General features: G+C 31.8%; 3 protein-coding genes and 1 long non-coding RNA gene across 13 annotated transcripts; all 4 read left to right on the top strand.

Annotated features, from left to right (window-relative positions):
• Nucleotides 1-9,974: 9,974 nt before the first annotated feature.
• On the top strand, nt 9,975-13,386 carry LOC117930576 (probable disease resistance protein At1g62630). Its single transcript, XM_034851217.1, has 3 exons — nt 9,975-10,701; nt 11,584-12,248; nt 12,826-13,386. Exons 1-3 carry the CDS (start codon nt 9,975-9,977, stop codon nt 13,384-13,386), a joined length of 1,953 nt encoding a protein of 650 aa, XP_034707108.1.
• A 5,404-nt stretch (nt 13,387-18,790) lies between these two features.
• On the top strand, nt 18,791-21,295 carry LOC117931113. The gene is made up of 2 exons (XR_004653981.1): nt 18,791-18,880; nt 20,948-21,295. It is a non-coding gene; the product is annotated as an uncharacterized LOC117931113 (long non-coding RNA).
• Nucleotides 21,296-49,182: 27,887 nt separating this feature from the next.
• On the top strand, nt 49,183-104,386 carry LOC117930889 (probable disease resistance protein At4g27220). Of its 5 annotated transcripts, XM_034851658.1 has the most exons (10): nt 49,187-49,610; nt 49,839-50,055; nt 50,210-50,301; nt 52,803-55,663; nt 57,605-58,057; nt 58,991-59,443; nt 101,333-102,397; nt 103,459-103,467; nt 103,803-104,010; nt 104,101-104,386. In XM_034851658.1, the coding sequence occupies exons 2-9, from the start codon at nt 50,045-50,047 to the stop codon at nt 103,944-103,946; spliced, it is 5,088 nt and encodes a 1,695-aa protein (XP_034707549.1). In that variant the 5' UTR covers nt 49,187-49,610; nt 49,839-50,044; the 3' UTR covers nt 103,947-104,010; nt 104,101-104,386. The 5 variants fall into 5 exon arrangements, with proteins under 5 accessions (XP_034707554.1, XP_034707549.1, XP_034707550.1 ...); XM_034851659.1 differs by lacking the exon at nt 103,459-103,467; XM_034851661.1 differs by lacking the exons at nt 101,333-102,397; nt 103,459-103,467; nt 103,803-104,010; nt 104,101-104,386 and adding exons at nt 59,786-60,850; nt 61,820-61,996; nt 62,087-62,399.
• LOC117930891 (disease resistance protein UNI-like) lies at nt 83,776-98,490 on the top strand. Of its 6 annotated transcripts, XM_034851669.1 has the most exons (4): nt 92,663-92,871; nt 93,012-93,103; nt 93,639-93,686; nt 95,769-98,490. In XM_034851669.1, exon 4 carries the CDS (start codon nt 95,831-95,833, stop codon nt 98,414-98,416), a length of 2,586 nt encoding a protein of 861 aa, XP_034707560.1. In that variant the 5' UTR covers nt 92,663-92,871; nt 93,012-93,103; nt 93,639-93,686; nt 95,769-95,830; the 3' UTR covers nt 98,417-98,490. The 6 variants fall into 6 exon arrangements, with proteins under 6 accessions (XP_034707562.1, XP_034707559.1, XP_034707558.1 ...); XM_034851666.1 differs by lacking the exon at nt 93,639-93,686 and having other exon boundaries at nt 92,662-92,857; XM_034851671.1 differs by lacking the exons at nt 92,663-92,871; nt 93,012-93,103; nt 93,639-93,686 and adding an exon at nt 83,776-86,369 and having other exon boundaries at nt 98,040-98,490.
• Nucleotides 104,387-121,214: the final 16,828 nt, after the last annotated feature.

The following is a 121,214-nucleotide window of genomic DNA, read 5'->3' as shown; positions in this document are numbered from 1 at the left end:
TTCGCCTTTCCCTCTCTCTGTAAGTAATTATTTTGAGAGGCATATTAGTACGTTGTTCATAGTAGTTGGTTGTCCTTACTAAAAGTGTATTTAGTAGTTATTCTACAAAGTGTTTTTAGCATTCCTATCACTTGTCTTTTAAGTGTTAGAAAAACTAGAAACACTTTCTCGAATCACTATTAAACGCACTCTAAGAATGTGTTTAACAATGATTTTAAAAAACGTTTTCAACCTTTTTAACACTTAAATAATACAAATTTTCAAGTATAAGAAAGATTAAAAACGCTTCCTAATATCACTATCAAATAGATTTTGAACCTCAAAGTAAATTCAAATAAAAGTTTGAAGTGATATCTTTATTAAGGAGAATACAATCATTAACGAGGACAAAAAATAGAATAAAATAAAAATTAATAAACTACTCATTCATACTTTATTCTAAAAATTAATAAAAAATAAATTAAATTCTAAAAATTAATATAAAAAAAAGTATAAGTTTTATACTTAAACTAGCATGCCTCATTCATCTTCGTTTCTAATTATTCGAAATCAAATACTTTATTCTAATTATTCAAGATTAATTACTTTATTGATTAAACCCCTTATATCTTTACATAAAAAAAATACTCCAATTCAAAATTTTATAATATATATATATATATATATATATATATATATATATACATAGAAAAAAAATCTACGCATATCATATCATTTTATATTAAAAAAAACGCACTTTCACATCTTTATATGATAAAATAAAAATAAAAATAAAGGCATCATATCTATGTCTGCTCTTTTATTTTCGAGAACTTTATTGGCCACTCCACGATGCCTTTTTATCTTTATAATTTTTAATAAATAAATTAATCAAATCCACTTATGTCACTAGATTCCTTTTTTCTTTTGATATAGTTTATATCAAATATCAAAAGTTACATTATTGCATTAAAATTTTAAATTTTAGTAGTTCATGCACCTCGGAGGAGCCGCAAAGGCTAATGGCGGAAACAACCAAATTCCAAGTTGGCATTATAAAATAGAGTTAAACCCTCTTCGGATGATGCGCCATTGATGTTGTCTTCCACTCTCATACAGGTTAAGAATATTGCAGTTTTTTACACTTAGCTTCCGTGATAATAATCCCTGCATGAAATCAATTGAGTGCATTATGTGCATGGATAATTGGGATAAAGTGGTAATTTAATGCATGCTTTTTACGTATGTGTGGACCCCACATTTCGTGCATGCACTTCTATTCGATGGCGCAACTCACTTTTTATTTATATTGTGAAAAATTGATTTTTTGAAAAATGACTTGAAATCGTCGCTTATTTTTTTATTTTTTTATTTTGAAGGGAAAAACAAAATAAGAAAGAAAAACTCTAAGTGTGACTCCTGAAGGAAAAATAGGTCTATAAAAAATCGAGTCTAGGTCCAAAGGTCAGGTTACCTATTGGGAAGGTACGGTGATAAGTTGTAGCACCCCTCTAAGCCCGTATACATACGGTCTCTACTAAACAAATTAAGGGAATTGTGACAATCAATTAATTAATTATGGATACCAAGAAAAATAATCAAACAAATGAGTATGTACATGTCATAGTGAAAATCAATATACATAAAAATAATGATGAAATCTAATTACAAAAATATACAAAATAAATAATAAGAGAATCATGAAAAATTATTTATTGAACAAAAAAAAATATTAAGAAAAATTGTTTTCAAGAAATTTCAAAGGATTTTATTAAAAATGATTTTGAATTAATGATTTCAATTTATTTATTTACAAAAAAGAATCAATTTATTTTATCAATTTCATTTGTATTCAATTTTCAAAAAAGTTATTTATGTTTATTGTATCAAAAGAATTTATTACAAAATTTCAATTTGGACACAAAAATTATTTTTACTTGCTTTTACTAGAAAATAATGAATTTTTACAATTTTATTTACAAAAGTATTTTGATTCATTTTCATTTAAAAAAAAAAGTGATTTATACAAATTATTTAAAAAGACATAACTTTATTTGCAAAAGAAATTTTAATTAAAAAGAAAAAAAAAAGATTTAAAACCTCTATTTCTAAAAAATAATTTTAATCCCATTTTAATTAAAGAAAAAAAAATTCATTTAAAAAAACATTTTTTTGGACAATTTTATTAAAAATTAACTTTTGGGACAACTTTATTTACAAAACAATTTTTGGACAATTTTATTAAAAACAATTTTTCAAATTCTATTAAAAACAATTCTTTTGGATTTTTCTAAATGCATTTTTCTGAATTTTTATAAATTAAAAAAAAAACTTTCTTTTATTAAAAAGAATATTTTAAAATTATTATTTTATTAAAACATATTTACTGAATGATTCATCTCATTTAAACAAAATTTCTAATTTGTTCGATATTCAATTCTATACACACTCAATAAATATATATGAACGTATATTTACAAGAACTAATAAAAATAAAACCAAATAAAAGTAGGAAATAAAATATGTACCCAAATAAGCTTATAACAAGCTTAATGTCTTCCTACAGCTTTTCGAATCTCACTTTCTTTTATAAAATTTCGTACTCCACGTGTCATAAATTTGTACTCAGCCAACAAGATTGCAAAATTAGCTCATGCAAAAATAAAAAATAGCACAAATGTAAATATAAAAAAATGTACAAAATCTCAAACAAATATTCAAACCCAAATTCAAATTTCAAATTAGTCTCATAAATTTCACCAATTAAAATGAGCCCAAATTACTATAGGTCTTAGTCCAAAACATCCAAATTAATAACCAAAAATACAAACACAATTAACCAAACCTAAAATTTGATAAATTAAAATAAATTCTACTATGTCTAAATTTAATATTCCATAATCTAAGCCTAATTTAATATACACCACAATTGTCTCATGTCCAAATTAAATAGTTCAAATTGGCCAAGCCCATATCAAATATTCAAATCATCCAACAAATCCCACCCACATTGTGGGCCCAAAATTCATATCAATTAACAAACTCACATTAATAATATACATAACCAAAGGAAATAATATCTCAAACTCAATCTAATAAGCCCAAACAAATAACCAATTAATAAGCTCATATTAATAATATATATAGCCAATGGAAATAATATATCAAGCTCAATCTCATAAGCCCAAACAAATAACTTATAAGTAATAGGCTCAAATCCAAATCAATTACTATGCAAACCAAAAATAAAAAATAAAATAAAGCAAAAAGAAAATTTACCTTTTAAAAAAAAAAAAAAAAAAACTATAGATGGCCGGATTGCTAGCTGGCAATGGTGGGGTGGCTGGCCCATGGTAGCTGGCTGGTAGTGGCCGACCGGCGGTGGCGGTGAGGGTGGCAGAGAGAGAGAGAGGAAAAAGATGAGAAAAAGAAAATGGAAGGAAAAAAACCGATAATAATAATATAAATGTGGTGAAAAAAATGAAAGGAAAAGAAGAAATGAGAGAGTCGGGGAACTCAGGAAAGTGGCAGTGGGTCTTCAGAGGGAGAAAAAACCTCGAAAAAAATTATAAAGAAAAAATCTAGGTGAGATCCCGATCATCTGGAGAAAATGGAGAAAATGAGGGGAAGAGAAGAGAAAATGGAGAGAATTGAGGGTTCGGCTAACCGTGGGAGTTGGGAGGAAGCAGAAAAAAGAAAAAAAATTAGGAACGAAAATGGACAAGGAAAAATATGGGGGCTAGCCTATGTAGAGTTTGAGGGGGGAAAAAAAAAAGAAAAATGGAAGAGAGGAAAAAAAAAATGGAGATGGTCGACTGCTGTGTGGGTGTGTGGGGGGGAGATGTGGGTGTGTTGGAAGAAGAGAAAATGTCGGAAGAAGAGGAAAATTAGAAATTGAATGGGGGAAAATGGGGTTTGACCCACCTCGAGAATTGTAAGCAAAAAAAAACAAAAAAAAATCATAAGAGAGAGAAGATGGAAGAGATGAGAGAGGGGAAAGGTGACGTGAGCGGTATGGGTGTGGGTAAGGGTAGGTGGAGGAGAGAGAAAAAAGAAAAAAAAAAGAAGAAATAAAAAATAAAATAATAATAATAATAATAATAATAATAATAATAATAATAATAATAATAATAATAATAATAATAATAATAATAATAATAATAATAAAATAATATAATATTATAGACCCCACATTTTTGCTCATGCGCTTCCACTCGATGGCGAAGTTGTGATTTCGAGTCGCCACTTATTTTGTTTTCTGTTTTAACGGGTAAACAAAATAAGAAAGAAAACCCTAAGTGTGACTCCTTATTTGGAAAATGTGGTCTATGAAAAACCAAATCTGAACTCGAAGGTCAGGTTACTTATTGGGAAGGTACGATAAAAACCATATCACCCCTCTAAGTCCCTAAAAATGGGTCTCTACTAATAAGATGAAGCAAACATGTCAATTGGTAAGAAAATCAATGGATACCAAAATGATTAAACACTGAAAGCCAAAACATGCATAAAGAAGAATCAAAGTTAGAGTGCGAGCGTACCTTAACTATAAGCGATAATGCGCTATCATGAAATGAGGTTAGTGCACAATAATGAACATAAAATATGTCGCATGCATCACTAAACAAGATAAGAAACCACCAATGGCAAACATTGCACTTCACTCAAATTTAATTTTTTTAAGAAGACATCACTAATGTTGGGCCCCCACCAAAACCCAATTTATTTTTGCATGAATCAATTCTATAAATTCCATCATTTGGAATTATAGAATCGAATTCTTGCTTATTTTTAAACATTTTTAAAAAATCAAGGAAAATGTGAAAATTGCTTACCGAAGAAAATGACAGCAAATTTTATTAACAAAAAAATGGGATTTTTGGTAAGCCTAAAAATTCTAAGGATGAAAAATTGAAAAGTTAAAATTATTTGAAAAACCAGAATTTGAAAAATTATTTGCAAAATGGGGTTTGGAAAATTATTTTCAAAATCAAAGATGAAGACATGGGAGATGGCACGTGACCCAAAGGTGGCCATGCAAAATAGGATCATGCATGTGGGCCCGGGATGCACTTGGTACTGCACTGTGAAGTTGGTGATTGCAACCGCCATCCTCTCTGAATTTCCCCTCTTGTCAACTTGGTTATCCCTCTCATCTAATATGAAATCACCATTGGCATCTAGCAACCCAAATCCAGGTTTGCTTGCAACCATTCATGCCAAAAACTATGCCCAACCGTTCTTATTAGGTTTGTGTTCAAGTCAACTTTAGTTAACTAGTTGTGACCTTCCTGCGCCTTGCGGATCAAAACGACACCTTCATCTTTTAGTTCGTTCTCAACTAAGCTTAACTTGGCAAGACACTGTTTTGCTACAATATAGGCTACTAAAATATAAACAGTTTCAACTATAATATCATTTTTGGCCATTTCCACAACTTTTAGTGAAAGAGCGGACTCAAGGAGAGCATTAACAATAACTTTTACCCCCTCATCCTCCAAAATCTTATAGCCACTTGCCAGTCCTACTATTAATTTCTCAAACATAAGCCGAGTAACTCTTGTGGTACTCTTCTTTGAACACATAGACCGAATTCCTCAACTCCATGCATTTCAAGCTTGCAAGCCCGTCATCCCCATAACCACCGAACAATCTATACAGGAAATACTAGAGCATAATGGCAATTGCACTGAACTCCTTCATCTCCTCATCAAACCTCCACAAATTTGCCGATGGACCACAGGACAAGTTATAGAGTCAGGTCAACACAAGCTGGTTCTAGCAGGTGAAGTGGAGCGAACACGACATGTCGAGCAGCCTCTATGTCTGGACCTTGGTCCAGAAACAGTTGATTAGATAGAAGGCAGAAACGAAGCAAGAATATATTCCAAACACGTGGAATTTCCCCTTATATAAAGCTAAGCACAGTCACCATGAAGAATTCCCAAATCTGGAATACACCAGCAATGACGAACAAATTGCTCCCATGCACCCAAACTAGAGGTGTAGATCTCAATAATCAACCTGTCTTTAACGTCCACCACCTCACTAATGAATCGAATGCCACCCACCATGATAAACTTTGTGGACTCAGACCCATCTGAGAAAAAAAAACACTAATAAGAAGGTTGGAACGGGAGAGACATAGTGGATAGTGAGATAAGTGGATTTGGCGATCGAATGAAAGATGGAGATATGGGGCATAATGACGGGTTTAATGGGTATGAAAGATGTAGGCTGTCATTGGTGGTATGGATGATGGAGGGTAGTGAGAAAAGTGGGTTAGTGAGTACTAAAAAAAAATGGTGATATGGATATGGAAATGAGTGGTAGAGCAAGGTGAAAAATACAACACCTTCAATCACAAGAGAATCGTTATGACACCTTGCGTGTAGACCAATTGTTGTCTCCACTTGGTTTCATCATAGGTTCGGTGACGAAAGAACATTTGAGAATATAGCACCGATCAAACCTTTTCCAGGAAAGAGCATTGAACGAGTTTTCTTCATCGTTTGCATTTCCGACAGCTATGGGTTTGGAAAATGGCACACCCAAAGGTGGCCATGCACTCTTATGCCCTTTAAGCTGCATAACATTTAAAACCTCCTTTACTGAACCATCTTTTGAATATACAATCTCCCAGACTTCCACATCTTCTGATGGACCCAAGCAGAGTAGATCCCTAATGAAGCCACTCCGACTTGGCCACCACTCTTAAGAAAGCTATGTGGCGTCTGGCGGCGGCGACAGGGTTGATGTTGATGCAAGTCTTGCTTGCACTTGGATGCTGCCTCTGGCACAGAGCCTACCCATCTTTGTCTTCCCAAAATTTCAACTCATATAAAACATTTGTGAAGCCATTACCAAAGAACTAGGAGGAAAGAGCAAAAGCAAGCAGTGAAAGAAAAACAAAGAAAAGAGGAAGATAACAAATATGCAGAATAGAAATCAAATGCGTGCAGCCACATCTCAGGGTCAATCAATGGGATCATACTAGTGGAAAAAATCACAAATAGATTCAAAGCAAAAAAGCAACCAATATCTCTAGATGCCCCATAGTGAATATGATAAAGAGTCTCACCAGTTTTTCAAGCCAATTTAAGGAAACAAAGGAAGAATCGGCAGCACAGGTGTATAAACGGTGCATAAATCAACAGAGAAATCCAATAGAATAGTATCCAAAATGAGAAAATACATGGTTCACAATGAATGTACCTGGAGTGTCTCCTTGACCTAGATTTACTCGTCCTCAAGCTCTCCTTCCTTTCCAAAAACCAACTAAGAAATCTCTACTCCTTAGCTTCTGCTCTCCCTGTTTCTCCTAAGACCAACTCACTCCCTCACAACTCTCTTTTCCTCCTCCCAGCTTCGGCCACCTCCCTCTCTAACTCTCTCAAATTTTCTTATATTTTCCTTGCTATCTTCCCCCTCAAGCAACACCCCATTTGCAAGTAACAACCCCTCTCCCTCAAGTTGCCTACAACTTTCTTTCTCTGATTATCTCTCTCAAGCCTTTCTCCCTCTCAAGTTGTCTTTCTCTCCAAGCTACCTCTACTCTCAACTCTCTAAGAATCCCCCCCAGCTGATTTCCTAAGTTGTCTCGTTTTCTCTCAAGCTTCTCTCTCTGCTCCTCAGTTGTCTTGCTCTCCAAGCTACAACCCCTCCTCTCTGTAACAAAAACTCTCTTGCTCCTCAAGCTACCTACGCTCCTCCCATCCTATAACCAACAACAAATATCGATCACACACCTGTCCTAACAAACACGCACCTCCAAATCTTCAAAAACCATTTTCTAAATATTCCCATAACACCTGTCATTCTCTCATTCCCCCTTCAGGCCAACCAACCTCTCTCCCAACAGGCAAGATACATTACCTGATGACCAATCCTGGGGCTATACGTGGCTCTCCAAAATCTTGACATGTGGCAAAAATTAACCTACAAAAATACACCCCAAAATGGGGGTCTACAAATATACAAAATAATAAAACTAAGAATTAAATGGTGAGTAGGTAAAAAATATCACATATAATTGGGATTTAAAGTTTAAGGACAAAATTGGGTTCAAAATTAATATAAAAATAAAATTAAGACAAATTTTGAGGTCTAGGTGAATAGAATTGTTATAACAAAATAGATTGCGAATATTCTTAATGTTCTTTTTGGGGCAATAATTAACACATTCGCTTTCCTGTTCCTTTTTTAGCGAGACTTGTTGGACCTATTGGGGTGCATGAACGTAACTTTGTAATATTTTAAAATTTTAATATACATTTGTGTCTTCCTTTCCTTTGTAATATTTTAAAAACATAAAAATGGGATTCTGAAACTTATAAATATTATAAATATAAAAATATTATAAATGTAAATAAAATAAAATATTAAATCTATATATATATATATTTAAAATCAATATTATTCAAATATTAGTACTTATTTATTTTTTATTAGATTATTAATTATTATAGGTGAGTATATTTTTATACTAAAAACTATTTTATTTTAATGTATTAATTGCACATGATGTTAAAATAAAATTTTAATAAATAAAAATAATAATGAATAAATGAATTATACTTTTAAAAAGTAAAGTTTGCTTTTTAATTAAGTAAATTTTCAAAAATAGGGAAAAATGAGAATTATTTTACTAAATTAATTAAAATTAAAATATTAAAAAAAGAATAAAACTTAATTCATTTACTTAGTAATAAAAAATTTAGTTAATTTAATTTGGTGAGAAGGTGGGAATGGGGAGTTGAGAGTGGAGGGAAAAAAGAAAAAAAAATGATTATTTTTTAAAACATGCACAAAGTTATTATTTTAATGCATAAAAAAAATTACTTTGGATGATTATAAATTCATATATATTTCCAATATATAATAGCTATTTACATAATTTTCCTTTTTTGTTTTTGTTTTCTTTCACTTAATTTTTTCTTTCATTTTTTTCACTTTTCTTTTTTATTTTTTTCCCTTACAATTTCTGTCAAACTTTCTAAAAATTAAACATAATCTTAGTTAATGTTACAACTTAAAAGAGATAATAATGATAAGCAAATTGTAAAAATAATGTCAGTGAAATCATATTATGAATTATTTTGTTGAATCATTTCTTTTTTAAATATATAGTTTTACTTGGTCTACGGAGCAATATGAAAATGAGTCGTGGGGGTTAGTTGGGGAGAGTGAAAGCACGGTTGCCAAGAATAGTGTCGCGTGGACTGCATGCCATTGTTTCATATTTAGATAAAATAATAGAGATACATAGAATACCGCGTCTTGCTCTCTCTCTACTGCTTTCAATCTTCTGCGATTTACTCGTCCATAATCACTCCATTCTCTTCACCTCCATCCTAACTCGTCCAGATCCTGCTTTCAATCCAGTGTTCTGCTCCGTGAAAATCTTAATTTGGCTGGGTGGTCTGACTTCTCCTTCTCTGGTTTTCCTTTTGTCTAGTTGATTCCAATAGCATAGATTGAGCTTTTTCTCTTGAATCTGAATCTGTAGCCCTTTTGTCAGTTCATCACTCAATATTCCCGCTCTCTACACGTTCATTCTCATTCTCAACGCTGTTTTTCATTTTCATTTTCCTGCGTCTGTGTCACTCCTCTGAACAATAACTCTGCTTCTTTCCTTCTTTCATTTTCATTCCAATTTTCTTGTTTGAGCTTTGTCATTGTATCAACGATTCCTACTCTCTGCCCTTTGTTCTCTTTCATTTTCATTTTCATTTTCCTTTTTGTTGGTGTGTGTCTCCCCTCTCCCTCTTTGGAAAAAGAAAAAAGAAGAAAAAAATCGTTTCTTTGATAGCTAAAACTTTCCACAGACTCTGCCCTTTTGATACCTCCAACCTTTCATCTCCTTATTTTCATCTGTCACACTCAATTAAATATAAAAAATTTTAGTGTATTTTCCTTCTCCTACTATCGTTTCCCTTTTTTATATCTGCTTTTGCCCAATTGCCATCTATTTCTAGAGAAAGAAAACTTGGGAAATGGCAGACATTGTTATCTCCGTTGTAGCAAAAGTTGCAGAGTACCTGGTTGCTCCAATTGGACGTCAACTGGGCTATCTGTATAACTACCGTTGCAACCTTGATAAGCTTGAGGAACAAGTTGAGAAGCTGGGCGTTGCAAGGGGGAGGCTGCAGCGAGATGTGGATGAGGCTGATAGGCAAGGGGATGAGATCGAACCTGATGTCCAGAAGTGGCTGACACGTACAGAAGGGATCATCCAAAAGGCAAAGGAATTGATTGAAGATGAGAGGGCTGCAAACACGAGCTGTTTCAATTTAAAGTTGCGGTACCAGCGAAGCAGGCAATCCAAGAAGCAGTCTGGGGATATCGGTAAAATCCAAGAAGAAAATAAATTTGACAGGGTATCATATTGCCTTCCTCCACAAAGGATATGGTCTCCACGCCTCAGAGATTGTGAAGCTTTGGAATCGAGAGCATCTATTTTAAACGAAATTATGGAGGCCTTGAGAAATGATGATATCAGGATGATTGGTGTGTGGGGGATGGGCGGTGTAGGCAAAACCACTCTTCCCAATCAAGTAGCGAAAAAGGCCGAGGAAGATAAGTTGGTTGAAAATGTGGTTATGGCATTAAATATATCCCGAGTTCCGAACGTGACAAAAATTCAAGGAGAAATTGCAAGCATGTTAGGTTTGAAATTTGAGGAGGAAGAGGGATCGGGAAGAGCAGCCCGCTTAAGCAAAAGTTTGCAAAAAAATAAGACGGTCCTGGTGATTTTGGATGATATTTGGGAAGAACTTAGTCTGGAACACATCGGAATTCCTTATGGAGATGCTCATAGGGGGTGTAAAGTGTTGGAAAATTTGGATACAATGGAGAAAAAGAAATACTCTCAAACACTCACTTTGATACAATAAAACTTTTAAAGTTGCAAAATAAGAACAAGAAGAAGAACACAAGAAAGGCTCAAACAAGTTTTTGGAACTTTGTTCAAAGACTCTATTTCCTCCCACTTCTAGAAATCTTTAGGGAACTAATGGAAATAGTCTTGGGATTGATCAAGCCTTTTCACTTTTCTGCATAAGATTTCAAAAAGAAGAAAAGTCATATAAAGCACTCTTAGGGTTGAAAAAAGGTTATAAGGATGAGAAAAAACTCATTGTCTTCCTCAATCTCTTCATCTTTGTAACATTCAAAAAATTAAATTATATGTTTAATTCACACATTAAACATGATTTAATCTCAAATGTGTAACTCTCTTACACTTAACCTCTTAAGTTTTATAAAGTTACAAAGATGAGACCTTAACCTTTCAAGTTTTGTAACATTTCAAAACTTATTCATATGTGTAAATGCCTCTTAAGTTTTGTAACATTCCAAAACTTAATCATGTGTTTAATTCACACATTAAAAGTGTAACCCTTCTTACACTTTATTTTCAAATGTTATTTTTAAAAAATTGTAACTCTTCTTTCACTTTATTTTTAACCAACAATATATATATATATATATATATATATTTATATAAATATAACAGTAAAGTGCTGCTGACTTCCAGAAAACAGGGTGTGTTATCTAGAAAGATGGGTACTCAGAAAAACTTCCATGTTCAACATTTATGTGAAGAGGAAGCCTGGAGTTTATTTAAAAAGACAGCAGGTGATTCAGTGGAGCAGCTTAAGTCCATAGCAATTAAAGTACTTATAGAATGTGATGGTCTACCAGTTGCCATTGTAACAGTTGCAAAGGCATTAAAAGGCCAGAGTGAGGTTGTGTGGAACAATGCTTTGCAAGAACTGGAGAATTCCACAGCAATAAACATCGAGGACGTGCATGAAAAAGTATACTCATGTCTGGAGTTGAGCTACAACCACTTGAAAGGTGATGAAGTGAAGCGTTTGTTCTTACTTTGTGGTATGCTGGGCTATGGTGATATTTCAATGGATCAATTGTTAAAATATGGCATGGGTTTGGATTTGTTTGAACACGTGAGTTCATTGGAGCAAATAAGAAATATACTAGTGACATTGATCAAAATCCTCAAAGGCTCAAGCTTGCTGCTTGATGCTGAAGATAGTTATTACTATAAGTGGCCTGATGAAAACATGGTTGTCAGAATGCATGATGTTGTTGGTGATGTTGCCAGAGCAATTGCAGCAAAAGATCCTCATCGATTTGTTGTGATCAAAGAAGCTCTTGGATTAGAAGAATGGCAAAGGAATGAGGAGTTCAGAAATTGCAGTCGTATATCTTTGCAATGCAGAGATCTCCGTGAGCTTCCGGAAAGATTGGTATGTTCCAAACTTGAATTATTTTTATTGAATGGTAATGATCCTTCTTTGAGAATTCCAAACACCTTTTTTGAAGAGACGGAACTACTAAAAGTTTTGGACTTGTCTGCAACGTATTTTACACGACTGCATCTTACACCGCTGCCTTCATCACTTGGTTTTCTTTCCAATCTTCGAACATTGTGTGTATACCGATGCACACTTAAAGACAAAGCAGTAATCGGAGAACTAAAGAAACTACAGGTTCTTAGTTTTGCGAGTTCCAAAATTGAAGGGTTGCCGAAAGAAATGATGCAATTGACTGATCTAAGGGTGCTGGACTTGTGGCGTTGCTTTAATGTCCGAGTAATTCCACGGAATGTCATATCAAGTTTATCTCGATTGGAGCATTTATGTTTAGGAGAAAGTTTTACCAAATGGGGGGCTGAAGGATTTGGTAGTGGAGAAAGCAATAATGCTTGCCTTTCTGAGCTGAACAACTTGTCCTATTTGAAGACTTTATGTATAGAAATAAGAGATCCTAATTTGCTATCAAAAGATCTGGTCTTTGAGAAGCTTACCAGATATGTGATATCAGTCTTTCATGCCAGGATGTGTTTATTATAATAGATCCGCAAGAACGTTGAAGCTCTGGAGGGTTAACAAACCTTGTTTGGTGGACTGCTTTTCCAAGCTGTTCAAGACAGTTGAAGATTTAGAATTGAATGAGTTGGAGGACACCAAACAATTTTTTTACGAGCTCGATACCCAAGGTTTTCTTCAACTCAAGTATCTCTCTATAATTGATTGTCCTGGGAGACAATACATTGTTGACTCGACCAAAGGGGTCCCATCACACAGTGCCCTTCCTATCTTGGAGGAATTGGTTATTGATGGCCTCGAGAACATGGATGCAGTATGCTATGGCCTAATTCCAGAGGGATCTTTTGGGAAGTTACGTTCTTTAACAGTGGATGATTGTAAGAGGTTGAAATCTTTCATATCCCTTCCCATGGAGCGAGGAAGGGATGGATGGGTGTTACCTGAAATGGGATCCTTGGATTCGACACGGGACTTCTCCTCCACAGGAAGCAGTGCTACCCAGGAGTTATCTAGGAGTGATGTTCCCACACCATTCTTCAATGAACAGGTATGTTAAAATTTGAATGATATCCAATTTCTGCCATTAATAAATAAGTAAAATATGAGAAAACATAAATTAAAACAACCAGTATCCAATTTAAAATAATCTTAATTTTATCCATAATATGGATGCAGTATGTTTTGCCCCATAAATTTTATCACTTTCCTTTTCTTTTTCTCTCTGCTAATCTTAATTCAACACCAATTTAAATACATTATTCAAAAATCAATTTTTGAGAACAATTTTTAAAATAATTCTATGATGTTTTCTAGAGTAAAATACGTTAATAACTTTCAATTTTTTTTTATAGGTATATTAACAACTTACAATGTTTTCAACTTATTTTTATGTTTTCAAATATTTTTTAAGAATAAATTTTATGTGGAATGTTTTATTTTTTATTATTCTTTATATTTGTTTTATTTTTTTTAAATAAAGAAAAAAAGGAAGTGAAAACAATTAAAATAGCTAAAATATGCTCACAGGAAACACATGTTTTATATTTTGGAGAGCAGAATTTTTTTTTTTTTTTTGGTAGTTGCCAAAAAAATTTCTAGTTTTTTTTTCTCAAAATAAAGAGTGTTTGAAATGTTTTTAAAAGCACTTTTTAAAAAACAAAAAAATAAAAATAAAAACTCTATTAATTTTTGTTGTTTTTAAAAATAAATGTTATATTTAGATTTTGTAAAAAAAAATATAATTATAAAGTTGATTTATATAATATTAATTCGATTTAATTCAAGTCTTATGGAAATAAAAAATTTTAATTACTAATAAATTAACAAAATAAATGGTTTGTAATAAATATGGATACTAATATTATAATAAAATCATAATTTTTTTAAATTTAGAAATTGGGCCATTTTAATATAAATTATAAAATATGGATATCAACGTTTTTACAAATGCATAACTGATTTTTTGTTAAATATCAATGGTTATAATTTTAAAATACTAATGATTAATAATATTTTATTTAAAATAAATTAAAAATTAAAGTTAATTTTATATATATGTAAATAAGTTAGATTTTTCAATACTCAATAATGGATAAAGTATTTTGAACCAATTTTGATTCAATTTAAAATTAATTCAGTCAATTTTTTTAATTTAATCTTATTCTTAATAATTAATAGATTGATTACATAATGTAAAACATTAAGTTTTGATACCACTTTATTTAATTTATTTACTTAATGAGAAAAATTGGAAAAGTATAGTAAGGTGCAAAGGAGAAACAATATAGCTCTCATCGACTCATTTTGGACTAGTTTTGGTCTATTTTATTCAATTATTGTTTAAACTTATTTTTGAGTTCCATATTATTTTTAAAAAATGAGTGTACTCATTAATAAATCTAAAAATTTTAAGTCTTGTTTGATTTAAAATTTATTTTCTTATAAAAAAATCATCAAAATATAATTACATATAGAGAAGTAAAAAAAAAAAAAAAAAAAAAGTTGTTCTATACTAGTTTTAGTCGATGAATTTCTAGAGGTAATTGGGTTATTTTATGAATCATAAATTACTTTTGAAATTTAATAGACTTGGTAGCGAATCTAAATATTGAGTCTTACTTAATTTAGAGTTTATTTTTCTATAGTTGTTTTGAACCGATTTTCATTCATAAATTTTTTGTATTCATTAGATTAGTATTATAGTTTTAAATTATTGTTAAACTTGCCAAATTCCAATACATCAAGTCTTTCTTGATCTGGGGTTTATTTACCTTTTAAAAAATATAGTTATCGTAAAGAAGAAATTAGTAAAATAATTCAAGCTAAGATTTAAATTGTTATTTTTTAATATTAGTTAGATTGATTTTAAGTTCTATGATTTTCTAGTATTTATTGCCTTAGTTTTTTTATTCTAAAATTATATTTTAAAAATTGTAATTATATATATATATATATATATATATATATATATATATATATATATATATTAAATGTAACTTGATTTAGAATCTATTTGTATAGTAAAAAAATTTAAGTTAAAAGAAATTTAGAAAAAAATTGTGTAATTTAGAGGCATGAAATTTTGTTAAACTTTATTTTTTTTAATGATTTTTTTTAAATATATATTTTTTATTTGTTGATGGTTTCCTTTTGTTTTTAAAAATGGATGAAAGTAACTTCTACTTATTTTCTAAAAACAATTCTTTGTTTACTTTGTTTTTAATAATTAATTCAAGAAAAACTTTCAAATATTGTTGTAAAATTTAAAAAATATCGTTCCATATATATATATATATATATATATATATATATATATATGTTACACTAACAAACAAGCTTTAAGAATCTAAAAGCTAGGTTAATTAGTGAATGCAGAAGGCTCATATCCGAGCATCTATGCATTTGTGGTTTCCAAAGTAAGAAAAAACTAGAAGGAAATGCCTCATCATAAACCACCTGATCTTCAACCACTTTGCTTGAATGGTTATTTTTATTGTATTTATGTGGAATATTTTGAATGGAATTATTGCATAGTAAAAAGAGTAGATACTTCTCATAAGACTATGAAACAAATCGATAGATGACTATAATGGGTGCTTCAAATACATATATAATCCATTAGGATTTGTCCATTTTGAAAAAGAGATCCAAAGATTGGGAACCTTTTGCCCCATTTGAAAATCATCTCAAATTTAACATCTTTAAATTCCATTCAATTGTTAAAATATTATGCATTCTCTTTCATTTTCTTCTAGTTTTGTGCTTTGTCACATTGATATCTTGACCTTTAACCTCTTATATTCTATTTATTTATGTATCTGGTTATTCACTCAATCGGGAATATATATCCATAGGTATACATATTGTTAACTGAATGCGATCAATTGCACAGGTTAGACTCCCTAGCTTGGAGTCCTTGTCAATGTTCAACTTGGATAATGTGATAGCAATGTGGCACAACCAACTTCCTTTAGAGTCTTGTTGCAAATTGAAAAGATTAAAAATATCATTTTGCAACAAACTGTTGAATGTTTTTCGATCCAATATCCTAAAAGGGTTACAAAGTTTGAAATATGCGGAAATACATGATTGTGATTCCATAGAAGAGATTTTTGATCTACAGGGAGTAAATTGCAAGGAAATTCATGATATTGCAATCATTCTATTGGGAGAATTGTCTTTAGAGAGGCTAAATAGTTTGAAGAGTGTATGGAATAAGGATCCTCAAGGACTTGTCTCCTTTCAAAACCTATGGTCATTACGTATCTTGGATTGTCCTTGCTTGAAATGCCTTTTTCCGGTAACGATAGCAAAAGGCCTTGTGCAACTTAATGTCCTTGGGATAAGAAAATGTGGAGTGGAGGAAATTGTTGCAAACGAAAATGGAGATGAAATAATGTCTTCATTATTCCCTAAACTAACCTCTCTCATACTTGAAGAATTAGACAAACTCAAAGGTTTCTCCCGAGGAAAATGTATTGCAAGATGGCCACATTTGAAACAACTAATTATGTGGAAATGCGATCAAGTGGAGACACTTTTTCAAGAAATAGATTCAAAAGGTTATATTGATAGTCCAATTCAACAACCTTTCTTCTGGTTGGAAAAGGTATGGTTTGATTTTTCTCCATTTCTTTTGCCATATTTGGATTGCTAAATTTAGTCCATTAAACACTATGTCCTAATCATTTTTCATTAATATGATACTATTTAAATCTTAAACTTGAATAGTGTAGGAATTTGAAGTCTACATTTTGTATAAAAATTATCCCAAATTGACCTAAGTAAGCTTATGTTCCATTTCTAAATTAATCAAATTACGATAAAATGTTGTAATCCAAAGAATAAGAAATAGTCAGTTACAAGTCATAGGAGTTTGTAGGTATAGCATGCATTATGGTTTATCCAACAATTATACCTACATGGTCAAATTATAATTTTATGTGATAGAACCAACAAATTATAATAAATTTAAACAATTGATTTATTTAAATTAACATGATTGAACCTATAATGAAAATAAATTATTTTGAAGCCTCTTTTTTTATGTTATGCTTACATTAATATTGAACTCAAAGAATTCATATAAAACCATAAGAATTGGTTTATTTAAATTATTCTCAAACCAAGATATGGTAATTTCTATATTGCATCAAAATATGTCAAGTGCTAATGATTTGGGAGAGTCTTTGGTCATTAATATATAGTGCAAATTTCTATATTGCATCAAAATATGTCAAGTGCTAATGATTCGGGAGTCTTTGGTCATTAATATATAGTGCAAATAATTCAAATGGATTATTTAGATGTAGTGGTTTGTTATCTTGTATGGAAAATAATATGTGTATGTGTTTAATGGTGACATTAGTTGTAAAGACAATGTTGATTAGCTATCAAGCTACATAGGTAATTTTCTTTTTCTTTTCTTTTTCCTTAAAATTAATTCCTAAATTTTTTTCCCCCTAACTTAATTTTTGGCATGGGCCATTGGATGAAGTACATAAAAAATAAACTAAACTCATGTAATTAAGTATAAATTAGAAAGGAAATTATAGTAAACTTTTTTAAAAAAAATTTGGTAAGTAAACAAACATGGTCCTTAGTTATAAGTCATAACAATAAGAAGAAGAAAAAAATTGTATGCCATAAGAGTATTCTTTTTTACTTTATTTTAAAATATTTTTGTACATACAATTGTGTATAGAACTTATTTATTTAGCCAAAAAAAAAAGAGTTTGGGGGAGGGAGGAGAAAGAGAGAGAGAGAGAGAGAGAGATACAAGACATATCGTTAATCTTGTTTGTTTGGTTGTCATGATGCATTCCTTAATTTGGAGGAATTGATCTTAAAGGGCTCCAAGGTGAAAATATGGCAAGACCAATTTTCAGGGGAGTCATTTTGCAAGCTAAGACTTTTGAAGATAAGAAAGTGTCATGACATTTTGGTTGTGATCCTCTCCGATGTGCTTTCAAAGTTGCATAATCTAGAGGAACTTCATGTGAGCAAGTGTAATTTAGTGAAAGAGGTATTCGAACTTGTTGATAAGGAATATCAAGTTGAGACACTCCCACAATTAACTAAAATGTTCCTAGATACCTTTGTTGACATATCTATCTAGATTGGGTCAAATTTTTAAAAATCTTCATTCTGTAGAAGTATATGGTTGTGGAAATTTAATATATCTAGTGACATCCTCAATGGCTAAAACATTGGTGCAACTCGAAGAGCTTACTATAGAAAAATGCAAATCAGTGAAAGAAATAGTCAGAAATGAGGGAGGTGAAGAACCATATGATATTGTTTTCTCCAAATTACAAAGGTTGAGACTTGTTAACTTACAAAGTCTAAAATGCTTCTGCTCAGCTAGATACATCTTTACATTTCCATCCTTGGAACAATTGAAGGTAATAGAATGCCCTCAAATGGATTTTTTTTTTTGTGAGGGAGTCTTAAGTACACCAAGGGTAAAGGAAGCAAAAATTGACGATCATGTGGAAGAACATTTGGGGTGTGACTTGAATACCATCATCCATAATACAGCTTTGGAGAAGGTATATATCTTGAAATTTTCTAATGTCATTATATTATTAACACTATTTTTCACCTTCGCAATTCTTTAAAAAATTGTTAATTATAATTTTATTTCTTTTTCATCTCTCAAAAATTTGTCTAACTGTGAGAAAAAGACACAGAGCAAGGCCATATAATGTTTGTGTTATGTTTAGTCTGTTTAATTTTTTAGTACAAGGAACCTTATTTGATGGAAGCAGAATTCTGCATGGGTTTGTATGGATCCTTTTATGCTCTTATTATTTGTTGTCGCTTAGTTTATTGTCAGTTTGGGTTAAGTTTGCTTTGTTAGCTGTTAATTGTTCCCTTAGCTTAGTAGCTATACCTATCACTCTTTGATGCCTAACCTTTAAAACATGACTAAACCATTCCCAGGAATTTCAACAAATTTAAAGGTAAGTATGAAGAGGTCAAGGGTTTTTTTTGTGCAAAAAGTGTTTGCCAAAATATTCATACATAGATTTTCAATTAGTTCAAATGTAGACCTTGAGACAATGCCTATTATTATGCTTGAAATTATAAGTTAGAATACAAAGGCATGAGAATTAGTTCTGCATCTAACCTAGTTAAATTGCTAAGCTATAATACTTAGAGAAAAAAAAAATTGATTATTAATTTGTCAATTATTCAAGAAATGACAAAGAAGATCTTTGAGTTTTTGTTGTTCTTCTAAGATTGGGGTTGTTGCATCAGTGGAAGCTTTGAATAACCATGTTATTATACATAAAAAAAAAAAAAGGTCTCTCAAGTTTATATTGTTGAAAGAAATTTACCCATTTCCCTTTATAAAGAGTCTATCTTCTTTCACATATTTTCATATTCTCAAATATTCCAAATCAATTTATTAACAAAATTTTCTTTAGTTTATAATTGTCAAGGTGCTGTTTGAGAAGGATCTTGAGGCTCTTGGGGCAACCACTCAATTACGTTTGAAGGTAAATCATTCTCAAAATTTCAAAATTCTTTAATATTTGATGTTTGATTGAGGATAATATTGGATATTAGATAGAAAATGATTATCTATTGTACACAGTGTTTTCCTTTTCTACTTTGTTTTTGAGTTGAGGATTTTAATTGGATTATAAAATTGAAGTGTTGTTAGAACCTAGAGTGAATTATACTTGTGTTGGGTTTCACAAACTATCAATTCAACTAGTCACAAGCAAACTTACAAAGAAAAGAGAAATTTTCTTTTGCTTAGATTTGTTTCAAAGTATCGAAAATTAATTTTATGATGGAATACACATCATTTAAGGGCAATAAGTGAAGTAAGGATTGTCCAGTCTTTGTCACTTATTGTAAACATTTAATCACACAACTTTTAATTTTTTATTTTGTTGACAAAAACATTCAATCTTTGGAGATAGGTAGTTGACATGTTCATATTGATAGTGATGTCCTTCCTTTGGTCAAAGGTTAAAGGCAAACAATTATATGAAATTCTTACTCTCATTTGTGGATAAAAGAACTTGCTAGGACTTAATGTTGTTTATGGGTCTTTATCAAATGTTGTCCAACTCTAGCCCACGATTCTGGGCTAAATACACTATCACTTCTAGAGGAGACAAGGATACAATATAACAGTGGTTTGATCTACCATTCTATGATTTGCGCTCCTATCCTAATTGCTTTTTTAAACTTTTATTATTATACTTTTCCTTATTCCTACCCATTGTGATGTTTTGTGTACCGAATGCCCAGGATTCTAAAGAAAATGATTATGAAGAATGGGATTATGGAAATAGTGACGATGATGATGATGATGATGATAAGGTCAACAACGATGATGATGATGATGAGGTCAACGAAGAGGAGGATGTGATAAGGGAGACAAAGAGGAGGAAGAGGGAGATCATAAGAAATATGAGGATGAAATGGAGGATGAGGATGATGACAGACCACAACCATGATGACTGATTTAATTTTCTATATGAAGAAAAATGAATAGGTGTTTGTATTTTTCTTTGACATAAAGTCTGCATATATATATATTCTCTTATCTTAGAATAAGGGCCTTTTGTTCTTATTGTCTTCATTTTTTTTGTCAGGTATGCGAGATTTCCTTCTTTTGAGAAGTTGCACAGATACCATCCTTGGCACAGAGACGCTAGCTAATGATATTTCCTTCATTTAAATTAAATAGAAGAAGGTTTTTCTCTCTAAGTGTCTTGATTTTTTTTCAATAAATAAGCTAGATCTTTTGTATGCTTTGCTCTAAAGCTTGATATTTCTAGATTGCTACAATTCAACTCTCCATGATTTAAATTGTTAGTGAATTTAGGAAACTTTATTAGTATTATTCTTGCCTATATGTATTGATATTAAGCAATGAATGTGTTGTTGAGGATATTTTATATCCATTAACTTCATAAATATTTTGTAACCAATTCCTAGTACCCGACATTCTAGTTATTTTCCCAAATGCTTGAATAGTTATATCTCTTATTGTGAACTCTTGTTTATGATCCAAATGTAGAGGCACATCAAACCATCATTTCATAGGCCAAATATATTGTGATTTGATCAATGATACTTGAGAATTTAGTTATAATTCTTTTATTGGTGTAATAAGGTCTTTCCATTTATTTAATCAATTCATATTATTCTAGTCTCTAATAGACTTAACTTGGATGAATCAGTTGTAAACTAACATATTATCTTAGCAATTTTTCATTTTCTAGGTCATGGCTTTGTTGAAAATTTAGAAAAGTAAAAGCATTACATCAAAAGAACCTATGATAAAACCTCTATAAAATAACACTCGAGACCAAAAGAAATTATTATCTTAATGAGGTTATTGATTTATCAATAAATGAATAATTAGTAATTTATAAAAAAAAAATGTTATGTTTCTTTTGTAAGTAATTATACATGTATGATTTATAAATCCAAAAATAATGAATGTATTCAAAAATTAATACATAGAAACTTAAGACTCTAAAAAAAGATATGGTCATTAATCATAAAAGTTAAAAAAAGTTCTAAAAGGAAGAAATATTATATCAAAAGTTAATATTATAGAAGATAAAGAGGTTTTAAATATGCTATGGTTTTGAGAAAATATTGAATTGAGAAAAATATAAGTTTTAAAAACATTACTAAATATAATATTATAAATTTTTATTTACTATTTTTTGTGGACTTCAATTATTAATTTATATTTTCTTGGGTTTTTAAGGATTTTTTTTAATAAAAAAAAAAACATTATCTTGTACATTCAACAAGGTTATTAATTTTGTAAATTGACCTGAGAGCAAAAGATTTTATTTTTTTAATCGAAATTATAAATTTATCGAAGGTTTATTTATCGATGTTTTATTATAATACGTAAAGTCCCTCGACATGAAAGCACAATCACTAGAAGATGGATTCAAGAGCAATCACCCAAACACAGCCCTCCCTATTGTAGGAATTAGAGTATTTGAGAATAACAACTAATTTCTTAGATAGGACAAGACCGATACTAGTAAGCATTAAGTTGTTCTAAAATGCCTTGTATTAGACCTGTCACTATACTTTCAACAAACTTACCAAAATGTGAGATTTTCTTGCTTTGGCACTATTTAGGAGTTACATTGGTATGATTCTCTTTATTATTCTTATTATTTTTTTCAAAATAATTCAATACTTCCAAGCATTAAGAGTAAAGGAAAAATGAGAATTTGTTTTCTATATGGTATATATTAAAAATTAATTTCAAGATCTAGCCAACATCAAATGAAAAAAAAAATTCCATACATAGCTGAGCAGTTCATGGAAATGAAAACCCCACTCTCTTTTATAACATTGGAATGAAGGTGACCCTTCCCTTTATCCAACTTTCACATTTAGGCTTCGTTTAGACTAGTTTTATAGTTAGTAAATAATAATGTCTAATATTTTTATAACTGAATCGGTCATTGAATTAAAAAAAAAGTATTGATTCATGATTCAATAATCAAATCAATAGTTGAACCACTCTTGAACGATCATGACGTTCTAAATAGATAATTTATATATTACTAAAGTAAAAAATAATTATAAAAGTCTAAATATATATAATTAAAAACTTTGATTATATTTATTTTTTATCTTTAATATTATCAAATTAAATCATAAGATAAATATAATATATTAATATTTTAAATTTTATTAAACAAAATATGCATAATGTTTAACTATGAACTTGTACAAAATAGAGGAAAATTTATATTATTTAATTTTATCCATATGTCCAAATTATATAAATTATAATTTTATAACTTTAGTAATGATCATTATGTTATTAAATCGGTGAAACCGATCAATCTAGTCTAATTTTCAAATTGTTGGTAATATCACGAATTTATACAAGTTTCATGGGATGTATACACAAGTTTTGAGTAGCATAAGGATTTGTATTTTTATGATCAACTTACGAAGATCTAGAGGATTGATGGTTTGATATGCCTTCATGACTTGAACAATAAAATCATAAAAACATATAAAACAAGAAGTCAATTTTTATTCCATACAATACAAGATCTTGGATAAAGTCTTTTATTATGTTTGACTTAAAATTTAAATTAGTTTAATATCTCCAATCACCAAGTTATTATTTTAATTTCAAGTAAATTTGCTAATTTTTCAACACATCATTCATTGTACATTGTTCTTAAACAAATAATTCCCACTTGACTTGTCTGAGGCCATATATATGGACAAGTTTTTGTGTAGTGAAGTCTTCTTTTTCATATGATCTTCAACCAAGCCTTTTACCATATTTATTATTTAAAATAGTTTAGTGGGTATTCCAAGCCATGAGCTCTACAAGAGGAGATAATCTCACCATAGATTCACAATGTTGATCTCTCAGTCGGTGACCTATAATAAAAGCCGAAAATAGCTTTTATTGTGAAACTTTGTTTGAGTTAGCCACTTGAATGATAATAAGATTTTTTTTTTTTTTAGAAGTTCAATTGAGGGATTTAGCATAGCTTGTTCATCATGGTGGAGAGCATGAGGGCATTAATCTTTTTGAAACCCTCCTATCAAGCCATTTCTATGGTAAAGCTATTATCTATGAATGAAATTAAATATTTGTCCTTATTTTTTGAAATATTTATAATAATACTATTCTTGGTGTTTACAACTATGCTACATGTACAACAATGTAAATGAATTGTATCACAACTATGCTACTCACTATTTCCAAGATAATAGTGTGTATTTCTAATTTATTTTTAATTTAAACATTCAATAATAATAGTCATCGAATAAATCTCAACAATTTTTCCTAAGTTTGAAAATTTTTTATTACTGTTAATTATCTTGTAATTTTCATAATAGTAAAATTTATAGAAAGGGAAAAGTCATATATTTTAACTTTTTTCTATTCAAGTAAAAATATTAGTAAATAAGTAAAAATTAAAAATAAATTAATGTTTAGTAACAAATTGCATTCAACATTAAGTTAACTTAAAATTTATTCTAAATCATCGACACGCATTAATTTTAATTAATATTTATCCTAACTGATTTTAACTTATTTTCATTTTCGTTAATGTCAATATTGTAGATGCATAAGATTACTTTAATATATTTATTATAAAAAATAAGTCATGAATGTGAAATTATAATTTTAAAATATACTCACTAGTGTGGACAAATTAGGTAAGAAAATTTGAGATTAAAAACAAATCAACTATTTTAACTTGACACTTAAAAGTGAAAAATGGTTTTTAGTTGTAATTTACTTTAACAAGTATACTTAATCTACTTAATTACTTAAATTAAATAGTTTATAATTGTTGTCTGGTTACATAACCAAAACACGAGTTTTTACTAGGAAAGGACTCCATTGAAGTGGAGGTAACCGGTTGTATAACTCTTGCTCATTCTCCTCTTATGTGCAACCCCTATGACAACAGAAAGCAAGCAGTTGTGTTATGGCTTTGCTATTTCAATGCTAGCACACTATTCTAATGTCGACTCATTTTTTATTTTCGTCCAGGGGTGTTTGCAATTGGGCCATGCATTAAATGGATCCTTGGGGCCCTTGAGCCAAATGGGCTCTACTGAGTAGGCCTCTGCTGGGTTTTTGTGGAGCCCCTTCCATCCTCCCACTTGGTTTGCTCACAAATAAAGGTGTTGTTTAATTTCAGCTTGACCCTCAAGAAAAATCAGTTTACAAAGTAAAACTTTCTTCTGTTTTTTTTTTTATCCAAGCTATGATTAATTTTTTTCTTCCACTTCAAAGCCCATCATTAACCTAAACAAATTGTCAACAAAGAGGTCAGATTGATCAAAGATTATATAAGGATATCACTACATATATATATGGATATCTCTTTGGTAACCAAGAGATGCTTCATCATTGATTCAAAATAAATTTTATTGAGAATAAGTTATTTGTATACAAAAGAAACTCTTAAAACATCTGTCATCAAAGTGATATATGCGCAAAATGTGTTTCAAACCATTAATATATAATGCATTTTCAATTATGGAGGGGATGATATTAGCCATGATTCCAAAGGCCAGTGCTCATTCCTTTTACATTTCCTAAAATTGTAGCAGATCCTCGTTTCTTCTTACATGAATATCTACAAAGCAAATTATGTTGCCTTAGGTACCCATAATTTCGTTTGCAAATTGCAATAATTATCACAAAAGACAATACAACACAACACAAACATACACATTCATAATAATATAAATATATTCCAACAACTCCAAAGATATACATATGCGTCAATAGCTGACATCCCAGGCTCAATTACATAATACTAATCCATTATTAGCTAGGATGACCTTAGACACAATAAAAGAAGAAGAGAAAGCACTCATCATATAAACCAATTACATAATATTAATAATCCATTATTAGGATGACCTTAGACAATAAAAAAAGAATAGAAACTCATCATGCAAACCACTTTTGCTGACATCTTCTATGGTCCTTCTCGAATTCTGCAAGAATTGAAATCGGAAACAATGAATTGTATGCACAAGTGAATGCATGAGGTAGAAGAAAAAAAATAAAAGCAATCACATAGTGCAATTTGCAACCAAGGTTAGTAATACGAGGAAGCATGCATAAAAATAGTTTTTGTCCATCTATTACTAGAAATGTGTACGTACTCTGTGCATGCATACATGTATGAGATGGAGGTTCAATAACAATGTAAAGGCAGTGATCAGAGTGGTGATGAATCACATACAAATTATTAAATGGGGATTTGTAAATATAACTGGGAATTTTGAGCCTGAGTTAGTTGGGAAAAAATAAAATAAAAGACATGTTTAAACCCACCAATTTTTTTAGTACATGCTAATTGTATATCTCCTCCTCTTTACCATCAGCACCAATATCAGCATTCACCTCAATGGGTATACTTATCTTTCCAACAATAGGAAGATCTATGAATCTTTCCACCTTGATACCATAAGAAATGACCCCATTCCTAACAATTGCTGCCTAGATCTATGAATCAGCACCAATATCAGCATTTATATCCATAAAATGTTTTTTTAAATAAAACTACAAAATCCTTTTAAATAAAATAGTCAAATCTTTAAAAAAAAAAAAAAGTTTCTTTTTTTTTTTTTTTTTTTTACAAAATCATCTTTTAAGACAAAAAAAAAAAAAAAAAAATATATATATATATTTTTCTTAAATAATAATAAATTTTAAAATTTTTTTAATAAAAGTGAGAAGTCTTTTCTCTTAAAATAAAATTGAAAAATTCTTTTTAACAAAATAAAGATAAAATTTTTAATATTTATTTTAAATAAATTTGAAACCTTTTTTAACAATAAATTTGAAATGCTTTAGTTTTAAATAAAAAATCAATAATAGAGATGAAAATTCATCGTTCAATAACAAAGCCAAAGCTCGACTTTACTCAACAAACAAGCAAAACCCTTTTATGTTTTTAGTAAAGTGTGTAAATGCTTTAATATAATTTTAAAAATATTATATTGTTATTATAAATTCTTTTAGAAAATAATATATTTTCTTTTGTTTGATATAATAAGCGTAAAAGGCGTGTTGTAGAGTGGTGCCCATGTCATCTCCTCAACTTGAGGTCCATCAATCCCACAACAGATGGTAAGAAGGATAAGGAGGCCCTTAAATACATTACTCAACCAAGGTGTTCACATGTCCACAGCTTGTGGGTTTAGGGTTGAGCCCAGCATGTGGCAATGTAAGGCGAGCTTGCTTGGATATGCTTTTGCCTAAAAACCAATGAATAGCCAGAATAGGTGGTAGCAATATGGGTTGGGCTTCTGCCTAGAATCCATTAAATGGAAGTTGGGCCTGTTCAAGAACCGACCACACTAGAATTTAAAATGTCGGGAAGGATAGTAATTTAGTGTGAGAATGATATTGGAAATTTGGAAAAGGCTACCCATCTTCAACCTCTGATCAGATTCCTATCGCTCTATCTTTCTATCTCTTGTCGCTTTCTTCGTCAGAGTGATTCGAAGCCAGGTAGCTAATAATTAACCACAGCTGTGGACAGTTCAACTTTTCCTATCTCTCTCTGTTTTGTTACTTTCTTCGTCAGAATATCGAAAAGAGAGCTAATAATTCACCATTGTTTAAGATTTGAGCAGACTGCAGGACCCACGGTAATAATACACGTCGTACACTCATCTGTGGACAGTTCAACTTTTCCTATCTCTCTCTGTCTTGTTACTTTCTTCGTCAGAATATCGAAAAGAGAGCTAATAATTCACCATTGTTTCAGTTTTGAGCAGACTGTAGGACCCACAGTAATAATGCACGCCTTACACTCATTTGAAGAATTCAAGGCTGAAGATATTTTCTTTGGTTGAAAATACAAGCAAGGCGAGCCGCTGTGCTTTCTAAACAAACGCCTCACCAGCTTGTTTTGAACCGTTTATAAAACCATTCAGAAAATTTTAAAAAATATATTGAAAATATTTCATATTTGACATTTATTGAATGAAAAATTATCAAACTATCATATGGGTGATTAATCAAAAATACCTTAATAATCTCCATTTTAAAGTAAAACATATCATCGTTTTCTCTATTTTATCTTTTTCCTTTCTAATAATAATAATAATAATAATATATACTTTAATATATTTAAATTTTATATATTTAAATTTTAAGACCTAGTACCTTAATATATACTTTAATATATTTAAATTTTAAGACCTAGTATTACTTCCCTTCTCCCCCATTATCATTTCTGTACCACCCTAGCATAACAATTAGATAAAAAACTATAGTCCAACTCAACCAAATCAGTAGTTGAATAAGTTTTATTCTTTTTCTAATTTTTTATAATTATTATGTCAAAATTCATGCATAATAAAACTTCTTTAAATATGCACAACAATAAATATTAATACTTGAAATATTCCCAATTCTAGTGTCAATCGACTTTATTAAATCATATTAAACACAAAAATAAATCTAGCTATCAAATTTGTGTTCTTTAATTCAGATGTATTATTTCTTTAAAATATAATTAAGAGGTAGTGGCAGAGAATGCAATCACGTGTCCTGTAATTTCATCCATCTCTCTCTTTTTCTTTTCTTGTTTGGTCACTTTCTTCGTCAGAATATCGAAGAGTCACGTAATAATGTAACCAGCTTTTCAGTAGAGTAGAGAGTAGGGTCAACAATAATAAGTAAGGAATCCAAGGCTGAGTATACTTGCTTTGTGTTTTATAACGGTTGCCTCGTCAAAACCTTAGAGCATGTTTTCAATGGTTTTAAAAAAAAGTTTTAACTATTTTTCACACTCAAAAATATATTTAATAATTTATGATAAAAAAATCATTTTTTTAGAATTTATTCTTGAAATAAGGTATTTTTTAAACATACTTATAGTACATATATATAGAATAGTGAAAGGAAAACCATACTAATAAGGCTAGGGAATGATGAAAAATATCCTCCAAAAATTTAAAAAAGGATACATCAAAATTTTGGAGAGATCTCAAATTATACTTAAAATTGGTTGAAATCATACAATTTCTTTTTCGACTTCAATTAACCATGGTATTGTTTTTCCTACTTTTAATATTTCATCCAATCTTTTCCCCAAAAAAAAAAATCAAATTTACAATAAAAATTTAATAATACAATTTTCAATTACTAATTAACAATAAATACTTATATTATTTTTAAAAAAAAATCCACTCCAAATAGTTATGACATTGTTTTAAAAGACTAATTACATTCGTACCTCTACTTTTTCTAATTTTTAAATTTTTTGACACTTCTAATAGCATCAATATTGTTTAGGTATACTAATCATCCTTGTAAATGATGGAAGTTAGGCACAAAAAAATTTTAAATTAAAAAAAAAAAAAAAAAATTGTACCATTCCCACGTTCTTGGCACTCTCTAAATTTCTCAATTTTTTTTCACTTCCAAAAAATGCTTTCAATATTTAATCCAATCTCCTATATAAAAAAAATTAAATTGCAATTAATGATACCATTTTTAATTACTAATTGATTTATTATAATTCTGATTTTTAATAATAAATACTCAATTTAATTTAATTATAAATGATTTTTTTCACAAGGTCTCAATATTAAAACCTCATATCATAAAAAAAGTGGCAAATTATTATTTTTACAAAATTTTAAATATTTAACAATTTTTATAAAATAAATTGGTCAATAATATAATTGGTGGTTGAAAAGATAATTTAAATATAAAGTGCATGAGATTGCTTCCTTTTAAAGATATGGTCCACGACAATAATAAAAATATTAGTAATTACCGTTATATCAGCAATTCGATTTTACGATATATCGGAAATATATTGATTGATATTTTGGAAAAAATTTCGATAAGTCTAAAATTTATCAAAACTAATGGAAATGTAAGAAAAACTTTATAAAAATATAATTAGAAGTATAATAAATATTTTAAAGTTGTTTTATTAAATAATTTAATATATGCATTTGATAATAATATTATATGCATGAATAAAAAATATAAATATAAATTTTATAAGTAAATATTCATTATTAAATTACATTGTATATTATCCGATAATAATATTATAATTTTTTATTATAATAAGTCTAATTTTAAAACATATTTAATATTAAAATTATGATATATTTAATTTAATTGTATTAAATAGTATAAAATAAATGATGATATAGATTTGATTTTTTAATATTTAATTAATATATTAATAATATTTAAAACACTATAAATAAAATTATTATGATAATTTTTATAATTAATTAAATAACAAATTTTCATTTAATTATAAAATAATTATAATTAATTTAATGTTTAAAATATTGTTTTAATATTTTGTTTATATGATAATTTTTAATACATATATATAGAAGCGGTGAGCTTGCCCCGGTGGTGGCAAGGTTTATGCCAAACCTTTGTTTTTCAATCCTGTTTCGTTTTGACGACCATCGAAATCCAATATCCCCAGTAAAAAATTTCATCCATTGCCACCGATTGGTAACTTGAAGTATTGGTTTTTTTGAAGTTTTTATTCTTCTAAACCTTACACGTGGTTTATTTGTATCGGGTAAAAAATAAAGGTATGGTCACCGAAGCCACAAAATGATTATGCTTTCTACTTTTCAACGCGACAATACCTTCATTATTAGACTTCTGCAGGCACGGATGGGAGTTTGATAACAGGATTAATGGTCATGACTTGACTGTCCACAACCCAATGCATTATTACCCTCTCTACACCTAAAGCCGTAACACTCTACTTGGTTTTGTATTATAGGCGGTTCTTGCGTAATCCTGTCGTATCAACTCTCTACCCATTACATTCAAATTTTGAACCAAAATGGGACATTAAAAAAAAAAATCCATAAAATAAACCGGTTTTCAAAATAATGCTTTATACCACATAAATTGTCATATCATAAAACCATAATAATAATGCTTCATCTATGCTTATGCCACGAAAATTATCATATCATAAAATCGTAATTAATGACTACCATCTTATTTTTTTAAACGGTCAAAAATTATAGTCAACAACTATGACTTTAATTTTAAAATTATGTTATTTTATTTAAAATATTTAATTTTAATTTTTTTAAATAAAATACTATATTATTTTAATTTTATATTTATTAAACATATGTAAATAATTAATAGACTTATCTCATTATTTAAAAAATAATAATATATAAAATTAAATAATTAATATTTTTAATTTGATATAAAAATATTTTTATTTAATTTTATTAAAATAATTGGTATTTATTTAATATAAATATAATTAATTATAAATATATTATTAATGGGTATATTTTGTGACTTTGATAAAACTACTAAAAATTATTAATAGACTTTTTCGAATTCATTTCATTAATTAATTTCAAAATATATCTTGAAGGCATATATATCGTGTGTATAAATAATAGTATTTTTTTTTTTACCTAAAATTATAAACATATGCTTTAAAATCATAAAAATAAATAAAACTTATGAATATATTATTATTTCAATAAAGATAAATTTGTCAAAATATAAATAAATTAATATCTTAAAAATACAATAAATTAAATATTTTAAATTAATAAATTATAGAATTTTATAGCTTATTTATATATTATATAACTTTATTATTTTAAGATTATTAATTTATTAATAAATAAAATATTTATTTATTATTATATTTATCAATATATCTTTATTGAAGTAATACTAAGCCTTTAAGTTTAAATATATAAAATTTTTATTATTAACGTATATATTTTTAATTTTAATAATAATTTTAAATTTAATATTTTTAATTAAATTTTAAAGTAAAAAAAATAACTAAAGCCTCAATTTACAATTGAGATTTTAAAAAAATAAAATATCAATTATTAATTATGGTTTCAGTTTATAAATTAAGTTCAATTATCAATTAAGACTTTATTTTATAAATGAAGCTTCAGTTACCGCTTCAACTTGAATTTTGATTTTTTTATTTATTTTTAATGCTATAACTAAGGGTTTAATTTGTAATTAAAATTTTGTAAATGGCTTATACGGTGATTTTTTTTTATATATATATATAAAAGAGTTATTTTGCCCTCGAACTCCCATTATATTAAAATTAAGTGATTATTTTACTACTATAATATCTTCTCTCTTGTTTTGCTTATTTTAGTCCATCATAAATAGGAGTCCAAAAAGGTACCCCTACATTTTATATTTAGCAATATAAGGAATTTACACTACTTTCATTGGATCATGACCTGTTAAGATCTTTTTTCTTTCACATGCCCTAATTCTTTGTTAATTGTGATAAACTTTCAAATTATGATATTTTCGTATATTTATTTATAAACTATGAGTCTATTTAACAACTGTTTTTAATAATAGTTTTTTATTCTCTATGATAAAAAGTCAAGAAAACATATTTAGCATTCAAAAATCGTTTTCTATTTATGTTTTAAAGAACAAAAAAAACAAAATATTTTCAAATAAAATTAAATTATTTTTTTATAACTGTTTTAAAAAATAATTATACAAATATATAAAATTATTCAAAATGAAATGTTAGATGTAAAAATTATTTTTAAAATATATTTAAAAATATTAAAAATAGGTTTAAAACATTTTAAATTTTTAAATAGACTTTTGTTATACAAAATATTAAAAATAGTTTTCAAAAACTATTTTCTAAAATTATTTTTAAAAATAATTAGGAAACATGCTCTATAGTTCTTAATTCATTTAGAAAAGTTTTGAGTAAAATTAGATTTTGTATTTTTATGAAGATTCGATGAATCCATTGTTTGATATGCCTTCACGACTTCGATATATACAATATAAAATAATAAGTCATTTTTTATTCGATAAGATACATGATCTTGGACCAAGTCTTTTATTACGTTTGATTTAAATTTGCCGAATGTCTTTTCTTACATATGTTGGATGTTCAAAGCATCATTCCACGTTATTCTTAAAGAAATAGACCTCTGAACCCATGTGACTTGTTTGGGAGCTGGGAGCCATAAGGACAAGTTTTTGTGTGATACATGTGAAATATAAAGTTTTATTTCATAATATAATCTTCAACTAGTCTTTTATTACATTTATTTGAAATAATTTAACGTGCGTTCCAGGTCATGGGGTTTATTTTTAGAGGTTTAAAAGAGTTGATGATGGGTCACATCAAAGTATGGCTTTCCTGATAGTGTTAAAATAAAATAATTTGATATGATGATAACTTTTTATTAGGTTAATTTTTAACTTAACATCCTTTTTCTTTTAAGATTTATCAAAGTATCTGTTTGCTTTTTGACATCAGTGACTTGAGTCAATTATTATCACATTCTATTAATAAAACATATTTTAAAATAATATTCTAAATATATTTATAAATAATTTATATTTTTAAAATCTCATTTATGATTTTTTTTTTCTAAGACTGGGTTTATGGAATAACATTATTTTTTAAAAGATTAATCTATCCATGAAAACTTTCACTTTTTTTGAGAAAATTCCTTGTATTTGAAAAAAAAAATTCCTTTTCAATTGATGCTTTCATAAGCGGAGTTAGAATAACTATAAATAAATATAATTTTATCCTTATTAATTTTAATCAATATTTACTTTCATTAATTTTAAATAACATTTATTTGTTAAACAATCATATTAAAAATCTTGTAGAAATAGAAAACTACTATCAAATATTTATTTTTAAAAAATGATTCCTAAATATAGAATATGAATATAAAAGAAATTCTCACAAGATGTGAGCAATTAAGGTAAAAGAATTTATTTAGGATTTAGAATAAATTAATTATATTAATAAAATATGCTTAATCTATTTATGATTTAAATCAATTTATTAAATTATATTAAGTTATTATAATATATATATATACTCTAAACTAATCTAAATTTATATTGGTTTACTTGTAACTTTGCTAAAGATTCAAAGCATCACTCTAATTTATTCTTAAAGAAATAGACCTCTCAACTAATCCAAAGACTTGTTTGGGAGGTAGGAGCCATAATCTATACTCTCAACTATCTATATTTATATTGGTTTACCTGTAACTTTTGTTAAATTTCAAAGCATCACTCTAATTTATTCTTAAAGAAATAGACCTCTCAACTAATCCAAAGACTTGTTTGGAAGGTGGGAGCCATACAGAGACAAGATTTGTGTATTATATATGAAATATAAAGTCTTCTTTTTATAATATAATCTTCAACCAAGTCTTTTATTATATTTATTTAAATTAGTATAATAAGTACGCATGGGGTTTATTTTCAGGAGTTTTAAAAGAGTGGATGATGTCATCACTGTATTGATTTCCAGCTAATTATAATGTTGAAATAAAAAAGTTGATGAAATAATTTTTCATTAGTTTAATTTTGAATAAAATATTTTTGGATTTAAAATTATTTTAATATTTATCCAATCCATGTCAGTACTGTCTTCTCTTTATATATATATAAGAAATGGACCTCTGAACTAATCCACATGACTTATTTGGGAGCTGGGAGCCATACAGATGAGTTTTTTTATGCAATATTATATGAAATATAAAGTCATTTTTTATAATATAATCTTCAACCAAGTCTTTTATTATATTTATTTGAAATAGTTTTGACGTGCATGCCGAGTCTCATCAAAGTATTGATTTCCAGGTAGTGTTAAAATAAAAAAATAAAAAAAATGACATGATAAAAACTTTTCATTAGTTTGATTTTTAATATAACTATTAAAAATCAATTGCGACTTTAGTTAAAAAATAAAGCATCAATTATCAATTAAGGTTTTAATTTAAAAATAAAGTTTTAATTATTGTCAATTGAGATTTTAATTAAAATAATGAAAAATATATATTTTTTTAATAATATGACGCTTATGTGGCATCAAAGAGGTCAATTTGAATCTAAGTTTCAAAAAATAATTAGATTTTTTTTTTTTAATAAATGGGCTATTTGGACCCAAAACACATTATAATGGATGAAAGAGAGATTTTTATTCTTTGAATATATTTTTGCTTTAGTAGCAGATAATGGAATCATGGATCGTGATCATGTTTTTGGAAAAGTTTGCGCATCTTCGTCGTGTTCCTCCCTCTTTCTCTCTTTCTCTTTTTTTTGTTTGCCACTAAAATGGTAGGTGAGGTGGAGGCCTAAAAATGGTGCCGTTCAAGTGAGTCAAAAAGAAAGGAAAAGAAAAGGGCTTTAATTGGCACAATGGAGAGGACACTATTATAATGCATAAAAGAGATACTTTTTTTTGTCTTTGAGTTCCATTTTTTCTTTTGTTTCATAATGCTGCATATTTACATAATTCTCCCAGTTTAATTTTGCTTGAGTGGCAGACAATGGAATCACGGATCGTGATCATGCTTTTGAAAAAGGTTGCGCCATCGTCGTGTTCCTGCCCCTCTTTCTTTCTCTTTTTTTGTTTGGTCACTTTTTCGTCAAAATGATTGAAAAGTCAGCTAATAATGTAACAAGCTTTTCTGTTTAGAGTAGACAGTAGGGTCAACAATAATAATTACTTGCACTCATGAAGGAATCTAAGGCTGAATATACTTGCTTTGCTTGAAAATACAAGCATCATAGGTTGTGGTGTTTTCTAAACAACCGCCTCATCAAAACCTTAGAGCATGTTTTCAATGGTTTTAAAAAAGAGTTTTAACTATTTTTCACACTCAAAAATATATTTAATAATTTATGATAAAAAAAAACCATTTTTTTTAGAATTTATTCTTGAAATAAGGTATTTTTTAAACATACTTGTACTACATAGATATAGAATAGTGAAAGGAAAACCATACTAATGAGGCTTAGGAATGATGAAAAACATCCTCCACAAATTTAAAAAACGATACATTAAAAATTTGGAGAGATCTCAAATTACACTTAGAATTGATTGAAATCATACAATTTCTTTTTAACCCTGATATTGTTTTTCCTACTTTTAATATTTCATCCAATCTTTTCCCAAAAAAAAAAAAAATCAAATTTACAATAAAAATTTAATAATACAATTTTCAATTACTAATTAACAATAAATACTTATATTATTTAAAAAAAAATTCCACTCCAAATAGTTATGACATTGTTTTAAAAGACTGATTACATTCGTACCCTCTTCTTTTTCTAATTTTTAAATTTTTTGACACTTCTAATAGCATCATGTTTAGATATACTAATCATCCTTGTAAATGATGGAAGTTAGGCACAAAAAAATTTTAAATTAAAAACACAAAAATGTCCTCACATTTTTGCACCATTCCCACGTTCTTGGCACTCTCCAAAATTCTCAATTTTTTTTCACTTCCAAAAAATGCTTTCAATATTTAATCCAATCTCCTATATAAAAAAATTTAAATTGCAATTAATAATACCATTTTTAATTCATAATTGATTTATTATAATTCTGATTTTTAATAATAAATACTCATTTTAATTTAATTATAAATGATTTTTTTTCACAAGGTCTTAGTATTAAAACCTTATATCATAAAATAAGTGGCAAATTATTATTTTTACAAAATTTTAAATATTTTACAATTTTTATAAAATAAATTGTTCAATAATATAATTGGTGGTTGGAAAGATAATTTAAATATAAAGTGTATGAGATTACCTCCTTTTAAAGATATGGTCATTGACAATAATGAAAATATCAGTAATCATCGATATATTAGCAATTCGATTTTACGGATACATCGGAAATATATTGGTCGATATTTTGGAAAAAAATTCAATAAGCTTAAAAATTATCAAAACTAATGAAAATGTAAGAAAAAACTTTATAAAAATATAATTAGAAGTATAATAAACATTTTAAAGTTGTTTTTTTGAATAATTTAATATGTGTAATATAAATATAAATTTTATAAGTAAATATTCATTATTAAATTACATCGTATATTATCCGATAATAATATTATAATTTTTATTATAATAAGTCTAATTTTAAAATACATTTAATATTAAAATTATGATACATTTAATTTAATTGTATTAAATGGTATAAAATAAATGATGATATAGATTTGATTTTTTAATATTTAATTAATATATTAATAATATTTAAAACACTATAAATAAAATTATTATGATAATTTTTATAATTAATTAAATAACAAATTTTCATTTAATTATAAATAATTATAATTAATTTATTGTTTAAAATATTGTTTTAATATTTTGTTTATATGATAATTTTTAATACATATATATAGAAGGGTGAGCTTGCCCCCGTGGTGGCAAGGTTTATGCCAAACCTTTGTTTTTCGATCCTGTTTCGTTTCGACGACCATCGAAATCCAATATCCCCGGTAGAAATTTTCATCCATTGCCACCGGTTGGTAACTTGAAGTATTGGTTTTTTTGAAGTTTTTATTCTTCTAAACCTTACACGCGGCTTATTTGTATTGGGTAAAAAATAAAGGTGTGGTGACCGAAGCCACAAAATTGTTATGCTTTCTACTTCTCAACGCGACAATACCTTTATTATTAAACTTCTGCAGTCTGACACGGATGGGAGTTTGACAACAGGATTAATGGTCATGACTTGACAATCCACAACCCAATGCATTATTACCCTCTCTACACCTAAAGCCATAACACTCTACTTGGTTTTGTATTATAGGCGGTTCTTGCGTAATCCTGTCGTACCAACTCTTTGCCTTTCACATTCAAATTTTGAACCAAAACGGGACATTAAAAAAAAAAATCCATAAAATAAACCGATTTTCAAAATAATGCTTCATACCACGTAAATTGTCATATCATAAAACCGTAATAATAATGCTTCATCTATGCTTATGCCACGTAAATTATCATATCATAAAGTCGTAATTAATGACTACCAACTTATTTTTTTTAAACGGTCAAAAATCATAGTCAACAACTATAGCTTTAATTTTAAAATTATGTTATTTTATTTAAAATATTTAATTTTAAAATTTTAAAATAAAAATACTATATTATTTTAATTTTATATTTATTAAAAATATGTAAATAATTAATAAACTTATCTCATTATTTAAAAAATAATAATATATAAAATTAAATAATTAATATTTTTAATTTGATATAAAAATATTTTTATTTAATTTTATTAAAATAATTGGTATTTATTTAATATAAATATAATTAAATATAAATATATTATTAATAGGTATATTTTGTGACTTTGATAAAACTACTAAAAATTATTAATAGACTTTTTCGAATTCATTTCATTAATTAATTTCAAAATATATCTTGAAGGCATATATATCGTGTGTATAAATAATAGTATTTTTTTTTACCTAAAATTATAAACATATGCTTTAAAAAAAAAAAATAAATTATGAATATATTATTATTTCAATAAAGATAAATTTTCAAAATATAAATAAATTAATATCTTAAAAATACAATAAATTAAATATTTAAATTAATAAATTATAGAATTTATAGCTTATTTATATATTATATAACTTTATTATTTTAAGATTATTAATTTATTAATAAATAAAATATTTATTTATTATTATATTTATCAATATATCTTTATTGAAGTAATACTAAGCCTTTAAGTTTAAATATATAAATTTTTATTATTAACGTATATATTTTTAATTTTAATAATAATTTGTAATTTAATATTTTTAATTAAATTTTAAAGTGAAAAAAATAACTAAAGCCTCAATTTACAATTGAGATTTTTAAAAAATAAAATATCAATTATTAATTATGGTTTCAGTTTATAAATTAAGTTCAATTACCAATTAAGACTTTATTTTATAAATGAAGCTTCAATTACCGACTTCAACTTGAATTTTGATTTTTTTTTTTTTTTTTTATGATATGACTAAGGGTTTAATTTGTAATTAAAATTTTGTAAATGGCTTATACGGTGAATTTTTTTATATATATATAAAAGAGTTATTTTGCCCTTGAACTCCCATTATATTAAAATTAAGTGATTATTTTACTACTATAATATCTTCTCTCTTGTTTTGCTTATTTTAGTCCATCTTTTATGTAGGAGTCCAAAAAGGTAACCCTACATTTTATATTTAGCAATATAAGGAATTTACACTACTTTCATTGGATCATGACCCTATTAAGATCTTTTTTCTTTCACATGCCCTATTCTTTGTTAATTGTGATAAACTTTCAAATTATGACATTTTCGTATATTTATTTATAAACTATGAGTCTATTTAACAACTGTTTTTAATAATAGTTTTTTATTCTCTATGATAAAAAGTCAAGAAAACATATTTAGCATTCAAAAATCGTTTTCTATTTATGTTTTAAAGAACAAAAAAAACAAAATATTTTCAAATAAAATTAAATTATTTTTTTATAACTGTTTTAAAAAATAATTATACAAATATATAAAATTATTCAAAATGAAATGTTAGATGTAAAAATTATTTTTAAAATATATTTAAAAATATTAAAAATAGGTTTAAAACATTTCAAGTTTTTAAATAGACTTTTGTTATACAAAATATTAAAAATAGTTTTCAAAAACTATTTTTAAAATTATTTTTAAAAATAATTAGCAAACATGCTCTATAGTTCTTAATTCATTTAGAAAAGTTTTGAGTAAAATTAGATTTTGTATTTTTATGAAGATTCGATGAATCCATTGTTTGATATGCCTTCACGACTTCGATATATACAATATAAAATAATAAGTCATTTTTTATTCGATAAGATACATGATCTTGGACCAAGTCTTTTATTACGTTTGATTTAAATTTGCCGAATGTCTTTTCTTACATATGTTGGATGTTCAAAGCATCGTTCTACGTTATTCTTAAAGAAATAGACCTCTGAACCCATGTGACTTGTTTGGGAGCTGGGAGCCATAAGGACAAGTTTTTGTGTGATACATATGAAATATAAAGTTTTATTTCATAATATAATCTTCAACTAGTCTTTTATTACATTTATTTGAAATAATTTAACGTGCGTTCCAGGTCATGGGGTTTATTTTTAGAGGTTTAAAAGAGTTGATGATGGGTCACATCAAAGTATGGCTTTCCTGATAGTGTTAAAATAAAATAATTTGATATGATGATAACTTTTTATTAGGTTAATTTTTAACTTAACATCCTTTTTCTTTTAAGATATATCAAAGTATCTGTTTGCTTTTTGACATCGTGACTTGACTCAATTATTATCACATTCTATTAATAAAACATATTTTAAATAATATTCTAAATATATTTATAAATAATTTATTTTTTAAAATCTCATTTATGATTTTTTTTTTCTAAGACTGGGTTTATGGAATAACATTATTTTTTAAAAGATTAATCTATCCATGAAAACTTTCACTTTTTTTGAGAAAATTCCTTGTATTTGAAAAAAAAAATTCCTTTTCAATTGATGCTTTCATAAGCGGAGTTAGAATAACTATAAATAAATATAATTTTATCCTTATTAATTTTAATCAATATTTACTTTCATTAATTTTAAATAACACATTTATTTGTTAAACAATCATATTAAAAATCTTGTAGAAATAGAAAACTACTATCAAATATTTATTTTTAAAAAATGATTCCTAAATATAGAATATGAATATAAAGAAATTCTCACAAGATGTGAGCAATTAAGGTAAAAGATATTTATTTAGGATTTAGAATAAATTAATTATATTAATAAAATATGCTTAATCTATTTATGATTTAAATCAATTTATTAAATTATATTAAGTTATTATAATATATATATATATACTCTAAACTAATCTAAATTTATATTGGTTTACTTGTAACTTTGCTAAAGATTCAAAGCATCACTCTAATTTATTCTTAAAGAAATAGACATCTCAACTAATCCAAAGACTTGTTTGGGAGGTAGGAGCCATAATCTATACTCTCAACTATCTATATTTATATTGGTTTACCGGTAACTTTTGCTAAATTTCAAAGCATCACTCTAATTTATTCTTAAAGAAATAGACCTCTCAACTAATCCAAAGACTTGTTTGGAAGGTGGGAGCCATACAGAGACAAGATTTGTGTATTATATATGAAATATAAAGTCTTCTTTTTATAATATAATCTTCAACCAAGTCTTTTATTATATTTATTTAAATTAGTATAATAAGTACGCATGGGGTTTATTTTCAGGAGTTTTAAAAGAGTGGATGATGTCATCACTGTATTGATTTCCAGCTAATTATAATGTTGAAATAAAAAAGTTGATGAAATAATTTTTCATTAGTTTAATTTTGAATAAAATATTTTTGGATTTAAAATTATTTTAATATTTATCCAATCCACGTCAGTACTGTCTTCTCTTTCTATATATATATATAAGAAATGGACCTCTGAACTAATCCACATGACTTATTTGGGAGCTGGGAGCCATACAGATGAGTTTTTTTATGCAATATTATATGAAATATAAAGTCATTTTTTATAATATAATCTTCAACCAAGTCTTTTATTATATTTATTTGAAATAGTTTTGACGTGCATGCCGAGTCTCATCAAAGTATTGATTTCCAAGTAGTGTTAAAATAAAAAAATTAAAAAAAATGACATGATAAAAACTTTTCATTAGTTTGATTTTTAATATAACTATTAAAAATCAATTACGACTTTAGTTAAAAAATAAAGCATCAATTATCAATTGAGGTTTTAGTTTAAAAATAAAGTTTCAATTATTGTCAATTGATATTTTAATTAAAATGATGAAAAAAATATATTTTTTAATGATATGACGCTTACGTGGCATCAAAAAGATCAATTTGAATCTAAATTTCAAAAAATGGTTAGATTTTTATTTTTTTTTAATAAATGGGCTATTTGGACTCAAAACACATTACAATGCATGAAAGAGAGATTTTTATTCTTTGAATATATTTTTGCTTTAGTAACAGATAATGGAATCATGGATCGTGATCATGTTTTTGGAAAAGTTTGCGCCATCTTCGTCGTGTTCCTCCCTCTTTTCTCATTTTTTTTGTTTGCCACTAAAATGGTAGGTGAGGTGGAGGCCTAAAAATGGTGCCGTTCAAGTGAGTCAAAAAGAAAGGAAAAGAAAAGGGCTTTAATTGGCACAATGGAGAGGACACTATTATAATGCATAAAAGAGATAACTTTTTTTGGTCTCTGAGTTCCATTTTTTTCTTTTGTTTCATAATGCTGCATATTTACATAATGCTCCCAGTTTAATTTTGCTTGAGTGGCAGACAATGGAATCACGGATCGTGATCATGCTTTTGAAAAAGGTTGTGCCATCATCATGTTCCTGCCCCTTTTTCTTTCTCTTTTTTTGTTTGGTCACTTTTTCGTCAAAATGATTGAAAAGCCAACTAATAATATAACAAGCTTTTCTGTTTAGAGTAGACAGTAGGGTCAACAATAATAATTACTTGCACTCATGAAGGAATCTAAGGCTGAATATACTTGCTTTGCTTGAAAATACAAGCATCATAGGCTGTGGTGTTTTCTAAACAACCGCCTCATCAAAACCTTAGAGCATGTTTTGAATGGTTTTAAAAAAGAGTTTTAACTATTTTTCACACTCAAAAATATATTTAATAATTTATGATAAAAAAAACCATTTTTTTTAGAATTTATTCTTGAAATAAGGTATTTTTTAAACATACTTGTACTACATAGATATAGAATAGTGAAAGGAAAACCGTAAGAATGAGGCTTAGGAATGATGAAAAACATCCTCCACAAATTTTAAAAACGATACATTAAAAATTTGGAGAGATCTCAAATTACACTTAAAATTGATTGAAATCATACAATTTCTTTTTAGCCCTGATATTGTTTTTCCTACTTTTAATATTTCATCCAATCTTTTCCCAAAAAAAAAAAAAATCAAATTTACAATAAAAATTTAATAATACAATTTTCAATTACTAATTAACAATAAATACTTATATTATTTTTTAAAAAAATTCCACTCCAAATAGTTATGACATTGTTTTGAAAGACTGATTACATTCGTACCCTCTACTTTTTCTAATTTTTAAATTTTTTGACACTTCTAATAGCATCATGTTTGGATATACTAATCATCCTTGTAAATGATGGAAGTTAGGCACAAAAAAAATTTAAATTAAAAACACAAAAATGTCCTCACATTTTTGTACCATTCCCACGTTCTTGGCACACTCCAAAATTCTCAATTTTTTTTCACTTCCAAAAAATGCTTTCAATATTTAATCCAATCTCCTATATAAAAAAATTTAAATTGCAATTAATAATACCATTTTTAATTCATAATTGATTTATTATAATTCTGATTTTTAATAATAAATACTCATTTTAATTTAATTATAAATGATTTTTTTTCACAAGGTCTTAGTATTAAAACCTTATATCATAAAATAAGTGGCAAATTATTATTTTTACAAAATTTTAAATATTTTACAATTTTTATAAAATAAATTGTTCAATAGTATAATTGGTGGTTGGAAAGATAATTTAAATATAAAGTGTATGAGATTACCTCCTTTTAAAGATATGGTCATTGACAATAATGAAAATATCAGTAATCATCGATTTATTAGCAATTCGATTTTACGGATATATCGGAGATATATTGGTCGATATTTTGGAAAAAAATTCGATAAGCTTAAAATTTATCAAAACTAATGAAAATGTAAGAAAAAACTTTATAAAAATATAATTAGAAGTATAATAAACATTTTAAAGTTGTTTTTTTTGAATAATTTAATATGTGTAATATAAATATATTTTTTATAAGTAAATATTCATTATTAAATTATATCGTATATTATCCAATAATAATATTATAATTTTTTATTATAATAAGTCTAATTTTAAAATACATTTAATATTAAAATTATGATACATTTAATTTAATTGTATTAAATGGTATAAAATAAATGATGATATAGATTTGATTTTTTAATATTTAATTAATATATTAATAATATTTAAAACACTATAAATAAAATTATTATGATCATTTTTATAATTAATTAAATAACAAATTTTCATTTAATTATAAAATAATTATAATTAATTTATTGTTTAAAATATTGTTTTAATATTTTGTTTATATGATAATTTTAATACATATATATGGAAGGGGTGAGCTTGCCCCCGTGGTGGCAAGGTTTATGCCAAACCTTTGTTTTTCGATCCTGTTTCGTTTCGACGACCATCGAAATCCAATATCCCCGGTAGAAATTTTCATCCATTGCCACCGATTGGTAACTTGAAGTATTGGTTTTTTTGAAGTTTTTATTCTTCTAAACCTTACACGCGGCTTATTTGTATCGGGTAAAAAATAAAGGTATGGTCACCGAAGCCACAAAATTATTATGCTTTCTACTTCTCAACGCGACAATACCTTTATTATTAGACTTCTGCAGTCTGGCACGGATGGGAGTTTGACAACAGGATTAATGGTCATGACTTGACAGTCCACAACCCAATGCATTCTTACCCTCTCTACACCTAAAGCCATAACACTCTACTTGGTTTTGTATTATAGGCGGTTCTTGCGTAATCCTGTCATACCAACTCTTTGCCTTTCACATTCAAATTTTGAACCAAAATGGGACATTAAAAAAAAAAATCCATAAAATAAACCAATTTTCAAAATAATGCTTCATACCACGTAAATTGTCATATCATAAAACCATAATAATAATGCTTCATCTATGCTTATGCTACGTAAATTATCATATCATAAAATCGTAATTAATGACTACCATCTTATTTTTTTAAACGGTAAAAAATCATAGCAACGACTATGACTTTAATTTTAAAATCATGTTATTTTATTTAAAATATTTAATTTTAATTTTATAAAATAAAATACTATATTATTTTAATTTTATATTTATTAAACATATGTAAATAATTAATAGACTTATCTCATTATTTAAAAAAATAATAATATATAAAATTAAATAATTAATATTTTTAATTTGATATACAAATATTTTTATTTAATTTTATTAAAATAATTGGTATTTATTTAATATAAATATAATTAATTATAAATATATTATTAATGGGTATATTTTGTGACTTTGATAAAACTACTAAAAATTATTAATAGACTTTTTCTAATTCATTTCATTAATTAATTTCAAAATATATCTTGAAGGCATATATATCGTGTGTATAAATAATAGTATTTTTTTACCTAAAATTATAAACATATGCTTTAAAATATAAAAAAAATAAAACTTATGAATATACTATTATTTTAATAAAGATAAATTTGTCAAAATATAAATAAATTAATATCTTAAAAATACAATAAATTAAATATTTTAAATTAATAAATTATAGAATTTTATAGCTTATTTATATGTTATATAACTTTATTATTTTAAGATTATTAATTTATTAATAAATAAAATATTTATTTATTATTATATTTATCAATATATCTTTATTGAAGTAATACTAAGTCTTTAAGTTTAAATATATAAAATTTTTATTATTAACGTATATATTTTTAATTTCAATAATAATTTGTAATTTAATATTTTTAATTAAATTTTAAAGTAAAAAAAATAACTAAAGCCTCAATTTACAATTGAGATTTCAGTTAAAAAATAAAATATCAATTATTAATTGTGGTTTCAGTTTATAAATTAAGTTCAATTACCAAGACTTTATTTTATAAATGAAGCTTAAGTTACCGACTTCAACTTGAATTTTGATTTTTTTTTAATTTTTTATGATATGACTAAGGGTTTAATTTGTAATTAAACAACTTATATTAGTACAAAATATGACTGAACCTTTAATCTTATGAACTCCTTTTATTACATTACTTTACCCTCTTCAAGTAAGTGATGAAGGTGTCAAAACTACAATATTAGGAAATACCATATTTTTCCCTTTTATATATCCATTAACTAAAAAAGAAATACATCAAGTCCAAAATGATTCAATAAATAAAAGAATAAATTTAATTCAAAGAAAACAAACTCATATAAATTATCTATCAAAAGAAATTCAATATAAAAAGATAGAAGAACAACTTGTAGAAGAAAAGGTTCAAAAGAGAATAAAAGAAATTCAAAATCTTTTTCAAAAAGAAATCTGTTATGATCTTCCAAATGCTTTTTGGTCTAGAAAGAAACATAAGATAAGTCTGTCTTACGTTCAAAACTTTGATGAATCTAAAATTTCTACTAAGGTTAGACCTATTCAAATGAATGAAAAACTTTTAGAATATTGTAAACAAGAAATTGATTCATTATTAAATAAGAAATTAACCAGACCCTCAAAATCTCCTTGGAGTTATGCCGCTTTTTATGTACAAAATGCTGTTGAGATAGAAAGAGGAGCACCAAGATTAGTCATTAATTATAAACCTTTAAATAAAGTATTACAATGGATAAGATACCCTATTCCTAATAAGCAAGATTTACTCAAAAGACTACATAGTTATGTAATTTATTCAAAATTTGATATGAAATCTGGATTTTGGTAAGTTCAAATTAAAGAAGAAGATAAATATAAAACTGTTTTTACTGTCCCTTTTGGTCATTATGAATGGAATGTCATGCCTTTTGGTCTCGAAAATGCCCCTTCTAAATTTAATCTTCATTTTCAATTTATAATTGTATACATTGATGATGTCTTAGTATTTTCTAATTCATTAGAAAAACATTTTGTTTATCTAAAAAAGTTTTTCAATGTCATTAAAGCAAATGGAATGACTTGTTCTGCTCCAAAAATGAAATTATTTCAAATAAAAATTAGATTTTTAGGACATGAAATTTTTCAAGGAAAAAAAAAACCGATTCAAAGGTCAATAGAATTTGCTGACAAATTTCCTGATGAAATAAAAGACAAAAAACAATTGCAAAGATTTCTAGGTTGTTTAAATTATGTTTCTGATTACTTCAAAGATTTGAGAATCATTTGTGAACCCTTATACAAAAGACTTAGAAAAAATGCACCTGCTTAAACTGAGCATCATACTAGTTTAGTCGAATAAATTAAACAAAGAGTCAAATGTTTACCATACATCAGCATCCCTCATCCAAATGCATTGCTCATTGTAGAATCAGATGCATCTAATTTAGATTATGGAGGCATACTACAACAATAATATAACAATCAAGTGCATATAGTTAGATATCATTCAGTGATCTGGTTGGGCGTTCAAATAAATTATTCAATTGTCAAAAAAGAAGTTTTATTCATAGTTTTATGTATTTCAAAATTTTAAAGTGATTTGATAAATAAAAAATTTCTTTTGAAAATTGATTGCAAAGCTGCAAAAGATATTTTACAAAATGATGTTAAAAATTTAGTTTCAAAACAAATTTTTGCAAGATGGTATGCTTTACTTTCAAACTTTGATTTTGAAATTGAATTTATCAAAGGAGAGTTGAATTCCCTTCATGATTTCCTTACTCGGGAGTTTTTGCAGGATAAGGATCCTTTTGCCCTAGAATTAGATGCCCTAAAATCTTATACTCCTAAACATTGAGTTTACAACCCATTATAGAAAATAAACAATTCAAAATATAACCCCAACATTAATCACAATTATAACAATCCTATTATAAGTTAAAATATAAAACACACATTTATTATCCTTAGGACCATGTGACAAATAAAAATAAATTGTAAAACATAGTTAATATTATCTAAAGTAGATCTAATATGAAAAACCTATTTTATAATACCATCAATTGCTGAGAACCTTGAATTTATCTGTTCCTATACATTAGATCAAATAGGTGCATGTAAATTACTCTACGCCTCTAAATCCCATACAACGAAATAATATGCTTAGAATATCATATTGAAATTTGATGATTAAAGTGAATATGAATATGAAAATTTATGTAAAATATTCAAGGACATGTTATTCATCATAAAGAAACGAGAAAATCAAGTTTTTATAGATCAAAGAAATAAGGAATTTCACTCCAAAGCTGATTGTCATGTAATTTATCCAATAAGTTTTCTAAATAAAAATAAATTTTCAAAATTGAAGTGGTGATTTGAAATTACAATTATTAAACATTTACTTTAATTCTTTAATTTAAATATCAACTCCACAGTAAAAATGATACCCTTCGATATCATTATGATAACTATTTCAAATATTTCATATCTTTTTAAAGTTATATTTTGTATACACTTTTTATTTTCTATTTTTAAAAATAAAACATACAAATAAATTTTATATGAAAAAATAGAATGTCTTGTAAAAATAGTGTAAATTTATTTTATATTTTTAAAATAATTTTTAAAATTTCTTCAAAATTTAAGATAGTGAAGGTTTTTATACTTCGAATTTCTTAAAATAATTTTTAAAACCATTATATTTTTAACATAAATATTTTAAAAATTTTAATAATGTATTATATAAAAGATAATATAGTTTTTTTTAATTTTAAAAACAGAAAATAGAAAATAAAAAATAAAAAATGTAAACAAACTTGATTGATTTAATTAACATGTACGCTTTAAACACGTGAAACTTTCGAATCTGTATTGAAAGTTGAAGAGTGGTTTTGAAGCCCACCGAATTGGAGGGCAGTTTTGGTGACTCATTAGTTTCACGCCCACCGATTTGACGCATGGTTTTGAAGAATGGTGTGAACTGTGGATTTATGTCTCCATCTTTTTGACTTTCTTCACAGATACAGCGGTTCTCGCTGATCGAGGTGAATAATGGGATTCCCTTTTCAGTATAAAAAAAAGGTATACCATTAGAGTGATTCTCTCGAAAACCATTTGTAATTGAAAAAATTATTAACAAAAGTCTTGATTAGAAAGCTTAAATTTTCCCTAATTTTTTATAAAATAAAAATATTTTTAACAACCTTTTTTTTAACCTGTATCCTTATTACTTTGTTTACATTTCACACTCAAATCTCATTTTATTTTCATTTTATTTTAATTTACAAATTCATTTTTTAAGCAAAAAAAATAAAAATGGAATGATTCGTAGAAAACCATTTGTAACAGAAAACATTATTAACAAAAAGTCTTGATTAGGAAGCTTAAATATTCTTGATATTTGTCCATCACGCGCTATTTCCAGAAAATATTCCTAATTTAAATCTGAGAGAAAACCCTATTACTATTTATGATTGATTTCTATTAAGAAAATCATTTCATCAAGCTAATTAAATTCATTCTAATATTTTAAAGTAAATTATTTTGATTTAAATTAATAGAAACTAAAGTAAAAACGTATACCCTTAATTTCTAATTTCATAATTTAATTGTAATCAAATGAAAAAAATAAATCAAATGCAAATCAATTTTAGAATTTCATTAAGGCTTCGGAGAAGATTGAGACATGGGTTTTGACGTCTACGAAAGGGTTCTGGTTTGTGAAGAGTTGTGAATATGACTGTGACAGGGGTGGACATCGTGTTAGAAATTGAATAGGAGGTATGAGAGGCTATAGGTAGACGGCTGGTATCAATGATTGAGGGTCTATATCATTTCAAGGGCATGGAGCTATAATGGCTAGGTGCATGGCTGGTGGTCTCTCCAGTTACTTGTTTTCTCTTTTGAACAAAAAAAAAAAAACTAAAAATTTGTTTCATGAAATAAGTACGTTTGATTGTTTCCCTGGTTCGCAAAATGGCTATTTTAAGAGGAAAAAAAAAAGTTGTTTTCTTTATGTTTTGAACGTTTAGAAAACTTAAAAAAAAAAAAAGGCATCAGGTATCATTTGTTCTTGGTGTTGTTCTTCGCCTTCTCACTTTTTTCTACCTGTGGTTTCTCCTCTAGCACAGTGAAAGGCGTCTCCAACCGCACAAAACGAAGGTAACTTCACCAACATAACTGTGCTTTCATTTTTTTTTTTTTTTGTACTTGAAGTTATTTTTGATAGCTCTGATAAAATATACTTATTTTATAACATTTGTTTGGAAAAATGTTAAATTTAGATAAAAAAAATAATATTTTTTTTAATTTTCTCGGTTCTTTTGTTTTCAAAAAATATAAAAGTTATCAGAATGAATTAGAGCTAAACCCTTAATATGTCTTGGGCAGCCCAAAGAATGGGCTGTAGCAGGGATATAGGACGGCTGATGGGTGCTGTGTTCAGTGTCTTGGGCAGCTAAAAAGTTGTGGTTGTGACAGGGGTAGGGATGGCTGAAGGCTGCGTTGTCAGTAGGTTTTGGGTTGGTATGAGAGGCTATAGGTAGACGGCTGGATTGAATGATTGAGGGCCTATATCATTTCAAGGGCATGGGGCTATGATGGCTAGGTGCATGGCTGGTGGTCTGTTTTCTCTTTTATAAAACAAACAAAAAAACTACGAACTTGTTTCATGTAATAAGTACGTTTTATTGCTTCCCTGGTTCGCAAATTGGCTATTTTAAGAGAAACAAAATCGTTTTCTTTATGTGTTGAATGTTCAGAAAACAAAAAAAGAGCATAAGAGAACAGCTGATCCTCGTGTTTTTCTTCTCCTCTGGCACAGTGAAGGCGTGTCCAACAGCACGAAACGAAGGTAACTCTACCAACGCGTACTTTCCTTTTAGTTTTGCACATATTGAAGTTATTTTTGATAGCTCTGATAGAATAGGCTTATTTTGTAACATTTGTTTGGAAAAATATTTGATTTACGCAAAGAGAAACCTTTTTCTTCTTTTTTTATTTTTTATATTCGCAGCTCTTTTGTTTTCAAAAAATATAGAAAATGAATAGTGCGCAACCCTTTTAGTTTTGTTACTTTCGCCATATCAAAACTTTGTTTTTTTTTTTTTTTTGTTTGGAAATCTGATTTTTGTTTGGAATGGGATTGTGGGAATCGTTTCTCTGTTATGTTATTCGAATGAGATCTAATTTTTTTTTTTTTATTCTTGAGGCGTTTTTTGTTTTCTGGTTTTTTCCCGTTTAATGCTGAGAAAACTGGGGAAAGAGAAGAAAAAGAATTTGATGAAAGTGGGTTTTTTCTTGAGTTGTTTTATTCAAGGGAACGAAACAGGATATTCTTCCATGCTCTTGGTTTGAAAAATTGAAAATTTTTGTTTCACTATAGGCTGCGCGTGAGAAGGCTGTTGGACCTCTGTTTCCGTTGAAAGAAACGGTAGAAATTTTCTGATTTTTGTTTTATTTGTTATTTGTTCGATAATTTTAATTGATTTATGCATTCCGAGTTGCCATATCCACTTTCCTGTTTATAGAACATTTACAGGTTCCGAGATGCTGTATTGTTAATTTGGTAAATTTTTAGTTTCAGCTGTGGGTTTTTAGATCCTTTGAACTCAAAATTGTCTTGAGAACATTCAAGTGGGGCAAAATTTAATGATGAATTTCATTACGGATAAATTTAATAATAAAAATTGAAAAGATTAGAATAAAATCAATAAATTTAATTTGTGTTATATTAATCGCTGTCATTGTGTTTCTTAAGGGGCCTCTTCTATCTGGATTTATACCAGACAGAGGATCCTTTGTCACCATAGTGACGTATAGCCCACAATCACTGAGAAACTCTATGCTGGATCATTTTTATTAACTGAATCAAACAATTTCTTTTCCTTTTTAATGTTTTTGAGAACAAAAACGATATTTTAGCATTTAGTTTCAAAAAACAATTTTTTGTACTTGTACTCTTTTAATTAATCATCACTCCCTCATTAGGTATTCTTTAAAAAAATTAAACCACTTGTCAAGTAGTTCAAATCATTAGTTTATGTTATGAAAACAGGTTTTTTTTTTTATAATTGTAATGTATTTAAAAGAAATAATTGGTTAAAAAAACCAGATAAATTTCAACTAAAATTTAAGATTTTATTTGATCGCTTTGGAGTTTCATAACTATCCTCCAGTGAGCCTATGAGGGAAAAGTTGGAGTTCTCAAAACCATAATTATTTTTTATTGACGTATGGAAGGATAATTCTCCTATTCAAATCCATTATTCTTAAGTTTTTGTACATGAAACGAGCAGCCATAAATTATGCTAACCCTTCGGTATGTATTTGTACTCTAATATTTTTGTTAATCGACCATATACCCAAGTAGATGCTTGATTATTATTCAATTGATTAGAAAGCCATTTCATTTGGAGTATGTCTGTTTTTTAGGGGGCTGTGGACTAATAATATTTAATCTACTGAAAAGATAAGATTGTAATTTTAGATGTTTTTTTCTAAAAAGAAAAATAAAATTTTCATATATAGAAAATTACATAATCCAATATTTTTTTTCTTCGTATTGGTTTTAGTGGCATATTATATTTTTTTCATTTTTTTAGTGTTTTGTTGATGTAACTCGATTAGTGAGACTGAACCATATGGCTTTTGCAGTCAGAGTAGGGCGACCTGAAACAAAATGAATTGATTAAGTATCTCAGTTGAATTTCCTTCTTTTTGAAGGAATCATCTCTTGGCTTTTTGCCAAATTTTTATGATGGTTTTCATTTCTTTAAAGGTGTCAGTGTCTTTTTATGCCTCGGTATTTCTACTGTCTGCATTTGCTTTCTCACTGCCGACTCCCTTTTTCATTTTCCTGTTGTCTGTCTCAGTCTCTCCCATTTACTTGAAGTAACGCAAAGAAATACTTTCTTTGTTCAAATTTCACGACTTCGTATTTTAGTTGCTTTGTTTGAGCTTTCTCTATATCTTTACTTTCTACCCATTCTGTCGTTTTCCAACTATTCCTACTCCCTGCACACTCCTTGCCGGAAACTAATCTCAGTTTCAAATTTTGCTAATCTCTATCTCACCACTAATTACTTGAAAAAGGGGTAAAAAAAAAAGAATTCTGCTTTGTTGTCAAACTCAAATCAAACTGCATATATCCCTTGAGCTTTCTCCATCTCACGACTCTGTACCCCTTTGTCAATTTATCTATTTTCACTCATACTCACTTCTGATTCTCCTTTTCATCTCTTTGCTTGGAGCAAGTCGTCTGCTCCTTTCATCTCCTAGTTTGGTTTCATTTGTTGCTCTGGCTTCTCAGATTGCTGTTATTTCTGCTTTGATACGTTACCCTTTTTTTTTTAGTTCCTCAGTCAGTCACCATCAGTTTTCCCAAGCAAGCTAAAAGGGAGAGGCAAAAGCAGTCTGCCGTAGCTGAAATGACAGACATTGTTATTAGCATTGCTGCAAAAGTTGGAGAGTACTTGGTGTCTCCAATTGAACGCCAGCTAAGATATCTGTTTTGCTATCGGAGCTATACGGATGATCTCAACAACAAGGTTCAGGAGTTGGGGCATGTGAGGGATGACATTCAGAGAACTGTTGATGCCGAAACGAACCGAGCGGGGTATGAAATCAGACCTATTGTTCAAGATTGGCTGAATCGGGTAGCTGGAATTACAGGGGAGGCAGAGGAATTGATGAACGATGAAAACAGGAGCTGTTTCAATGGGTGGTGTCCTAATTTCAAGTCTAGGTACCTGCTAGGCAGGAAAGCAGAAGAGAAGGCGCAGGAAATTGTTCAAATCAAAATCGAAGGCAATTTCCCTCACGGAGTATCAGATCTTGTCCCTATCCGGAACTTAACCTTTAAAAATTATGAACCTTTTGATTCGAGAGCATCGATTTTGAAAAAAATAATGGATGCAATCGGAGATGATGAGATCAAGATGGTTGGAGTAAGGGGGATGGGCGGTGTGGGCAAAACCACACTGGTTAAACAAGTAGCCGAACAAGCTAAGCAAAGGAATCTGTTCACAACAGAAGTCTACATAGATGTATCCTGGACTCGAGACCTGGAAAAACCTCAACAAGGAATTGCTAAAATTCAACAAAAAATTGCAGAGATGTTAGGCTTGAAATTTATGAGGGAGGATGAGTCCACAAGAGCAGTTGAACTGAATCACAGACTGAAGAAGGAGAAGATACTAATTATATTAGATGATATTTGGAAGGAGATTGATCTGGAGGAAGTTGGAATTCCTTGTAAAGATGATCCGACAGAATGCAAAGTAGTGTTGACGTCTAGAGATCTACAGCTAATAAGACAATACATGGACGAAGAAACATGTTTCCTAATTCAACAATTACCTCCGGAAGAAGCTTGGAGTTTATTTAACAAGACATCAGGTGGTTCCCTGGAGAAGAATCTGGAGCTGGGACCTATAGCCACCGATGTAGTTGAAGAATGCGAGGGTCTACCAATTGCAATTGTAACAATTGCAAAGGCACTAAAAGGTAAGAACGTGGCTGTATGGAAGAATGCCTTGAATGAATTGAGTACATCTGCACCAAAAAACATCCAAGGAGTGGAGAAAAAGGTATACTCATGTCTAGAGCTGAGCTACAACCATTTGGAAAGTGATGAAGTCAAGTCATTGTTCTTATTGTGTGGTTTGCTAGGCAATGGCAATGTTTCATTGGATGACTTGTTGAAATATGGCATGGGTTTGGATTTGTTTGATAACATTGATTCATTGGAGCAAGCAAGAGATAGAGTAGTTGCCCTAGTGAAAATCCTCAAAGACTCAAGCCTGTTGCTTGACCCATTTGAAGATGGGCACTACTCATTTGAAGATGATAGGAGTTTGTTTTTTGCGGAGGAAGATAACGGGTTTGTCAGAATGCATGATGTGGTTCGTGATGTTTGCAAAGCAATTGGATCGAAAGATCATGGATTTGTGGTGAAAGAAGCTGTTGGATTACAGGGATGGCAACAGAGGGTTCATGAGTTGGGAAATTGTACTCGTATCTCTTTGAACTGCAGAGATATCCGTGTGCTTCCAGGAGGATTGGTATGTCCCAAACTTCAATTCTTCTTGGTGAATAGTGACCAGCATCTTTTGAAAATCCCAGATGCTTTTTTCAAAGAGATGAAAGAACTTTTGAAAATCCCAGATGCTTCTTTCAAAGAGATGAAAGAACTCAGAGTTTTGAGGTTGTTGGGAATTTGGGATCCACTAAAGTCTTCATCACTTCACCTTCTCTCAAATCTCCGAACATTGTGTCTACATAGATGTTGGATTTCGGGAGGCATAGAAATACTTGGAGAACTGAAGAAACTACAAATTCTTAGTTTTGTAGGTTGTAACTATATAGTGCTTCCCAAAGAAATGAGTCAATTGACTGATCTAAGGATGTTGACTTTCCGCGGCACAGAAATTCTTGATCCAGAAAATGTGATATCAAGTCTATCTCAGTTACAGCATCTCTGTATTAGATCGAGGAGAGTCGATAATGATTTTTTCCGTTGTGAGTTGAAACACTTGTCTTGTTTGAGGGCTTTGGAATTAAGAATGCCATTTTCAAGTTTGCTTCTGGATGATGTATCCCTTAAGAACCTCACTAGATATGATATATCTATAGGCCCTAAATCTCCTTCCATTGTCTATGATGGTAGAAGGAGGACCTCACGCAGGACCTCACGCAGGTTGATACTCAATGTGGTCGATGCCCAACATCTGGTGAGGTGCTTCTCCAGGCTGTTAAAGACAGTTGAAGTTCTAAGTTTGAAGGACTTGAATGATACAAAACATTTTTTTAATGAGTTAGACTGCGACGGTTTTCCTAAACTCAAGTATCTGTCTATCTCTCTGAGTGGTGCGATGCAAGACATCATCAATACAATGGACGATGAATGGGTCGACCCACCACATAGTGCCTTTCCTCGCTTGGAGGACTTACGGCTTAGAGATCTCGAGCAATTGCAAGCAGTATGGCGTGGCCCAATTCGGATTAGTTGGTTTACCAAGTTGAGAGTTCTGTTCATAAGGTTATGTAGGAGCTTGAAATATATCATATGGCTTCCTACAACACAAGCAAGGGAATCAGTACTAGTGTTTCCTCAACTGGGAACCTTGCGACTGGAAGGTATGCCAAATCTCATTAACTTCTACTCCACGGGAGCCAGTGGCAGCCAGGAGCCATGCAGCTCTTTTTTCAATCAGGTATGTTAGATTTTCATTTTCAATTTCTGCCAGTCTTGAAAACAAATTAATCACATACATTAATTAAATCGGTAGTTTCCTAATGGTGGTATGTACTAGTAAGAAAGCCAAATAGCCAATCACAAGATTTCCTTCACCCCCCCAAAATCATTTTCTATTGTAAAATTACGTAGCTAACCTTATTTTGCTCATGTATCCCAAATTAAGGAAATTGATTAATTTTGTCCATGAGTAAACTCTTATTAAGACAGTGGATTGTGAGATCCCTCCATCATCTGTATTTTGCCTCTCTTCCGCATACCATTTTTCTGTTATATTCATTTTTTTTTAAGCTTGTAAACATACTTATATTATTTAGCCCACATATATGTATATTTTCTCCACAAATATGTATATTTTCTATTTCAATTTGTTAACTGAAAGTATTTATATTGTTTCATCCACTAATATTCTTGATATAACAAAATTTCAAAATATATTACACAAAATTCAAAATTTAACTATCTTCTTTACCCTTTCATTTTCGTCTTTTTTTTTTTTTTTCATTTCTCAAATAGTTACTCTTATTTCATTAGTACCATTATTTTTCGTGTCTCTTTATAATTTACTCATGTTACACTATTTTCCTCACATTTTACATTTTCGTTTCAATCTACAAGTTTACTTCAATTTTATCTTGCTCTTCTTTCCATTATTACAAGTTCACTTTTTTTTTGCATATTCTTTCATTTTTTTTTTCTAATTCCTTTTGCAAATCTCCATAGTTTTTCAAATATGGCATTTATTTTTATTATTTTTTCACCAAAAAAATTTATTGAAGTAAAGATAAGCTAATTCAAGAAAATAAATATTTTGTTTAACAACTATTAACACACGCTGTACAATTATTTATCCCTTATTTTTTTCTTTCTAAACAATGTTATTCACGGGACAAATGATTTTGATTTCATTTTAGATTTTATAATGGATAAATTTTACAAAAATATGAAAATTGCATTTTGGTGGATGAATTAAAAAAAAAAAAAATTTATCGCAAAATCAAGAATAAATATAGATGGATGGTCACTGATTATGAGTCACCATAATTGAAAATTAGAGGTTAAAAATTAAAATAATATGAAAGAGTCACATTATTTACTTGTTTTATGGTGTTATAAATTATTAAAAATTATACTTGAGAACGTTTGGCAGAAAAGTAATAAAATAAAGGCGTTGAATAATTAGAATTATATCAGTTCCAATCAATTCATAATGATTTAGTCTCCTATCAATATTGAATAATTAATTTCAATACTTCAAATTTTAAAAAGTAAATAATAAAATAATAAAAGTTGTAAAAAATTATATAAATAAAAATAGTGAAAAAATTACAAAGGGAGTGAAAAAATTAAGAAAAGATAAAGCGTTAAAAATTGGCAAAAAGAGATGTCAATATCAAACATGAGGTGCACATTAGTGGGACAATTAATTTGTAATTAGATGAAGCAAAGTATTTATACAAATATCATTTTTTCTATACTGTGTTTTAGTATACAAAGCATGGTAGGTGGGTGGATTGCATTTTTCTTTTTTTTCTTTTGGCTGGCCTATGAAATATGAACAATCAGATTGATGACTATTATGGTGGCTTCTAGATGATCTACAATGATTTATCAAATAACAAAAAAAAAGATACAAAAATTAGGATCATTCTATTGCCCTTATTGAAAGAAAAAATTGGGTACCAACTCCCTTAAATTAAAAAAAAGAGATTAAAATTGGGATCTCTTATTTTCTCATTTAAAAAGAGAATTTATAGCAAAGTTCTAGTTAATCTTGTGCTTTGTCACACTGACATGTTGACTTTCTACCTCTTATATTCAATTCTATATGTCTAGTTATTGGAATATGGGTGAACGACTGACTACATTAATTATTAATTCTATGTCATAAATTGGACAGGTTGCACTCCCCAGGTTGGAGTCCTTACATTTGAAGTTAAGTTTGGATAATGTCAGAACAATGTGGGACAGCCAAGATTCTGTAGATTGCTTTCAAAATCTAAATTCATTGAGAATAAGTGGTTTGACTTCCTTGAAATATCTTTTTCCAGCTTCAGTTGTGAAGGGTCTTACGCAACTTAAGGACCTAAGCATAAGCTTTTGTGGAGTGGAGGAAATTGTTGCAAATGAAAATGGAGTTGAACCAGTGCCTATGTTTGAATTTCCTAGTCTAACCTCTCTCCAGCTTTGGGGCTTAGGCCAGCTCAAAAGGTTCTATCGGGAGAAGTATACTTTGAGTTGTCCACTCTTGGAAAATTTGGATGTAGTGGATTGCGATAAAGTGGAGCTACTATTTCAAGAAAAATGTCTTGAAGAGGAACTTGATGAACAACCACTTTTCTTGATTGAAAAGGTATGACTCCTTTTGCACATCTAGGTTACTACATTTATAGTTAAATTAATCAAATTAGATAAAGGGACTTAGAAATATGGAGAAAGGGACACAAATAATTATAAGTCATGAGGATTTTGCCGGTGTAATAAGCATTATGGTGTTATAAATTATTAAAAATTATACTTGAGAACGTTTGGTAGAAAAGTAATAAAATAAAGGGGTTGAATAATTAGAATTATATCAGTTTCAATCAATTCATAATGATTTAGTCTCCTATCAATATTGAATAACTAATTTCAATACTTCAAATTTTAGAAAATAAATAATAAAATAAAAAAAGTTGTAAAAAATTATATGAATAAAATTAGTGAAAAAATTACACAGGGAGTGAAAAAATTAAGAAAAGATAAAGCGTTAAAAATTGGCAAAAAGGGATGTCAACATCAAACATGAGGTGCACATTAGTGGGACAATTCATTTGTAATTAGATGAAGCAATGTATTTATACAAATATCATTTTTTCTATACTGTATTTTAGTCTACAAAGCATGGTAGGTGGGTGGATTGCATTTTTCTTTTTTTTTCTTTTGGCTGGCCTATGAAATATGAACAATCAGATTGATGACTATTATGGTGGCTTCTAGATGATCTACAATGATTTATCAAATAACAAAAAAAAAGATCCAAAAATTAGGATCATTCTATTGCCCTTATTGAAAGAAAAAATTGGGTACCAACTTCCTTAAATTAAAAAAAAGAGATTAAAATTGGGATCTCTTATTTTCTCATTTAAAAAGAGAATTTATAGCAAAGTTTTAGTTAATCTTGTGCTTTGTCACACTGACATGTTGACCTTCTACCTCTTATATTCAGTTCTATATGTCTAGTTATTGGAATATGGGTGAACGGCTGACTACATTAATTATTGATTCTATGTCATAAATTGGACAGGTTGCACTCCCCAGGTTGGAGTCCTTACATTTGAAGTTAAGTTTGGATAATGTCAGAACAATGTGGGACAGCCAAGATCCTGTAGGTTGCTTTCAAAATCTAAATTCATTGAGAATAAGTGGTTTGACTTCCTTGAAATATCTTTTTCCAGCTTCAGTTGTGAAGGGTCTTAAGCAACTTAAGGACCTAAGCATAAGCTTTTGTGGAGTGGAGGAAATTGTTGCAAATGAAAATGGAGTTGAAGCAGTGCCTATGTTTGAATTCCCTAGTCTAACCTCTCTCGAGCTTTTCGGCTTAGGCCAGCTCAAAAGGTTCTATCGGGAGAAGTATACTTTGAGTTGTCCACTCTTGAAAAAATTGTATGTAGGGCGTTGTGATAAAGTGGAGCTACTATTTCAAGAAAAATGTCTTGAAGGGGAACTTGATGAACAACCACTTTTCTTGATCGAAAAGGTATGACTCCTTTTGCACATCTAGGTTACTACATTTATAGTTAAATTAATCAAATTAGATAAAGGGACTTAGAAATATGGAGAAAGAGACACAAATAATTATAAGTCATGAGAATTTTGCAGGTGTAATAAGCATTATGTTTGATTAATTTAGCTATACTACAACTATATATTCAAGGTATTTATATAAATTGTGATATTCATCTTGTGGTTGTTCAATAATACTGGTAACCAGATTATATAAAATTAGCTTGCTGGAAGCCTTTTTATATATAGACCTTATTTATTTATTAAAGTTTTGTTAGCGTAATAAAATATTAATGTTTTTTATTTGATTTGGCAGAGCATATTTCCTAATGTGGAGGAATTGATGTTGAGTTTTACGGGCCCCATGGAGATATGGCGGGGCCAATTTTCAAGGGATTCATTTGGCAAACTAAGAGTTTTGGAGATAAAAATGTGTGAAGGGATTCCAGTTGCAATCCCCTGCAGTAAGCTACCAGTATTACAGAATCTGGAGCAACTCAACGTGCAAGATTGTGATTCAGTGGAAGAGGTAATCCAAGAGGAAGGACTTGCGGGTGAGACAATTCCACGGTTAACTAAAATATGCTTAGTCAGACTACCTAGTCTTATGCATCTATCTGGGTTACAGCCAATTCTTCAAAATCTTCATTCTCTAAAAGTAGATTTCTGTGGAAATTTGATGAATTTAGTATCACCCTCAATGGCTAAAAGACTAGTGCAACTCAAAGTGCTTTATATAACATACTGCTCCGTGATGAAAGAAATAGTAGGAGCTGATGTGAGTGAAGCAACAGATGATATTAGTTTCACCAATTTAGAGGAGCTAGAACTTGGGAATTTAGTTGTTCTGGAAAGCTTCTCCTCAGCAAGTAATACCTTCAAATTCCCATCCTTGGAAAAAGTAGAGATCAAGCAACTACCAATGCTTACACATCTATACAAGATAATCCCTGGCTTAGGTCAGAATCTTCAAAAGCTTCGTTTTCTAGAAGTGTCGGGCTGTGGGAACTTGGAAATTTTGTTAACACCGGCAATGGCTAAGGCACTGGAGCAACTTGTAATGCTTTCTGTGAGGGACTGTGAAACGTTGAAAGAAATAGTTGAAAATGGAGGTGAAGCAACGGATGATGAGATTGTTAACACGAAATTGCAAGAGCTAGAACTTCATAATTTACCAATTCTTAAAAGCTTTTGCTCAGCAAGTTACACCTTCAGATTCCCATCCTTGTTAGAGATGGGGATGTTCGGATGCCCTAAGATGGAATTTTTTTGCATGGGAGACTTAATCACACCAAGGTTAGAGGAAGTATATATGAATGGTCTATTGCTAGATTTGGAGAATGACCTGAATGCTGCCATTCAGAAGGTATTTATGGAGACGGTATGTTATAATTCCCCCGACTTCCTTCTACTCTTAAACCATCTTAATTTTCCCTTCACTATTCTCTGCATATTGTGAATTCTAATTCTAATTCTGTTTGTTTACCATCTCTCAATTTCTCTTGCTATGAGAAGAAGACATAGAGCAAGCCCATGGAATTTTCATGTTTTTCAAGTCTATAACACATGTTTAGTTTCTTAAAATAAGGAATCCACATTGATGAAGGCAGAATTTTCCATGAATTTTCCATGTTTTTCATGTTTTTAATCGACATTGTAGTGGTTGCAAAAGAAGTGAGAATAGATATGAGATCTTATCTTTGATCCAACATAGTTATAATCAAGTTAGAGGAAGAAATTTGGTAGAAAAGTTCATTTAATGACCAAGTTAGTATAGATCAAAAGTTGTCCTTAATCATTCGAGTTTGTATTGTTCTAGAGTTGGGTGTATGTTGTCAATCCTTACTTGAGCACAGAAATTTACCAGTTAGGCTTGATGTTAAAGGAGTCTTATCTTATTTAACATATTTCCATATTCTCAAATATTTCAAACTAGTTAATTCGCAAAATCTTTTTAGCTTGTAATTTCCGTGGTGGAGTTTGAGGAATAGAATCCCAAGGTTCTTAGGAATGCCCCTCAGTTATTATCATATGTTTGGAGGTAAATCGGTTAAAAACTTGTGAGGCTTGATGCAGATTGAGGATAATATGGGACAATAGATTGAAGGTATTTTCCTCTTAGAGCTGCATGGAGGGTCTTATTTTATGGATAGAGGAACTTGGTGAGACTTAATTAGGTCATTTACAAGAGTTATCAACGTTGACAAATAACTACAAGGCTGCCATGTAGTAGCAGTTTGATTTGATCATTCTGTGATTCTCTTTTGATAACGAGTATGTTTAAATTTTGTTATTGTAATTTTCCCTCTTTCCTGCTCAATATGACACTCTACAGGTTGAGGATTCTCAGGAAGAAGATGCTGAGGAAGGGGATTCTGAAGAGCAGCATCCCAAGGTAGAGTCTTCTGTGGAAGAAGACACGGAGGGAGAGAATTCTGAAGGAGGAGGAAGTGGATCCCATGAGGAAGACTAAGTTCAACTTTTCATATGCAAAACGAAGAAAGGGTTTTCGTTGTGCATTCTATATGTGAGTGAGAAACTGCTACAATTTGTTTTCCCTTTATATATCTTCAAATGTCAAAAGGGCTTTTGTTCTTATTGTCTTCATCTTTTCTAGATATGTATGCAGAACTGGGCTTCATTTGAGGACATGTATTGATACCATCCCAGTCAGAGAGATGCTGCCAATGAATTTTTCCTCAGTCTCTTTGGTATGTTTTGCTTTATGATGCCATATCTGTATTTTGCTAATGCTCCCTGGCACTTAAGAGACCATTCAACCGCTTGTGGTTCAAAATATGTGTGATTAAGCTTTTTTGGACATTTGACTTTATTTGCATTATTCTTGTGTACGGGTATTAATATTATATAACCAAGCTTGTTAGGACCTTTCATATTCATTCGAATTCAAAAATAGTTTTTTGAGTAAACTTTAGTACGAAATATTCTTTCAAAAATATTACCATCATGACGATATCATGAACTCTTATATACCAATGTAAAGATTCAAAATTGTCTTTTGATGGTTAGAAAATCATTTAGTCAACTCCAAACAAGGCTTGTTTGGTTGTGATTTTTGTAAACAATTTACTCCTAGTCAACATCTGGTCAAACATATCATCTAGGTTTTCCTGATGCAAGGGCTGATGTTTTTAATGGGTTTACAACTCTGGTGCATTTTTTTTAGCTTGGGTAGATCGGCCTAATGATCTGATGACATATGGATGTACCTTTTTGCTAATGTCTGGAATAATTTAGTTCAACAATGTTAAGAAGGTTTGTTTGTCTTTTGTTTTTGTAATTATAGCAAATCAAGAAAAATATATTGAAAGTCTAAAAGTTGAAGAATGATTATTTCGTATTATGTAAAGTAAAATTGATAATTTGGCAATGTTTGGGAAAAGATGAAAACATGTTTCTAATAATAGTGTTTTCAATGATTTCCAAAATAGCAGGCTTTTAAAATTGGTTAAAAATGGTGTTTTCTTTTAGCATATTTGAATTATTTTTATTTGTTTCTAAAGACTTTTTGTAAAAGTAATTATAGCAATCATTTTAACTATATTTATCTTAGCAACCAGAGTGAACGTTTCTTGGTAATTAAATCCATAGGTTTTGGTGTATCCCTTCTTAATGGGTCTTGACTTGTAGCATTGGATTGATCCATTTGCTTTGTATTTGATTGTATGTAACAGCTTACATCCCACGTTATCTTTTTGCGAAAAGATACAATAATACAAGCATGAAAGGTTCTTATGCTTTTTCAACAACAATCTAATCAAAATTGAGACATTTTCTGGGAAAAGAATTTGATTCACTTAATTTGTTGGTCATGATTTGGTTCTCATTCTTTAAATGACAACCCTCTTCCATGCTGTCACATAAGAATGGGCCATTTTTCAAAGTTGTGAAAATATATATATATATATTCTTCTTTTTAAAAATATTATCTATAATTAAATATCATTTTCTACATATGATTAAAAATAAACAAAAAAGTGTCAATAATATGCATATGTTATGCTAGTTAATATTTTCCTCACCATTCTTCTTTTCAAAATAGTCATTTTGGGAGAAAGGGTTTTGATGCATTGATTTTTATAAATCATGCAAATAGAATTGTTTTGACAAAATAAAATGTGAATTATATGCATGGACATGGTTTTAATTTTAACAAAATTAAAATTTGAAATTGTAACATATAATATTAGTGCCATGATTTATATCATCATTTTCTAGTAATTCATATTACTAAATTTGATGAAGCATTCAATTACAAAGAGTTTGAGATTTAGCTATTTTTGAGAAGTGGTATAATGACCGAACCCTAAGGTGAGGTAACATGATAATATCACATGTAAAGTCTCAATGTTTAAGATCAGAATGATCCAAAAAACTGAAATAATTAATAATGTAGTAATTTAAGCCAACCACATGACCCAGCAACCTTAGCACTACGCCACGCTTTTTTATTTTCATAATTTCAAGAAATAATTAATGTAATCGACTTATGTCACATTAGATTTCTCTTTGCTTTTGATGTAGTTTATATCAAATATCAAAAGTTGCAGTATCGCATGAAAGTATTATAATTTTAATAGGTGATAGATCATGGGAAAAGCCACAAAAGTAAATGGGAAAAAACCAAATTGCTGCTTGTTATTGTAAAACGGAGACAACCCCATCTTTAGGGCTATGCTTGTTATTGTAGCATTCATGCCATCTTCCATTCTCATATATTCCATGATAATAATCCCTGCAAGAAATTAATCAACTGACTGCATTATATGCACAATTGGGATAAAGAGTTTTGATGCATTATTTGAATAACGACTTTACAGAAAAAAGTTATTTAGCGCTTATAATATGCTTGTTCTCATCTGTTAAGCAACTAAATTTGAAGAAGGCAGTAGAAGCATTGGTGTGATTAGCATTTGTACCTTTTTTCCCCATCTGTTACACTATTAAAATTTAACAAAAAATAAAGTGTGATTAACATTTTCCATCTTCCATCGGCCCAAGTAATATATAGTCACTTTCGGCCGAAGTGGAATTGACATTTTCCTTCTTTTATGGCCAAATTATAGTCAACACATTGGTTTTCTTTTTTTCTTTTTAAACAAGACCTATTGGACCTATTGATGTACATGAACCTAATTAGTTAATATTTAAAATTTTAATATAAATTTATGTTGATACAATGTTGTTTTCCTTTGTACATGTAATGTAAGATTTGTCAAAAGTAAATGTAAACGATCTGATATAACTTCGATACATAACTGGAAAACTTTATCATACTGATTTTTATTTTAACTATTAAAACTAATTTAGAGTGTATTTAATAGTATTTTTAGAAAGTGCTTTTAACCTTCTAACACTTAAATTTTTTTATATTTTAAGTATTAGATAAATCACAAACATTTTCTAAAATTACTATCAAATGCATTCTTAGAATTTATTTGAAAGAGTCAAAAGTACTTTTTTACAAAATAATGTATTTAATATTTAAAAAAATGTAAAAAATCACTTGAAATAAGTTTTGAATAATAGCTTGGTAGTTGATTTTTCAAAAAATTATTATCATTTTCCTACATAATGCTTTATCAAAAGCACTACAAAAGTTTTTTTGTTTATTTATATATGACAGCTAACTTATGTTTCTTATTATAATAATAAGTTATTTTTACATATTTCTTCAAACTCATTTTATTAATTTATTTTTCTCCTTTATAAAAGATTAAATAATTTAAAAACATGTAAGTCTTTAATTAATTCTAGTTATATTAGACTTTCTTTTATTTTTCTTAATAAATTAAATATAAGAAAACATTTTATTTAACTGTTTTGATTCTTTCGTTATTATAACTTTCTTGAAACATAAATGATCCTTATTAAAATAGTTTATAATTAATAAAAGCACTCTATATACACACTAAAATCACTCTGGTCATATTTTAAAAGAAGTAACTCATAGATTTATACTTCACATTTTTATACAAAAATTCCCTTAATAGTGTTGTCATTCATAGGGCTGGTATCTGGATGGGTATAGTCCCCAACAGGGCAAGTTTGGAAAACAGGTCATAATAAGTCAACATCCAAACTCATCCAAGTTTTTAAGAATAATCTCAAACCCTTCCCTAAGTCATTTGTCTTCATCCCAAACCCACCCGTTTAGAGATTGGATCTTACAAATTTTTAAAAATTATTTGTTTAGAAGTAGATGTTTTTTAAAAGGAGAAAAGGAAAAAAACTAAGGTTTAATTACAATGGTTTAGTTTTAGTATTTAATTTTTTATGTTCAATAAAACAATTTAAGAAATAAATAATAAATAATAAAAAATAAAAAAATAAATTATTTGAAATATGAAAATAAGTTATTTTCAATAAAAATTAATAAAACAAACAACACCTTAAAGGAATTGGTACATGTATTGTACCTTATTGTTCTCTTATGTATTGTTAACTTATGCACTAACATGAAGTTTATGCTCATTCTTTTCCTTTTGGTAACTTTGCCACCCATACCATCGTGCCTTTTAATTTTATAATTTTTTAGAAAAAAAAAAAAATTCTATTCCTTTTCCCTGATGAAAGAAAGGTACATACTTTATTAGCCAAAGCATCTTTGGGGAGCCACAAAGCTTAAAGGCAAACAACCAAATGGTATATTGTCATTATATAATTGAGATTGAAGCCACCCGATACTTGGATAATGTTCGTGCCATCTTCCACAATTATACAGGTTAACAATATTGTGAGCCGGCCCCTTTTCTTTACATGTGGCTCGATAATAATAATCCATGCAAGAAATCAATTAGAGGAATATTTGTTGGTCAATAATGCAAGCATGACAGGTTAATTCTTATCCTTTTTCAACAATAGTTTAATAAAAACATTGACATTTTTTTGAAAAGAATTTGATTCATTTATTTAAAATTTGGTTAAAAGAGATGAAATAATTCTTATATTTGTAAATATAACTTTTCTCATATTTTTACAAAATATATATATATATATATATATATATATATATATATATATATATATATATATATATATATATATATATAGTGAGGAAATTTTTATAAAAAATATGATAAAAAAAAATTGAAGACTTACATTTTTAAAATTGGGTTTCTAATGACTATTTTAATCAAATAATCCTTTAATCTATGGGTCATGGATTGGTTCTCATTCTTGACAACCCTCTTCCATGCTAGGTGCATGCTCATGCCAAGGTACAACTTTAGATTTTGTATGCTATGTCACATAAGAATTGGTCATTTTTAAAAAACAATTGTCAAAATATCTTTAATGGATGTCAATTATAAAATATGTATTTTTACTTTCTTATTTTTAAAGATATTATTTAGAATTAAATTTCATTTTCTACATATTATTAAAAAGAAATATAGAAGTGTCGATAATATACATGTTATATATGGTAATTAATGTTTTTCTCACAATTCCTCTCTTTTCAAAGTACTCATTTTGGGATAAAGGGTTTTGATGCACTGAATTCTAAAAGTCATGTGACTAATAGAATTGTTTTAACAAAATAAATTGTGAATATGGATGGACATGGTTTTAACAAAATAAAAAATTTGAAATTGGTAACCTAATGTTAAAACCCTAAGGTTAAGACAACATGGTGATTTCACATGCGAAATCTGAATGTTTAACATCAAAATAACCCAATAAACTAAAATAATTAATAATATAGTAATTTAAACCGATTACATGACCCAACAAAAACTCCACCTGCTATTTTAATCTTTATAATTTTAAGAAATAATTCATGAAATCCACTTATGTCACTAGTTAGATTCCTCTATGTTTTTGTTCTAGTTTATATTAAACATCAAAAGTTACATTATTGCATTAAAATATTGTAGTTTTAATAGCTGACGCATCTTGGAGAAGCCACAAAGGTTAAATAGGAAACAAAACGTTGCATGTTGCTATTATAAAATAGAGGCAACCCCATCTTTAGATAATGTACCATTTCACGCTGTCCTCCACTCTCATATAAGTTAATGATATTACAAGAACTTTTTCTATACACCTGGGTTCCATGATGATAATCCCTACAAGAAATGAATTGAACGCATCATGTGCATATTTGGGATAAAGGGTTTTACTGCATTATTTATACGTATCGTTAATAGAATTCTTTTAACAAAATAAATAGTGAATATTCATAATAGATATTTAGGTAGCATGGAAAACAGTTTGCATATTAACTATTTTTCAGAAATTGTATTTTAGTTAGGTTTAGAAAGAAATTGTGAAAAATGGTTTTAAAAAAATTATTTTATGATATTTTGTAAAATAAAAATTTATTTAGAAACCTGAAATATTTATAACATATTTTTTGTATTTTTAAAAATATTTTTTATATATATTATCCTTTATTTTAAACCATTCTCCATATTTTTATAATTATTTTTTAAAATAATTATCAATGAAGACGTTAAAAGATGTTTGAAAACATCATATTTTTTAAATTAATATATAATAAATAAATAAATACTAATATTTAAATTAAAGATAACATTAATTTTCCTGATAACATGCAAGTGGTGAATGACAAATAATGGAATTAGAATCACTTATTGTGATTTTTATTTTTTATTTTCAAATTCTAGGTGTTCGTATGAGAATGTTTTAAAAATCTATTTTACAAAAATAGTTATTGAAAATAATTTATAAAAATAGTCATATGATGTTTTTTTTTAGAAAAAAACTTTGTATGTGTTCGAATATTTTTTTAAAAATAAAGTGGACTAATTTCATTTATTAAAATTTCTGTAGGTGTGGACTTGCAGAAATTTCATTGATTAATATTTTCTTTTCTTCATTTTCTTTTGTGTGTATGTGTTTTTTTTTTCTTTTCTACCGTAGAATAGTCGATGGAATGACTTTTGCAAATTGAGAAGAGAAAATATTGAATTGAAATGATTATTTTATGCCCTCTCACGCGTTTTATATGAAAGGAAAGTATACAAAAATAATTTGAAGCTAATGGTAGCAAAATAATTATTACCCAAGATTTTATACAATTTTTTTTATAAATGAGAATAATTGTCATTTCATGAATTATGAGATTTTTGGACTCCTTTCTCTTTTGATATCTTTTGATTCCTTGCGGTGATCTTGATCTCCGATTGTTTTGCTAAATAAAATAATAATTTTATCAATATTTTTATCTTTAACAATCTTACATATCATTAGCGAATGCATATGACAAAATTTAACATGATTTTCTAACATAACTTTGATCCGATATATTTTTCATAGATTTGGATTGAGTATAATCATAATTTAAGTTATATTGTTTATTGACTTATATATACCATTTAAAAAATAAATGATTTTATCAATTTATATAACAAGAATTTGAAAAAAATAACCTATTTAATAATCGTGATAATTGTCGTGATTATAATCATAACTTATTTAATTGATAATTGGTTCATTTAAGATTAGATTTTTGAATAAATCAATCAATTAAGCTATAAATATGTTAGGTTAAAAGTTCAATCATATTAACTTAAATTGGACCGAAGACTTAGATTATCAAATGAGTTACATGACGTCTTAAAAATGTGTTTAATGTTTACCAATTGAGTCATGTTTGGTTGATTCTTTCAACCCAATTATATGTATTAATTGCTATTTGACACTTCCTCCTTACACCACCTTTTCATTTTTAATTAATATTAATTAATTCTCCTTTGGCTTCCAGTTTTTAGTTAAGCCCCCTACCCTTTTTTCTTTTTCTTTTTTCTGTTTATGCTTTCATTTGTAGATTCTAAAATTTTGAAATATTAATTTGATGAACTCAAACACATTTCTTATAATTCTTAATAGACTATGGGATGAAGCCATGGCCTTACTATGGTACTATCATAAGTATTAATCATAAATTGATTTACTAAAATGGATACATTAGAAAAAGAAGAAATTGTAACATGCCACATAATATATATATATATTACACAAAAAATCAAGATATGTTGCGTTAAAGACTTCTTTCACTTTTAAAAAAGTCATTCTTAATTATTTTTTAAAAAAGTCAGATCTTAATTATTGAATATATATGAAGCAAGACTTTTCCCAGGGACTTTGTCTACTTGGATAGCCATCCTACCCACCAAACATGTGCTTAGAATACGGGTGCACCTAGGATGACTCAATATTATTAAATGTTCTTAAAAATTGTGTACACGTAACATATCTACATGATGTAATATACTGGAAGACATAATACTATACATCAGAAAAATAGAATCTGTCATGTGTATAATTTCATCTTATTATTTTATATACAAAGGTATTATATATCTGTATTCTTGGCCAAATACATCAATTTTATTATATATTTTCAATCGCTTGGATCAAAATTTCAATAAATATTGATTTGATATTCTAAATTTTTCTTTATAATAATATCTTAAAAGTGAATCTCAATAATGGATTACACCTGGAGAGGATGAATAGGTGTTATTGAACTATAAAATAAATTTCCGAACAAAGATTACCTAACCTTAGAATTTCTTAATGTTAATAAACTTCTCTTTCAATAACTTTTCAATAAAGTATGAAATTTACAAGCAAGTATGTAAGGACCAACACTCTCTCAATAATTTATAAAAGCAATTCACATGCAAATGCTTCAATGCTCCTTAAAATTAATTCATAAGAACAATTCTCACATTAACTCATTTTCAATTACTATAAGGTATCATTAACCAAAATGAACAAAAAAAATTATTCAAGATATCCAATGGATAATCACACCTATTTCAATTCATTTTTCTTTCACTCAACATATATGCCCAAGTAACCAATAATATAAAAAATAAAAAATAAATCAAAGAGTATAGAATGAGAGAAATAGATAATTGACACCAGATTTAAACGTAGAAAACTTCCAAATATTTAAAAAACTACGGACCTATAACCAATCAAAAACATCTATTATGAAAAATAAAAACTAAATATAAGGTTTTATCTTGTTCAAGCAACTAATCATTCCTCAACCATTTGACTAATACCTTTCTGCAGACCCTCTCAGGTGGTATGGATCATTTCCATTATTTTATTATATATTTTGCTTGCCACCCGAGATTGAGTTACATGAGGCGGTTTGAGAAGGACTGAAAAGGAAAACAAAAAAAAGAAGAAGAAAGTTGATGATGAAGAAGCCGTTCTGGGGGCAGCCAAAGAGTGAAGAGCAGGGCATGGGCGAGCTGCTCTAGCGGCCAGATGGGATGGCTTGAAAGAAAAAAAAAAAAAAAAGGTTGGATTTTGGAGGTAGGAAAGGAAAACAGGGCATGGGTGAGTTGCTTGGGACAGAGGAGGAGCAGGGTATGGGGTGGACAGAGATAGCTTGGGGAAAAAGGAGTTTTTTAGGGGGAGGTGTTCAGCTAGTTACGGACTACGGAGAGAAGGAGGAGAGAGGAAGGATTCAACAGTCTGCATTCTCTTAGAGGGAAGTTCTGGGTAACACTCCTGCTCCTTTATGGGTTTCTTTTATCTGCTACTTCTGTAATTTGTTGTATGTTTGGGTATGGCTATCGGAGGCCCACATGTTTGCTGTTGATTTTGGGTATGAATATCACTGGATCTTACATTCATTTCGGCTGTTTTCTTGGACTGTTATTTGTTTCATCTCCCATTTCTCTGATTCCCTTTACGCATGATCTGATTTTGCCTCTAATCCATTGTGTTGCATGGTGAGCTTTGTGGTATTCTCTGTTTCTCTCTTCGAACCATTTTGGATTCACTCACCTGTGTTTTAACCCGTTAATTTTAATATGAAATGTGGCTTAGTTTTAATACTAGGTTATCGCTTTGTGTTTCTTTCATTTGTGCTCGGTTCTATGCATTTCATTCCTCATCTACTGCATTTTTGCCTCATTGTGCTGGTCATTCTCTGACACCATGGAGAAATGGAAAGTGGGTCGGTGAGATGTTTTCGGCTTGGTAACTAGAATTTTTGGACGTTTCAAGCCATCCAGTGGTCTCAGAGTGCCTCTCATGAGGTGGGGAGCTCTATACACAATGAAAGACTCAGAAACTTTGGGAGATTTTGGCATCAGTCAGGACGAGGACTCAGAGGCCTTGTCAACTCCCGATTTCAACGGACTGAATGTTCCCCGTAGTGTCCAAACCAGAAACAGTTATGGAAAGCAAGCCTATTCTTGAGTTAATTATGGTGATGATGGAGGCAGCAAGAGAAGAAATCCTGGAAATGGCAATGAGTGGCATGGCGTTGGGGTAGAAAATACTGTATATCGTTACTTGCGCTCTGTGGGAGAGATCGGAAGCATCATTGGTAAAGTTCTGATGAATTTCTGCAGATGATTAAGGGCACATCAGCTGTAAGGAAGACCCTCCATTAAGTGGCATCTCGCCCTCAAGAGAAGTCATCGCAATCCCATTGCATGCTACTGCCGTTTTCCTCCAACACGAGTCAATCTGGTGGCGCGCTCATGACTCTAAATATCGATCCCCCAGTTATGGGTGTTGCTCTGTTGGTGAGATCCTATGGGGTGATGTCTCTGGAATATTGTTTCCTCATCCTAGAATGCTAATGATGACCAGTGGTATTGAAAAACAATTTTGATGGTTCCTAAGATGGCGTTTTTGTAGCTTCTCAAGTTTCAAGTAGTCTTAATCAGACCAGAATGGTGGTACCAGTTCTCACTAAAGCGTCAATTCTCCCCGAAAGTCAGCCTTGAAGCTCTTACTTTATGGAAGGACCAAACAGTGGGGCCCAAAGATGCAAAGGATCCCGAATGGGACGTCATGAGACTCTAACTTTGAACCTACTGGAAGCACTCCTCTCAGTTTCGCTGCCAAGTCTGCAGCACTAGACGATGCCATTGACGACCTTTGCATGGCCATCGTTCCTCCATTTGGGATAAGATTCCAAGTTGCCCCAGCCTAAGCCCCATATTAATTCATTCCTGCCACTGATCACAATTCGTCATTGGAATATCAGTCACTCTTGATGAAGTGAATGAGGAGAATACAGTGATGGGAAGCACGGGAATTTGGGTCCAATCCGCTAGGCACTATGGGCAGAGGGCAGTCTTGAAGTGGGCCTAGTATGCGGGTACTCATGCAATTGCAGGAAGGGCAAATTAGAACATGACCTACCATATGGGGTAACTCGGCTCTAGTCCTTTTGAGTTGGCAAATGGTACCCCATCCATTCTCTCTCTCTAACATGGCCTTGCATGGCCACCTTTGGTAGGCCATTCTAAGAACCCACGTTCTCACCCCATATGTCTTCATGCCCCCCATACATGCTCCATTTTTCCCATATCTCTTAAACCCACATTTCTCTCATTTCACCTTTCCCATACCCATCTCATACCTACATCCCCATTTATTATTTCACCACTTTGCCTATTCAAACCCCATTCTCCTAATCCCATGTGCACCATCACCCTCAATGGTCCTTACACCACCATGCACCTATGCTATACCCACCACCGAACCCCCCCTTTCTCTTACTAACTCATTCCCTAACCTTCCATACCCGTATGTACCCACTCTCAACTACTCATCAAACCCATTTCACTCACCTACACTAACCATTTCACCGCCCATACCCATCATCCTCTTCACATACCCCTCACCACCTTTTCTCTCTCTACACCACATCATATACTCCTCACCACCTTTTCTCTCTCTAAATTCTCATCCATGCATGCCCATTCTCCCTCACACCATATCCACCACCTTTCCCATTCATTGCCCATCACCATAATACCCATGCATATCACCACCCTTCCATACCCAATTCCTCACCACCTTTTCTCTCTCTAAGTCCTCATTCACGCACCCAACTCACCCACTTCATCTCACTACTCTTCCACACTCCATTTCCATCCCATTGACCCCTATGCTTCATTAAACCCATTTTTCATTCCTTCCACCCTTCATACCCACCTTCATACTCGTTTCTCTCTCTACACCACGGACCCACTTTTCCATACCCGTAATACCCATTTTTTTCTCTCACTATCTCACCACCTTCCCATCCTACTTTCATGCTTCATCAAACCCACCACCCTTTCTATTTCTATCTTCCAATATCCATTAAACCCATACCCTACACGTTTGCATGGCCCATGCATGGTCACACAAACTCTTGCAAACGTTTCCACTAGTCCATTTCTCATCACCACTTTCCATCACCCGTCCCATGCATCCCCCATTCGTTCATTCCCATCATTCCACGCATGCATGGAACCATGCACGCACACATTCTCCATACTCAACTCACCCATTCATACCCATCATCATCCCATCCTTCCACCCTTCATGCACATCGCCATTGGACCCGTTTTCTCATCACCCTCCATCACCAAATCTGCCACCTCAATCCTCATGCCTCCATGCATACCCATATCACCCATCCTTCTTGCCGCCGTACGTGTCTCCATGTTCAAAACATCACCAAACTTGCATCCTCCATGACACTTTCCATACCCATCTCCATACCCGCTACCCATTCCCCATTCGCATGCATGGGAATCATGCATCCATGCAAATACCCATTCACCCACCACCACCGAACCTCTCTTTCTCTCACTAACTCATTCACCACCTCACCCTTCAATACCCCTCATCACCACTATTGCACCCATATTTCATGCCAACCTTCTCCATCTCAAGGCAAACCCACCAAACACGCCCCTTTCATCATCCTTCGTTACCCACTTCATCTATATAAACTCACACCTTCCATACCCACCGAATCCATGCCTCTCATGCTCGTCAGTTACTCCTCTTATATTACATCGCCCCAAATTTCTGAAACCATGTGGACTGTCATTCGTCAGAAAATAGAGGAGAAGGGAGGGGCCATCTGTGAGCCAGAAATCAGGGGGTTTGAACCACACCGTGAAGCCAGAGACTGTGTTTAGGTTCTTCAGAAAAGCCTTTTTGTTCACTCCAAGGACATGGTGATGACATGTTTGACCTTTCATGGTCCAAGCCTCAGATGATTCAAACCTCAAGGGACGCACTGATATTTTTAGAGGCCTTAAGAAGGCAACTGCTCTCACTTTCAATGGGCGAAATAGTTCGGTCGTGGCACTTGTCCAGTTAGTCCTGCTTGAAAATATTCTCACATAATGATTCAGTAACTTGCATCCAGTTTCGTCATGTCGATGATGATCACTTCATTAGCGGATCTCTTGACGCTAAGGCTCGCGTTAGAAGCATACCTGATTGTCAAGTTGGTGATTGGAATAATTTGCATGAGATGGTCACTGCCGCCTGATATGCTCCAGATGGTCAAGGCCCACCGCTTGGTGGTTGTTGGATTTACGAGGGTAGTGGATGTCAAAAGGTAGTCTTTTTTCTTATATTTCCTTGTGTGTTGAATACAATACTATATAGATTCAGAGCAAAGGAACCTATTCTAGCCTATACATATCTTGCGGCAAAAAATAAGGCCATCCCTTGAAGTATGGGATTCACATAAACAGATTTCTATACTTATCTCATTAGACAGCTCACGCCAACACTCCCCTTGAAGTTGGTGCATAGATATCTTTTATGCCCAACTTGTCAAGTGAGTTGTAGAAATTCCTTGCGGACACTGCTTTTGTGAGTACATCAGCCAACTGGTCTTCTGATTTGACAAATGGAAGCCGAATAATCTTTTCTTCAAGGTTTTGTTTGATGAAGTTCCGATCCACCTCAACGTGCTTAGCGCGATCATGTTGAACCGGATTGTGGGAGATAGCAATGGCTGCTGTGTTATCACAGAACAAGTTCATTTCGGAACTAGGAGCAACACCGATCTTAGCTAGCAGCTTTTTCAGCCAAAGGTGCTCACATATTCCCTTGACCATTCCCCGAAATTCAGCTTCAGCACTAGACAGGGCAACTACTTTCTGTTTCTTGCTCCTCCATGTAACTAGGTTGCCTCCCACAAATGTAAAGTACCCAGCAGTGGATTTCCTGTCTGTGATGTTCCCTGCCCAGTCCGCATCTGTGTAGCCAGCAACCTTCAAATGACCATTCTTTGAGAACATAAGCCCTTTCCCTGGAGAGGACTTCAAATAACGAAGGATTTGCATTACAACATCCATATGGTCTTCACTCGGCCGGTGCATGAATTGACTCACTACACTCACAGCATAAGCAATGTCTGGCCGAGTATGAGATAAATAGATGAGTTTACCCACTAACCGTTGATACCTCTGTTTGTCCGCTGGTATCTGGTCTACATATTCTCTAAGTTTATGATTTTGGACAATTGGAATATCAACAGGCTTACACTCTAGTAATCCCACCTTTGCCAGCAAGTCTAGTATATATTTCCTTTAGGAAAGAAATATGCCTTGTCTTGACCTTGCCACTTCAATGCCCAAAAAATATTTAAGCCCCCCCAAGTTCTTCATCTCAAACTCAGTTGACAATTGATCTTGAAGCTTGGATATTTCTTCTACATCATCCCCTGTAATTATCATGTCGTCTACATGGACTATGAGGGCTGTTATTTTTCCCAATCGATGTTTTAGGAAGAGAGTGTGGTCAGAGTTGCTTTGTTGAAATCCATATTTCCTCATTGCCGAACTCAACCTGCCAAACCATGCTCGAGGTGATTGCTTTAGTCCATACAATGCTCGTTGTAACCTACATGCGATCTTTGCCTCTGATGTAGCAGTATAGCCTGGTGGAATATCCATGTAAATCTCCTCTTCAAGATCACCATGGAGGAAGACATTTTTTACGTCAAGTTGGTGCAATGGCCAATCTAAGTTTGCTGCAATAGATAACAGAACTCTAATAGTTTTTAGTTTTGCTACAGGTGAGAAAGTTTCCTGATAATCTATACCATGTTTCTGTGTATAACCCTTTGCTACCAACCTCGCCTTGTATCGATCAATCGACCCATCTGCTTTATATTTAATAGAGAAAATCCACTTGCACCCCACTGTCTTCCTCCCTTCCGGCAACACACTCAAAACCCATGTATTATTTTTCTGTAACGCCTCCAATTCTTCTTTTATAACTTGAGCCCATTTCGGATCCGAGAAAGCTTCTTCAACACTACTCGGAATCTGACATGAGGAGAGTGTATGTGCAAAAGCTCTGAGAGGCTTTGGATACTTGGATCTTTGTGTAGACTCATAATTGGCTATTGGATACTTGGATCGTCGTTCTTCTATGTCTGGGGAGTATCGATTTGGAGGCTTGCCTCGATTGTGTCTGAAAGATAGAACATAACCCGCAGATGTATCTATAGCATTAGTTTGTAAAGGTGTGGTAGGAGAGCTTACCTCAGGAATATTCTCAGTAGGAGGGTCGTTGGGTACTAAAGAGTGAGGGAATACATCAGATTCTGCATCTTCCGATGATTCAGGTACTGGTGCAGCTTCAGTTCTCAGAGGTTCAGGTACAGGATCATGTTCAGCCATGTCGTTGTCATCATTCGGATGTGTTGGATTGTCACCAACGTCTAACACTTCAACATCAGACCAATTCTGTTCTTCACCATAGATCTCCTCCTGAAGAGGGGAATTGGATATTGGTGGAAAAAAAAATTCAGATTCAAGGAAGGTGACATCCATGGTAATGTAGGTTCTTTTAGCAATGGGATCGTAGCATCTGTATTCCTTTTTGTGTACTCCATACCTCAAGAATAAACACCGAACAGCACATGGGTCCAACTTAGTTCGTTGATTTTTATGGAGATGAACAAAAGCAACACAACCAAAAATTCGAGGAGGAATCATCAAAACAGTCGGTAAGGAGACATGATAAGAAAGCACCTTTAGTGGAGTCTGAAATTGTAAGACTTTGGTGGGCATGCGGTTCAGGAGATACACGGCTGTGGTAACAACATCACTCCAGTATCTATTCGGCACATGTGCATTGATCAATAGAGCACGGGCAGTTTCTAAGATATGCCTATTTTTCCTTTCAACAATACCATTCTGTTGTGGGGTTTGTGAACATGAGGTTTCATGGAGAATACCATGGTTGTTGAAGTATGTCTAGAATTGTTGATTAACATATTCCCCTCCATTGTCAGAACGAAGGATCTTAATTCTTGCAGAGAATTGTGTCTGAACCATGGCATGAAATGATTGAAAAATAGAAAATACTTCATCTTTGTGTTTTAGGAGGTAAATCCATGTCATTCGTGTGCAATCATCAACAAATATTACAAACCAACGATGACCAAAAGACGTAGTTACTAGTGAAGGTCCCCAAACATCGGAATGTATTAAATCAAAAGGAATCATACTTTTATGCATGCTCATGGGATAAGAAGCCCTATGACTTTTGGCTAAGATACAAGTATCACATTTAAAATCTAAATGTGTTACATTTGAAAATAACCCAGGTAATAAGTGCTTCAAATACTTAAATGATGGATGCCCAAGTCAATGATGCCATAACCAAATCTGCCTCTCCTTGTTACCAACCTTGTGGTGCATGTGATTTGTTCTTCCCGAACTGAAGGCATCCACGTAGTATAACCCCCCCCCCCCCCCCCCCCCCTCCCCCCCCCCTCTTAGTACCACGCCCAATTATCTCCTTGGTGAGAATATCCTGAAGAAGGCAAAAAGTAGAATACATCAATACCACACAATTAAGGTCTGAAGTAACTTGGCTTACAGACATCAGTCTATTTGAAAGAGAGGGTATAAGTAATGTATTAAATAATGAAAGAGAAGGAGATAAAGTCACTGTTCCAGCCCCTGTAACTGGATAGGTGACCCCATTAGCATTTGCAACACAGCTCCGTCTCGGCTGAGTTGTATTAGAGAAATCCTTTGAATCAAATGTCATATGGTCTGTAGCCCCAGAGTCGAGAATCCAGTCCTCATCATCCTTGTGAGTAGAGATATGAAATGCCTTACTCGAAGTACCTGAATGATGTGAAGATTCGGCTTGAGGAATGAGGGACAACGAAGCATCACAGGTAACCACAGCAGCTCTCCCAGTGTGGTTATCATTAGCAATGATTTCCCGTTTTTTCCGTGCTTGAAGGTTATTCCACCAATCTGGATATCCATGCAGTTTGAAGCAGGTGTCACGGGTGTGTTTGGAGTTGCCGCAATGGGTACACTTCATGCCGTCAGATGGTGGTTTAGTTTTGGATGAGGAGTTGGATTTCCTGCTGCTTAGGGAAAGAGCTCCAGGTTTTGGTGGCATCTGGTGATGGCTGCCCTTGATCCATTTGGAAGCCATATCTGCTCCTGGAGGAGTATCTGCACCCGAGATCATCACGATCTGCCTGACCTCTTCCCTATGGACAAATGCATAGGCCTGTTCCACCGTAGGAAATGGTTTGATTTGTAGAACATCACACCGAGTTTTATCCAATCTATCATCTAGTCCATCAAGGAAAGTATAAACTCGATCTTCCTGTAGAATGGAATTGTATTTCTGTATGTCAATAGCACACTCCATCGGGTTAGGACGACGAAAATCGATTTCTCGCCACAGCCCTTGAAGGTCGTTGTAGTATTTTTCAATGGATCCTCCCGCCTGCTTCATACGAGTAACCCGACGTCGGAGATCATAGACTTGAGACGTGTCTGTCCCATCAAAATAGGTTATAGCAGCAGAATCCCAAACCTGTTTTACAGTTGGGAATTGGATGAAATTGGCAATCAAGGAAGGGTCCATCGAATTGATCAACCATCCCTTGACAATGGCATTTTTGGTGCGCCATCTCCTGAATGAAGGATCGATTTCTGGAGGCTGAGGAGAATCTCCATTGATATATCCCAGCTTGTCCTTGCCAGAGATATACATCTCGACAACCTGGGACCATAAGGCATAGTTGGATCCTTCCAACTTGATACCGATTAGAGTAGTTGACGAATCAACAAGCAGAGGTTGAGGGGAGGTCTGGGCTCTAGTCAGGACCTCGGTCATTCTTGTAGTTAGATCGCTAAGGATGGAATCGGTCTGGGAAATGAGAGGTTGTGTTATGTCTCTAGATTCCGCCATGGAGTCTGTCGGTTCTGGTTTGACAAGATTTGCTGTATATTAACGGATAACCGACTGAAACACTATGAGGTAGCAGGAATCAGAGGGAAGCAGCGCTGGAAACTGACCAGGAAGATGAAGATGATACCAGGTGGGTCTTCCGGAGTTTTTTCCTGGTCATAGTGGCTGAGCAGAGGTCCTAGGGACGTGCTCTGATACCATGTCAAAAGGTAGTCTTTTTTCTTATATTTCCTTGTGTGTTGAATACAATACTATATAGATTCAGAGCAAAGGAACCTATTCTAGCCTATACATATCTTGCGGCAAAAAATAAGGTCATCCCTTGAAGTATGGGATTTACATAAATAGATTTCTATACTTATCTCATTAGATAGCTCACGCCAACAGTGGAAGGCAAAGTATTGAAGAATCACGAGCTATTAGTGATGCTTAGCCATTTCAACTCACATGCATATCATCCTTTACTTTCTTTGAGTTGGGATCATCAACACTTTGCTTTGCATTTGGTGATTTTTCTCTTGGCAGCGCTGATGATTCGAGTGCCTCGGAATTCTTGTCTCTTGTTCTCTCAATGCCAAGCTTTCCATTCTTCAACCCTTGCCCCATCACTGTGTGAGAGAGTCGTACATTGGATTTTGCCAATATATCCACTGTAGGTGCAATTCAGAAAGAAGTAAGCTTGAGAAAGAGTTCATGTTGTCGGATTTTTTTGTTTGCCTTGGGCATGAAACAGAAGACACTCACTACTGGACAGTTGGATTGAAGAGAGTTGGAGAAATATCTGGGTACAAGATGTCAGGCATTCACCAAATGAAGAATAGAACCATTGGTCTTGATGCATTTGAATGGCTTGATTTGGTGGTGACTAAGTCAGTGATTCATTGAGCATCATGCATATCTCTCCCACTTATGCATCTATGCATGTCCACTTTTGGGCCACGTGCCATCACCCAGTTCATCACCCTTGATTTTTTTAAGAATAATTTTCCGAACTCAGCTTGCAAACAATTTTCCAAATGCTAGTTTCCAAATAATCCCAACTCTTTCATCCTTCATCCTTAGATTTTTAGGATCACTCAAGAATCTTTTTTTTTTTTAATAAAATTTTGCTGCCATCTTTCTTTTGTGGCATGCAATTTTCACATCTCCCCTGAGTTTTAAAAGGTTTCGAAATAAGCATGGATTAAATTTTGTAATTCCAAGTGATGAAATTTATGGAATTAATTTCATGCAAAAATAAAATGGGCTTTGGTGGGGGCCCAACATCGAATAAATTTTCTCTAAAATGAAAATGAATTTGAATGAAGTGTCATGCGTGCTATTGATGATTATTTATCTTGTTTAGTGATATGAGTAACATATTTTATGCTTATCTCTGTGCACTAACCCATTTCTTGATAGCGCTTGATAGCTCGCTGCTAAGGTACACATCCTCTCTCACTCTGATCGCTTTTTCGCGCTTGCTTCGACTTTTAGTATGTGATCATGTCGGTATTTGTTGATTTTCTCGTCGATTGCCATGTCAACTTCATTTTATTAGTAGAGACCCGTTTTTAGGTGCTTAGAGGGGTGCTACGGTCCTTACCGTACCTTCTCAATAAGTAACTTGATCCCCGAGCCCAGACTTGGTTTTTCACAGACTACCTTTTCCAAATAAGGAGTCACACTTAGGGTTTTTCTTTCTTATTTTGTTTACCCTTTAAAAATAAAACAAAAATAAGTGGCGACTCCAAGTCATTTTCTAAGAAATAAATCATTTTCAAATAAAAAGCAAGCTCGCCATCGAGTGGAAAATACATGAGCCGAAATACGGGGTCCACACTTTCACTTTGAGCTTCTCACCTTCTTCTTCCAGAACACACTTGGAGTCTATACCAAACTTAATCTCAACCTCTTCTTGAATTCACATAAAAAGAAAATGGGTTTTTACCCAAATCCAAATAAAATGAGAAAATGAACGTTTAAGGAATCAACCTATTTTTCTTTTCAGAAAATCCATTTAAAAATTTTCTTGGAAAACTTGGATGAGATTTTCTTAGTATGCAAACAACAAAAAATGGTAAGGAATGAGAAGCTCTCTCTCACAGTTGTTGTAGTATCTCTGCTCCATAAATGGGAGAAAGTTCATTTTAAATGAAAATAAAACCCTTAATCCAAGGTATAAAAATAGATTTTAAAAATAAGTTAGTTGGATCGATCTGCCTTTGCACCTGGATCGATCCAGAAATAGGGAAACAAAATCCTTTCAACAAAAATATTTCTCCCAATTTTCTTAACTCTTTTAAAGATGAAAAATAAGATTGATTCACATTCAATCACCACACACTTGGCTACATTCCCTGGCCTCTTAGCAAAGTCTTAATCCTCAAAAGTCAAGTAGTCTAAAGAGGAATTGAAAAACCAAATTAGGGGACACTTGAGAATTTTGTTCGAAATTGCAAACCTAGCTAAACACTCACAATATATTTTTAAGTTCTTAGTATAATATCATTATTTTACATCAAAATCTCAGGATTGTCATATTTTACATTAAAGTCATGAAATTGTATCGTATATGTTCAACATCATTATAGATCTATGTCATAAATATTTTCATTTTCAAATATCAATATAGAAAACATATTATGTTTGAATATCTTTCAATTTAAATCACTTACACTTTCAAAAATCATCGAAAAAAATATAATATTCCATAAAACAACTCATTTTACACGCTAACCCAAACATTTTGGTGTTGGATAGGACAGACGAGTGAGTGCCTTTGCAGGGTTACTCACCTGCACCACAACCTGTTTGGGTTGGGCTGCGTTTCCTCATAGTTAGTAATGGTTGGAAAATTGGACCACTATCTCCTTTGATCCATGTAGTAGAATAGCGAGGCTTGATTCATAAGTAAATTAAGAGCAAGCTCTAAATCATGTTTTCTAGGAATAGTCTTAGCAATTGCCATTACTGCTACATGATGCTATTTTCAAAGCCATAACCAACATTATTCAGATCACCCAAATACAAATAAAAAGCACTTTTTGGGTTATAAATAATTCCGGGCTTCCAAGAAGCTAATTCAAACATAGCTACTATGTTTTAGCTCCTCCTTAATCTCTTCAAACATAGCTTCAGGAAAGCAAAACAGAGACGAATAGGAGTTCATAAGCCATGGATGGATGTATTTAAAAATGGTATATATCAATTTATGAAGTTTTGTATTTTTTTTATATCACTTTTCTCAGCTAAAGAAAAATTCTCCAACTCAAATCCATCGTTCCCTTGTTTTCCATACTTCACTTTCTTCCCAACTTTATTTAAAACAAAAATATACAAAAGATTAGAAATAGAAACCATCTACCACTTAAAATATATTTACTAATAATTTTAAAAAGTATTTTTAATATTTTTAATATTTAGAAGAACTTAAAATGCTTCTAAAAATCACTATCAAATTGCCTCTTAGATTCTATCTAGAACCTTAAATATTTTTAACTTATTTTCCATATTTTTATATATGTTTAAATTTTTTTTAAATAACTTTTATCTTTAATATTTTATTTTTAATCATTCTTCATACTTATATAATTATTTTTTAAAATAACCCTTAAAAAATAAATAAAAATAATAAAAAATATTTTTAATATTTTTGTTAATCGACCATATACCCAAGTAGATGCTTGATCATTATTCAATTGATTAGAAAGCCATTTCATTTGGAGTATGTCTGTTTTTTAGGGGGCTGTGGACTAATAATATTTCATCTACTGAAAAGATAAGATTGTAATTTTAGATATTTTTTTCTAAAAAGAAAAGTGAAATTTTCATATATAGAAAATTACATAATCCAATATTTTTTTTTCTTCATATTGGTTTTAGTGGCATATTATTTTTTTCATTTTTTTAGTTTTTTGTTGATGTAACTTGACTAGTGAGACTGAACCATATGGCTTTTGCAGTCAGAGTAGGGCGACCTGAAACAAAATGAATTGATGAAGTATCTTGCGCTTGCCAGTTGAATTTCCTTCTTTTTGAAGGAATCATCTCTTGGCTTCTGCCAAATTTTTATGATGGTTTTCATTTCTTTAAAGGTGTCAGTGTCTTTTTATGCCTCAGTATTTCTACTCTCTGCATTTGCTTTCTCACTCTCGCTGCCGACTCCCCTTTTCATTTTCCTGTTATCTGTCTCAGTCTCTCCCATTTGCTTGAAGTAACGCAAAGAAATACTTTCTTTGTTCAAATTTCACGACTTTGTATTTCAGTTGCTTTGTTTCAGCTTTCTCTATATCTTTACTTTCTACTTATTCTGTCGTTTTCCAACTATTCCTACTCCCTGCACACTCCTTGCCGGAAACTAATCTCAGTTTCAAATTTTTGCTGATCTCTATCTCACCTCTAATATCTTGAAAAAGGGGTAAAAAAAAAAGAATTCTGCTTTGTTGTCAAACTCAAATCAAACTGCATGCATCCCTTGAGCTTTCTCCAGCTCACGACTCTGTACCCCTTTGTCAATTTTTCTATTTTCACTCATACTCACTTCTGATTCTCCTTTTCATCTCTTTGCTTGGAGCAAGTCCTCTGCTCCTTTCATCTCCTAGTTTGGTTTCATTTGTTGCACTGGCTTCTCTGATTGCTGTTATTTCTGCTTTGATACGTTACCCTTTTTTTTTTTAATTTCTCCGTCACCATCAGTTTTCCCAAGCAAGCTAAAAGGGAGAGGCAAAAGCAGTCCGCCGTAGCTGAAATGACAGATATTGTTATTAGAATTGCTGCAAAAGTTGGAGAGTACTTGGTGCCTCCAATTGGACGCCAGCTAAGATATCTGTTTTGCTACCGGAGCTATACGGATGATCTCGACAACAAGGTTCGGGAGTTGGAGGGTGTGAGGGATGTCCTTCAGAGAATTGTTGGTGACGAAACGAAAAGAGCGGGGTATGAAATCAGATCTACTGTTCAAGACTGGCTGAATTGTGTAGCTAAGATTACAGTTGAGGCAGAGAAATTGATGAATGATGAAAACAATGGCTGTTTCAATGGGTGGTGTCCTAATTTCAAGTCTAGGTACCTGCTAGGCAGGAAAGCAGAAGAGATGGCGCAGGAAATTGTTCAAATAATAAAAAAAGGGAACTTCCCTGACGGAGTATGTAATCGTGTCCCTTTACGGAGCTTAACCTTTAAAAATTTTGAAACTTTTGAATCGAGAGCATCGATTTTGAACCAAATAATGGATGCATTGGGAGATGATGAGATCAAGATGATTGGAGTATGGGGGATGGGCGGTGTGGGCAAAACCACACTGGTTAAACAAGTAGCCGAACAAGCTAAGCAAGGGAATCTGTTCACAACAGAAGTCTACATAGATGTATCCTGGACTCGAGACCTGGAAAAACATCAAGAAGGAATCGCTGAAATTCAACAGAAAATTGCAGGGAAGTTACATTTGGAGTTTACGGGGAAGGATGAATCCACAAGAGCAGTTGAACTGAATCACATACTGAAGAAGGAGAAGATCCTTCTTATCTTAGATGATATTTGGAAGGTGATAGATCTGGAGCAAGTTGGAATTCCTTGTAAAGATGATCGGACGGCATGCAAAGTAGTGTTGACGTCAAGGCAGCATGGCATGTTATCTAAGGATATGGGTACTTGTAAGGACTTCCATGTTAATCATCTGTGTGATGAGGAAGCTTGGAAATTATTTCAAAGGATTGCAGGTGATTTCGAGCAGGAGCATGATTTGCGGCCCATAGCAACTGAAGTATTAAAAAAATGTGAGGGTCTTCCAGTAGCTATTGTAACAATTGCAAAGGCACTAAAGGGTGACAAAGTGGCTGATTGGAGGAATGCCTTGCAGGAGCTAAGAATGTCTACACCAACAAACATAAATGGAGTGACTGAAAATGTGTACTCTTGTCTGGAGTGGAGCTACAAGCATTTGAAAAGTGCTGAAGCAAAGTCATTGTTCTTGCTCATTGGTTCACTGGGCGATGGTGATGTTTCATTGCAGGACTTGTTGAAATATGGCATGGGTTTGGATTTGTTTGATAACATCGATTCATTGGAGCAAGCAAGAGATAGAGTAGTTGCCCTAGTGAAAATCCTCAAAGACTCAAGCCTGTTGCTTGACCCATTTGAAGATGGGCACTATTATGAACGTGGGAGTTTAATTTTTGCGGAGGAAGATAACGGGTTTGTCAGAATGCATGATGTGGTTCGTGATGTTTGCAAAGCAATTGGATCGAAAGATCATCGATTTGTGGTGAAAGAAGCTGTTGGATTACAGGGATGGCAACAGAGGGATCATGAGTTGGGAAATTGTACTCGTATCTCTTTGAACTGCAGAGATATTCGTGTGCTTCCAGGAGGATTGGTATGTCCCAAACTTCAATTCTTCTTGGTGAATGGTAACCAGAATTATTTGAAATTTCCAGACGCTTTTTTCAAAGAGATGAAAGAAGTCAGAGTTTTGAGGTTGTTTAGAATTTGGGGTACACTAGAGTCTTCATCACTTCACCTTCTCTCAAATCTTCGAACATTGTGTCTACATAATTGTTGGATTGGGGAAGGCAGAAAAATACTTGGAGAACTGAAGAAACTACAAATTCTTAGTCTTGTAGGTTGTGGTTGCTTTGAAGTGCTTCCCAAAGAAATGAGTCAATTGACTGATCTAAGGATGTTGACTTTGCGTGGCAAAAATTTTCTTGATCCAGAAAATGTGATATCAAGTCTATCTCAGTTACAGCATCTCTGTATTAGAAATGCTTTCAGGGTACCGGAGAGAGGAATTGCCTATGAGTTGAAACACTTGTCTTGTTTGAGGGCTTTGGAATTTAAAATACCAGTTTCAAGTTTGCTTCTGGATGATGTATCCGTTAAGAACCTCACTAGATATGATATATCTATAGGCTCTCTATCTTACCGGGATGAATGTATAAGGACCTCAAGCAGGTTGATACTGAATGGGGTCGATGTCCTACATCTGGTGAGGTGCTTCTCCAGGCTGTTAAAGACAGTTGAAGTTCTAAATTTGAAGGGCTTGAATGATACAAAACATTTTTTTAATGAGTTAGACTGCGGCGGTTTTCCTAAACTCAAGTATCTGTCTATCTCTCTGAGTGGTGCGATGCAAGACATCATCAATACAATGGACAAGGAATGGGTCGACCCACCACATAGTGCCTTTCCTTGCTTGGAGGAATTACGGCTTAGAGATCTCGAGCAATTGCAAGCAGTATGGCGTGGCCCAATTTGGATTAGTTGTTTTACCAACTTGAGAGCTCTGATAATAGAGAAATGTAAGAGCTTGAAATATATCATATGGCTTCCTACAACACAAGCAAGGGAATCAGTACTAGTGTTTCCTCAACTGGGATCCTTGAAGCTGGGACGTCTGCCAAATCTCATTAACTTCTACTCCACGGGAGCCAGTGGCAGCCAGGAGCCATGCAGCTCTTTTTTCAATCAGGTATGTTAGATTTTCATTTTCAATTTCTGCCAGTCTTGAAAACAAATTAATCACATACATTAATTAAATCGGTAGTTTCCTAATGGTGGTATGTACTAGTAAGAAAGCCAAATAGCCAATCACAAGATTTGTCCCCCCCAATCATTTTCTATTGTAAAATTACGTAGCTAACCTTATTTTGCTCATGTATCCCAAATTAAGGAAATTGATTAATTTTGTCCATGAGTAAACTCTTATTAAGACAGTGGATTGTGAGATCCCTCTATCATCTGTATTTTGCCTCTCTTCCGCATACCATTTTTCTGTTATATTCATTTTTTTTTAAGCTTGTAAACATACTTATATTATTTAGGCCACAGATATGTATATTTTCTCCACAAATATGTATATTTTCTATTTCAATTTGTTAACTGAAAAAGTATTTATATTGTTTCATCCACTAATATTCTTGATATAACAAAATTTCAAAATATATTACACAAAATTCAAAATTTAACTATCTTCTTTACCCTTTCATTTTCATCTTTTTTTTTTGTTTTCATTTCTCAAATAGTTACACTCTTATTTCATTAGTATCATTATTTTTCGTATCTCTTTATAATTTACTCATGTTACACTATTTTCCTCACATTTTACATTTTCGTTTCAATCTACAAGTTTACTCCAATATCTTATGAGTCTCCCATCCTCAATCTCAAAAATTAGCTTTTTGATCATGTTTAGTTTCTAATATCAAATAAGAGGTGAATTTTGATTCTTCAATTTTATCTTGCTCTTCTTTCCATTATTATGAGTACACTTTTTTTTTGCATATTCTTTCATTTTTTTTTTTCTAATTCCTTTTGCAAATCTCCATAGTTTTTCAAATATGGCATTTATTTTTATTATTTTTGCACCAAAAAAATTTATTGAAGTAAAGATAAGCTAATTCAAGAAAATAAATATTTTGTTTAACAACTATTAACACACGATGTACAGTTATTTATCCTTTTTTTTTTCTTTCTAGACAATGTTATTCACCCGACAAATGATTTTGATTTCATTTTAGATTTTATAATGGATAAATTTTACAAAAATATGAAAATTGCATTTTGGTGGATGAATTAAAAAAAAAGAAAATTGCATTTTTTAAAACGGTAAAAAATCATAGTCAACAACTATGACTTTAATTTTAAAATCATGTTATTTTATTTAAAATATTTAATTTTACTTTTTTCAAATAAAATACTATATTATTTTAATTTTATATTTATTAAACATATGTAAATAATTAATAGACTTATCTCATTATTTAAAAAATAATAATATATAAAATTAAATAATTAATATTTTTAATTTGATATAAAAATATTTTTATTTAATTTTATTAAAATAATTGGTATTTATTTAATATAAATATAATTAATTATAAATATATTATTAATGGGTATATTTTGTGAATTTGATAAAACTACTAAAAATTATTAATAGACTTTTTCTAATTCATTTCATTAATTAATTTCAAAATATATCTTGAAGGCATATATATCGTGTGTATAAATAATAGTATTTTTTTTTACCTAAAATTATAAATATATGCTTTAAAATAATAATAAAAAATAAAACTTATGAATATACTATTATTTTAATAAAGATAAATTTGTCAAAATATAAATAAATTAATATCTTAAAAATAAAATAAATTAAATATCTTAAATTAATAAATTATAGAATTTTATAGCTTATTTATATGTTATATAACTTAATTATTTTAAGATTATTAATTTATTAATAAATAAAATATTTATTTATTATTATATTTATCAATATATCTTTATTGAAGTAATACTAAGTCTTTAAGTTTAAATATATAAAATTTTTATTATTAACGTATATATTTTTAATTTCAATAATAATTTGTAATTTAATATTTTTAATTAAATTTTAAAGTAAAAAAAATAACTAAAGCCTCAATTTACAATTGAGATTTCAGTTAAAAAATAAAATATCAATTATTAATTGTGGTTTTAGTTTATAAATTAAGTTCAATTACCAAGACTTTATTTTATAAATGAAGCTTAAGTTACCGACTTCAACTTGAATTTTGATTTTTTTTTTTTTTTTATGATATGACTAAGGGTTTAATTTGTAATTAAACAATTTATATTAGTACAAAATATGACTGAACCTTTAATCTTAGGAACTCCTTTTATTACATTACTTTACCCTTTTCAAGTAAATGATGAAGGTGTCAAAACTACAATATTAGGAAATACCATATTTTTCCTTTTTATATATCCATTAACTAAAAAAGAAATACATCAAGTCTAAAGTGATTCAATAAATAAAAGAATAAATTTAATTCAAAGAAAACAAACTCATATAAATTATCTATCAAAAGAAATTCAATATAAAAAGATAGAAGAACAACTTGTAGAAGAAAATGTTCAAAAGAGAATAAAAGAAATTCAAGATCTTTTTCAAAAAGAAATCTGTTATGATCTTCCAAATACTTTTTGGTCTAGAAAGAAACATAAGATAAGTCTGCCTTATGTTCAAAACTTTGATGAATCTAAAATTCATACTAAGGTTAGACCTATTCAAATGAATGAAAAACTTTTAGAATATTGTAAACAAGAAATTGATTCATTATTAAATAAGAAATTAATCAGACCCTCAAAATCTCCTTGGAGTTGTGCCGCTTTTTATGTACAAAATGCTGTTGAGATAGAAAGAGGAGCACCAAGATTAGTCATTAATTATAAACCTTTAAATAAAGTATTATAATGGATAAGATAATCTATTCCTAATAAGCAAGATTTACTCAAAAGACTACATAGTTCTGTAATTTATTCAAAATTTGATATGAAATCTGGATTTTGGTAAGTTCAAATTAAAGAAAAAGATAGATATAAAACTGCTTTTACTGTCCCTTTTGGTCATTATGAATGGAATCTCATGCCTTTTGGTCTCGAAAATGCCCTTTCTGAATTTAATCCTCATTTTCAATTTATAATTGTATACATTGATGATGTCTTAGTATTTTCTAATTCATTAGAAAAACATTTTGTTCATCTAAAAAAGTTTTTCAATGTCATTAAAGCAAATGGAATGGCTTGTTCTGCTCCAAAAATGGAATTATTTCAAACAAAAATTAGATTTTTAGGACATGAAATTTTTCAAGGAAAAAAAAAACCGATTCAAAGGTCAATAGAATTTGCTGACAAATTTCCTGATGAAATAAAAGACAAAAAACAATTGCAAAGATTTCTAGGTTGTTTAAATTATGTTTCTGATTACTTCAAATATTTGAGAATCCTTTGTGAACCCTTATACAAAAGACTTAGAAAAAATGCATCTGCTTAGATTGAGCATTATACTAGTTTGGTCGAAGAAATTAAACAAAGAGTCAAATGTTTACCATACATCAGCATCCCTCATCCAAATGCATTGCTCATTGTAGAATCAGATGCATCTAATTTAGGTTATGGAGGCATACTAAAGCAATAATATAACAATCAAGTGCATATAGTTAGATATCATTCAGGGATCTGGTTGGGCGCTCAAATAAATTATTCAATTGTCAAAAAAGAAGTTTTATTCATAGTTTTATGTATTTCAAAATTTTAAAGTGATTTGATAAATAAAAAATTTCTTTTGAAAATTGATTGCAAAGCTGCAAAAGATATTTTACAAAATGATGTTAAAAATTTAGTTTCAAAACAAATTTTTGCAAGATGGTATGCTTTTACTTTCAAACTTTGATTTTGAAATTGAATTTATCAAAGGAGAGTTGAATTCCCTTCCTGACTTCCTTACTCGAGAGTTTTTGCAGGATAAGGATCCTTCTGCCCTAGAATTAGATGCCCTAAAATCTTATACTCCTAAACATTGAGTTTACAACCCATTATAGAAAATAAACAATTCAAAATATAACCCCAACATTAATCACAATTATAACAATCCTATTATAAGTTAAAATATAAAACACACATTTATTATCCTTAGGACCATGTGACAAATAAAAATAAATTGTAAAACATAGTTAATATTATCTAAAGTAGATCTAATATGAAAAACCTATTTTATAATACCATCAATTGCTGAGAACCTTGAATTTATCTGTTCCTATACATTAGATCAAATAGGTGCATGTAAACTACTCTACGCCTCTAAATCCTATACAACGAAATAATACGCTTAGAATATCATATTGAAATTTGATGATTAAAGTGAATATGAATATGAAAATTTATGTAAAACATTCAAGGACATGTTATTCATCATAAAGAAACGAGAAAATCAAGTTTTTATAGATCAAAGAAATAAGGAATTTCACTCCAAAGCTGATTGTCATGTAATTTATCCAATAAGTTTTCTAAATAAAAATAAATTTTCAAAATTGAAGTGGTGATTTGAAATTACAATTATTAAACATTTACTTTAATTCTTTAATTTAAATATCAACTCCACAGTAAAAATGATATCCTTCGATATCATTATGATAACTATTTCAAATATTTCATATCTTTTTAAAGTTATATTTTGTATACACTTTTTATTTTCTATTTTTAAAAGTAAAACATACAAATAAATTTTATATGAAAAATAGAATGTCTTGTAAAAATAGTGTAAATTTATTTTATATTTTTAAAATAATTTTTAAAATTTCTTCAAAATTTAAGATAGTGAAGGTTTTTATACTTCGAATTTCTTAAAATAATTTTTAAAACCATTATATTTTTAACATAAACATTTTAAAAATTTTAATAATGTATTATATAAAAGATAATATAGTTTTTTTTTAATTTTAAAAACAGAAAATAGAAAATAAAAAATAAAAAATAAAAAATGTAAACAAACTTGATTGATTTAATTAACATGTACGCTTTAAACACGTGAAACTTTCGAATCTGTATTGAAAGTTGAAGAGTGGTTTTGAAGCCCACCGAATTGGAGGGCAGTTTTGGTGACTCATTAGTTTGACGCCCACCGATTTGACGCATGGTTTTGAAGAATGGTGTGAACTGTGGATTTATGTCTCCATCTTTTTGACTTTTTTCACAGATACAGCTGTTCTCGCTGATCGAGGTGAATAATGGGATTCCCTTTTCAGTATAAAAAAAGGTATACCATTAGAGTGATTCTCTCGAAAACCATTTGTAATTGAAAAACTTATTAACAAAAGTCTTGATTAGAAAGCTTAAATTTTCCTTAATTTTTTATAAAATAAAAATATTTTTAACAACCTTTTTTTAACCTGTATCCTTATTACTTTGTTTACATTTCACACTCAAATCTCATTTTATTTTCATTTTATTTTAATTTACAAATTCATTTTTTAAGCAAAAAAAAAGAAAAAGGAATGATTCTCTAGAAAACCATCTGTAACAGAAAACATTATTAACAAAAAGTCTTGATTAGGAAGCTTAAATATTCTCGATATTTGTCCATCACGCGCTATTTCCAGAAAATATTCCTAATTTAAATCTGAGAGAAAACCCTATTACTATTTATGATTGATTTCTATTAAGAAAATCATTTCATCAAGCTAATTAAATTCATTCTAATATTTTAAAGTAAATTATTTTGATTTAAATTAATAGAAAGTAAAGTAAAAAGTTATACCCTTAATTTTTAATTTCATAATTTAATTGTAATCAAATGAAAAAAATAAATCAAATGCAAATCAATTTTAGAATTTCATTAAGGCTTCGGAGAAGATTGAGACATGGGTTTTGAAGGCTACGAAAGGGTTCTGGTTTGTGAAGAAACCATGTCTGTGGGGAGAGAGAAAGAGAGAGAGAGAGAGAGTTGTGAATATGACTGTGACAGGGGTGGACATCTTGTTAGAAATTGAATAGGAGGTATGAGAGGCTATAGGTAGACGGCTGGTATGAATGATTGAGGGCCTATATCATTTCAAGGGCATGGGGCTATGATGGCTAGGTGCATGGCTGGTGGTCTGTTTTCTCTTTTATAAAACAAACAAAAAAACTATAAACTTGTTTCATGAAATAAGTACGTTTTATTGCTTCCCTGGTTCGCAAATTGGCTATTTTAAGAGAAACAAAATTGTTTTCTTTATGTGTTGAATGTTCAGAAAACAAAAAAAGAGCATAAGAGAACAGCTGATCCTCGTGTTTTTCTACTCCTCTGGCACAGTAAAGGCGTGTCCAACAGCACGAAACGAAGGTAACTCTATCAACGCGTACTTTCTTTTTAGTTTTGCACATATTGAAGTTATGTTTGATAGCTCTGATAAAACAGGCTTATTTTGTAACATTTGTTTGGAAAAATATTTGATTTACGCAAAGAGAAACTTTTTTCTTCTTTTTTTATTTTTTATATTTTTTTATATTCGCAGCTCTTTTGTTTTCAAAAAATATAGAAAATGAATAGTGCGCAACCCTTTTAGTTTTGTTACTTTCGCCATATCAAAACTTTATTTTCTTTTTTTTGTTTGGAAATCTGATTTTTGTTTGGAATTGGATTGTGGGAATCGTTTCTCAGTTATGCTATTCGAATGAGATCTAAATTTTTTTTTATTCTTGAGGCGTTTTTTGTTTTCTGATTTTTTCCCGTTTAATGCTGAGAAAGCTGGGGAAAGAGAAGAAAAAGAATTTGATAAAAGTCGGTTTTTTCTTGAGTTGTTTTATTCAAGGGAACGAAACAGGATAATCTTCCATGCTCTTGGTTTGAAAAATTGAAAATTTTTGTTTCACTATAGGCTGCGCGTGAGAAGGCTGTTGGACCTCTGTTTCCGTTGAAAGAAACGGTAGAAATTTTCTGATTTTTGTTTTATTTGTTATTTGTTATTTGTTCGATAATTTTGATTGATTTATGCATTCCGAGATGCTATATCCACTTTCCTGTTTATAGAACATTTATAGGTTCCGAGATGCTGTATTGTTAATTTGGTAAATTTTTATTTTCAGCTGTGGGTGCTTTTTTAGATCCTTTGAATTCAAAATTGTCTTGAGAACATTCAAGTGGGGAAAAATTTAATGATGAATTTCATTACGGATAAATTTAATAATAAAAATTGAAAAGATTAGAACAAAATCATTAAATTTAATTTGTGTTGTATTAATCGCTGTCATTGTGTTTCTTAAGGGGCCTCTTTTATCTGGATTTATACCAGACAGAGGATCAATAAGGATATTACATAAATAAGAATATCTTTCTGAATTTGCAAAACGGCAGTTGATAGACTGGTCATCAGTCATTACGTTGCATTTGCAGATCCTTTGTCACCATAGTGACGTATAGCCCACCATCACTGAGAAACTCTATGCTGGATCATTTTTATTAACTGAATCAAACAATTTCTTTTCCTTTTTAATGTTTTTGAGAACAAAAACTATATTTCAGCATTTAGTTTCAAAAAACAATTTTTTGTACTTGTACTCTTTTAATTAATCATCACTCCCTCATTAGGTATTCTTTAAAAAATTGAACCACTTATCAAGTAGTTTAAATCATGAGTTTATGTTATGAAAACAGGTTTTTTTAAAATAATTGTAATGTATTTAAAAGAAATAATTGGTTAAAAAACCAGATAAATTTCAACTAAAATGTAAGATTTTATTTGATAGCTTTGGAGTTTCATAACTATCCTCCAGTGAGCCTATGAGGGAAAATCAGAGATTATGAGTCAATGAATTAAAGGTAAAAGTTGGAGTTCTCAAAAGCATAATTCCTTTTTATTGACGTATGGAAGGACAATTCTCCTATTCAAATCCATTATTCTTAAGTTTTTGTACATGAAAAGAGCAGCCATAAATTATGCTTACCCTTCGGTATGTATTTGTACTCTAATATTTTTGTTAATCGACCATATACCCAAGTAGATGCTTGATCATTATTCAATTGATTAGATGCCATTTCATTTGGAGTATGTCTGTTTTTTAGGGGGCTGTGGACTAATAATATTTTATCTACTGAAAAGATTAGATTGTAATTTTAGATTTTTTTTTCTAAAAAGGAAAGTGAAATTTTCATATATAGAAAATTACATAATCCAATACTTTTTTTCTTCATATTGGTTTTAGTGGCATATTATTTTTTTTTTCATTTTTTTAGTTTTTTGTTGATGTAACTCGATTAGTGAGACTGAACCATATGGCTTTTGCAGTCAGAGTAGGGCGACCTGAAACAAAATGAATTGATAAGTATCTTGCGCTTGCCAGTTGAATTTCCTTCTTTTTGAAGGAATCATCTCTTGGCTTTTTGCCAAATTTTTATGATTGTTTTCATTTCTTTAAAGGTGTCAGTGTCTTTTTATGCCTCAGTATTTCTACTTTCTGCATTTGCTTTCTCACTCTTGCTGCCGACTCCCCTTTTCATTTTCCTGTTGTCTGTCTCAGCCTCTCCCATTTGCTTGAAGTAACGCAAAGAAATACTTTCTTTGTTCAAATTTCACGACTTCGTATTTCAGTTGCTTTGTTTGAGCTTTCTCTATATCTTTACTTTCTACCCATTCTGTCGTTTTCCAACTATTCCTACTCCCTGCACACTCCTTGCCGGAAACTAATCTCAGTTTCAAATTTTGCTAATCTCTATCTCACCACTAATTACTTGAAAAAGGGGTAGAAAAAAAAGAATTTTGCTTTGTTGTCAAACTCAAATCAAACTGCATGCATCCCTTGAGCTTTCTCCATCTCACGACTCTGTACCCCTTTGTCAATTTTTCTATTTTCACTCATACTCACTTCCGATTCTCCTTTTCATCTCTTTGCTTGGAGCAAGTCCTCTGCTCCTTTCATCTCCTAGTTTGGTTTCATTTGTTGCTCTGGCTTCTCTGATTGCTGTTATTTCTGCTTTGATACGTTACCCTTTTTTTTTTTTAATTCCTCAGTCACCATCAGTTTTCCCAAGCAAGCTAAAAGGGAGAGGCAAAAGCAGTCCGCCGTAGCTGAAATGACAGACATAGTTATTAGCATTGCTGCAACAGTTGGAGAGTACTTGGTGTCTCCAATTAGACGCCAGCTAAGATATCTGTTTTGCTATCGGAGCTATACGGATGATCTCAACAAGAAGGTTCAGGAGTTGGGGCGTGTGAGGGATGACCTTCAGATAACTGTTGGTGACGAAACGAAACGAGCGGGGTATGAAATCAGACCTATTGTTCAAGAGTGGCTGAATCGGGTAGATGGGATTACAGAGGTGGCAGAGGAATTGATGAAAGATGAAAACATGAGCTGTTTCAATGGATGGTGTCCTAATTTCAAGTCTAGGTACCTGCTAGGCAAGATAGCAGAAGAGAAGGCGCAGGAAATTGTTCAAATCCAAAACGAAGGCAATTTCCCTCATGGAGTATCAGATCGTGTCCCTTTACGGAACTTAACCTTTAAAAAATATGAACCTTTTGATTCGAGAGCATTGATTTTGAATAAAATAATGGATGCATTCGGAGATGATGAGATCAAGATGGTTGGAGTATGGGGGATGGGCGGTGTGGGCAAAACCACACTGGTTAAACAAGTAGCCGAACAAGCTAAGCAAGGGAATCTGTTCACAACAGAAGTCTACATAGATGTATCCTGGACTCGAGACCTGGAAAAACCTCAACAAGGAATTGCTAAAATTCAACAAAAAATTGCAGAGATGTTACATTTGGAGTTTACAGGGAAGGATGAATCTACAAGAGCAGTTGAACTGAATCACAGACTGAAGAAGGAGAAGATCCTAATTACATTAGATGATATTTGGAAGGAGATTGATCTGGAGGAAGTTGGAATTCCTTGTAAAGATGATCCGACAGAATGCAAAGTAGTGTTGACGTCTAGAGATCTACACCTAATAAGACAATACATGGACGAAGAAACATGTTTCCTAATTCAACAATTACCTCCGGAAGAAGCTTGGAGTTTATTTAACAAGACATCAGGTTGTTCCTTGGAGAAGAATCTTGAGCTGCGACCTATAGCCACCGGTGTAGTTGAAGAATGTGAGGGTCTACCAATTGCAATTGTAACAATTGCGAAGGCACTAAAAGGTAAGAACGTGGCTGTATGGAAGAATGCCTTGAAAGAACTGAGAACATCTGCACCAACAAACATCCAAGGAGTGAAGGAAAAGGTATACTCATGTCTAGAGCTGAGCTACAACCATTTGGAAAGTGATGAAGTCAAGTCATTGTTCTTACTGTGTGGTTTGCTAGGCGATGGTGATGTTTCATTGGATGACTTGTTGAAATATGGCATGGGTTTGGATTTGTTTGATAACATCGATTCATTGGAGCACGCAAGAGATAGAGTAGTTGCCCTAGTGAAAATCCTCAAAGACTCAAGCCTGTTGCTTGACCCTTTCGAAGATGCGTGCAACTACCTATTTGAAGATCCGTGCTTTATTGAAGGTTGGAGTTTTATTTTTGCGGAGGAAGATAAGGGGTTTGTCAGAATGCATGATGTGGTTCGTGATGTTTGCAAAGCAATTGGATTGAAAGATCATCGATTTGTGGTGAAAGAAGCTGTTGGATTACAGGGATGGCAACAGAGGGTTCATGAGTTGGGAAATTGTACTCGTATCTCTTTGAACTGCAGAGATATCCATGAGCTTCCAGGAGGATTGGTATGTCCCGAACTTCAATTCTTCTTGGTGAATAGTAACCAGGCTTTTTTGAGATTTCCAGACTTTTTTTTCAAAGAGATGAAAGAAGTCAGAGTTTTGAGGTTGTGTAGAATTAGGGGTATACTAAAGTGTCCATCACTTCACCTTCTCTCAAATCTTCGAACATTGTGTCTACATGATTGTTTGATTCAGAAAGACATAAAAATACTTGGAGAATTGAAGAAACTACAAATTCTTAGTCTTGTACGTTTTTACTTTATAGTGCTTCCCAAAGAAATGAGTCAATTGACTGATCTAAGGATGTTGACTTTGTTTGGCAGAGATATTCTTGATCCAGAAAATGTGATATCAAGTCTATCTCAGTTACAGCATCTCTGTATTAGAGCTGCTTTGAGGGTATCGGAGAGGGGAATTGCCAGGGGAGTCAATAATGATTTCCGTTATGAGTTGAAAGGCTTGTCTTGTTTGAGGGCTTTGGAATTAGAAATGCCAGTTTCGAGTTTGCTTCTGGATGATGTATCCGTTAAGAACCTCACTAGATATGATATATCTATAGGCTCTATATCTCCCTGGGGTGGGGGCTATCGTCATAAAAGGAGCTCAAGCAGGTTGATACTCAATGTGGTCGATGCCCAACATCTGGTGAGGTGCTTCTCCAGGCTGTTAAAGACAGTTGAAGTTCTAGATTTGATGGGCTTGAATGATACAAAACATTTTTTAATGAGTTACACTGCGACGGTTTTCCTAAACTCAAGTATCTGTTTCTCTCTTCGAGTGGTGCGATGCAAGACATCATCAATACAATGGACAAGGAATGGGTCGACCCACCACATAGTGCCTTTCCTTGCTTGGAGGAATTACGGCTTAGAGATCTCGAGCAATTGCAAGCAGTATGGCGTGGCCCAATTCGGATTAGTTGGTTTACCAACTTGAGAGTTCTGTTAATAAAGGATTGTAACAGCTTGAAATATATCATATGGCTTCCTACAACACAAGCAAGGGAATCAGTACTAGTGTTTCCTCAATTGGGATCCTTGAAACTGGGACGTCTGCCAAATCTCATTAACTTCTACTCCACGGGAGCCAGTGGCAGCCAGGAGCCATGCAGCTCTTTTTTCAATCAGGTATGTTAGATTTTCATTTTCAATTTCTGCCAGTCTTGAAAACAAATTAATCACATACATTAATTAAATCAGTAGTTTCCTAATGGTGGTATGTACTAGTAAGAAGGCCAAATAGCCAATCACAAGATTTCCCCCCTCCCCCCCAAAAAAATCATTTTCTATTGTAAAATTACGTAGCTAACCTTATTTTGCTCATGTATCCCAAATTAAGGAAATTGATTAATTTTGTCCATGAGTAAACTCTTATTAAGACAGTGGATTGTGAGATCCCTCTATCATCTGTATTTTGCCTCTCTTCCGCATACCATTTTTCTGTTATATTCATTTTTTTTTTAAGCTTGTAAACATACTTATATTATTTAGCCCACATTTATGTATATTTTCTCCACAAATATGTATATTTTCTATTTCAATTTGTTAACTGAAAGTATTTATATTGTTTCATCCACTAATATTCTTGATATAACAAAATTTCAAAATATATTACACAAAATTCAAAATTTAACTATCTTCTTTACCCTTTCATTTTCATCCCTTTTTTTTTTTTTTTTTTGTTTTCATTTCCCAAATAGTTACACTCTTATTTCATTAGTATCATTATTTTTCGTATCTCTTTATAATTTACTCATGTTACACTATTTTCCTCACATTTTACATTTTCGTTTCAATCTACAAGTTTACTTCAATTTTATCTTGCTCTTCTTTCCATTATTACAAGTTCACTTTTTTTCTAATTCCTTTTGCAAATCTCCATAGTTTTTCAAATATGGCATTTATTTTTATTATTTTTGCACCAAAAAAATTTATTGAAGTAAACATAAGCTAATTCAAGAAAATAAATATTTTGTTTAACAACTATTAACACACGATGTACAATTATTTATCCCTTTTTTTTTCTTTCTAAAGAATGTTATTCACCCGACAAATGATTTTGATTTCATTTTAGATTTTATAATGGATAAATTTTACAAAAATATGAAAATTGCATTTTGGTGGATGAATTAAAAAAAAAAAAATTATCGCAAAATCAAGAATAAATAAAGATGGATGATCACATATTATGACTCACCTCAATTGAAAATTAGAGGTTAAAAATTAAAATAACATGAAAGAGTCACATTATTTACTTGTTTTATGGTGTTATAAATTATTAAAAATTATACTTGAGAACGTTTGGCAGAAAAGTAATAAAATAAAGGCGTTGAATAATTAGAATTATATCAGTTTCAATCAATTCATAATGATTTAGTCTCCTATCAATATTGAATAATTAATTTCAATACTTCAAATTTTAAAAAGTAAATAATAAAATAAAAAATGTTATAAAAAATTATATAAATAAAAATAGTGAAAAAATTACACAGGGAGTGAAAAAATTAAGAAAAGATAAAGCGTTAAAAATTGGCAAAAAGAGATGTCAATATCAAACATGAGGTGCACATTAGTGGGACAATTAATTTGTAATTAGATGAAGCAAAGTATTTATACAAATATCGTTTTTTCTATACTGTATTTTAGTCTACAAAGCATGGTAGGTGGGTGGATTGCATTTTCCTTTTTTTTCTTTTGGCTGGTCTATGAAATATGAACAATCAGATTGATGACTATTATGGTGGCTTCTAGATGATCTACAATGATTTATCAAATAACAAAAAACAAGATACAAAAATTAGGATCATTCTATTGCCCTTATTGAAAGAAAAAATTCGGTACCAACTTCCTTAAATTAAAAAAAAGAGATTAAAATTGGGATCTCTTATTTTCACATTTAAAAAGAGAATTTATAGCAAAGTTTTAGTTAATCTTGTGCTTTGTCACACTGACATGTTGACCTTCTACCTCTTATATTCAATTCTATATGTCTAGTTATTGGAATATGGGTGAACGACTGACTACATTAATTATTAATTCTATGTCATAAATTGGACAGGTTGCACTCCCCAGGTTGGAGTCCTTACATTTGAAGTTAAGTTTGGATCATGTCAGAACAATGTGGGACAGCCAAGATCCTGTAGGTTGCTTTCAAAATCTAAATTCATTGAGAATAAGTGGTTTTACTTCCTTGAAATATCTTTTTACAGCTTCAGTTGTGAAGGGTCTTAAGCAACTCAAGGACCTAAGCATAAGCTCTTGTGGAGTGGAGGAAATTGTTGCAAATGAAAATGGAGTTGAAGCAGTGCCTATGTTTGAATTCCCTAGTCTAACCTCTCTCCAGCTTTGGGGCTTAGGCCAGCTCAAAAGGTTCTATCGGGAGAAGTATACTTTGAGTTGTCCACTCTTGAAAGAATTGTATGTAAGGCATTGTGATCAAGTGCAGCTACTATTTCAAGAAAAATGTCTTGAAGGGGAACTTGATGAACAACCACTTTTCTTGATCGAAAAGGTATGACTCCTTTTGCACATCTAGGTTACTACATTTATAGTTAAATTAATCAAATTAGATAAAGGGACTTAGAAATATGGAGAAAGAGACACAAATAATTATAAGTCATGAGAATTTTGTAGGTGTAATAAGCATTATGTTTGATTAATTTAGCTATACTACAACTATATATTCAAGGTATTTATATAAATTGTGATATTCATCTTGTGGTTGTTCAATAATACTGGTAACCAGATTATATAAAATTAGCTTGCTGGAAGCCTTTTTATATATAGACCTTATTTATTTATTAAAGTTTTGTTAGCGTAATAAAATATTAATGTTTTTTATTTGATTTGGCAGAGCACATTTCCTAATGTGGAGGAATTGATGTTGAGTTTTACGGGCCCCATGGAGATATGGCGGGGCCAATTTTCAAGGGAATCATTTGGCAAACTAAGAGTTTTGATGATAACAATGTGTGAAGGGATTCCAGTTGCAATCCCCTGCAGTAAGCTACCAGTATTACAGAATCTGGAGAAACTCTTCGTGCTAAATTGTAATTCAGTGGAAGAGGTAATCCAAGAGGAAGGACTTGCGGGTGAGACAATTCCACGGTTAACTGAAATATTCTTAAGGAGTCTACCTAGTCTTATGCATCTATCTGGGTTACAGCCAATTCTTCAAAATCTTCATTCTCTAGAAGTATATGGCTGTGATAATTTGATGAATTTAGTATCACCCTCAATGGCTAAAAGACTAGTGCAACTCAAAGAGCTTTCTATAACAGACTGCTCCATGGTGAAAGAAATAGTAGGAGCTGATGTGACTGAAGCAACAGATGATATTAGTTTCACCAATTTAGAGAAGCTACAACTTGGGAATTTAGTTGTTCTGGAAAGCTTCTCCTCAGCAAGTAACACCTTCAAATTCCCATCCTTGGAAAAAGTAGAGATAGAGCAACTACCAAGGCTTACACATCTATACAGGATAATCCCTGGCTTAGGTCAGAATCTTCAAAAGCTTCGTATTCTAGAAGTATCGGGCTGTGGGAACTTGGAAATTTTGTTAACACCGGCAATGGCTAAGGCACTGGAGCAACTTGAAAATCTTACTGTGACGGACTGTGAAACGCTGAAAAAAATAGTTGAAAATGGAGGTGAAGCAACGGATGATGAGATTGTTAACACGAAATTGCAAAAGCTAGAACTTTATAATTTACCAATTCTGAAAAGCTTTTGCTCAGCAAGTTGCACCTTCAAATTCCCATCCTTGACACAGATATGGATCACAGATTGCCCTCAGATGGAATATTTTTGCATGGGACATTCAATGACACCAAGGTTAGAGGAATTTTACATGAATGGTGTTAGCCTGGATTTGGAGAATGACCTGAATACTATCATACGGAATTATTTTACAGAGTGGGTACGTTATAATTCCCGTGACTTCCTTCTACTCTTAACACCATCTTTTCCCTTCACTATTCTCTGCATATTGTGAATTCTAATTCTAATTCTGTTTGTTTACCATCTCTCAATTTCTCTTGCTATGAGAAGAAGACATAGAGCAAGCCCATGGAATTTTCATGTTTTTCAAGTCTATAACACTTGTTTGGTTTCTTAAAATAAGGAATCTACATTGATGGAGGCAGAATTTTCCATGATTTGTGTGGATTGATCTTTTTTTTTTTTGTATCCTTAGGCTACTTCATTTGTAGTTTGTTTGGACTAAGTTTGTTTTACTGTCTGTTTTTTGTTGCTCAAGTATTTTAATGCTTCACTTTTTAAAACATGACCGGACTGCACCCCAATTGAAACAAATTTAAGATCCATGGGAAAAGGTTATAGAAAATTTAAAACATGGATTTCCAGTCAGTTGAGATGCGGACCTAGAGAGAGAGCCTATGTTGCGGCTGAAACTAGAAGTTATAATGTTCCTGAGAATTAGTTTTGTGTCTAATTTGGTCCAATAGTGAAGTTAGAATAGTTGGAGATGAAACTTGATGATGTGTTGATTATTTAAAAAATGACAGGCTTCTCATGTACATTGTTGTTTTACGATTGGGGTTGTTAGAAACTCTAAAATTCTTGTAAAAAAGGTTATATATATCTATAGAAAATCCAAATGCAGAGGGAAAGTGAAAGTCAAGTGTAGTGGTTGCAAAAGAAGTGAGAATAGATATGAGATCTTATCTTTGATCCAACATAGTTATAATCAAGTTAGAGGAAGAAATTTGGTAGACAAGTTCATTTAATGACCAAGTTAGTATAGATCAAAAGCTGTCCTTAATCATTCGAGTTTGTATTGTTCTAGAGTTGGGTGTATGTTGTCAATCCTTACTTGAGCACAGAAATTTACCAGTTTCCCTTGATGTTAAAGGAGTCTTATCTTATTTAACATATTTCCATATTCTCAAATATTTCAAACCAGTTAATTCGCAAAATCTTTTTAGCTTGTAATTACCGTGGTGGAGTTTTGAGGAACAGAATCCCAAGGTTCTTAGGAATGCCCCTCAGTTATTATCATATGTTTGGAGGTAAATCAGTTAAAAAATTGTGAGGCTTGATGCAGATTGAGGATAATATGGGACAATAGATTGAAGGTATTTTCCTCTTAGAGCTGCATGGAGGGTCTTATTTTATGGATAGAGGAACTTGGTGAGACTTAATTAGGTCATTTACAAGAGTTATCAACGTTGACAAATAACTACAAGGCTGCCATGTAGTAGCAGTTTGATTTGATCATTCTGTGATTCTCTTTTGATAACGAGTATGTTTAAATTTTGTTATTGTAATTTTCCCTCTTTCCTGCTCAATATGACACTCTACAGGTTGAGGATTGTCAGGAAGAAGTTCCTGATGAAGAAGATGCTGAGGAAGGGGATTCTGAAGAGCAGCATCCCAAGGTAGTGTCTTCTGTGGAAGAAGACACGGAGGGAGAGAATTCTGAAGGAGGAGGAAGTGGATCCCCATGAGGAAGACTAAGTTCAACTTTTCATATGCAAAACGAAGAAAGGGTTTTCCTTGTGCATTCTATATGTGAGTGAGAAACTGCTACAATTTGTTTTCCCTTTATATATCTTCAAATGTCAAAAGGGCTTTTGTTCTTATTATCTTCATCTTTTCTAGATATGTATGCAGAACTTGGCTTCATTTGAGGACATGTATTGATAGCATCCCAGTCAGAGAGATGCTGCTAATGAATTTTTCCTCAAGTCTCTTTGGTATGTTTTGCTTTATGATGCCATATCTGCATTTTGCTAATGCTCCCTGGCACTTAAGAGACCATTCAACCGCTTGTGGTTCAAAATATGTATGTGATTAAGCTTTTTTGAACATTTGACTTTACTTGCATTATTCTTGTGTACGCGTATTAATATTATATAACCAAGCTTGTTAGGACCTTTCATATTCATTCGAATTCAAAATTAGCTTTTTGATTAAACTTTAGTACGAAATATTCTTTCAAAAATGTTACCGTCATGACGATATCATGAACTCTTATATACCAATGTAAAGATTCAAAATTATCTTTTGATGGTTAGAAAATCATTTAGTCAAACTCCAAACAAGGCTTGTTTGGTTGTGATTTTTGTAAACAATTTACTCCTAGTCAACATCTGGTCAAACATATCATCTAGGTTTTCCTGATGCAAGGGCTGATGTTTTTAATGTGTTTACAACTCTGGTGCATTTTTTTTAGCTTGGGTAGATCGGCCAAATGATCTGATGACATATGGATGTACCTTTTTGCTAATGTCTGGAATAATTTAGTTCAACAATGTTAACAAGGTTTGTTTGTCTTTTGTTTGTTGTTTTTGTTTTTGTAATTATAGCAAATCAAGAAAAATATATTGAAAGTCTAAAAGGTGAAGAATAATTATTTTGTATTATGTAAAGGAAAATTGATAATTTGGCAATGTTTGGGAAAACATGAAAACATGTTTCTAAAAATAGTGTTTTCAATGGTTTCCATAATAGCAGGCTTTTAAAAATGGTGTTTTCTTATAACATATTTGAATTCTTTTTATTTGTTTCTAAAGACTTTTTGTAAAAGTAATTATAGCAATCATTTTAACCAATGCCCTACGTGATTGCTTATTGGCCATGTAATGACTTTCTTAGTCTACGAGCTTTTCCATTTTTTCTTTCTTCATCAAATCCTGGTGGTAACTCTATATGGACTTCTTCTAGGTTTCTATTTGAGAACACATTCTCCACATCTTATTGTTGAAGAATCCAACTAAATTGGCTGCCAATAACAATAGGACTTTAACTATATTTATCTTAGCAACCAGAGTGAACGTTTCTTGGTAATTAAATCCATAGGTTTTGGTGTATCCTTTCGCAATGGGTCTTGCCTTGTAGCATTGGATTGATCCATTTGCTTTGTATTTGATTGTATGTAACCACTTACATCCCACGTTATCTTTTTGCGAAAAGATACAATAATACAAGCATGAAAGGTTCTTATGCTTTTTCAACAACAATCTAATCAAAATTGAGACATTTTTTGGGAAAAGAATTTGATTCACTTAATTTGTTGGTCATGATTTGGTTCTCATTCTTTAAATGACAACCCTCTTCCATGCTGTCACATAAGAATGGGCCATTTTTCAAAGAAGTTGTGAATATATATATATATATATATATATATATATATATATATATATATATATATATATATATTCTTCTTTTAAAAAATATTATCTAGAATTAAATTTCATTTTCTAACATATGATTAAAAATAAACAAAAAAGTGTCAATAATATGCATATGTTAATATTTTCCTCACCATTCTTCTTTTCAAAATAGTCATTTTGGGAGAAAGTGTTTTGATGCACTGATTTTTATAAATCATGCAAATAGAATTGTTTTGACAAAATAAAATGTGAATTATATGCATAGACATGATTTTAATTTTAACAAAATTAAAATTTGAAATTGGTAACATATAATATTAGTGCCAGCATTTATATCATCATTTTCTAGTAATTCATATTACTAAATTTGATGAAGCATTCATTTACAAAGAGTTTGAGATTTAACTATTTTTGAGAAGTAGTATAATGACCGAACCCTAAGGTCAGGTAACATGATAATATCACATGTAAAGTCTCAATGTTTAAGATCAAAATGATCCAAAAAACTGAAATAATTAATAATGTAGTAATTTAAGCCAACAACATGACCCAACAAGCTTAGCACTACGCCATGCTTTTTTATTTTCATAATTTCAAGAAATAATTAATGTAATCCACTTATGTCACATTAGATTTCTCTTTGCTTTTGATATAAGTTTATATCAAATATCAAAAGTTGCAGTACCGCATGAAAGTATTATAGTTTTAATAGGTGATAGATCATGGGAAAAGCCACAAAAGTAAATGGGAAAAAACCAAATTGCTTGTTGTTATTGTAAAACGGAGACAACCCCATCTTTAGATAATGTAGCATTCATGCCATCTTCCATTCTCATATAAGTTAAATGATATTGCAAGACCTTTTTCTTTATAGGCCTGGGTTCCATGATGATAATCCCTGCAAGAAATTAATCAACTGACTGCATTATATGCACAATTGGGATAAAGAGTTTTGATGCATTATTTGAATAACGACTTTACAGAAAAAATTTATTTAGCGCTTATAATATGCTTGTTCTCATCTGTTAAGCAACTAAATTTGAAGAAGGCAATTTAAGCATTGGTGTGATTAGCATTTGTACCATTTTTTCCCCCATCTGTTACACTATTAAAATTTAACAAAAAAAAAAGTGTGATTAACATTTTCCATCTTCCATTGGCCCAAGTACTTTATACCTAATCTCTCACTTTCAGCCAAAGTGGAATTGACATTTTCCTTCTTTTATGGCCAAATTGTAGTCAACACATTGGTTTTCTTTTTTTCTTTTTAAACAAGACCTATTGGACCTATTGATGTACATGAACCTAATTAGGTAATATTTAAAATTTTAATATAAATTTATGTTGATACAATGTTGTTTTCCTTTGTACACGTAATGGAAGATTTGTCAAAAGTAAATGTAAACGATTTGATATAACTTCGATACATAATTGATAAACTTTGTCATACTGATTTTCATTTTAACTATTAAAACTAATTTAGAGTCTATTTGATAGTGCTTTTAACCTTCTATCACTTCAAAAATTTTATATTTCAAGTATTAGATAAATTACAAATATTTTCTAAATTTACTATTAAATACACTCTTAGAATTTATTTGAAAGTGATTTTGAAATAGTACTTTCTTACAAAATAATGTATTTAAGATTTTTTTAAAAAAAATCTAAAAAATCACTTGAAATAAGTTTTGAATAATAGCTTGATAGTTGATTTTTCAAAAAATTATTATCATTTTCATACATAATGCTTTATCAAAAGCACTATAAAAGTTTTTTTGTTTATTTATATATGACAACTAACTAATGTTCCTTTTTATAATAATAAATTATTTTTACATATATCTTCAAACTCATTTCATTTTTTTATTTTTCTCCTCTATAAAAGATTAAATAATTTAAAAGCATGTAACTCTTTAATTAATTCTAGTTATATTAGACTTTCTTTTATTTTTTCTTAATAAACTAAATATAAGAAAACATTTTCTTTTAACTGTTTTGATTCTTTCGTTATTATAACTTTCTTGAAACATAAATGATCCTTGTTAAAATAGTTTATAATTAATAAAAGCACTCTATATACACACTAAAATCACTCTGGTCTTGTTTTAAAAGAAGTAACGCATAGATTTATACTTCACATTTTCATATAAAAATTCCCCTAATAGCGCTGTAGGGCAAGTTTGGAAAACAGGTCACAATAAGTCAATATCCAAACTCATCCAAATTTTTAAGAATAATCTCAAACCCTTCCCTGAGTCATTTGTCTTCATCCCAAACCCACCTTTTAGGGATTGGATCTTACAAATTTTTAAAAATTATTTGTTTGGAAGTAGATGTTTTTTAAAAGGAGAAAATAAAAAAAACTAAGGTTTAATTACAATGGTTTAGTTTTAGTATTTAATTTTTTATGTTCAATAAATCAATTTAAGAAATAAATAATAAATAATAAATAATAAAAAAATAAATTATTTGAAATATGAAAATAAGTTATTTTCAACAAAAATTAATAAAACAAACAACACCTTAAAGGAATTGGTACATGTATTGTACCTTATTGTTCTCTTATGTATTGTTAACTTATGCACTAACATGAAGTTTATGTTCATTCTTTTCCTTTTGGTAACTTTGCCACCCACACCATCGTGCCTTTTAATTTTATAATTTTTTAGAAAAAAAAAAAAAAAACCTATTCCTTTTCCCTGATGAAAGAAAGGTACATACTTTATCAGCCAAAGCATCTTTGGGGAGCCACAAAGCTTAAAGGCAAACAACCAAATGGCATATTGTCATTATATAATTGAGATTGAAGCCACCCGATACTTGGATAATGTTCGTGCCATCTTCCACAGTTATACAGGTTTACAATATTGTGAGCCGGCCCCTTTTCTTTACATGTGGCTCGATAATAATAATCCATGCAAGAAATCAATTAGAGGAATATTTGTTGGTCAATAATGCAAGCATGACAGGTTAATTCTTATCCTTTTCAACAATAGTTTAATCAAAACATTGACATTTTTTTGAAAAGAATTTGATTCATTTATTTAAAATTTGGTTAAAAGAGATGAAATAATTCTTATATTTGTAAATATAACTTTTCTCATATTTTTACAAAAAATATATATATATATATAGTGAGGAAATTTTTATAAAAAATATGATAAAAAAAAATTGAAGACTTACATTTTTAAAATTGGGTTTCTAATGACTATTTTAATCAAATAATCCTTTAATCTATGGGTCATGGATTGGTTCTCATTCTTGACAACCCTCTTCCATGCTAGGTGCATGCTCATGCCAAGGTACAACTTTAGATTTTGTACGCTATGTCACATAAGAATTGGCTATTTTTAAAAAACAATTGTCAAAATATCTTTAATGGATATCAATTATAAAATATGTATTTTTACTTTCTTATTTTAAAAAATATTATTTAGAATTAAATTTCATTTTCTACATATTATTAAAAAGAAATATAGAAGTGTCGATAATATACATGTTATATATGCTAATTAATGTTTTTCTCATAATTCCTCTCTTTTCAAAGTACTCATTTTGGGATAAAGGGTTTTGATGCACTGAATTGTAAAAGTCATGTGACTAATAGAATTGTTTTAACAAAATAAATTGTGAATATGGATAGGAATGACAATTTCGCGGGTTTCCCGGGTCACCCGCCTCGCCCCGCCCCTATTGGGACAGGTATAGGAACATGGCAATCGGGGATGGGCCGGGTTCAGGATTTTTTTTAAAAACCCAAATCGGGTTCGGGGCGGGGTCGGGTGTAGTTATAATTTGACCCGCCCCGCCCCGCCCCGTCCCGAATATGAAATTACTACTTTACCCCCACTTATAAATATTAGCTTCCTCTCCTCATTTTAGGTCTTCTTCTCTCAGTTCTCTTTCCTGTCGACGCTAGGGTTTTTCCTCCCACTCAATGGAGAAATCCGACTTATCGTCAAAGCCACTGATTCCTTTAAATCAATCAAACGCTTCAATCTTCCGGACACACACACGCTCTCTGTTTGGATTTGTTTCTTTCTCTCTCAAAGAAATGGCTCTGAGGTCTCTGGATAATGCTCTCCCGACAACACCGGAAAGGCCTAAAAAGCAAGCGAAAGTTGCAGTTTCAATTCAGAAATAGTCTGATTTTGGTGTGAATGATGAGAACAAAGCTCCATTGCCACCAACTGCAGATGCCACCATTGACTACATCTCTTCTGAGAATCTTAAAGCCATGCCTGACCCAGAAACCCAGATAACTGTAAGTCTCCCTCTCTTAGTGGCTCTTCTGGAGGGAAAATTTACTTGTGATTTGAGTTAATTGTGTGTATTTCGTTTGGAAATGAAGGGTTTGACCGAGGGATTGTATTCCAAGGATTGGGCCAAGGTGTGTGAATCTCTGAACGACGCTAGGCGGTTTGCGCTGTATCATTCCGCTCTGATGGCACCGATCTTGTAAGGGAATTTCTAATTTTGAAATGTTTTTCGGAAAATGAAGATGGGGGTCGGCTGATGTTTGTGGTGTTTGCAGAGAAAAAGTGTTGTTGGTGCTGGTGAAGGCCATGAAGAACCCTAGAAGTGCTCTGTCCAAGACCTCTATCATGGCTTCAACTGATATCTTCAATACTTTTGGTGATGAGTTGCTTCCGCCCTGCCCCGGGTTTGGGACGGGAATGGGTAGGGGTGACCCGTCCCAAACCCGCCCGTTGCCATTCCTAAATATGAATGGACATGGTTTTAACAAAATAAAAAATTTGAAATTGGTAACTGTAGACCCCCCTGTGTTAAACCAAGTGTATTGGTTCAATGATATGGTTTTTATTATTATTGCCTTCTTTTATTATTTTTATAAGTTGAAGCAAGGTGGCATTTCAAGGATGATCCTGGAGTGGGATTTAGTGAGGAGGGAGGACCTCCATTTCGGCATGAAAGCAGCTACGAGAGATGGGATGTGCAGCAAGTCAAGATGGCAGGGGCCATGCTGGTGATTGGAGGGCCATGCTGCTGATGCGAGGAACAGTGCGGCAAGTAGTGGCTTGCCAAAGAAGATAGGAACAGAGGGGGAGAAGGGATTCGGGAGACGGGGGAAAAACAAGATATGAAGTGGATACTCCTCTTTTTTAGATCCAGGAGGGCAAGTTAACCATAGGAGAGTGAGGGACATTTTGGTTATGGGAGATTTTTTTTTTCCATGGAGGAGCTTAATATTCTGAAGGATCAGTGAGAAGAAAACACACACAGAGGAGCCATTTTGAAAGAAGGCGTCTCAGGTATTGTTCCTATAAGCCATTGTCTTTCGAGTTCATGTCGTTTTTTTTATTGTACTTTCTGAGTATTTGGATTCTGTCCCGATGTTGAAGTTTGTTCACATTCATGTTGTGCTTGGTTGCTAACCTATTTTCTGGGCTTACATTTTTTTGAGTTTTTTTCTTCTTCTTTCTGTCATGAGTTGTTAGCCATCCTCTGTTTTCCCATGATTTGATTTCTTTTTGAAAATTATTTGAAATCTATTTTTGGTTCAACCTTGCCTCAAAAGCTCATGGATTGAAATGTGAAACGCGGCTCTCGAGGGTCATTTGTGGTTCCTATTTTGTGTTCTGTTTTGCTACTCTCCCTTGTTCTCAGTAGTCAGCCATGGAGAAGATGTAGCCTATGCATGGCAGTGCATGGCTAGGTAAACTTTCACAAACTCTCTTCCATTCTCCATTTCCAGCGTCTTTCAAAAGCCCTTCATCCTCCAATTTCTCCAATCACCCAGAAAGGGAAGAAGTGATTGCCCCAATGATTTCAAAGAGGAGTTTACCCATGTTTGAGGGACTTAGGCCTTCATGTGACAGGATTGCACCTATGGGCCACTGTACAGAGTCCGTATTCATGTAACAATGGTGATGGAACTTCCCATTTGAGTCTTCAACCTCTTCCGGCCATGGCGACGCCCGTCAGAGTAGCTTATGCTTGCGTCCCCAAGTGTCCCAAGGTTCGGATTCATGGTATTGCAGCCATGGTTCTTTTATGCATTCAGAATATGTTTTCCTCAATATGGAAGATCAACATGCCCTCTATCTCTACTATCAAGGCTACCCCATCTCACATGCCCACCTTTCAATATTCATACCCACTTCTCTCTCTAACCTTCCACATACCCTTCATGCATGCCGTTTTACCACTCACCCATTACACTCGCTACTTATCTCATCTTCACGAACACTCCTTTGCATATTCCACTCCCTATCTCCTTCCTAGACGCATGTATGGCAGTCCAAGATTCTTCCAAAGCCTTCACTCAGGTTCCAAGTTCACCCATCCACGTGCATGGGAGACCATGCAAACCCGGTTCATCAGATGGATCCAAGAGAGCACTGGACGTGAACGGGTTTCTGGTGGATGTCGCGGCGACCGAGGATGCAGATGATGGAGGAGCGCTGACGTCTCCGAACAACACAATCTCATCTTTTCAGGTGGTATACCTGCTAATGCAACAACTCCCAGTTTCATTTCTCTTCCCCCTAAAACTCTCTGTTATTTTTTTCCTCCATCTAAGGGTCCTAAAAATCGCTACGTTATCAATTGCTGATTGTTTCTCACTGATGGCATGTCTAAGTAATTGGAGGCAACCCACTGATGGCATGTTTAAAGAAATTGGTGAATAAAAGTCAATGACATGAGTTTATTATTATTATTATTATTATTTTTTTATTCATTAGTGGCACGGGTCCAGTAGGCCTCAAGGGGGTTTATTATTAGTTTTTTTCTCTTTTCTATCAAGTGCCATCTTCTTAATTCCTTTTTTTTTTTCATGTTAAAAATCTCATTTTTTTGAAGGTTCTGTTATTAAATAATTCTTTTAAAAATCTCAACGTTCCGAATTCATTCATTCATTTTATTTATTTATTTATTTATTCATTATTTTATTTAAGAATATATATATATATATATATACACGTACCCTTTCCAAAATAATCTCGTAAAATGCGATTTTTAAATTTAGCTTACGAAACTTCAGATCTAAAATTCAATTTTCCAAAACTCCAATATTTTAATTTTAATTCTTTAAAATTCAATTCTCGAAATAATTTTCTAGAACTCTAACTATAAATTTAGTTTTCCTAAAATCCAATTTTTAATTCTAATATCCCAAAAGTTCCATAATTCCGAATTTCATCTTTTTTTTAATCACCTTCAAATAAATTTTCGCAACTCCATTTCCTTTCAAATCAAATCTTCAAAAATTTCATTCTCAAATAAATCTTCAAAATGCCCTTTTCTTAGACTTAATCCTCAAATTTATTTCCACTTTCAAGTAATTTTTCAAAATTCCGATTTTCAAATTTAATTTTCGATCTAAAAAATTCCACTATTCACGTTCATTCGTTTAAAATATCATTTTTGTTAATTATTATTATTATTTCTTATTTATTTATTTATTTATTTTAAAAAATTCCAAGCATCAAAGTTCAATTCCTCAAAAATCCGACTTCCAAATTTAATTTTCAATCTTAAAAATCCTACTATTCACATTCATTCGTTTAAACATTATTTTTGTTATTATTATGATTATTATTCCATATTTATTTATTTATTTCTTTAAAAAAAATTCAAATCATTAAAATTCAATTCTTGCAAAATCTGACTTCCGAATTTAATTTTCAATTTCAAAGATTCTACTATTCACGTTCGTTCGTTTAAATATTATTCTCATTATTATTATTATTATCATTCCATTAATTTATTTTACAAATTCCAATAATTAAAGTTCAATTTTTCAAAATTCCGTTTTCCAAATTTAATTTCAATCTAAAAAATTCCACTATTCACATTTAGCTGTTTAATGATTATTTTCGTTATTATTATTATCCCATTCATTTATTTATTCACTTATTCATACATTTAAAATCTCATCTCCAAATAATTTCCCAAAATTTAAATCTCTAAATTCAATTTCCAATCTCTAAAATTCTATTTTTTGCAATTATTTACCTAATCTTTATTATTCATCATTATTATTATTCCATTTATTTATTTATTTATTCACTTATTTATTTATTAAAATTCTGTCTTTAAATAATTATTCAAATTCCGATTCCCAAATTTAGTTCTCTGAAATTCCAATTCCTTTCAAATTTAATTTCTAAAATTCTCATTCTTATATTTAATTTCTAAAAATCCAATTTTCAATAATCTCTAAGACTTCAATTTTCAAAATGAATTTCAAAAAGCTAGTTTTCCTTCGAACAATTTTAATTTATGTTTGGTAACGCATGTGATATATTTCGTGCTCTATATTGTGCATTGACTCTGTTTTTATGATAGCGCATCGCTCGTTCGTGTCCCAGGTATACGCCCGTTCCTATTTTGGTTATTCTCTATGCATGTTCTGATTCCCATATGTACATAATTGACTCGAGTATCCATTGATTTTCCTATTGATTGTCATGTCAGCTTCATTTTATTAGTAGAGACCCGACTTTAGGGATTTAGAGGGGTGCTATGATCTTTACCGTACCTTCCCGATAAGTAACCTGACCCCGAACCCGATCCGGTTTTTCACAGACCACCTTTTCCAAATAAGGAGTCACACTTAGGGTTTTTATTTCTTATTTTGTTTACCCTTTAAAAATAAAACAAAAATAAGTGGCGACTCAGAGTCATTTTTCTTAATCAATAAAGATTTTTTTTTTTTTTCAAATAAAAATCGAGCTCGCCATCGAGTGGGAAACGCATGAGCCGAAATACGGGGTCCACAAAATGGAAACTCCACTGGGGATTTTTTTAGAGGGTCAAGCTTGAACTTAAAGTGAAGCAAACATGGCATTTGATTGGACGATCGGTGGATGCTCATCTCTTGATTGTACATTGAGAATTTCTTGATGCATGCTTAGATGTCGTATTCATTTAAGATTTTGACATGCTGGATTATTGATGATTGATCTTATTGCATTGCTTAGCGTATTGATTCTGATTTTGGCATGATTGTTCCGATCACTTCACATGCATACACTCACCATTGTATATCACTTAGTTTGACATGTTGATTCTCTTACTTGTATACTATTTTGATCGTCTTTGAGCATGATGTTTGTATCACTATTCGTCCTGATTGTCGTATTCTCGCTTATCTTGTGTGTACATGAGTGATATATCCTGCTCTAGCTGACTGTATGATGCATGACTGCCCTACCTCTGCATGATTGCATGTCGTCTGTCTATGTGGGTCTCACTTCTATCCCCCTACCTCCAACTCTCTCGGTCTCGGTTATTCCTTCCATCTCGGTTCTCACTATTGCAAGTGTGAGACTTTCTATGTGCTTGCTCTCTGACCGAGCCAGAGGTTAGGAGTAGGGTCTAGCGACGGGCTATATCGATGCACGGGAGCATTCTGGAGGAGAGCAACACTTTGATGTCGATTGGAGTCCGATCATTGAAGACCTGTATAGCCCTGAGCTAGGTTTCATGGATAGTCGTGCGTCCAGTGTGTTTCCTCTTCTGCTCTAGATTCTTAGGGTTTTTGGATGCACCCACACCATTCACTGTGCACTTTAGTTGACCATTGACCGTTGAGAGTTTGAGAGGTTTCACCATAGGAAACCCCCTGGGATGTCGAGGTAGTGCATGTGTGGAGGTAATGACCACCTTGCATGGAAGCGCCCCGTCTCTTCGGAGGCGTGCAGAGGGTTGCGTACCACCAGAGGGTACGATCGCTTCTGCTAGGGATCTTTTAAAGTCCACCTATCTCCTTTTAGAGCCACCTTGACCTCGTAGTTTGAGCCTTAGACATTTCAATTAGGATTTTCCTTCCCAAACACGTGGGTGCATCTGTGGGCCTTCAGAGCCGGTTCAGTAGTAACAGGTTTGGTTACCTTCGCAGTAGTCTCTTATATATCTGCTCAGGATTGGATATCAGTTTGATTACTTCCAGGCTACCTTTTGACACATTTGATAAACATTCTTTGTGAAGTTTCCCTTACCCCGCACCTTATCTAGTATTTCCACTGTTGTAGGAGTACTGATACGTTCAGTCTGGGTTCGACTTCTTGGATCAGAGTTGGGGGTAGATTGATCAGGGTATCAGACCAGTTAGACCAGAGATCAGATCAGAGGGATATGGATTCACAGATAGTTACTGTCGATCAGTTCGCTGAGGCCATGGCTTCGATTCAGGAGGCTATAGCTAGCTTTGGCCGGAGGATAGATGGGCAGCAAGCCCAGCAGGTCCCGCCCCGGATGGTGCCCATTCTGACCATACAGTGCCACTACCCCCTCCACCCAGTCAGTCAGCACCACAGGCCATGCCGTTCACCCTACACAGTCAGACCGAGGTTGCTCCGCCTCCCGTCACCGTGCCTACCCCGACCTCAGAGGACCCACATGCTCGCATGGATAGGCTTGAGCAGGGTTTGAGACAGTTGAGGACTTTCGACAGAGCCATTACTTGGGAGAATTTCGATAGAGTGCCAGTGGCCAGTTTACCGGCCAAGTTCAGGATGCCAGAGATCGAGCGATACACGGGGATTGGGTGTCCCCGCATCCATTTGAGGCTTTACAGTACGATCATGAGGGCTCATGGATTGGATGGGGCTCAGATGATCATGCTTTTCCCCATGTCTTTAGGTGGCGCTGCACAGCGTTGGTTTGCTTCTTTGGATGTATCACGTCGTCGGACTTGGGATGATCTAGCCAAGAGTTCTTGAGACAGTATGCATTTAATACTGTCGTTGACGTATCGAGGAGGGAGCTCGAGGCTCTTAGGCAGAGATCAGACGAGTCAGTTTCTTCATTCATCTCCCGCTGGCGTGGGAAGATTGCCGAGATAGTGGATAGACCGTCAGAGAGAGATCAGATTCAGATGGTTTTGAGGAGCCTATAGCCGAGGATTGCCAGGCATGTGGTTGGGATACCTTTTACAGATTTTGGATCTCTGGTTCTGGCTTTGTACGATGTCGAGGATGGCATTTTGAGAGATTTGTGGGCAGATTCTTCCCCTAGTGATGTAAAGGGGAAGAAACCCTTCGGAGGACAGAGATCGATAGATGTGAGTGCCATCAGTTCCTCCAGTCAGAGGCCTCTCAGGCGTCATCAGCCTATCCCACAGCTTCTCGAGGCTCGTCCATCTTACACGCCTCAGCAGCACAGGCCACGGGCACCTCACCCGACTTATGATCAGACATATCAGCCTCAGCCATTGGCTTTGCCCTATTATGCTACTCAGAGCATCGAGAGGCCTCCTATTTCTTATACGGCTACAGGACAGCCATGCTATGCTACTCAGTTCACTGCGAGACCCGTAGCGCCTTATCCCTGACCCAGAGCTCAGCAGACTTCTGCTCCCTTTGCTTTGAGGACGCAGAGACAGTTTTCACAGATAGGCATGCCGTTGAGTCAGGCTCTTCGGAAGCTCACAGAGGCCGGTTTGTTGACTGTACTCACTCCGAGATCACCACCTCAGCCTCTTCCCCTCAGTTCAGGATGGACTTACATTGCGCCTACCATCAGGGGCCTGGGCATGAGACTGATAGATGCACCGCCTTGAGGCACGCCGTTCAGGATTTTATCGACCAGGGTTTGGTACACTTGGGTCAGCCGAGTGTGACCACGAACCCGTTGCCTGCTCACACCACACATTCAGTTCCTCCACCAGCCGATAGCATTCATTTCTTAGAGTTTGATGAGATCGATGATCACGAGACTTTTGCCGAGATTGGAGACGTAGTGGACGGAGCCGTGCCGCGTGACGAGTACGTTGATGAGATGCTCACGATGAGCTTGAGCCAGACCGAGGAGATAGCCCCGTCGGAGCTCGCTTCACCATTTGATCTCTTCGGGGTGTCCGTCCTCGAGATTGCCGAGGAGATCCAGGTTGCCCCCACTCCAGAGGTCGTCGAGGATGTTATAGTTGCTGTTGATTTGTTTGATGGCCCTGTTGGCCTAGTTGAGGGAGCGTCCAACCTTGTGGACCCACTTCTTTCCTTTGATGTTTTATCGGGATTTGTCTCCCATTCTGACTATGTTTCTGACTCTTCATCTATGGATTTGAGCATCTTTGAGTATTTGCCTGTCTCTTCTGGTATTGATTTATTTGCACCATCTTCACCCACATCACAGATTTTTGATATTGATGATGAGATTGCACAACACGATTCAGACGATGACTCGTCTTCTGCTTCCGATTTGGATCCCGTTGATCAGAGGGTTTCACCTGCTGTAGGAGACATAGAGATTGTTGATTTCGGCACCGCAGATCAGCCTAGGGAATTGAGGATCGGGTCAGATCTATCTGTAGATGAGAGAGACAACCTCATCCAGTTGCTCAGAGCATACTTGGATGTCTTCGCATGGTCCTATGAGGACATGCCGGGCCTTGATCCATCTATTGTCCAGCATCGTTTGCTACTTCTGCCCCATGCCAGGCCGGTTAAGCAGAAGTTGAGACGGTTGCATCCTCGTTGGAGCCTGCAGGTCAAGGAGGAGATTCAGAAGCAGCTCAGTGTAGGATTTTTATCAGTGGTCGAGTACCCGGAGTGGTTGGCCAATGTCGTCCCTGTTCCCAAAAAGGACGGTAAGGTGAGAGTCTGTGTTGATTTCCGAGATCTCAACAAGGTCAGTCCTAAGGATGATTTTCCCCTTCCACACATCGACATGCTAGTTGACAGTACGACGGGTCATTCGATGTTGTCCTTTATGGACGGATTTTTCGGGTATAGTCAGGTCTTGATGGCTCCAGAGGACATGGAGAAGACGTCCTTCATTACGAGTGGGGTACTTATTGCTATAGAGTCATGCCATTCGGATTGAAGAACGCAGGAGCCACTTATCAGAGAGCAGCGACCACCTTCTTCCATGACATGATGCATCGGGATATCGAGGTTTATGTAGACGACATGATAGTGAAGTCCCGAGACAGACCAGATCACTTAGCAGCTCTGGAGAGGTTCTTTGAGAGGATCAGACAGTTCAGGTTGAGATTGAATCCCAAGAAGTGCACTTTCGGAGTGACTTCTGGGAAACTCTTGGGGTATATGGTCAGTGAGAGAGGCATAGAGGTAGACCCGGACAAGATCAGAGCCATCCTAGACATGCCTGCACCGAGGACAGAGAGAGAGGTCAGAGGCTTCTTGGGTAGACTTCAGTACATCAGCAGATTCATCGCCAGATTGATAGACATTTGTGAGCCCATTTTTCGACTCTTGAGGAAGAGTCAACCTACTGTTTGGGATGATCAGTGTCAGCGCGCATTCGAGAGGATCCGAGAGTACTTGTTGTCACCCCCAGTGTTGGCGCCTCCTACACCAGGCCGTCCTTTACTCCTATACCTATCCGTCTCTAACGTGGCTTTAGGATGCATGTTGGCTCAGCTCGATGATTCGGGCAAGGATCGGGCCATATATTATCTGAGTAAGAAGATACTAGACTACGAGACGAGATATGTCACGATTGAGCGTTATTGCTTGGCATTGGTTTGGGCCACTCGTCGACTGAGACATTACATGACCGAGTATTCGGTGCACTTGATATCCCGTCTAGATCCTCTGAGATATTTGTTTGACAGGCCCGCCTTGGTCGGTTGCCTCATGAGATGGTTGGTACTTCTGACTGAGTTTGACATCCATTATGTCACTCAGAAGTCCATTAGAGGGAGCATTGTCGCAGATCATCTAGCTTCTTTACCGGTTTTCGATGGCAGGGCCATTGATGACGATTTCCCAGACGAGGATGTCACTGCTGTGACTAGTCTGTTAGGTTGGCGCATGTACTTTGATGGTGCAGCCAACCATTCCGGATACGGGATAGGCGTCTTGTTGATATCCCCTCATGGTGATCACATTCCCAGATCTGTTCGTTTGGCATTCTCGGATCGACATCCTGCCATGAACAACATTGTTGAGTATGAGGCTTGTATCTTGGGATTAGAGACAGCCCTCGAGCTCGAGATTAGACAGATGGAGGTGTTTGGTGACTCCAATCTGGTATAGAGACAGATTCAGGGCGAGTGGAAGACTAGAGATGTGAAGCTTAGGCCTTACCACGCATATTTGGAGCTACTGGTTGGGAGATTTGATGATTTGAGATATACCCATCTGCCTAGAGCGCAGAACCAGTTTGCGGATGCCTTAGCTACTCTGGCTTCTATGATTGACATTCCTGTTGATGCCACTATTCGCCCATTGTTGATCAAGTCGAGGTCTGCTCCTGCATATTGTTGTCTGATTGATGATACAGAGATAGACGATGGTCTGCCCTGGTACCATGACATATATCACTTCTTGAGACTTGGCGTGTATCCTGAGGCTGCCACGGCCAAGGATAGGAGAGCATTGAGACAGTTAGCCGCCCGATTCGTGATTTGTGGTGAGACATTATATAGACGATCAGCTGACGGGATGCTATTATTGTGCTTGGACCGTGCCTCCGCCGATCGAGTGATGAGAGAGGTTCATGCGGGAGTCTGCAGACCACATATGGGAGGACATATGTTGGCCCGTAAGATCATGAGGACCGGCTCTGGTTGACCATGGAGACGGATTGCTGCCAGTTTGTTCAGAGATGCCCCGAGTGTTAGATACATGGGGACCTCATTCACGTGCCGCCCTCCGAGTTGCATGCACTTACTTCGCCATGGCCATTTTCCGTATGGGGTATCGACATCATTGGGAAGATTTCACCGAAATCTTCCAGTGGTCATGAGTTCATCCTGGTCGCCATCAATTACTTCACCAAGTGGGTGGAGGCCGCTTCGTATGCGAGATTGACATCGTCTGGAGTTGCTAGTTTCATCAGATCACACATTATTTGTCGCTATGGAGTCCCTCATGAGTTGATTTCAGATAGAGGGGTACATTTCAGGGCAGAGGTTAACACCTTAGTGCAGCGATACAACATCCGGCATCATAGGTCGTCTGCGTACAGGCCGCAGACGAACAGGGCAGTAGAGGCTGCAAATAAGAATATCAAGAGGATATTACGGAGGATGGTCGAGACTTCTCGGGATTGGTCAGAGAAGCTCCCATTTGCATTGTGGGCTTATCGGACCTCTTTTCGCACCTCTACAAGTGCCACACCCTACTCATTGGTATATGGCATGGAGGCGGTGCTACCCGTTGAGATTGAGATGGGTTCATTGAGGGTAGCACTAGAGCAGCAGATTCCCGAGACAGATTGGGCTCGGGCTCGATTTGATCAGCTCAATCTCCTAGATGAGAGGAGATTGAGAGTAGCGAACCATGTTCGTGCATATCAGAGGAAGATGGCCCGCGCTTTCAAAAAGCGGGTCAAGCCTAGACCACTACATGTAGGTGACTTAGTCTTGAAAGTCATCAGGGGATTGATCAGAGATCCTAGAGGGAAGTTCAAACCCAACTGGAGCGGACCTTATTTCATTAGGGAGTTGACCCCAGAGGGCGCTGCATGGCTGATGGATTTAGACGGATACCAATTCTCAGAGCCAACCAATGTGGATCAGCTAAAGAGGTACTATGTTTGAGACCATGGTCGCAGGATGGGTGGCCATCATTTCGGTTAGCCATTACCTTGTTATTCTTTTGTGATACATAGTCCGTTGCTAGCCCATTGAGCCTCACATGCGTATTATAGCCTTTCTTTCTT

The sequence above is a fragment of the Vitis riparia genome, chromosome 14, assembly GCF_004353265.1.
Source record: "Vitis riparia cultivar Riparia Gloire de Montpellier isolate 1030 chromosome 14, EGFV_Vit.rip_1.0, whole genome shotgun sequence".
In the NCBI taxonomy this organism is placed as follows: Eukaryota; Viridiplantae; Streptophyta; class Magnoliopsida; order Vitales; family Vitaceae; genus Vitis; species Vitis riparia.
The sequence above is the reverse complement of the archived record's forward strand: the minus strand, read 5'-3'. Positions and strand labels throughout refer to the sequence as shown.

Coding starts and splice junctions, on each gene's coding strand:
- LOC117930889 (XM_034851658.1), top strand. Junction 50,302..52,802: donor TCCAACAGCACGAAACGAAG/GTAACTCTACCA, acceptor TTTTTTTTTTAG/TTCCTCAGTCAGTCACCATC. Junction 59,444..101,332: donor CACTTTTCTTGATCGAAAAG/GTATGACTCCTT, acceptor TTGATTTGGCAG/AGCACATTTCCTAATGTGGA.
- LOC117930891 (XM_034851666.1), top strand. Junction 93,104..95,768: donor TCCAACAGCACGAAACGAAG/GTAACTCTATCA, acceptor TTAATTCCTCAG/TCACCATCAGTTTTCCCAAG.
- LOC117930576 (XM_034851217.1), top strand. CDS start 9,975: ATGGCAGACATTGTTATCTCCGTTGTAGCAAAAGTTGCAGAGTACCTG. Junction 10,702..11,583: donor AGCAGCCCGCTTAAGCAAAA/GTTTGCAAAAAA, acceptor ATTTATGTGAAG/AGGAAGCCTGGAGTTTATTT. Junction 12,249..12,825: donor GTGAGCTTCCGGAAAGATTG/GTATGTTCCAAA, acceptor ATGTGATATCAG/TCTTTCATGCCAGGATGTGT.